This window comes from Strix aluco, chromosome 9 (genome assembly GCF_031877795.1).
Source record: "Strix aluco isolate bStrAlu1 chromosome 9, bStrAlu1.hap1, whole genome shotgun sequence".
Classification (NCBI taxonomy): domain Eukaryota; kingdom Metazoa; phylum Chordata; class Aves; order Strigiformes; family Strigidae; genus Strix; species Strix aluco.
Window position 1 is genome coordinate 16,978,595 of NC_133939.1, and position 130,395 is coordinate 17,108,989.

At 45.2% G+C, this 130,395-nt stretch overlaps 2 protein-coding genes across 9 annotated transcripts; both read left to right on the forward strand.

Moving 5' to 3' along the window:
* Nucleotides 1-2,046: 2,046 nt before the first annotated feature.
* ACAP2 (ArfGAP with coiled-coil, ankyrin repeat and PH domains 2) lies at nucleotides 2,047-69,613 on the forward strand. 4 transcript variants are annotated; one of them, XM_074833906.1, is made up of 25 exons: nucleotides 2,047-2,280; nucleotides 21,353-21,410; nucleotides 24,073-24,192; nucleotides 25,510-25,563; nucleotides 29,204-29,262; nucleotides 29,763-29,946; nucleotides 32,222-32,266; nucleotides 33,362-33,457; nucleotides 37,922-37,996; nucleotides 44,536-44,648; nucleotides 47,375-47,395; nucleotides 50,575-50,626; nucleotides 52,049-52,149; nucleotides 53,326-53,431; nucleotides 53,841-54,049; nucleotides 54,266-54,335; nucleotides 55,694-55,788; nucleotides 57,123-57,307; nucleotides 57,646-57,750; nucleotides 58,134-58,226; nucleotides 59,521-59,708; nucleotides 60,051-60,160; nucleotides 61,181-61,291; nucleotides 61,536-61,597; nucleotides 66,409-69,613. In XM_074833906.1, exons 1-25 carry the CDS (start codon nucleotides 2,228-2,230, stop codon nucleotides 66,510-66,512), a joined length of 2,469 nt encoding a protein of 822 aa, XP_074690007.1. In that variant the 5' UTR covers nucleotides 2,047-2,227; the 3' UTR covers nucleotides 66,513-69,613. The 4 variants fall into 4 exon arrangements, with proteins under 4 accessions (XP_074690007.1, XP_074690009.1, XP_074690008.1 ...); XM_074833908.1 differs by lacking the exon at nucleotides 57,646-57,750; XM_074833907.1 differs by lacking the exon at nucleotides 47,375-47,395.
* A 1,506-nt stretch (nucleotides 69,614-71,119) lies between these two features.
* On the forward strand, nucleotides 71,120-108,322 carry XXYLT1 (xyloside xylosyltransferase 1). Of its 5 annotated transcripts, none has more exons than XM_074833910.1 (4): nucleotides 71,120-71,558; nucleotides 77,625-77,772; nucleotides 92,955-93,087; nucleotides 107,172-108,322. In XM_074833910.1, exons 1-4 carry the CDS (start codon nucleotides 71,133-71,135, stop codon nucleotides 107,566-107,568), a joined length of 1,104 nt encoding a protein of 367 aa, XP_074690011.1. In that variant the 5' UTR covers nucleotides 71,120-71,132; the 3' UTR covers nucleotides 107,569-108,322. The 5 variants fall into 5 exon arrangements, with proteins under 5 accessions (XP_074690011.1, XP_074690012.1, XP_074690017.1 ...); XM_074833911.1 differs by lacking the exons at nucleotides 92,955-93,087; nucleotides 107,172-108,322 and adding exons at nucleotides 89,480-89,592; nucleotides 91,245-91,871; XM_074833916.1 differs by lacking the exon at nucleotides 71,120-71,558 and adding an exon at nucleotides 72,098-72,183.
* Nucleotides 108,323-130,395: the final 22,073 nt, after the last annotated feature.

Consider the following 130,395-nt stretch of genomic DNA (forward strand, 5'->3'; position numbering starts at 1 on the left):
CACTAGCATTGAGCAATGGAAAATGACTAACACCAGCTCCTCCTTAGGAAGTAAAACTATATTCCAAATAAAAAGAGTTGGGCTCTCTTTCCAATTACACACTTTAGTTTAAAAGTAGATTTCACACCATAAACGCAGCTTAAGTGATACAAACATTTCTTAACTTGCTGTTTTTTCTCTGTGGGTTGATAGATGCACTTGACTCATTAACCAAACTAATGGTAGTTTGGTTAGTTTTGGTGAGGGACAGCTCACAACAATATACTATCGTTGCATCTGCATGACTTGTAGTTTGGGTCTTAAAAAAACTCCTACAACCTAAACCACAAGTGACTGAACCAAAAAAACCTTCCCTTTGCTTCTGTGAAAGGACACCTTAACCGAGGGAGGGACAGTAAGGCTACAGCAGGTATTCATCTTCTTGGAAGGAAAAGAGGTTTTATATTCCCCTCTATCCTTTCATGTTGACTGTTTCTCTTTGTGAGACCAAAAGGAAGTCAGGGGAGAGATAACAGCCAGGATAAGGGAAAGGGATAAAAAAAAAGAGAGGTGATGCTTGGTGCAGGTGCTGGGGCATGGAGAGGGCGTTAGGACTGCAGGGGGGGAGCAGGCTCCCTGGGAACAGGTATGGCAGCTCCTCAAACTGCTGGAGGAGCCAAGAGTGAGCGTCATGCACTCATGTCAGCTTCCCAGCACAGCATCCCTGTAACTGCATGGCAGCCTGTGCCTTGGTGTGACATTGCTTCATCTTTCCTAAGTTTAACTTGAAGAGAATAGTAGCTTGCACTCCTCTGTCACTACCTCAGGATGACAGGGGATGGCGGATGCTTCTTTGCCTCTGTCATTTTTACATCTGGGAACACTAAGTGCCAAACTTATCAGGAGAAAACAGAGAAAGATCTGTAAGGGGGCAGAAACAAAGTGGGACAGGACTAACACAATCCTTTTCACTCTGTGAGACAGCCCTCTTACTGTCTGAAAAGCCTTACAGAAGTATGCTCAGGCAAATGTGCCGTACAAAACCCAAACATGTACACTTGATATTCTTCATACTGAAAAAAACCTGCTGTTCGCGTTTCTCCTTCAAAGAGAACTGACCGTCCCCATCTAACACAAATCTAGTTATTTCCAAAATCTAGAACTGAAACACGCTGCAGACCAGCCGGAGCTCGAACTTCACGGTGGCTCAAAGTTGCTGCCGCCCCCTCAGCAGGCGACATCGGCTCCCCGCGGGCGGCGGCTGGTGTGACCTCGCACCGCAGCGACCGCCGCGTTTCCTGCGACACGGCAGGAGGCGGCCCCCGCCCAGCGCGGCCCCCGCCCGCCTCTGCCGTGTCGGCTCCTGCAGACGGGCGGCTGAGGGGCCGCGGGCCACTCGCGACCGGGCCTCACCTGCTTCGGTAGGCGCCGGGCCAGGCCTTCCCGCTCGTGTCTTATCCCTGAGGGAACCGTTCCCCTGCTTAATTAATGACTTTAATTAAAAAAAAAACAACAACAGTTAAAAACGATTAGCTGGGCAGTGCCTGCCGACCTCCTCCCGAGCCCGCCCGACAGCCCCCGCCCCCGGGCAACGTCCTCCGCCGCGAGCGACGGATGGTCCAGCCTATCGCAGCGCTGGACCGGCCCCCTCAGTGTGTATGAACGCTGGGATTGGTCTTCCACACAGCCGTGGCAATGGAGCCTGCCAGTTGAGGGGGGGGGGCAAAGGCGGTTTCCCGTTGGTTTACTAGGCTGTCACTTTTCAGGACGCCCGATGAGGAAGTAATTCCTGCGGCGCCCGGCCGTTGGCTGCCTCCTCTGAGTGGCCCACTTATTGGGCGGGCTTCCTGTTATGCCCTCCTCTCTCGCCTTGTGATTGGCCAGAGCGCTCCCCTGCTCCCTGCGACTGGATGGGCTGGTTGCCCTTCCCCCGCCCTACTCTGATTTGGGGGAAGCCCCGCCTATGCCGCGGTCTTATTGGCTGTTTCTGCTGCTGACTGCTGCCTATTGGTTAATCAGGCCATCAGTCGCGGCTGGGCGCGGGAGGCGGGCAGAGGGGTTGCTCGGTGCGGCGTTCCCGCAGCAGCTACCCTGCCGCCGGGCCCCGCCGCCCCGCCATGAGCGCCGCCCCTGCCTAGCCCCGCCCGGTGGCCGGCCTCCGGCCTCGGCTCGCCTCGCCTCGGGCTCGCCCCACCACCACCATCGGCAGCAGCAGTGGAGGCAGCGGCGCGCCCCGCGACAGGGGAAGATGAAGGTGACCGTGGACTTCGAGGAGTGCCTGAAGGACTCGCCGCGCTTCAGGTGCCGCCGGGAAGGGGCCGGGCCGGGGTCGTGCGGGGGGACGGGCCGCGGTGGAGCGGCAGGGTGTTGTGGGCCGCGCAGGGCGGGCGGGAAGCAGGGCTGGGTGTCTGCAGGGGGTGACAGGCCCCGCGGTAGGGTGGGGACGGGGCTGCTGGGGCCGGCCGGGCTGTGGGACGGGAGTTGTGGAGGCCCTGGAGGATGACAGGTGGCGGCGAGTTGTGGGCAGCCGGCTCTGAGGAGAGTATCGGGCTGGGGCTGTTGTGGGGAGGTGGGTCTGTGGGGCAGCGGAGGGCCAAGGTTTGGGGAATGCAGGGTGGCAGAGCAGGGGCAGTGCGTGTGGAGGGTATTGGCTGTCAGGGGCCGTGGAAGGAGGTCAGGGGGCCGTGTGTGAGGAAGGGGCTGTTGTGGGGCTCTATAGGACAAAGGGCCTGCTGGGGTGTGGGGGGACTCTGAGGAAGAGGGGCAGGTGGGAATTTCGAGGAAAGGGGGCGGCATGTGTGGTATGTGGGACTGGGTGGTCAATGTGCGGGGACTCATGTGGAGGCAGCCTGGTCTGCAATGAACACTGTTGGGGTCACCTGCCTTTGACCAGATAGAGGGGTGAAAGGTGGCAGGCAGCTGGCGCAGGAAATGCTCAGCAGCCGAAGCCCTGCCTGCTCAGGCTCAAGAGCATGAACTCTCTGGTGGTCCATCTCTGGTTCTTCAGAGTCGTGCTTACACTTCAGTTCCCAGTGTCTGCTGCATGCGTCCAGACTCAGGCTGCCCACTATTGGGGTGCCAGTACCTAACAAGCTCAGTATAGTCTTACTTCCCGTTGTCAGACCAAGGCATGTACTCTTCCGTTTTCCCCACTCGAGTGAGCACTTGTCTGTCATTGCAATAGGCTTACTTCTGCTTATGCTGGACAACTTTCCCCTTCATCTTTCCCTATGCTTTTATCCATTCTCTCTATATTTTGCACCATTGTATCTGTTCAAGATAATTCTGCCTCTCTGTTGGATGCGTGGCTGGTCTGTGTACACAAGCCCACTTCCTGTGTCTGGTATCACCCTGCTAGCTGATGGGGAGGCAGACAGCTCCACGACTTGATGCAATGTGTCACTGCTGTGCCCCTCCTGTCCCATGCTGAGCCCGTGTTTGGAGTGCCTGTGGTTCTGTGATTAGCACAGGCTGGGTGAGCTCTGGCTGTTGAGGGAAATAGTCTTGCTCTTCCTCTGGTCTCTGGCTGTGTGTTCACACCTCTTTGTGTCAGCTTTAGCAATTGCGTGGTTCTGGGATGTGGAGGAAGTTGGAGGAGAAGGTTTGAATGGCTTACCACTGGCAGAAGTTGGAGTTCCTGTTCCTTCCTCCTTTGCTCCTGTCCCTGCTGGCAGCTTGTCTCTGGCTGCTTCTGCCATGGGTTTTTCTGGTGACCGTGACTTGTATTCTTGGATCCTTCAATGAGCTAGCTGTCCTGGCAGAAGAGACTGGATGGTTTTCTGCCAGGTTAGTGAGTTGAGTCAGTGTGAAGCCTACTAAAGCTTATGGGGAGGACAAAGAGGAAACTTCACTGCCAGAAGCAAGGCTAGAGAAAGGCAGTGAGGAGTGAGACCTCCCCTGAGGCAGCAGTGAGCTTTTACATTGGTTTAGCCGTTCCACAAGACTTTGCCCTGAGTTGGACGTGCTTGCTACTGTATGTACTTTCTGGCACAACTATATTTAATGTGGGTCCATCCTATTTGGTGACAATGCAGTCTTAGATTGGCTTAATTTAACCATAGAACTATACCATTAAATATAATTTTGTTGGTGGGGTTTTTTTGATTACTGATACCTGCTGAAGTATAGAATACACTTGAGAAAGCAAGAAATTGTGACTAAAACTTGTGAGCAGAAGCATGCTGCCATCTCTTCAAGTTAAGACATACCAGTTCATCTGAACTCACTTTGTATCATCCTCGTTTTGCCCCTCTTGATTCCTTTCCTTCAAGGAGAGAAACAGTGGAAACCCTTTATCAGGGTCTTCTAGTACATTATGGTCTTTCTGACAGTTTCTGATACTACTACCTGTGAAGAAATTGCAGAAAACCTTATGGTGTAATCACTTGATGCCACCAAAACATCTTTCCAACCTTTAACTGATAGGAAGCGGTTAAAATCATGAAGCAAAAATCCTGTAGTATTTCTGAAAAAAGTTCATATCTTTCATTATTGGTCACTAGTATTTGCTGTTATAACTTTGGTCTTTCTTAGTGTTCACATGAATTACCTAAACCAAATAATGGAAACCTTCTAATTGCAGTTTACTGCAGTGTTTTTATTAAGGGATGGTAGAGACATTAATATAGAGCAAGGTCATTACAAGGTCCTAGCGTTCTTGCAGGGAGTAGTGTGGACATGAAGCACCTTCTTATGCTGTGTGCCTTATCTTATAGCAAAGCAGAGCTGCAGCTTTCTCCTGACCTTGCTGAGCAGGTGGGTGTAGTCTCCATCCTTCCCATCAGTATACCTGTTGGAGCAGTTAAATAAACCTGTTGGGAGGCATATAGTGTATAGAAATGTCATAGTCTTTCTTATAGTTGTGGAGAGAACTAGGAGGACGTGGGTGAATCAGAGTTCCTGAGTCACCAAATCCCTGTTTTCACAAGGAGCTATTTAAATCTTTTAAAGCATGTTACTACATACAGCTTCAGACACATGGCTTTCTTGCTTATCTGTTTCTTATGAAGTTCATGTTGATTTCTTTTGGCTTTGAGATGTAACTGGGAATACAGTTACCTGAATCTAAGAAATCAAGGTTTGTTTGCTTGCTTAAAATGCACATAAAGGGAGCATGCGTTGTTGATGTTGAGTTGCTAATATGTGATTAGATAACAATGGCTATAAAGATTCACGTCAGAAGTATGGTAGGTTATTTCACATAAGGTATGCCTTTTTCCACCCCCCAGTAGATAAAGAAACCTTTGAATTATAAAACCTGAAGCAGCGATGGCCTATTGCCTCACTAGGTTTGTAAACTTATGACATACCAGATCAGTTTGGGGTTGGAAACTTGAGGTTTAGAAATTGATTTTGAAAAGGGTAATGGAAAAGGCTATGAATTCAGTCATGCTTTTTTGAAAATTTGCAATCAAGTTTTTTTTAAACCTGCTTTGAAAATAATCTTGCTGAAATCACATGCTTTTCCTTCATGACTCCCTCTCTTAAAGTATGGACAGACCAAAGATCTAGCAAGGAAACGCATTTGCAGTTCTCCTACAGTGTGTTGATGACTTGCCATCAAATGAAGGAGTTGCCTGGGGAGGGGCCTTGGAGCAGTCCTTGAGTAGTAAAAACTGAGCTGTGCTGGCAAGTTCTATGTATATAATCAGGAATTCCTGGAGTGGTGTTTTGATATGCAAATAGTATTGTGAAATAATAATTAACAATGAGAATTTCAGTTTCAGACCTTAATAGAACAGGCTTTTACTTTTTTTTCTTTCTGTAATAAAGAACATTTTCTCTTAATGAGTGAGGTATGCACTGTAGCAGCAACATGAGTCACTCTGAACATAAATTTTTGGAAAGGAAAAGCAAGTTTAAGTGATGGGGAAATATATCTGCTGTAAGTAACAGTTAACAACCTTGATAAACAACAAATAATAGAAAAAGCAAAATTCTGTTGCTTGGGATGTGTGCAGCTGTAAGAACTCTCTAGAAAAACCTTCAGTCTGTTCCAATCTTTAAAAATGCATCAGTAAAAAGCTGTGTATTTTTGAGATCATTTCTTTGCCCGTACCTGTCACTGTTGCTGAAGTTTAAATTTTTTTTGTATGTGATTTTGTATTCACTTCCTGAGACCCCAGCTTCAGAACAGATGATGAGCGAGGTAGATGAAAGAATATAAATGAAACTGTTGCCAAGTACCATTCTTAGTAAAAGTATATCATGGGTAGCTTCTGGGTTGAACTGGTGGTTATAGTGTATTCCCTTCAAAGGGACTTGTCTGGGAGTCTTCATTTAGACTGAGCTAAAGCTTTGCTTTGTGTAGGTAGGACTGGCTTGTCACTGAAGTTCCCTGGTATGTGTGTTGGTTTTCTTTAATTCTTGTCTCTCTAAATGGGGCCAGCTGAGATGCACCTCATGCTTGTGGGGGGTGCAGGCTGAATAGGTTACTCATGCCACTTTATGGCTTTCTAGATTTATGAATTTTTTTCTCTCTCCTTTAGTACTGTGCAACCAAAGTGTAGTCGCTGAGCATCTGTTTCCCAGGTAACAGGAAGTGTTTTGTCACTTTAAAATATGAGTAATGTAAGAAAGTGACTTATTTAACCTATTTGGAGTAAGTCTTGTTCAGTAGTCAGAGAAATTATTATACATGCCTATCCCACGTACTTTGCCTGCTTATTACTTTCTGAAGAAAACGTAGAAATCAGAATATCAGTAAACTTGTCCCTTGGGTGTTGAGTCCCAGTGGGTAGGGTGCTGCAGCACAGCCTGCTTCCTAACCTGCTGTGTTACAGGACTGAGCAGCAAGGAAACCTCTCTTCTTCAGCGTGGGTTTGTAGTGAGGGTAATCTGTGTGTGGTCATGGTACTGCTGAAAGTGCTGCGGCTGCTCAGGTGGGTAAACTCAGCCATATTTAAGGTGTTAAGAGGTATGTGACCAAGAATGCTATCTGCATACAAAATCTGTTTGTTTTGCTTAGACTTGCCTAGCTGTTTTAGGAGGAATTTCCAAAGAAATGTTTGGTCTGAACTTTCTGCCTGTGGTGTTTGGGACCGAAAAGCAAGTTTGTAACTTACTTGGCAAGGTGGGGTGGAAAGTATTGCAGAAGAACAGAAAAAGAAAGATACAGTAAGTCTAAAGAGAAAGCTGCCAAACATTTGCTTGTAAGTTTGCATTTACCATTTTTCATACTTATGTGGCTGCTGTGTTTATAATTTCCGGTATTGTAGCACAGCACTTCTCATAGCTGAAGTGTAGTGACGTGGAGGACAGTGTTAGCAGGATGCTGGTGAGTTACACGTGTACATCTCTGTCCATACTGCTAGGAGTCTGATAGAGTTAGTTAAACAGAGTGCTTCTAGATTTCTAATTCTTTGCTTTTGGGGAGATTACAGTGAATGTGTTGTTCTACTCAGACTCTAGTCAATGATTTATTTATCTTTAAATCTGTGACTGCATCTTTCAAATGTACATTAAGAAAATAATTGACCTAAAGAAAGGGATGTATGGGGAGATAGGACCCAGTGTTAGAGCATTTTCTTCTAGTGTAATCATACTAAAGAAGTTTCATCAAAGATTTCTCTCAAATACATTTCATCAAAATCTCTCACACTGAAATCTATTAAAGCCTTTTCAAATTTAATGGTAAGTTGTTGCAATCAGTCCTAATGGAGATTAGAGAAATGTGTTCTGAAATCAGGTTATCTTGATTCGGTTAGTGCACCTAAATTGTTTTAATTAAAAAAAAAAAGTTGGCTGTCATAATTATGCATTACAAAAGTCAGGGGTTTTTAATAGTGACCCTGATTTTGCTTCTTTGTTGTTTGATTATGATTTATGTTAACTAACAGCAAACTGAAAAATCTTAACTATATCTCAAATTGCTAATAGGAACTTAAAATGTTCATTTTCTTGGTTTTGGTCTTTTTAAGTTTTTATCTGGTAATGTTTAAAAAACCCCACACACTGAGAAGGGAACTTACAGTGGAAGTAGTAACAAAATCTGCTAGCTATCATAATGTTGCTATAGCATAGCAGCAGCATCAATTGCTGAAGAATTGATATTAATTAAACCTGTGCAACTGATCTTTAATGAGTACTTGTGGAATTAGAAGGTCAGCTTAATTCTGTGTGTGTGCAATGTAACTCTAATTATGCAAGTTCTTACAGTCATTCAAGTTTTAAATATAGATTTGAAGTGGTTTGATTCTTTAGCCTTGAGTGTCTCATTTATGTTGGCTAAGCACATCTCATGTAATTAAGAACTAAAGTTATGGAGATTATAGTTTTATATTGGGGGAGGGAGGAATATCAATGTTAAAATCTCTGGAAAGCACGGTTAGTAAACAGAATATTCATTAGGAAGGTGGTAACTATAAAATAGGAGTCTGTCTATCTTGGCCTAGGTGGGTATCTTGGGTGCTTTGGAGGGTAGCTACTTGGGTTGCTTTGTTGTTTCCTGTACGCATCTGTGAAATCATTGGCCACTGGATAGCAAATGTGCTGATTTAGCTATGTTAGCAGTGTCCTGTGATCTTTTTCAGGCTTAGCTTCTTGACAACCTTGTTGTCAAGAACTGTATTATTTAGAATCAGCATTTTTCCTGTTCTTACTTTGTGCAGTGAATAATATGACTTAAGGTTTTGGTACATTTTTACTATAGTAAATCGTTCTAAAAGGTCCCCAAAGCAAAATCCATCCTGATAACCTGTTTTGGGAGAAAAAGGAAAGGAAAATATCTAATTTGCATTGACTAGAGAAACAATCCTACTGAAATTACAGTTTACAGAGCCAAGAACCCTTTGCCTGGGTCTTGACACAGGTCTTTCTGGCTGAAGGAATTAGTTTAGTATCTCAAGGACATGCAAATGCAGAAGCGTCATGAGGGAGTGCAAAAAAAAAAAAAACAAACCCAAAACCAAACCCACCAGAAAACCTCATGTGGTTACTTAATGTTTACGTCTTACAGAGCCTCACGTTTACATGGGTAGGAAATAGAAAAATAATTTCTGACTAGTTACTTTTTTTTTTTGCCCCTCACTTGTACATACAGAATCCAGTTTAAAAACATGTATAGAAGTTTAAACTGTGTAATGCATTTGTGACCTTTTTGAGCAGATACTGTGCTTTTTGTTTGAGATTTAGATATTCCTGTGAGTTTAGGTAATAATTTAGGTGGTTTGCTTTTTGATAGTGACAGATTTGTAACAAAAATAACAGCTGAAGTAGCTGTCTGCAGTGGAAGACATGGGGAAATGCAGATTAGCACATGGATTGTAACATCACTTTAATATATGCAGGAGCTTCCCATACCTCTCTGTGTGACAATATACATACTGGTTTTGTTGCCACTGTTTCATACAACTAAAGATTAGATCAAGAACATGAGAAACAGTAGATACTATCATTATGATCATAAACAAACAATTTTAAGCAATACAATAGACTAAAACATTGTTTTGTCTTTCTGATAATCTCTTCAAGAGGACTCCTTGCATATGTGGCAGAATAATTATGGTTTACATTTATTTTGTGAGTATTAAAAGTAGCCATGCCTCAGACCTAGAGTAAATCAATTGTTTTGATGCACTGTAAATAACTTATGCCTGTGTAGAGGAGAAATCTAATTTATGGGATGATGTCCTGTATACATTTTCAAACTGACAAGACAGAAGGGTAGACACAGAAAATAATCTCCTGCAAAACAGTCCCTTCAAGTGTTTTATGAATGAGAGGAAGTTTCGAACAGAGAAAATGTCTGTCAGGTGGTTGGCAAACTTGGTCATGTGGCATGAATCTTTTTGTGAATCAGGCTTTCTGTTTGATATTCGAAGTTTTCTGTTTGAAACTCTGAGACTCTACAATATGCAGGGATGTTGCTCTTGAATAATTTTTAGAGTTCATATGTCAATATTAATGGGGATTTAAATAGTTGTGGTTTTTCATGAGAGATAGTCTCAACAGTAGTCAGTGCACATGTACAAACTACCTTTTTTCTCTTAATGAATTTATGGTATGCCTTCAGTAACAGTCATTAAAGGAAGACCTCTGCTGACAACTTTGTATGAATAAGTGTAAAGCAGAGCTAGGGGTTGGTTTGTACAATGTGATTTTGAAGTTTCTAAACTTCCAAAATATATTTTTGTGATTTAAGCTAGATATAGCTTCTTCAATTTCTCTTTGTATTATATGTAGTGAGATGTATTCCATCTGACAAAATTAAAAAAAAAAAAAAAAGTTCTGTGGAAGAGAATTCCAGATTTCCATCTTTCTGGGTGCCAGATGTTAATTTAAGTAGGAACACATGGATATCAAACACATGCGACATTTCTGGGCATTTTAAATATCTTAGTGTTCAATTATTAGTGATCTTGTAATTATTTTTAAAAAGATGTATAACTTCTGTAATGCTGTAGATCATGTAACAGATTTTTGTGTACTGATGCTTAGAATGACATTTTGTGGATTGAAATTTGAATCAAACTCACTTCTTTGGTACAAAGGAAAAGGCATCTTGTATTCTGAGCCTGACTTCTTGCTGTGAATGTTATCACTTCTGCCTGACAAAACAGAGGTGTGGAATTTGAGCTGGGAGATGGGGTTTGGTTTTCTGCTGCATCTCTACCCACGGAGGCACCGACCCTCTTCTGTCCCCTTCCTCACTGCCGCAGTGATCTGAGCTGGATTCAGGGCTCCCTCAGCTGCTCTGCACAGTGCAGGTGGCCAGTGTGAGTTGGTGCTGGAGATTCTCTGATGCCTTCCTAGACTCCAGCTCTCCAGTGACTCCCTTGCTGCTATAGCTGCTCATCAGTGGGCAGTAATGGGAGACTGAATGTTGGTTATTGTTAAGATAGAAAAGTGCAGCTTGTGTATGAGTTTTTTCTTTGTTTAGAGTACTTTGTGAAAGTAGTCAGACTCTGCATTTGACTGGATTCTTCTGGTGAACTTTAATGTAAAGAACATTTGGTGTTATTATAATATCATTGGTTTTATGTAACATGCTGTTAATATGCTTTAGGTTTAAGATGACCTAAGTAAGAGCTGGGTGGGTGAAGACAAAAAGAAGTAGGTGGAGCAGTGTTGGGCCTTGTGATCTTAACTGGGACTAGCAAAAGGTGTTAAAAAGACTCGCTGCTCAGCTGGCAATGTGGGTTATATCTTGCCTTTCCTAGACTTGTAGCATTCATGTAAGTTGGTTGGAGTTCTTGTCTCTATAAAGAATTGAGTAATTAATGAAATAGGCCTCTTCTTTCTTAACTTCCTTAAAAGGAAAAGTAGAGTTCATCTCATCTACTGTGTAGCCATCTCTCTTCTTAAAGGCAGATCATAGACTTAGGCTCCTTCAAATCTTAATGAAGTTTAATAGTTGTATCCCAAGTGTCTCTTGATTAGTTTTACCCATCTGGATAAGGTGAACTGCACCCTGGAAATAGTATGTTTCTACTCTATCATTTCCAAAGGTGATTTAGATGACTAACTTGGGTATCTGTGCATAGATATCAGTATTGAATCAGATAAGGCACACTGCAAGAGTAGAACAAATGTATTGGCTTTGCCAGTCAGGGTTGTTATTGAGGATAAAAACTGTTTAAGACTCTGGGGTCTCTGATGTTTCATTGAGGATACAAATTCTGGTTTAATTTGTGTGTTGCTAAATTGGAGTCTGTTTAAAAACTATATGCACATCTCTACAGGATTATTCTCCAGGACAATCTCCAGTTTGTGGAGAAGGATTTTTAAAAGTACTCATTTAACTTCTGGAGTGCTTTCTTTTGTCAGGTGTGTGATTTTGAAGAATGTATCTGCCTGTTTATTCTATCCTACTTGATTTATCCCAAAATGAATGGTGAAAAATGACAAAGTGTTAGATGTGCCTACTATTGCAAAATACCTACTATATTGTAAGTATTGATCTTGCAAGATTTTTTTTGAAAATATTTGCAGTTGATTTGAGATGAAAAATGTTTAGTATGTAATAAAAAAAGGATATGTGAGCTTCTGTTTGATTGAGGAGTAGCTTACCTGCAATTAGTGTCGATAAAATGGAATCCAAGGGTCTTTAAAATCTCCTGATGACTAAAAGCAGTGGGAGAAAAGATACTAAATGTACCCAAAGAATATTTAAACCTTTTCCAGGGTTGTGGGTGTACCATATGCATTTTGTAGTTTTTATGTTACAATATTCCAAATGCTTATTTTTTTTTTTTAATAGATCACCCATTATCATTTGAGAGGAATGAAGAGGAAAGGAGACTGGCTTTTTGAAATGTGAAAACAGTAAATTTGAGGAAAACACCAATACGTTGTGTTTCTGTATTCTACTCCTAATGCTAATGCACTCTGTTATCTTGAGATTAGATTCATTTGACTGGATGCTTCAGTGAAAGGCATAAAGGCAAACAAAGACTGTTTCTTTGCAGTATGAGGGGGCGATAAAACTACACAATAACACTATTAATTTATGTGTAAAATACACTTAAGGTATCTGAGTGTGAGATACATGTATGTACCAAAAAATTCAAGTTCAGAATTTGTCTGTTGCAACAAAGCTGCAACCTCCCCTCTGAGCATTCTGATTTTGTGAAAGTGTATTACCAAAATATTCAGCTTCTGAAATGGACAAAAAGGGTAAATAATTGCTGAGGACTCAGTCTTCCTAGCAAACCTGAAACTTTCCTCTGGTTTCGGTAAAGAAGATCCACCTGATATAACTGGAATTGTAGAGAGTTAATGGTCCTTAGCTCTTCTGAGGCATGGGTGAGCTCTTGTTACAAACGCTTTGCCATCTTATGGTGGTTTGGACACAACAGTACAGATACTGCCTTATTTTTCTGAAATCAAAGCAAACACAAGACTCATGATACCTGTAAAAAATGCCCTTTGATTAGAGTACTCTGTTCTCCAGTTGCCTCTAATTTATAGGAGGTTTTCTGTGCAGGTGGTTAAGTCTTAGTGTATCAGTTCTGAACATAACGATACTGCGAATCCTATACTGGGGGAATCTAGTGATATTTACTTTTTCTGTTTTTCAGCCACTGGTGCCCTGTCTGATCTATTGGCTGCGTTTGAGGTGCATAAGGGGTATCTCTTCAAATCAGGGATTAATTTCTCCATTCTTCCTCTGATTGTTATTACTTACAGCTTTTAAAAGAAAAGCTGTCATGACTCCTTAGCATCTGACTAGGAACTCTAGATCTTGAAGCTAATAGTTAGGGCGTAATGTTTAGATGGAGGGATGTCCTATCCTTTCCAGTTGGTTGCTTGATGGTTATATTTATGGTTCCACTTCCTGACCTTACTACATATTTGAGTTTTCAAATGTTGAAATCCTTCGTTCCTTCTGCTAGTTCTGTGTTCAAACTCCTGGGTAGTTGCTGAGATTTAAAAGATTAAAGCAGCCCTGTGATGTTTGCAAGTTTTCAGCAACAAGAAGTTTCTGCACAGCACCATCAGTTTCTTGAGCTTGTTTCTGTTGCCCTTTTTTGTTGCAACATCTTGATACTATAGTCCTACTTCTTTATCTGTTAGTAAGTCCTCCTCAAAAGCTTTTGACTCATTCTTGAGATGTTGGAGTTACAAGTCAAAGTTGTGCAGGACAGGTATTGTGATGTTGTTGCATTCTTATCTGAGTTTAGCAATGTAATCAACTTCTTGTCTGTGAAGCTGTCATGGTCACCATTGTGTCCCCATCTTGTTAACAGCTGTCCCATAATGAACAAAAAACTTAAATTGAAAGATGAAGAAAATCCTGCTTATCAGAATCTTAGTGGAAGAAAAGGGTTGCTAATTTCCTGCTTAGGCTTACTAACTATCAGGCTCTCCTGGGGTAAAAAGGCTTAGGGAAAAAATATTAGGCAAAACTGTTGAGAAAAGAACGCTGTTGGGCATTTCTGGCAATTTACTGCAAAAGAGTTATGAGAGAAAAAACTTGAGAATTTAGGGCCAGCAGGTAGCACAGATGTCCTTACAGACTCTGTATGATACATTAAATGCTGCTTCAAGTTTAGTGATAATCAGTTTGACTTTCAGCCATGTTTATTAAGTGCAATAGAACTTCTTCCTTTTTGAAGACAGAGTTGTTTATAATGTTCATTATCTTTTGAGCCATGTGTAGTCCCGCAGTAAAGAACAAATCAAGTGCAGCATGTGTCTTAAAGGGATCTGTCCGGTTTCTTTGTTTGTTATATCAAAGACCATATGAATTACTGAGGATGAACTAAACTTTGTAGGTGAAGTTGCTTGTAGGTACCAGTTTTTAAAGTCAGACTTCTGCTTTAATGAATAAGTGAATTCAGTAAATACCCTTTTCTTATTTAATTCGATTATTTTATAAGAAGAGAAGTCTGACTTGAGAAGAATAGAAGGATGGCTCTTCTAATATGGAGAACTTGTTTATTTTCTCTGGGGAAATTAGAAATGTGGATAGTGCTTGCTATGGACCTGAGAAAACTTGGCTTATTCATCAACATGATAATCTTCAGTTCAGGAAATGCATTTCCATATTTCAATCCACCAAGCTCATAGAAAATTTCTAGGATTTTGGAGTGGGGGTGAAGGGAATGTCACATTTTTGATTCAACGTTCTGCTGTTCACGTTGTGAAGCTTTTCTAAGCTATTGATATAATGTTTTGTGGCAATGACTGAAGAATTAATAACGTAAGGAGTACTAGCATGACTGAGGAAGTTTATCTCAGCATGTCAGAGAGCATTCTTCATCTGTTCCTCGGCATGGAGGAGCTCTGTGCCAGCAGGGAAAAATTTCTGTGGTGCCAAACCAGGACTTCAATGGGCTCTGTGACAGGCTGCAAGAGCCTTCTTTCTTCAGACCATATTAATGGCTATGACACATCTCAAAGTTATAAAACTCTTTTTGTATGTATTTGTGCTGTTATCCAAGGTTATTAGGCCTTACTGTTCAGTACATGACTTCTTTATCCACTGATATGTCATGTTTCTTTTTTAATCTGTGGTTGTCTGATGCCATTATGTATGTACCAAATGTATTACTTGTTAGCATGTTGGTTAAGATGCCTTTAGATACCTTTTCATATCTAACTATAGATGAAGGAAATCAAATGAAATACACAGTCATTGGAAGGAACAGTTGATATGCTGGGGAGGGTAGGTCTGCCATTCAGAAGGACCTCAGCAAGGTAGAAGAAAGCACTGGTAGAAAGCTCTTGAAGTTTAACAAAGACAAATGTGAAGACTTCCTCTGAAAAGGAACAGCCCCGTGCAGCTGTGCTGGCAGACAGGGACCTTTGCGTCCTGGTGAACAGCAAATGGACCATGGGCCAGCAGTGTGCCTGTGCAGCAGTGGGAACTGGCAGTGTATCAGGCTGCATTAGCAAGGGCATAGCTGGCAAGTTGAGGGAAGAGATGATTACCCTGTATTTAGCTGTCATGAGGCTCAGTCTGGAGTGTTATGGCCAATTTGGGGCCCTGATGGTAAAAGAAAAATAATACCAGAATGAAGGACGTGCTGCTAAAGGAAACTGGAATGGAGTACATGGAGTTCAAGGAGGGGATGAGGGCTGTGGCCTTCTTTAGGCTAAGAAGGCTCATGGAGGATCTAATTGGTGTCTTCAGTTACCCAGTAGATTATAGAGTTCAAGTAATAAGTATAGGTGTGGGGTTTTGTTTTTAGGTGCACAGTAGAAAGAGATGATGATTGAAAGATGCAGCAATACAAATGACATGCACTGAGGGTTAAGCATGGGAACAGGTTGCCAAGAGGGGTTGTGTTACTTCCATTCTCATTCCAAGTGGAGAGGATCAGGAGTATTGGTTATAAAGTAGTTATAACTTGCTTTGAGTGGAACAGCATCATCAAACTATTCCCTTTTCAGTGTTTTTGCCATAGCTGTGTTATGTTACAGCCTCTTGTAGGTGAAATGTGTGTTGATCCTTGGGTTTTTTTAGCAGAGAGGGCAGACGAGGTGTGGAGGCGTGATGTGTGTCTCCCGTAGAATTGACTGTTTACTTGTTTGGTACAGTATTGCTATTTTGTCTGTGAAGTTCACAACAGATTTCTATTGGAGGACTTTGCTGTCAAAATTATATTTCTCTGTACAGTGGCATTAGTCATGGTGTTGTGTGTGTTCCCCTCAGCAGTTAGTCTGTGACTGTTTCTAAACTAATTTGTAAGTGGTTGCTTAGCATCTGAAGCGTGATACCAAGGTGCAACTGCTGTATGTGTGGAGAGAGAGAGCGAGTGATCCAACCAATTCACTGAGCAAGTATGGTATCTTATGTGGTATACCTGCGTTTTAATGTGCCTTTACGTCATGTTTACAGCTTGTAGTCCATCCTCTGATTAATGTCTACTGGCCTTTTTGCTGTCTGTCACCTGAGAGGCTCTGGCATAGAGGAGGAGACATTCCCGTAAATCATCAGGTGCATATTCTTATCTTGCACTTCTGTATCTCATCCTATTTCCAATTTTTCACATTCAGTAGTACTTTTTTCCAAGTTGTCTTTCAGGTGTTTTGAAGTTACCTTGCTTTGAAATCTCTCATATAATAAGGAACTTAGTGACTGATACACTGCTACTTCCCTCAGTCACTGAGGATGCTGAATGCAATCACTGGCAGGAGTGGTCCATAAGCAACTCCACTGCTCATTTTGTTTGTCTGATAATTGGGATCAGAAGGATTAAAAGCCACTATCTTGCTGGCCTTTTCATCTGAATCAGGGCAGCACAGGTTGAAACAACTCTCGTTTCACATAAAGCATGAGTGCTTGGTAATTTTGATATGGTTTGATTTTTACATACATCTAGAACCGTGATAGCACTGTGGGATGCAGAGATAGCTTGCAGCTAATCTCTGCTAGTGTCTGTATTGGGGTTGTATTTAACACGAGAGTTAAAATGATCAATTGCTTTTACTTTAGCCAATTATGAACCAGCTTTATCCAGCTCTGGTCCTTGCAATTAGTGAGCTGTACATATCTTTGTAAATGCTTTTCAGTTTTCCTAATGTCCTTAAAGTTTAAAATGAAATGCAATTGAAGAGGACAAAGGGGAGTTAATGACAGTAGCATTTGCTTGTTGGTTCGTGTTCAATGTTTATGCTGGCGGTGGAGCGTGGTAATGCTTCTTTATTTACTCTTCTGATACACAGCTGGTCTCATGAAATTATACTACAGTAAGTGAAAGAAAATGTGAATGTAGTCATACTTGAGTACATGTACTTAAATACTTTTGATTTAGCTATTGATAATTTGTGGCTAGTCTTGCATGTCAACTTTATACTGTTGAACTGTAGTGGATGTTAGTTGAAAGGACATGTCATCTACAGTGAAGTCAAAGCTGTGCATTAAGGGGCTGTTCTGCATAGAATACATGCAAGTAGGAGAGCTGTGTCTTTCCAAGATTTGAAGACAAGACATTAACAGTAGTGCTGTTGAAATTGTGATGGTGAGAATCTTTTATTCCCATTTTATGAGTCCAAATACATGAATGTCTTCAGAAGTCCCAGTCTGAATAGCAGTTGGTTTTTGTGTACTTGTTCCTATTCTGAAAGTATATTCAAGAGGTGAATCTAAGATTTAGGTTTTAAACTTCCCTCAATTAAAAGTTTAAAACAAAACCCCCCCCCCCCCCCCCCCCCCCCCCCCCAAAAAAAAAAAAACCCAACCAACCAAAAAACAAACTAAGGGAAAATACTTTATTAATGGGCTTTTATTTTTTAGAATGTAGTGGGATGTGTTAAGTCTAGAATTAACAATAATTAATTGTTAATTATCCGTAGCATCTTTGACTTCTCCCAATTTGTTATTTGTTAGCATCTAATTTATAACGACTAGTGATTCCAGCCTCCTCACTTTCAGGAACACAGTCTAAAAATGCAGGCTAGAACACGATGAATGAGTGAAAGACTAAAGGCAGGATGTGGCTTCGATGACAGTTAGATACCATTTGAAGAACAGCTGCCTTTAAAAGCATTGACCATTGCCACCTTTTACACTGTAAGAGTAAACACACCAAGCAGATGCTTGTCTGTGGCCATAGGGTGCTTGGCAGTGTGTAGTGGTTTAGTCCAGAGTAAGTTATTTCCTTAGCACGTGTCTGCAGCTCGTGGCCTGAGTGACCAATTCTCTTTCTAGAGGAGAGTTTAGCTGTCATCTTTCTTTTGGTCCCTGGGACTCAACCTTAACCTGGAAGCAAGCCTTTCACTGGTCACTTAAGGGAAGTGCTGTGATGGGCACCAGAGAGTTCAGCTTTCCTTTGTCGTATGCTGGGCGAGGTAACTGGTGACATTATCCTAATTTAAAAGGGCTGCTATGTCGGGTCTTGAGTTTTCTTCCATCATCTTCTATATTCCTCCTGCACTGCAGCTGCGGCTGTGCAGGAAGACCTATCTAACAAACTGAACAGTGTTTTAGAAGGGGAGGTGGAGGAGAGGAGGAACAGCAGAGAAGAGAAACACATTCCTGAGAGTCCTTGTTACAGAGCATGAAGAGTACGGGAGACTGCTCATTTATAAAAGTTGTCCTCCACCCTTAAGCAGCTGTTCTGGTTTTGTGCGTTGCTATGCAATGTTTGAACATCTCGAGAAGCCACAGATGTTTGACTGATTCATATACTGAGGCAGATTTGATCCTTGTTCCTAATGCCAGAGCCTTCTGGCTAAGATTACCCTGACGCAAACCCTGCTCCCAGCTCCCACCTCGCTAAGGAGCAACATTTTTGGTACATGTCAGGTCTGGCATTTGGTCCTCAGCTCTTTCATGACCGTTTCCTGTGTTTATAGCTGGAGATTGGGTCTTGGCTGTGGACATGAAATTTACTTGGAATTATGATAGTTTTCTGTGAACTTGAAGTAATTCCTGACACAGATGTTTTAGAGAGAGAAATGCACCTTTGTATTCTGTGACTTCAAAAAGTATTGAATTAAAAAAACCAAGGATAGCATTAGCATAGCACAGCTCAGATCAGCTGTTCTTGGTGTATGCCCTAACCCAGTATGAAGACATATTTTGTGGCTAAATGGTGTTAATGCATTATTAGATGTACGTATCTGTATTCTGATAGTCTGAGGGCATCCTCTCTGTTGTTCTTATGTTGTAATCCAGTGTTAGTCTAATACTGTGAATATGTTTGCATGAGAATAACTTTTATACTAGTTTTTATATGATGGAAACAGTGAAAGTAGCCAGTTCTGTGCAAAGAAACAAGGAGTCAAAATGGGTTTTTACTGGAACCTAACAGCTGTTTGATCCATATTCAGCTGTAGGGCCCAGATGTGCCTTCCCTCCATCATGTGGTGAGAAATAGCCCAGAGAACAGGCCTGGTGCTTCAGGGGCCTGTGGTCATTCAAAGATGATTGACAGTGAATCAGGTGGTGGAGGGGCTGTATGTCTCCTTTCTTCCATGAAGATCTTTCTGCTTTGCTTTATACTTCTTTCTTGATCTGCCCCTCATCTTTTCAGTCTTTTGATATTCTGTTGTTACTTCTCTTTCAGTTGAGCTTATTCTGTCTTAAAATTTTCCCCTTGGAATACAGCTTTAATTACTGAGCAGATGTTGTCTTCATTCTGCCTGCTCTAACTGCCTTTGTCTCTCTTAATCTTGAATCTTAAACTTTTTAGCTCATTAAGTCCTGTGGAGCTAGAACTCTTTGCTAGTTAACGGTACTAAAAAAAAAATAATATTCTTATCAGATCTCGCTGCAGTTCTGTAAACAAGCTACTTAATCATGCTTTTATGTTAATGCCAAAGAAACAAATAAAAATTGGTTGCACTGTGATTATAAACAAACAAACACAGAATTGCAGTCTAAATATTGAGATACTTTTCCTTCCTTTGTTTTTTTTCTCTGTAATGCTCTCTGAAACAAGATTTAACTCTGGAAACTTAAATGAAAGTTAATCATTTATGGAAGAAAATAAAAGTAAAATTGATGTTGCTTGAAATGCTTCATGATCTGAAGGTATATAGAAGAGGCAGAAGCCAAATTGTAACTGTGCAAGAATGTGCTTAGATATAAAACCTAGGGTATAACTGTGGGAATGCCTTTAGATACAAAAACTGGAATGCAACTATGTGTTAGTGAAATCTGCAAAAAGCTGGGAATGTCATGCTCAATGTTTGAGAACTGCAGGCAATTGGCAGTGTTTTTCAGAACTATTCTTGTAAAAACTGCTTTTCCTGAGTTTGGGGCCTGATCCAGTCTTTTTATTTTTTTGTTCTTGGCTTGAACTCATGTGAACTAGAACAGAATTAGCAAGAGACAGTAAAGCTGTGGTTCTGTGTACTCTCTCCTCAGTGGTAAAGCTGGCTTAAGAAATTCCTGCTCCAAATTGTACTTCCCTGCCTGTCTCACTTTTTCCAGGAAGCGTTTTTTGTAGGAGTGAAATCTGAAATGTATCTGATCCAATTTTCCAAAAAGCATTACAGAGAACTTCCTATTACTTTTTTTTTTCCCCAAGGCGGACCGCTACTGGTGAGCAGTGTGGCTCTGTGAACAGTTATGCTGCAATGACTGAAAGAATGAGGCATCCTGTGATGGGAACAAGGGATGGGAATAAAGCTGTTCCTACCAACCTCTGTGTAATATGAAGTCCCAGCCCCACTGAAGAGATTTCTGCAGTGTAGCATTCGTTGCCAGAAATTAGTACAGTGAAGCTCTCAAGGCAATAACCTGATGCAACAGCAATGGTCGTGAACTCTCTGACCAAAGTGCTGTTCTTTCTCAGTCTTCTCTTGATTTTTTTTGGATAGTGATAAGCAGGGAAGGGAGGTGTCAAAGGAAACATCAGCTCTCAAGCAAAAAGTTATGCTTTAGAAATGCTTTGTGAAAGCAACTTTTACTGGCAAGTAAAATTTGGCTGACTTGAGAGTTGCAACCAGTCTAGATGAGAGGCAAATGATATAAACAACTGTGCCATCTGAACTTACTGCTAAGTCAGTTGACGCATGGCAAATGCTCTATTTTTTGTAATCTCATTGCAAAGTCATTCATTAAATAGCTGTAGGTTTGCAGGTCTGAGCCAGGAGAGTCACCAAAAGAATTACTTAAGAAATTTCACTCAGACTTTTAGTTTCTTTCCTTTGTTATTACCTTCAAACATATAGACTAGTGGCTATACAAGAATAGAGGAAACCTATTTCAATGTGACAAACATTAGGATTAATAAAATTTCATCTCAGATCTTTATTACTAAGCTATATGTTTTATCACTGATGTAGTTTTTCTTTTTACTGTCAAATTTTCTGCAATTCTTATGGTTCTCAAATTTCAACTATAAAATGGCATAGATTTTAAAGTGAAACAGTGATGGAAATAAATGGGTTAAATGAACGTGTTCCTGCCCCTTCCTCCCAGTCCCAGAGTGTTTTTGTGTAAAGTTTTACAGGAAAACATTTTTTAACCATGCAGGGCAGCTTTAGAAGAAGTAGAAGGAGATGTGACAGAACTGGAACTGAAACTTGACAAGGTAAGCTTTTTAATTCAACAACGTCTGTACTGAAAAATATAAAAAGATGTGTTTAGGTTTTGTTTTAAAGTTCACAGCTGGGAAGTGGCAGTGGCTGACCAAGCGTTCTGCTCTTGCAGAGGGAATGGGTCTGGCTGGAGCGTGCAGCTGGGCCTCAGAGACCCAAGCTTGAGTAACAGCAGCAGCCAGCGCGAGCTCTCGTTCTCCCCAGCTGAGGGTTTGGATTGTGCAATTCCCTCCTGACTCTGTGGCCTCCTCACACTCATGTGACGGCCCCACAGTGGGGCCCGCATGCTAAGTAATTCAGCTTTCATGTGAGTTAAAAGCCAAGGGTTGGCCATCCCTGCACTGAGAGCTTATGTTTTATGACAACTGCGTACTGTGAGGACATCTGGATGCTCTTTGTGTTAGAGATTTGTCTTTAAATCAGTGCTTTCTGTCTTTGGTAGTCTGCAGCATGGTCACAGCAGGATAGGTGTATATATATATCCTTTATTTTCATCTGGAGGACCATCTACTGTAAAATTCATCCTGCTTTCTGTCATGCTTTATGCATGTATATAAAAGGTTGTATGTAGCATCTTTTCAGTGCCTCACAATCCATTTATTGGTCTCCTAAACAGTAGTATTTGGAGGCTTTTATTCTTTCTTTGCTAGTATTTTGAGGGTGGCTTATTTTTGTTTTACATCAGTAGAAAGTCTCATTTCCTTAGCATTTTATGCTAAATGTTTAAAATTATTTTTTGCCTGTGATTTAATATGGTAGGCAGATGTCATTTATTCACCTCCTTAGCTACTTCTTGAATATGAACTTTTGTTCCTGGAGCTGTGAGTTGGCTGATGAAAGATAGAGATAAATAAAGTCGGTGTCAAATGTAGTGTTAAGTCTGAACACTTTTTGTTACTTCTTGTAATAATGTTTCTAGTTTTGTAGTTAATGATGTGTAACCATTTGCTTTTTCAAAATAAATTTAAGATACTTAATTTTGATTTGGTGTCAATTTTGGTTAAACTGGTGGGTATAAGACACGTTTTTACTGCAGGGGTGATGAATCTGTTGATAGATTAAACCATGTAAGTATTTAAAGGATCTGAAAAATCTGTCTTGGAAATTTGTGTTTTCCACCAGTCTAAAAAGGTAATTTTTGGGGAACAGAATTCTCAAATTCCTTAAGGGGCATTATTCAGGGCCTTGTCCCCACCCTCTTGCAGGAGGCCAGTGCCAAATATACCATTCTATCATGTAAAAGCTATAATTGTAGTATTACTCTCTGTCCTGAGACAGTATCCTAGTACTAATTAAAACAAAAATACCCCAAACCATTTTCTCCCCTGACAAGAAAGCAAGTACACAAGGTATTTAATTAGTTTAATTGTCATGTAAAGTGGTCTAGTATAATGCTTAAGATGAAAGTCAAGCTTCTTGTGTGAGCTGAAGTAACTATGGCCTGAGGGTAGTGATTTGTTTAGACTTGGTTGGTAACTTCTGCTCAGTTATTCATATTAAATTTAGTTAATTGTCCCACAGTTGTGACTTCAGGCTAAATTATCTGCATTTTTTTCCCCTCTGGAAGAAAGGATGCTGGGTTAAGAATTGTGAACAAAGCAAAAGTGAACGAAAAAAGCGTAATGTTGATAGTGATTTTTCTGTCCATTGTTCAATCAACTTGGCCATTCATTGGTATGTGGGAGATGATGCTTAGATTTCTTCTTTGCCTAGGAGGATCTGAGTCAACATAAAAATTACTGGATAAATCAGTCAGGAAGGTCACTTGGGTGGGTTCCTTGCCCCAGCATAGGATCAAGTACTTCAGTGTTGTTCTTCATGAAAATCTGTCTAATGTCCTTGAAAAATCGTTCAGAGACGAAGGTTTAATCTTCTGATTTTATTCTCTGTTTGGTTTAGAGTGGGGGAGCTCAGGTTTAATATGCCTTCTCTCACGAGAGCATCTTAGTGATCACACTAATCATTCTTTCTTTCATTAATAGCTCAGTGCATAAATGGTTCAAAAAGAAGGATGATACTGATAGCCTTCATATCAGACTCTGCAGTACCATGATAGCTGAGGTGCTGATCTAAGCACTGAGTGGTAGGGATAGAAACCCATCAGAGGAAGAGTAGTCTGTTGTATGAGTGAAAACATGATTGATTTCACCTTCTGAGATGTAACCATCTCTCTTCAATTGTGCTTTGTGCAGATGGCCTTGTGCTTTCCTTGGCTGTGTTCTGAGTGTTTCAAGATGAAACTGGTGTGGATTTGTTTTGGGGGTTTTTTTGGCTTAGAAACCACAAAACACTTAATTTGCTTGGATTCTAATGAGTTATGTTTTAGTTGCTGCACTTTTGGCCCTCGTACAGCCCCCTCTCTTGAAATATGTGCAAAATCTCAGTTAACAATAAAGCAAACAAAAAATAATTTAAAAGAATTTTATAGAGTAGTAACATTCTCAAGGGCATATCAGTTGACCTAGAGTAGTATTTTTATAGCTATCACTGTACAATAGAAAGCTTTTCATAGAATGCAGGGCTCTGTAAATTTAGAATTCAACTTCTGAAATCTTTGTTTCCTAGACTTAACTAAACTTAGTGTGTTTCATGTTTATACGGTGGTGTAAAAAACAAAACAAAAAACTTCCACTTGTCATTTTCTTCCTCTTTTAGCTGGTGAAGCTTTGTATTGCAATGATTGATACTGGAAAAGCATTCTGTACAGCCAACAAGCAGTTCATGAATGGAGTTCGAGACCTTGCACAATATTCCTGTAAAGATGCATTGGTTGAGGTAAGCTCTTTTAAGAGGTGCAAATGAAAGGAGAAGAGCATAGTTTAGAAAGGGTAAAATATAACAGTTGGCAGGAGAAGTAGTTGAAGTTTATATTATTATTTGCATTTTTGCTCCTTTGAGATGTCTTAAGAGTGAGCTTTTTTTGACTGTGGTGCACTGCAAGTGTCTGTGCTGCTTAGTTTCAGGTTTAACCTGCAATGGCAAGGGTTTTCCAGATTCCAGAAAATATGTAATTAGGTTAGGAATAGTCATCTTTGAAGGATTGAAGAAAGTCAGGTTGAGGCAGTGAACAGCTGCCCTGGTGACTTCGCTAAGTAAAGGGATTCTAGTCATGAGATCCTAAGTGTCAGTTCTCTGCAACTAAATTCCCTGAGTTGATCTCTTGGGTCCTGCAACTGGCTTTTTCTAATACATAGAAATTTAAATTTTTAAATGTACAGAGCCCATTTTGGTGGTGTAACCTCAGACTGATGTCTTGTTAGACTAATTCGGAACACCTAGTATTTCCTGTCTCTGTTATTTTGAAATGAGGTATGAAACTGTCTAATACGCAGGTGTAGTTGTGTGCACATCTCTGTATATCAGCTATATTTAATGTGTATTATGTAATAGAACATCAGTTGCATGTATGCATCTTCACAGGCATTATCTATTTCAGCTAGTGTGAACTTTAGTATAGTCTGTGCAACTGAAACTGTTATCTGGACATCTGCTTGCTAGAAATGCAGTGCGATAGCAAGCTAGTAAAACTTACATTATTTGATTCTAAGTAGGTTTTTTGTTACACTTGTGTAAGCAATAGGCAGTCACCCAAATATATTGGGGATAGTTGTTTTCTAACTGTGTTTGAGACATCGATTCTACAGATTGATGTTGCTAAGCATATCAGCTGTAAGGCAGTAGTTCCTACAGTAAATCTGTGTGTACTGATGACTACAACATGTTAACCAGGTTTTTGGAGTTAAGAGTATCAAACATTAATAAATATGAAATAGTGTGATATTAAATACTGTAAATTCATGTGTTAAATTAAGTGAACTTCCCAGAGTTAAGTCAACTTAATTTGAATTTTTCCTGCTTTGCTTCAGTTTGGTCCTTTATATATAGGCAGTAACATTTTTGTTGCTTGTAATTTTAATAGATTTACTTGATATTACCCCCATGTCCTCCTTCTAGTATAATGGTTTTAGTTTAATAATCATGTTAAGGAAAATGAATTCCTAAGTTCTTCACTGAAAGCTGTAAATCTCTGAAACATTATTTTCATGCTGTGTATTTAGTAGGCCTTAAACCACTTTGTTTTTCTCTTTACAGACCAGCTTGACAAAGTTCTCTGACACCTTACAGGAAATGATCAATTATCACAATGTAAGTATTTCTAGCTGAAACGTGATACTGATAGCTTACCTCCAGTTATATCTGATAACAGAATAATGCTAAAGCTTTTCTTGTTGATGGCATTTACAAAGTCATGGTTTAAGTGGTATTAAATACCTCTGATTTTATACTTGTAAATATTTATATCTTGTTTATGAAGTATTTATAATTATCCCTTTTCTGCAGATTTTTATCTCACTTTATTTTTTTGTTTGGAATTTGTAAGCTTTGCCAAAACCCAGTGCTGTAAAACAGAGTCAATGCTGGATTGTTTTATCATTTTTAATCAAACTGATGGGCAGCAGTGACAAACTGTGAACATCTTTCTTTGCTGGACTGAAACAATGATTACCTTTTCCATAACTTCTACATTTTTTCCTATCCTTTATAATGCACAAGATGAAGCACCTCTGATCTGTGTGTAGTTTTCTTTTTGGAAGTACGACAGATTTAGACAAATGTAGAGGATTTAAGACTAATGGTGATTTTTAGCATGTCAGACTTCATCAGAAAGCTCAGTTTTGCCTGGATTGAACACTGATTTATTTTCTCCTCTGAAGAGTTTAGTCTTGTATCCTAAAAGCCACAGGGATGTGTTCATTCTTCTATTTTTTTCCCCCCTTCCCTTGTCCTCTACTGCTTTTCTTTCATTTTCCAGCAAATTGCTGGAAAGCAACTGAAGTGTCTCCAAAGTGCTGCAAATATACAGGGCACTTAAATTTTTTTTTTATACCACTGAGAGTTTAAAATGTGGTGAGATACAGAGAATGCAGTTCAAACAGCTTTAGCTGAAATTAAGATTTTAGCATTAACTTAGCTTCCTAAAACTGTTTTATCAGGCATTTTTTTGAAAATGCATGCTTTTAGAAGGGAAGGGAAACAAAGGGAAGCAGGTTAATAGTGTTGAGTTGGATTTCCTCTCCATTATATGAGGTGTATATATCTACACCTCATATAATGAAAACTGTAAAGAGGACAGTAAATGTACAGTGATACTTTGATGGTAGAGAGAAGCTAGTGCAATGGTTCGAAGCAGCAGTAGTGGGAGAAAGTGTTACTTTCATGTCAGTGATTTCTGCAGATTAGATTGAGCAGATGAATCCAGTTGGCTGTCACTGTTTTACACTCTCGATGGCACTTCTTGCTGCTGGTTACCCTCTTAACTGCGTCTTGGCTATGTGGTATATGCTCTTTTTGACACATCTGACCTAAGTCCTATATTCTTGCTGCTGTTGTTCTACGTGATTGTGGCTTGCAGTGCTTTGGTAAAATTTGGCACAGCACAACTCTCCCTTTAGGGCAGTTTGAAGGCAGAAAGCAAAGAGCAAGCCGTATTAAAAGAAATTTTATGTGCAGATCTAAGTAGGACCACTCTGAGTTCTGTCCTGCTTTTTCTCCCTTTACTTCCTTGCTGTGCTCAAGCATAGTGTGTATAACAGTGGCTTTTACGAACAGTCACAAACGTAAGAAGTGTGAGGGATGTTACGGGGTTCTTATGTAGAGCTTTGCCAGACATGTTGTCATCCTGCATTGCTTTTTGTGAATCTGCTTAGTTCAGTAGGACTTACTAGCTCAGAGTGTCAGCTCTGTTGTTGACTGAGTTGGCAGGAGAGGCATCATGAGTGAGAAGAAGCTAGAGGAAGAAAGAAAGGGGTAGGAGATGGTCCCTCTGTGATCTGGATGACTGTCACTTTTCTGCTATGAGGCTTTGCTACAAATAAGGCTAGGAACCAGACTAATGCAGCATCTTCACTGATTCAGCAGTGGGGGAGTAGCTTTGATAGTTTACAGCAAATAGCAGCTTTTGTAGACTTGGTTTGGAGTGTTGGAAAGGCTCTAAATCTAGTCAGATCATGGTCTGGGCACTTTTTTCTGTTCTTTTAGGGCAAAAATGTGTATGTGTTTTTCTGCCTAGCACTTTTTTCCTCTTCATTACTGTAAGTAGAATTGCAAGGCTCATATTTCTGGGAGTCCACAAATCAGTTGAGTTCCCATCTGGTTATACTTTTTCTGTATTGATCTTGATTGGTGCACTCCTCAGGCACTGGCAAGCTTAAATGTCAGCAGTGGGAGTAGTCCCAGCATGACTTCCAGCTTGTCAAGAAGTTCTTCATCTATTCTAGTTGTCTGTTTTTCTGGTTTTCCAAAGTGGGAATACAAACAGGATTTTCCATGTGTTACTGTTAGTTATAAGATAATTCAGGTTGGAAGGGGCCTCAGGAGATGTCTTGTTCAACAGTCTGCTGAAATCAGGGTCAACTCTGAGGCTAGAGTAGGTTGCCCAGGGTTTTATCCCATTGGGACTTGAAAACCTCCAAAAATGTGGAGACTGGATGGAGGATATAGTACCACTGTTAATGGGTGACTTAGTTGTGTTTTCCTTCCTTCAGTGTTTCTAGAAAAGAGAAACAAGCTGGTAAGTGTTTTGCTGTCAGTACTTGGCATTGTGTGGCTTTTCATTCACAAATTTTGTGAACAGGGGAACTACAACTGAGAAAATTTAAAGAAAATGTTTTTTGACCTGAAACCTTGAGTTCTTATTTGTTCTTTCAATAAAGTTATTTAATACTTAAAGATCTTTACCTTTTGGAAGAGATTCTAGTCAGTTGGGCCAACTACTACTTGCTTATATTCTTTCACCTCTTTATTTTTTGTGCTTGTGCCCTGTATATTTCCATAATGCAGAATGGGAGGTGTAGAGGAGTTGGAAATTAAGGCATCATTTGTGATCTGCACAATGATAAGTGGCAAAAGGATTTGTCCCATAGCCATTGACCTGTTCCCTTCTGTCCTAAAACTCAGAGGGCAGATGTGAAGCTGAAGGAATGTGCGTTTTCATTCCTCAGAATATCTGGAGACATAAGAAAAAATACAAGTTGTCTAACATTCAGGTATGCTTTGGCCTTGGAAACTTAAAAATTTCTCAAGCTTTACGATTTGAATGGGTAGATTATATTCTGCCCCCTGCCTCCTCAAAAGATAAATTTGAGAAGCATGGTTTAGAACACCTAATCTTAGAAAAAGAAGCAGCCATTCTTCTTAACAGTTCAACAGTGGGTGTTTTTTTACAAATGTGTTATATAAAGGAGATGGTACTAATTACTCATGTATGTTACATTTTCAGCATTAATTTGGCTGTTGGGTTTTTGCCAGAAGTTAAGGACATGTTCTTTCTATAGTGTCATTTGTCTTTTAGTTGTTGGTTAATTGTGAAAGTCTAAGAATCAAAAAAGTTGTAACTCAACATTCAAACTTGTTTTTTCGAGGCTGTTTGTACAGTAATATTCTTGACTGTTTAATAATCACAATAAACATGTTCTGTGAAAGTGGGCATGTCTTACAGTGTCAGGATGAGAGAATAAAATGCCAGGAACTCTTTTCTTTCCTTATAGCCACAGTCTTTAAGAAATGACCAGCAGAAGGTGTTGGGTTTGTGTTATTTTCCTTATTTTATTCCTTATTTATTTTTTATTTATTTCAAACTACTTTGAAGGGTTTTATATTTGATATTAGAGACACATTGGTTTAATAATAATTCTCATCTAATTCTGCATAACCATGTGTATGTCTAAAATGAAAAGTTATGAATACCCCTAAGTTAATGACCTACTTAATAATGCTTTTCTTTCAGATCCTGTTTGACCAAACCCAAAGATCTATTAAAGCACAGCTGCAGACTTTCGTTAAAGAGTAAGTTAACTTGTACTTGTAATGGGAAAATTATAGGTAAAATAGAATTTAAAAACATTTGATTTGAGTGGGTTGGTGAAATATCTTCCCTGAAAATGGGCAGCTATAACTTGAGAAGTGCATATTAAAGCTTGTCAGAAATTACTCCAAATCAGTGAGGCTTGAGATCCAGCTGCAGAAACATTGAAATAGTATGAATTACTGATCTTAATTACATGTTGTCATTGTCTAAGCTTAGGGAAGAAAGTGCTTACCAAAGCTTTTCCCCAGTAAGTACAAGATGCATTTATTTAAATTTCAGTATTGTCCTTTCCTCAGAAGAGAAAGACAGAAAAGCTTCTATCATACTTGGTACAATTTCCATTCGATCCAAGCATTTATTGAAGAATATGAAAGCAAAAAACCTAGCTATAACAGTCATGAGCGCTGTCAGTCTGGTGTGTCTTTAAACACTTTCTTCATGCTTGGGAATTTGTTATCCATATTTCCTTTTTCTTTAGAGATATTAGGAAATTTAAAGATGCAAAGAAACAGTTTGAAAAAGTTAGTGAAGAAAAAGAGAATGCTCTAGTAAAAAATGCCCAAGTTCAAAGAAATAAGCAACACGAAGTAGAGGAAGCAACCAATATTTTGACTGCAACACGGAAATGTTTTCGACACATAGCTCTGGATTATGTTCTTCAGGTAAGTTGAGCAATAAAAGTTATTTTTCAAAACCATCTGTTACGTATAGTTAGAGATCTGTCCTTTAGAACTTATTGTAAACTTCTCAGAAGCTGTGGAGATTCAGTTAAAAAGGAATAACTTTGCAAGTAATTTCTTTTTTAATGAAATCTGAGCAAAATTAAATTATTTGATGCATTCTTATTGCTTAATGCTTTGGTATTCAGTGCCGTTGCTGTAGTGGCACAGTTTAATTTTCAACTTGAATGTTAATTTTGAAAAATAGTATTTGCCTGATACTTACCTAAATGTATTTTGTGAGTTGGCTATGCGGTACTTCCTTATATATTTGAAATAAAAACTGTAACCTAGCCTAGGAAATACAAATTACCTGAATAATTCTGATATAGGATGTTGGATCCTACTATTTCAGCTGTTTGGTTTGTGTTCTATTTAACAAATCCTACTTGTCTAGAAGCCTCAGAATTTGGCATTGTGCCACAGGGGAAATCAAGAACATAGCTACTCTATTGCTTTTTAGTGCCAATTTCCTATAGAGTGTTGAGAGGTGTTCTTTGTCCTATACTTTGAATTCTGTGAAATAATAATAATTGTTCTGTCAATACTTACAATTCATCTGTTTCGTAGTTACCCACAACTACAGCAAAACAGGATTATTGCAAATTGGATGGTACGAGGGGTTGAGGGCTCCTAAAATGGGTCTGGGGTTCTCCTATGATCAAACACAGAGCAACCCTTTAGAATTATATTGGTTTTCTACTAGGTGTTATCTTGATTTGTGACAGTCCAGTCAGTTATTTAAAGCTTAGTTAACTGTTCTTTTAATTGCCTGTATTACTTGTAAAATGAAGTGGTATCAATCTGATCACCCCATGCACATGCACAGATATGGTGGCCAGTGGTCAACACTGAACTCCTGCCTTTTGAATACTAAGGACAAAGTTCATTTTGATGTTTAAAAAGACATGTTAATCAAGTACTGCTTGATTATTTGTACTAATATCAAATAGTAGCGGGGGGGCAGCTGGCAGTCATTAGTATAGGCCAGTTCCTTGTGTGTGCATTGAGCTGCAGATTGTTTGCCTCCTGGAATTCGTATGTTCAAAGTATGAGCAGTTCCTGTGATAAAGGATTTAAAGTAGTGGGGAAAAGTTTGAGTATCTCTTCATTAATGGAGGCAAAAATGAATTAAGTTTTACGAATTCTTTCTACTTGGGTGACTCTCTTCTTCTGGAAAAGTGGCTTTACAACTATGGTCTCTTTGTAGCTATATTGGCTTTAAACTGTATTTCAAAACCTTTGCTTTCCTTTCTTTTTTTTTTGCTTTGCAAGTTGAGGGTTTGTTCTATACAAACAAATGTTAATTTTTTTTTGCTGCAGAAGGTTTTCCAAAATACTGACTATTTAAGTACAATCTGGAGTTGATTATAACTTCAGTAAGTTTATTTCTTTTGGTGGAATTTTAAACTGACATAGAGGTGTTAAATTACAAAATCATGCATATTTCTGCTAAATGGGGCTTTTAAAGTCAAATCTGTAGTTCTGGATGACAACCTCAAAGATTAGGGGACAAAGAGGATAGAGGAACTAGGTGAATGTGAAAAATCAGTTATTTTTTCTATATAATGTGAAATTATTCAAGTTCTAGGGCAACACCCTTGGTCAGTGACTTCAGCTAGCTTAAAGGTGCAAGTATATATGAAAAATTACTTACTGAAGCTATTATGATCTTGCTTGATTCAGAGGCTGGGGCTATATCCCAGTTTTGGGACACTTGAGACAACGTCAGCCCAAGGGGAAAAATAAACATGCCCCTGTCCTTCCCGCTCCCCTGATAGAAGATGGCAACGGTGCGAGTGCAGCTTCTTTAAGAAGTTGGTGAGCTGGATTAGCTCATAGTGTCATAAAGAGCATTTGCAATGTGTTGAATTGATCTCTTGAAAAGAGGTACCAATTTCCCTTGCTTGAAAGGTGTATTATATTACTTCTAGCTAGCATGTGATGTCTTGTATTTTCCCTTCCAATATAAGAAAGTTGTGACCATCACTGTGGAGTTCTAGCTTTGCATGCTTTTTCTGATTGCATCACTTTAATATCATGACAAAACTATCATGCATCATCTTTTAAAAGAAGTGCTTTATGAAGTCTGATAATGAGTTATGTTCTTCAAATGTTTTAAGATTTGATATGATTATTTGGAAGTGATTTGAAGCTTCCTTCTGTGGGGAAAATTTGCAATTAGAATAAAGTAATTTGCTTGGCTTTTTTTTCCTAGATCAACGTTCTTCAGTCTAAAAGGAGAGCAGAAATCTTAAAATCAGTAAGTTGTACATTATTTTCTGTATAGAAAAAATATAAATACATCTGAAATTAAAAATGTGACTGTAAAGCAGTATATTAAAAATGTAGTCCTTTTACCCATCAAAACATCAGTACATTTGGCACTTTGATGGCAGTCAGTTTGGCCTTTACTATAACTGGGCACAGATACATAACTAGTTTTGGCAATCCTTTTGGTTCAGATTTGAACACTTCAGGCTTTCACTGCTGTTGACTCTTTGGTATGTGTTTCGTGGTTAAAATAAAACTTTGTCTTCTAAGAATTCTGCTGTTTAGGTCTGCTATATTGATTTATAAACAGTAAGTTCTTATCTATTCTAAGATGGATTCAGCTCTTTCTACAAAAATGGTATTTTTTTATATAAATAGCATATTGTAATAACAACTACACAATATGTTTTAGTATGGTATCTGCTAAAATAATATACAGCTATATCTGCATGCTGGCTTTCTTCTGATTGCATTCCCTTTTATGCTTCACAGTATCTCTGCAAAAAGTTTACTGAGGTAGAGACTGCCAAATTAAATGGTGCTTTTCTTTCAAATGTCTGAAGTTGCACTCCCATAATTTCCTTAATTCCTTTAAATAGCAAAAACTTTAGCTGGATCACAGCTTTATAGCTGCTTGCCATTCTGCTCTGCGTCTTCCCAATTTGTTTCTTTCTTTAAGACTGGACAGTCTTCTCAGTCATGTTCATAAAGGTCATGGTTCTGGATCATTAGTAAATAAATTCTGTAGCCCCTCTAATTTACATGTCCTAGCTAAACAGGAGATAAGAGAAGTTTCAGGTGACATGCATTAGAAGTAATTTTCTGCCCTTAAGTAGATTTGTTTTGTTAATTAGGTTAATCCTATTAACTAATATCTGAGATTTTTTGCTTGGTTCAGTGTTCCAAAGTTACAACATTGGAAGGTCTATGAGTCACTGATGTAAAATTGCCTGGGCACAAAAGAGCAGAAATTAAGCCTGGAATTGTATTTAATGTATGTTCATGTGGATTAGTTAAGTAATATGTTTATGTGATACCTGATAAATACTTATCCTTTTAAAAAATATGCTTTTCTTCCTTTTAGATGTTATCATTTATGTATGCCCATCTGGCTTTTTTCCATCAAGGCTATGATCTCTTTAGTGAACTTGAGCCCTACATGAAGGATCTTGGTGCACAGGTAACAAATTACTGTGAAACTTCATAACTATATGCTGGAACAGATGAAAACTTGATATATGTGTACATATCAGGTACATCATAGATCTATTCAACAGAAAGGGAATTGTAGTGTGGTAAAGGCAAAGCATAAAAAAACACCGTAAGTAGTTTGAATGAAAATAGTTAGAAACTGAAAGCTGTCTGTTTACCTTTTAGGACTTACATACTTAAACATAGTCATGTAGTGCTGTTTGAAGTAGTCTGGTATTCAGGACACTGGATTATTTTGTTTTAAAAATTTTTGTATATGACCCACATTATAAATATATTTAACAATAAAAAGTAGATTAGGGTTTTTTCCTTCTACGTCTGTACATTATTTACTGTATAAATTATGCAGTGTGCCAAAAAATAACATTGTTAGCAGCTTAGACCATAAACCAGACTCTGATTTTAATAAGTAGTGCAAAACTCAGTTCATACACTGAATCTTCCTTGCTCAGTTTTGTTGTTTAAGAACACACAATTGCAACTTCTGGGTTTTCAGTGAGGGACTCATGACAAGGTTAGATGGACCACAGCCAACTGCATGCAGGAGACATTGAAAATGGTTATGCAGAATAGATTAAGAACATACAATATTCAACTGAAAATCTGTCTGTGGTGCAGGAATAAGACTCAGCAGTGTCTTGACTTGTTCTCAGTGCAAGTTAAATGGGCCTGGAATTACTTTTACAACTCTTCCCCACCCCCCACCCCCCATCAGAGGACTTTGAACAACTGTACTGATGCAAAACTGTCTTTTGCCACTTTCCAACATGATCTACAAAACACAGCCAACCTAAAGTCTAAGTGTCTATCCAGATACAAAAGCAAATAAATGAAAGCAAACATTTATTTGCATTCACCTGAAGTAGATACGTCATTGAATGTCTAAAATGACACTGTTCTGAGCTGGTTATTGCTGCCACAGTGCTGTTGCCATCTGTGCCCCTCAACCTGCTTCTGTGTCTGTGCAGTGAAGCAGATTGGGAATTGTAGACATTTGATTGTTGGAGTTATTTTCTAAATACTTTTTTTTCTGCTAGACTAGTCCCCAGTCAGGTTGCTGTGGTTCTTAATTACTTGTACAAACACACGTTGGGGAGGTGTGTGCTTGTGTCTGTGCATGTGTGTGGCGAGCAAGTGATGGAGCTGAGAAGGGAGACAGGCTGCTTGATCTGGCACTGCCATCAAGAAGGGAAGTGACTGTACAGCTACAGCCCTCTGTGTTTGGTGTGATAGTGGCATTTGAAAGGTGCACGAGACTCTGTCCTTAGTTGTGCTTCTTATTCTTTCACATCCTTCCATTTTGGGTTGTAATTGTTGAACTGTAGTGTTTTGACAGTATAGAACGTGTGTCCTGTACCTCTGCAGAAGAGGGGGTGGGGAAAGGAGACAAAAGCTGTGGAGTTGGTAGTGGTTTATGCTGCTAGCTAGGCTTTAATGTTTCCATTTCATTTAGATTATTTGAGCAAGAAACACAAGGTTATTTTTGAATGGCTGGTCATCCTTTTGCTTGATCTGCTGAGGAGCATTGTCTAACATTCTTTTTGGTGCTGGTATCATAGCAACTGAAGGAGTTAAATTTAGAAAATACAAAGCTGAGAATGTTTAAAATATATTGCAGTTGGAGCAAAGATAGACTGAAGACCCTAAAGTTGTACAACTTGCTGACTTACTCTTTTGTGGCAGACCTTGGCATTTAACTAATGGGTATTTTTCATGACAGTAGCAGCCTTGTAAATAGCTTATGAAAGTTTCACAGTTAATGGCTTTGCAGTTTGTATTGGTTGAACCTCTGCCTGTTAAAACAGGTCAGAGAAGGTATGTTGTGACATAAAACAGGGATTTGTTAGATTTTTCTGAAAATACTGTAATTCTTTCTGTTGGTAAATGACTTTTCATTTCCAGGTAAATTTTGTGTATAATCTTAATTACGAGGTTTAACAGCACCTGAAGTATTAAAATTAAAGTGACCCTGAAGAGTGTAGTTATAACTCTTAATTCTTTCGCTTTGCATTTTCAAAATAACCCGTTTACATGATGGAGTAGGATTGAGCAATTTTGCTTTCTGGAGGTTTTAGGTCAGGGTCGGATTACTTGTGAATCAGCTCATTGTAGGGGAATCTTTAACGGCACACAAGTGTAATATGAGCTTTTGCATGGCAGTTATGGTATTTGGGATTTTTATATGAAATATGGTATTAGTTTAAAAAGAAAACTACTTGAATTTTCATTGAGGTGACTATTCAAAAAGCTAAACACTTTAGTCTTAGTTCTCTACAGAATACCACTTATAGTGCTGTATGCTTATACGAATACTTTTACCAGTAAATGCAGTATTTTGAAAAACCTAATTTTTTGAAGACTACCCAGCAGTGATATAATGACTGGGATTTGCATAGTTCAGTTGTGTGATTGGCCACAGCTCTTGGTAGTTGTATGCTATTGGTCTTTTTTAAGACAGCTGATATGCTGCTCACCTGAGTGAAAACAAGAAATTCTGGTCTGAGCTTGGAAACTGGAATGGTGCAATGCTGTCTTGATAGTAAAAAAAAGTAAATGATTACATGAGCTGCTACTAAGAACTTTGTTTTGACACTTATGCTGTATTAACTGTATCCTCAAACACTTGTAGTTAAGACAAATTAGAGGTAATTGCCCTAATCTGAACATGGCTACCTTGTTTCATCTAGCAGGGTAGGAGGAAGAATTTCTTGGTGCTCATGTGCAAATTCCTAAATTTGAGGTTTTAGCAAGAAACTTTATTCCTACAAAGTGTTGAGCAGCCCTTGAACCAGTTCTCATCTTTATCACAAAACAAGGGGTTTCCCAGGGTTCTTGGTGCAAAACAGTCTCTGAGCACAATGGCAGCCAGTTTCTGTTTCAGTTGCTCTTCTATCATTAAGTCATATAGCTACATAATATATGACATCTGGACACTTCAGTCTTTAATGTGTTCGTGTTCATAAATACCTGGAAGGTATCAAAGTGCTGGTATAGCCATTTGAGCCAGAGAAGAAACTAGGGAGAGAAGAGTTAAGAGAAGTAACAGAGTGTGGAATTGGATCCAGATGTCCCGACTATCTGATGGCTCTATAATTGTTAGAGAGTGTCTAGCACAAGGGTGTAAGAGCCAGTTATTGTCCCTTTTTTCTGTCATTTATATCGTTTCAAGCAGGGGACATACAACACTGGGGAAAATGACCAGAATCAACAGGGGTTCTCCCTTGTGAGAGTGGGTGGAGGCCATCCTATTTGTGTGTGAATTAGAGGTTCAGTTAGTCAAGCTGTGCCCTCTGCCATGTGACTGACCTCAGCTGGAAACTGGTGTTGCACACTGTTCCTAGTCTCCTCATTCTAGGCCTGGAGTAGAATGAGGTCTGTCCCACAGATGTAAAGCTGCGGGCTGTACTGCTGTGTTCGGTATTCCATCTGCATCGTTATTCAGTAAGATGCTGTGACTGGGGTTAATGGCAGACTTGTGTTACAGGCTGGAAAAAGGAGGAGTTCATCAGATTCCATAGTGTGTCACATATGTACCAAGCTAACTGGTCTTTCAGGCAGCATCTGCTGCTCCGCTTCACCATATTTCTTATTTAAACATCAAAGTCTGAAAAAAAACAAAGCCCAAAAGCCAACCAAACAACAAAAAAAAAGAAACCACCAAAACCCTAAAACACCGTCCTCTTTTACAGGATGTCTTAAATTTCCTGCTTTTTTTCTCTTTTTGTCCTAAAAAAAAAAGTTTATAGGGTAATGCTATAGTCATGCTTAAAGCAAATTTTTGGTAATGTCTTTTTATTATCGCAGACTTTGTAAGGATGTTAACTTAAATCCTATGTGACAGTCTCTCTTCTGTGCCAAATCATATCATTGTTATTTCTGAAACTAGAAACAGTTTGAATGGTTCTACCTCAGATTTCAAGGAATCTTGCTCAAATACTGCTGGTGACCTGATCAAAACTATCAATACAAAAGCCTGATTGAGGCAGTTCCCCTGCTTTGTGGAGGGAAGAAATCACTAGCATTTGCTCCTTCTAGTTTTTGCTGCTAATGCCAGTGCTGCTGCATAGGCCAGTCAGCCAGCAAGAGCAGCTAAAGCATGAGTCATTCTCTTCGGAGACTGAGCACCAATGCGGTACAGAGTCGCATATGCTTGGCACCATGCTGTTCTTTGAAACATTTCTTCTAAGGCTTACAAGAAATGTACACCTTTCGTAGAGGTTAAATCAGGATGGTAGTGCAGTGCTTTAAACGAGGCTTCAGTGGTTATTCAAGGTAAACACTTTGTGACCATAGAAGTAATTATACTATGCAAATAAAACTAAAGTCATGCTATGTCTAGACATAATATGTTCTTTTTTGTCAGCATTATGAAATCTACTGAGCCAAATTTCTCTTGATATCTAAAGATCCAATTTTCTGTTTCTCTTTACAGCTGGATCAGTTGGCTGTAGATGCTGCAAAGGAGAAGAGAGATATGGAGCAAAAGCACTCCACTATTCAACAAAAGGTACTTGAGAGAATGTAAAAGGCAGACTGCACACACATCTTTGTATCTAGCATCTCTCCCCAGCAGTGCATCTCTGCATCGGAACCGTGAGGGATGGTATCTTTAGTGCAGAGAAATAGACTTAACACATCATTAAGCGTAGGGCTGGATTGCAAATATTCATCTTGTATTACAGAACAGAATACTATGTTTAGTTTTGGCTGAAACATAAATAGAACAGTAGAATTTATTTGAATGCTGGGACGCTAACATTTCATTAGAACTCTTAATTCCTATTACATCTTGGATTCAGTATGTTGTAAAAGTTGCTATTTCTCCCTCCTGTGCATCTGTAGAAGAGGTGTGTACGTTGCACATTCTTACAGTCATATGTATAACTTTCTGGACTGTGCCAAATAAGAGTGCAGCGCTTTGAGGTAGTGTGGCAGTTGCTATTGCATATAAAGGGCAAAAGTAAACTTCTGTAAAGGCTGTCTAAGTATGAAAGTGATAACATTAAATTGTTGTTTTGGGAAAACTTGTATGTGCAATAATTCTTAATTTTGCTTGTTGAGAAAAATGCAGATAATTCATGTTGTGGGGGGTATGACTTCTGTTGTTTGGATGTTTCAGAAGCTCTAGATCAGTATTGGTTTTGCAGGTATAATGCTAGAAGTTAAAAATATTTCCACTGAACTCTCCGGTAGTGAGCTAATACTGCAGGTACTTTTGAAAGGGATTAGATACCAGTTTAAAGGTAATGCAACACTTCTTACTCTCATTCAAATACATTCTGTATCTGTTCAGGTGGCATAAATTTAAGAAAAAAAAGTCTAATGTAAATGAAATCTGATGAGTAAATAAATTTAGGCATGAAAACATGCTAAGATTATAACTGAGGTAGCCTTAGTAGGAGTCAGTACTAATGGGAAAAGGTAACATTTTTGGTTGCTGAAAATGTTTTTGTCGCTTCATCCCCTCATTCCTGCAGGAGTTGGTGGGAAACATTAGGATTGCTGTAACTGAAATTGGACAGGCATAATGATGGGTTTTAGAGCACTGCTTATGTGCTGTGTTTGGAGGCAGACAGGAGATGGCTAGAGGCAAGGAAGGGGAAGAAAGAGGGGAAATGGGAAAGAGATGGAACTTGAGAATAAGTGTTGATGTTCAAATTATAATTTTGGGGGGTTCAGTAGGCCTAGTTTCAGGCATTGAGGGTTTTACTGCTAGAGAACAGTGGTGCTTGGTGGAGGATGTAAGTTATGGGCAATTACCTTTTAATTGGCCATAGAGATAATAACTTGTTACTGTGACTTATGGTCATTGCTGTTGCCAATGGTGTTTACAGTCTTTGTTTTCTCTTCAAATGCTGCTTAAGGCTGCTTTACAGGTAAATGTATTAGAAATAGTATCAATGGTTATTGAAACTTTTAAGCTTCATGAAACTTGGTAAGCTATATCTGTGTGTAATATAAATATTCTTGGTTTCCAGTACAAATTGTAATTATAATGAGGTTATTTATATATTGCTACTTTTCTTGGTTTCTTACTCAAATCATGTTGTCTGTTTTTTGTCTCCTCCTACTTGCTTTTGCCAGCCTTCCCACCAAGTTTGCTTCCAGCTCATCATGATTTCAGAATCTTGAACTGCCTTAAACCTTGGATCTTGTTCTTTATATCATTATTTGTCATCTGGTCAACCTGACCAGGATGGCAACCTTGTTCTCTGTTCTCTTCTCATGGCTTGTCATGTTGCTTTCCACTGGGCTGCCTCTTAGGAATATGTTCCCAAATCTTCAGTGCCAAATCCTTCCATATTTTATAACTACTGAAACTTCTGCTTCTTGTGTTGAATATTCCATGAGGTATATATGCATTTAATATACTGAAGTTTTAATCTAATGCTTCAGAATGATGCCTTTTCTTCATTGTGTGGATAAAGAACAGTTCCTTTTCCGAAATGTATCGGTAAGCACACATGTGCACACACCTACCCACCCACTACCTGTGTTTGCATATATGTGCATATGCATGCAGAATAACTGCACTAATTAAATAACTCATCTCACTTCTTTATAATCATCATCCTGTTTAATTAGGCTGCTATCTGAGAGGCTAATACAAAAGTCATGGAAGGACTTGGTCACCACTATAGTTTGATTTCTCTTTTACGAGAACTGATGTCTGATTTTTTTTTTTTTTTTTTTTGTTTTAGCTTTTGTGTTCAATCTACTCAGCAAATATGCAGGAAACAATTTCTTACACTAAAAAAGATTATTTTTTCCGTATTAATCTGGAGCATCACATACTACAAATTAGTCTAGAAATGTCACAATCATTCTGGGAACTTTTTGCAATATATTTTTATGGGGAAAGATTCTTATCAAAAGAGTGGTGTCACACTGTTAGTATCACTTAAGACTTATAACTTGTTTTCTGAGCAGTTTGCAGCACACTGCTGTAGTAACACATTGAATTAAGAAATAATTTAAAAATCAGTTGGACCTGTAAACAGCATTATGGCTTTTTGGTTTTTGTGACAGAGCTAATATTTTGTTCTAAAATAAGGGAAATGATACAGGAAAAATGTTTGCGTTGAACTTCAAATAGTTTTTGTTGCATTCAAATCCCTTTTTCATTTAAAAAAAAAAAAAACCTGCATCCAAAGAACTGCTCAGGAAACAGCTGGAGTGAGAATGATTTGAATGATTTTTAATATCTTGCATAACAAGGTGATAGGAAACCAGATGCTACCACAGTCATAAAGCAGGCATAAACCAGAGCTGCTGTTGAGAAATAATGCAATCTAGTTTCTGTCTCAAAAAACAAAGATGTGTCAGTATTTCAAGTGACTTGTATGCTCAATGACTAGATCTCACCTTCTTTCACTTTGTCTTGGACTGTAGACATTGCTACTTGCTGTTGTTGCTTTAAGTCCTTCTTCAAAGGACCTTCAATTTAAGCATGACAAACATCATTTTGCTGATGAGACGGGAAGGGAATGGAGGCAATGTTCTAAATCGAGGGGTTGCACAATTAGTGTCTTCTGTTTAGTACATGCTGGAGTAACTTTTCAGATTAGTGTTTTCTTTTGTACTTATGCTCTCTGATTCACTGCCTTTTTAAAAACTTTAAAAATTTGGCTTGTATAAAGTAAAAAACATATTGAATACATGTTCAGTGTTAAAATACTGATACTCACACTCCCTAAGATTTACTGGTAAAATGGCTTGAATAGCTTTCATGACCTGCTAGCAATCTTCATATTGAGAGTAAATCGAAAATTCTGCGGCTGGAAGGTATGGGGGCTTGTGTTTTGGTAACAAGAAAATTATACGTAGAGAAACGGAAAACATGCAAGCTATGAAATGAATCCAGTATGTGTGATAAATTGATAAGATCATGTGAAAATGCATTGACTGAAACACTGCCAAGAATAGTAATTATTCTGTGACCCACCAGATTAGTATGAATTATGGAAATGAAAGTTGTTCTTCTATTGCCAGCTCATGTGCTATCTTTCATGGACATTTAAAGAAAAGGAGGGGGGAAAAAGCATGAAAGCACACCATATGCTTCACTTATATAACCCACTTCTACATGTTTCTCTTCCAGTAACTGGTCAGCCTTGAAAAGTTAGTATCAGAATAGAAGCCATTGATGTTCCTTCCTTCAAATCTGAATGAAATGTGCAATAGAACACTTCAGTGTAACTTTAATAATACTGGTTTAATTTTCTTAGTTCTGATTAAGTGAAATGTATTTTAATCCTAACTGACACCTAATTAGTAAATAAATTATATTTAAAATTCAGGTTTGATCAGCTGCGTGTTTGCTTAAGGAATAAAAAAATTCTGAATCACATAAAGTGACTGGGCTTATTAACATGTGATTCTCTTATGCAAGACACTGGAAAGATATGGATGTATTTCTCTCCTGATTATTTTTCATGATTCACTAAACTTTTCCATGCACCAAGATAAAAATAAATTGACTTCTTTTCTCCTTTAATTATAAAATAGCAGAGACTATAAGATCAGACATGGCTTATCTAGTTCCTTTTTCTACTTTTATCCTTTTATTGAAATGAAGTGGGGGTTGGGGTTTTTTTTTGTTTGTTCTTTTTCCTAACAACTTTATCAATGAATGGATAAAGCATATGGAAGCTTTACTCCTTCCTTCCCCACTCCCCCCCGCCCCAATTTAGTAGTCTGCTACGTATAGTTAGGAAAATATTGAACTGTATAGTGTCTGTATACTCTTTATCTGCTCTGTAAAGGTGGAAATCAATCAGGGAAGCCATTAAAAATGACACTAAGTGCACTTCATGAGGAAGGCTCAGTATTTTAGGCGTTTTGGACTGAGAGTGTAGCATGATAAATGATCCAAAGGAGTTTTCCTGTCATGCTTGTATATGTCTTCAGAGCCTAAATCTAGATTCATTGGAAAAGACAGTTGCATTTTCTGCAGCAGTTCTCCAAACCTTGAGGAAAATGTGATTACATAGTAGCTGGGACAGAAAAGACTGAGGGAATGTATGTTGTCTTTCACCAGACAAGGAGTTGCAGGCATCACTGAGGCAGGAAGATGCAAATCTTTAGCAGGTTTCATTATGTCTGGGAGCTGGTAAGTTAGAGTACTTTAGTAGTTTTTTGGGGAGGGAGGGAGTGTGACATCAGCATGCCTACGTCTTATAGGGGTTTGGGTTTTCTTTTTTTGAGAGGATAAGAAAAAAAACACAAAGGACTTTTTAACACTTTGTGTATGTCCTAAGTTTTGAAATACTAAGTTAAAATTGTACTGTGGTATTTTTGGCTGTTTGTGCTTACATGAATCCTTTAATGTTTAGCATGTGCTGATCTAGAAAATGGGCAGAAAATCAAAGTTATTAAGTGCTGAATAATAAATGCACAAATTTGTGATTTTTTTTTTTTGAGAAGCTTTTGTTAGCAACATTATATGTTCAGATCAGTATACGATAGTGATACGCTAGTTCCATTTCATTTTGGAACTCTTACTTTTGCACTGATCTTCTGCCAGTGAATTAATAAAAACCTAGATTTAACATTTCAGATTTCACTAATCTATTCAGATTGGTAATAGCTGAAAACACTATGAGTAACTTTATGGAATTTGGTGCTGTGCTGGCCTGGGGGCATAAAGGGCCCATTTTGATATTTGTAACCACTTCACTGTCTTGTCCAATCCAAGGTTAATTAAACAAAACCATCTGCATGTATAAGAGTAAACATCGTGTGAAGCAGAAAAGCTGTGTGCAGGCTGGACTATTCCATAGGGCTAATGGTATTGGTGTTGAAGCTGACTCTTTTTTGGTATAGCCTCTTTTCCGCTATGTATAGACAAATTCCTGAGAAGCAAAGTACAAAATGGATTTGCAGACACTCTTTTGACACAAAGCTGTTCACAATTTACAAAAAGTACTTGCTGAAAGTATGGGAGAGTGACATTACGAAATGTCTTGCGTCTTCAGTATTTAACCTGTGTTTTTTGTTCTGAAACTTAATTTTTGGTGATGTGTCTCATCTGCCCTAGTTAAGGGGAGGAAGCCATATCTTGGTAGTCTACTTTAAGGTTATATTGTACTAATAGTCAAATTAAATAATAGCGTGTATATTATTTTGATCTCTGGATGTAGCTTTTGATAAATTATGTTATTCCATGTGTGCTTTTTCATGCACCCCTAGTAGTTGTTAGCCTCCCATTCACTGAATACCTGAGCTCTGTGGCTCCCTGGGAGAAGAGTCCATGCTGTTTCAGATGAGATATGAAAGCAAATAATCACCACATATATTACTACTTAGTCTACTCTACCATTGCTGGAAATGTGAAGCAGTTAACCTTTCTAAAACTTGTAAAGCTGTTATTAACTCTTATTAGCTGTTATTATTTGTTACTTGATTGATTGAAATGTATATTCCTTTTGTCTTACTTCTAGCTTCATATTCTTGTCAAAGATCATAAAGAAAAAATTACTGCTAAGTTCTTGTCATCATTGCCAGCACCCTGACTACTTTAATTTAGAGATAAGTGATAGCATCATCTTTATTTGGTTACTTGTCTTCTAAGTTCTGATCAGGCTCACTTGTAAAGATAACAGAACTGAAGAAGATGCTAAAGCATGACTGCCTCTATACAGTTGTCTGCAACAGGCTGCAGTTTTGACCCTTAACTCCCATTGCCCCTTTTCCTCTACCTTACTCTCCCCTTTCTTTGGAATATGTGTGAGACCATTTGAGCAAACAGTTGAAGCATCAGATGCTCTGTCAGTAATGTTTGCCTGCTACTTGAACATAGAGGTGATGAATACCTGAGCAAGAAATTCCCCTTGTGTGCAGGTAAAGTAAAAATCTTCAGCATTCTCATCTCCTAAAAATGCTTTTTAAAAAAAAAATTGTCAGGGGCTGAGAGTCATGGCTTGACTAATAAGTGTTGCAAGCAAAACATTATTCCTACATGTTTACTCTTTTTGACATTATTACTGCCCATATTTGAAGTTTGAAACTGCAATGTCTTTTTCTTGTTTTGTTCCTTTGTCCTAGGATTATTCCAGTGATGATACTAAACTAGAATACAATGTAGATGCAGCCAATGGTATTGTTATGGAAGGTTATCTATTTAAGCGAGCCAGCAATGCCTTCAAGACTTGGAACAGGTAATTATTCAGAACCTCTATTTACTGGCTTATTAAGATACTGCTTGTTAAGCTAAATTCTGGTCTGACTTAACCTATGCAACTCACTGATTCCACAGTTTTGACAGAACACTTGGATGACTCTGTTAATTAATGTAGAGGTGACACTTCAAAGCCATTTTTCCTTATCTTCTGTCCTAGTTGTTGGCAAGACTTTTTCTAAGAGTCTATCTTAGTTTAGAGAAGTCCTATGTACAGAAAGCTTGCTTTGCTGTGTGCAGTCCAGCTCTATAATTGTATTTTGGCCTTACTTTGAGGTTGAAACAGAGCAATCCTTATGATTGTGTATGTATATGCTGGGACAATAGGTGTTAAGAAGACAAAGTAAAATGGAAGTTGTATAGCCATTGGAAGTAGGGAAACACAGTCAAAGACTCAAGTTATTTTTCCTGAAAGATAAGCATGTAATTGTTATTCTTGACAATTCCTGTCCTGTGTAGTGACTTCTGCTTAGTAGTTTTGCTGGTCTGGTTGGGAATTCAAAATATGTTTTAAGTCATGTCTCTTTAACAACATGTATTTTATATTATTTAAATATTTCTTCTCTCCCAGAACAGGTTAAGTTACATGTTTGAACATATAAAAAACATTCCAAACAATAAGTTTTTTTTAAGAGAGCCAAGGTAAACACCTCAGTAATGAGTCAGAGCTACCTACTTTATTTAATTTATATTTGATTTAGTTTTTTCTTCTGTTTGTCATAGGATTATTCAATAAAGCTAAACCTTTAACCTTTTTTAATCTTAGATTCTTGATAATTTATCTCACTGTGATAGACTAGTTGGATGCTTTAGAATTAGGTAGAGAATAACATTGGATATGCTATCCATTAAACACAGTTTAGAAATTGAATCAATCAGTTGAATTTTGTACTTCACATTCACAAACCATTACAACTTGTTATGAAACTACTACTATTATCATACATAAAATATGTTTAAGACCTTAATGAAGACAACTATTAGTTTCTGAATTTAGCCCCATTTTTCATGTTTTAATAAAAATAGAGATGTATTTTCCTTATTTTTATTTCTGAATACGTTTGTAATTGCTTGCTACACTGTGGGCACTGAAGTCATTGCCACTTTCCACTGCCTGATTCCACTGATAGAATGCTTTACTTATGTAGTATTGCAGTTTCAGGTGCAGGGAGATAATACTGACTAAAGTTTACCATATATTAGAGGCGGGAGTGTTTTGCCAGGCATTTAGGTAGAGTGCAAGAAAGGACCATGTCACTGCATTAAACTGTTCTGTGCATAAAAATGTATAATGATATACCAGAGGAGGAAACATTTGGAAAATTTTGTATTCTATATGAGGGAATTCAGAGCTGAAGTCAGAGACTCCAAGACGGGCAAGATATTTTCAGTGTTCTTATTGGATAGGTAGCTTGCTGCTGCTTTGGGGGAGGTGGGTGGAAAATCAACCAGCTGAAACAAAACCAGAATTTGCCTAGAAAGAAATACTGGAATTTCCTGATGTTCTGAACCAAGGGCGATGGCACTGGTCTTCCTTGCTGGCTGCTGATTGCACTGTCAGTAGTAGTACACATTTAAAATGGTAGCTTCTCTTTTCCCTCCATTGGTATCAGTTGGTATTTTGATGGTTCTAAGCCTTTTTAAGTACTCCTTTAAGACTGAATTAAAGGCACCAAATATCATTGCAATTACTGCTATTAGTGTATACTTGCCAGAATTAAAAACATAACAGAAAAGGAATTGGTACAGTGGATTTTGTCTGGGCTTGACATGCATCAGTATGATTCTAGGTACCAAATTAGATAATTGTGATGTTCCTGTGTGCATGTCTTGGTCAGTGAATCCATGAACACCATAATGGATTATCCTGGAGGGAGAAGAAAATCAAAACTGTATAATGCAGCCCTTCGAAGGGGGGCAAGTCTGTTCTAATGAATGATAACTTGTTTTGTTTCCCAATCCATGCTAATTTCTTGCTAGGATGATGTAGCTTTCTTCCTGGAGCTGCTGGCAGCTCGGGTTTGTCTGAAGACTTTAGTTATTTGGGCTTTTGCATCCAGTTTCCTGTTCTTGGGATAGTTCTGCATGACACGGACTTGAGAAACAAGTAGTGTTTGAGCAGGTTACAACGGAAACCACAAAAGTATTTGCAATTCAGTGTCGCTGTGCTTTGAAAGAGCTGGAGATTTTGCAATCTCTTTTTATTGTGACTGAGTGAATAGTGTATAATGAGCATGAGTATTTCAGATATTATACTTTAGTGGAATCAAAATAATATCTTTATAATGGAAAGTCTTACAGTAACAGGTGTGGAGACCTATTTTTTGCATGTATGTCTGGTTTTAAATGATATATCTTATTGCACACAATTTTCCTTAAGGCATCAGGAACTGAAATCAGGTGTATTTATTATTGTGGAGCAATAGGTGGAAAGCTGTTTTGGTTCCTAGAAATACAAATGAAAAATAAGTCCATATCATGAAGAAAGATATATGTGAATAAAAGTGTGTAGGGAGAAAAGCATTTATCAAACACTTGTATGTTCTGAATAGTCTTTAGGTTGGATGCATTAAATGTTTTCCTTTTTAATTCTGCTGTATTTTCAGATCATGCTAATTCTTTGCTTATTTTGCTCATTTTGCATTTTTCATTCCTTTTCCTCCTTTCCCTTATGTTTTAATCCTACCCCATTTTTTCACATGACAGGAAAAAGCCAGATCACATCAGGTACCAACCAGCTTCTTTTATACCTTCCCAATGTTTCTTTGGCACGCAAAAAGCTCTTAATTAACCCTGCATTTAATTTTGATTACTTGCAATGGATGTATAAGTGGCTCAGTCTAAGAAAATAACAGAAGGATTCTGCCTGGGATGCCAGTATACCTGCTGCTCAACACCTTTAAAAGAATTTAAAAGATTGAGCTAGTTTTAGCTAAAAAGGAATTAAAGCAAAGTTTCTGCACTCAAACTTCTGAGCGTACAAGATCAGTGTTTTGACTTTTTCCAGTTGAAGTTGGTGAGATTTTTCTTATCAACTGCATTGGAAATAGAGATGTAGCTTTTAAATGTTGTGCATTCTTAATCACACCGTCTTATTTGCATGATGATAGCAACTAGTGAAGGAAACTGTTTCCTTTTGAGAATCAATAAGCATGATTCATTTTTTTTTAATGTAAAACTCCATTTAAATTTTCTATTTCTTTTGGTATTACTCTCAGTTCTCAGAAATTGGAAGTGTTTTTCAATGAATTTTGTATTGTTTCCAATTTAACAAATAGTGTCTTGAATTGTGTAGGTATAAATGATGGAAAACATTCAGTTTCTAAAACCAAACAGCTATGTTTTAAGCACTACTGAGTGAGGCACTGCAAATTACTTTAAGATTCCCCAAGTGTGTTTTCTCCTTCATGTTTCTCTCCTATTTTTGACAGAATGACACGTTTAAAGAAACTTTGATAATAGTCAGTACTTACTGCACACATGTTGCCTAAAGGTTTATGAACATTAATTCTTAGAAGAGGATAATGTGGTATACACTGTAACAGCACCTTCAGTACATCTGTTGTACCTCAGAAGTTCCTGGCTGTTACTGCTGTAGACACCCAGCAGTCTTGTTTCCTCCAGAAATGAACAGAGTTCATTGATGATACTTAGTTAATATGAAAACTCAGTTTTTGGTCTGAATAAAACTGCTGTGGTGCTGACATGTTGGAGGGGAGTCTGCCACTTCATTTTTTCAAGCATACAACAAAATATTGACTTTATTTTCCATTGACACCTATTCAAAAGTGTGATCTACAAGTCATACTAAATTGTAAATTGTTGATCTTGTTCAATAACAGTTTCTTTAAAAAAAAAATATCAAAACCCCCACACTTTGTGGCTGGACTGAAAAGTTCTCTTAAACATATTAATTTCTCTACTGGGAAAACGAGGGGCTGTAATACTTTGAAAATTTCTAGACTAGGCTTTAAAGATGGCACAAATTTGTTTTACAATTTGTGTGCTCACTTATATCCAGCTGATCAGATTGAAACTTATTTACTTTAGTAGCACACTAAATATTTAGCCGTAGAACAAACGAAGCATTGCATTAATGAAGTTAATGACACTACCTAAGGCCATTATTAGGGATTTACTCCACTGCATGTTATCTTGGGGCAAGGCTGCATTTTTTTTTCCCTTTATCACTTAGGCACTGCTTTTCATGTTTTTCTATTTGGTGTTATGTTCAGAAAAAGCACATAAAGCCTGAGTTTATTTTCCTCTTCTAGTCTGCTTTTTTATCTGTTTAAATGCTAGCAATAACCTGCCTTATGCTCATATTTGAGACTTAGTTGCTGCAGTTGTGTTTTTTTTTTAATAGATGGTGAAGTTGATACCTTTTAAATAGCAGTGACCAAAACTACTGCTGTTAATAAACTGAAAACATAGTTAACTTTTTGCATTATTCTTTTCAATTATCTTAACCCAAAAAGATGACTTACTATGTTGGAAATCCAGTATTAAAGGAAGATCCTGTTGTTTCTTTTAAGTATATCTGCACAACATTTGAAAAGATTAATTGTTAAAAGGTAGAATCTCATCTGTCTACTAAGTACTAATTTTTCTAACAAATACTTGATTTTCTGATTTGAATCTAACTTTTTTTTGTCTACCTTAATTTTTCTCAACAATCTTTGTGTGCTGCTTTTCATGAATGGCTTGTGGTGGTTGAATAAGTTTATGGAGCCCTCGTGTTACTAATTGTGGTAAAATGTAGCTTGAAGTTCAACAGCCTGTGGAGAATAACATGATACGTTGCAATACAATATCTTGTGTACTGTCACCATTCAAACTAATTGGCAGTGCAGAAAAAAGTGATGTCTGGTATAAGTGGGGTATTTGAGATACTTGAATTATGCTTGATAAACACAGGTTCACATTATAAGCTTGAACAAATCAAAAAGTGTAAATTTCACTGCAGGACTGAATTATTTTTTACTTCCCCTTCTTTTTTGTTAGTTCAAAACCAGTAAATGACTGGTTAGCTTTGCTTTTGTGCATCCCTAGAAGACCTAGAAAGTGATGGTTATATTTGCTGCTTTTTTTTATATCCAGTGGTCTGATAAAGTGCAGCTGTTAAAGATCTGAGGTGCTTGTAACTTTTTTCCAAAATGTGAATGATCTTTCCGTTCTCTATGAATTGTACCCAATCTGAACAGTGAGTTTGGCAGAAAAGGATACAGTTCAGAGGAGTTTTTAAATTTTACGTTATCTTTTGGATAATATAGGATGCCTTCATTAAATTTTTATTTGATATTTTCCTATAAAGCTGAGGCTTAAGGTAGGATCCTACTGAAAAGGTTTTTGTTGGTTTTGCTTTGGTTTTGTATGCAATCTTTTTATTTCAGCATCTAAAATTTTAAGAAATGCCGAATATAGATAGACATTAAACCTGCATGGGATAGCAACACTGTAGTATTTTTAGTGCCTTAGTAAGTTATTGCTTAGTTCTACTCTCAAAATATTTCAGGAGTGAGTAGTTTACATAGTTTTAAGTATTTTTGTTACTCAAACTATCTGAATTTGTTATGAGTTACTTAAAATCGTAGCTTGCTGCTAAAATACAGAGGTAAATGTTCTTTGAAATGAAAATGTTTTGTGTAATAGCTCAACTAATGTTGTCATAACATGAATGTGTTTGTTTAGGACTTAAATTATTTGAACCTTGCTTTCATTCCTGTTTTGTCTCTGCTTTCCCTTTTTTCATTATTCTCACGAAATACTTGCCAAAACTGACTGTGACGTTACTTTTGTGAATTCTTTTATGCAGTTTCTCTGTAGACTTTATGTAAGCACATTATGGTCAAATAAGCACTGTAAAATCATTTATGTATTCTCTGGATATCTCTTCATTTGAATAGGCGCTGGTTCTCAATACAAAATAACCAACTTGTGTACCAGAAGAAATTTAAGGTAGGTATCAAAAACTGGCTTGGGATAGTTTGAGGTGTGGGTGATGGTTTTCCTGATTGATGAAGGGAAGGAGAAACAGTGCTGACATTGGCATCTTGTGTGGTCTTCAACAACCTACTGCATCTTCTAAATTAGTTTCTCCCTTTGTAAAATGAGACTAAGGGCTACACTTACAGATTGAGATTCCTGCACAGTAGCTTCTAAGCACATACTTTATTTGCTGTGGATTTTGTTACCTTGTTGCAGAGAAGGTTTATGAAGAGCCTTAAAAGTTGTTGGTCCCAAAAGGCTTGTACACACTTGCTGGCAGCAAATTATTTCATGCTGTTCTTTGGGCAGTTGTGTTTAACTCTGTCAGGACTTGCTCCCTCCAGTTACTTCCTGGGTTCACATACCCGGTGTAGCAGTTTGGGGGGAGGATGGGATGGGAAAAGGCATGAAAGCATTTGTTATGAACAGTCAGGGATGCTGTGTGCATGTATTTAATACTGAAAATGTAAGGTGGTTCGGCAGTCAGTATCTGTCTTTTTTCTGGTGGGAAAGTACAGTTGTTGTACATTACAGCAACAAGTGCAACTCTGCCCCAAGCTGTAGGAGCCAGCCTTTTCAATCAACATTTCTTCGGCTGTGCTCCTTTTGTTTACTGTTCTAGAATCTGCTTGTGCACCACATAGCTGTAACGGTTGTTCATGTTGGAAAAAAAATAGAGAACTGTATGGATGGGGAAGAAAAAAGAGCAGAAAGAGCTTATGACAACTCATTTCTCTTCAGTGTTAACAGACCAGGTTCAGAGGTCATTCGTTGTTATCTGATGCTGTCAAATCAAGGGTCTTCATTTTTGTGGTCGGAAAGGAAACAAACAGTTGAGTTTGTGTGAGCACATTTGAGTTGGGCATTTTGTGTTTGTGAATTCCAGTTCATTTTTGGGGGGTTCTTTTGGTTTGGTTTTTTAAATGCACCTTTAAAATGCCCTTAGCTTAGAATAGAATTCTTATGAATTGAATCAAATTTTCAAAACCACTGCATCCAGCTTCTGGTTTTTGTACTTGGCACTTACAATACAGCTGATTTAGGTATAATCTTTCTGATTTATTTGTGAGTTAATTGCATCTCTTGGAAAGTATCTTTTGAACTCCTTTGGATACTGTTGTTTAAGGTGTTTGATTACTTAGTAGATTGGATTGTAGGTAGAAAGGAATTTTCCAAAGTTTGTAAGAAATTTTCATTAAATATAACTAAACATTAAAATTTATTTAAATATTTCCTGCTAAGTATCTTTGATTCCATCTATTAAAATTTTATTTTTGGAGGAAAAACTTTTGTAAACAAGCAAATAGAATGAAATGATAAATAATTTGGGATTATTAGCAACTTCATTATCTTTCTTCTATGTAACTTTTTTTGTTAATTTTTGTCTCTTAGGATAATCCCACAGTAGTAGTTGAAGACTTGCGGCTTTGCACGGTTAAACACTGTGAAGACATAGAAAGACGTTTCTGTTTTGAGGTGGTTTCTCCAACAAAGTAAGGAGAAGCGATGGAGCATATTTATTTAAAAATAAAAAAATCATTACATTCAGTTGTCTTGAAATGCAAGATTAACATTTCTCTTGGGATAGATCAAAACAGGAAAAGTATCTGAACAATTCTGTCCTCTGAAATTTTGGCTACGAGTAAGTGATGCTGTGAGAAGTGTTTCTGGTATTTAGTTTACTTTTGACATTAAGATAAACATGCATTCTTGTGCTTTATGCATAAATGGCTTGTGGTTAAGGAGCTGTTGTGGCTTAGTAGTAGCTGATACTATCAAGCTGCTTAGTAACGTAGAAAGTAGATCTCAGTTTCTCCAAATTTGACTGGTATAATGAGAGAGAAATGTATTAATAAAGTTTTTGCCTCAGTAGTGTTAAGTTACACTTCAGAATGCACTAAATGAAACTACCAAATAAAAATATTTTTCAGTTCTAGCAGTGCAGTGTATCAGTTGTATTTGGAGAAGTATGACAGTCCTGCTGCTGCAAGGGCAGGACATAAATTTCTTATGAATAATTTTGAGATGTGACCATATTTAAGTTTTTGATATAAGGTCAACCTGCTTTTAGGTTTGGATGTTATCTACACTCCCCTCGCCCACTTACATTTCTCCTCTTAATATATTGCTGTCCTAATGTTTGCAGCCTATACTTTTTCAACCCGTAAGTGTTGGAATAGTTTTATATTTCATGACCAGTTTCCTTGGACTGTTGGTGTGAAGAAAAGTAGTTCATTTTTTGTCAGAAAGCTTTAAAACAATTTTCTCTTGATCTCAGTGAATGAAACTGTGTTTTCAAGGATGGATACCTGTATCTTGTGCAATAAGTCATGGAGGTAGATTGCACGTGAGGATTTAAAAATGGAAAATTCAGAATAAGAGAAGAAAGGGAATAGGAAGCTAAGCTGTTCTCTGGGTTATTTGGAGCATTGTGTATATATATGTTTTAGCATAACCTGCAAATAGTTTTGAAACCAGGAGTTTGCAGTTTATAAAGGGTCAGCTACTTTGCTATGTCAAAATAAAGGGGTTTATTAGATGATGCTTAATAAACAATATGCTTGCAGTGATAGCAAGAATCTGAAGAGTTTGTATTTTATTGAACAATGTTTGATGTTGGCTGCTTGGTCAGTCTCTCTGAATCGAAGTACATGTGTGATTTGTCACAGAAGCTGCATGCTTCAGGCAGACTCAGAAAAGCTGCGGCAGGCGTGGATTAAGGCTGTTCAGACCAGTATTGCTACAGCATATAGAGAGAAAGGGGATGAATCTGAGGTGAGTTTAAAAAACAACTGAACCACCACCCCGTTTTTAGATCCTGAAAATTAAAAACAGAGAAACCCTCTTTTTATGAGAGGGAAGGAAAAGAATCCATTGTTTGTCTTCCAGTGGAAATGCAAAGAAATTATGAAGGCTGTGATTTATATCTTTCACTCCATCTTACTAATGTCACTTTGGCCTATATGTTCTGATGAGGTTTTTGTGTAGTGTCATTAAAGTTCATAGGATTACTCCTATGTTCAGTTCTATATTTCTTCTAAGAAGTTAAACATTTTTTTAGTTCTATGGCTTTCCTTGGCCTTAAATGCAGAAGTTACCTTTCTAGGATTCTAGTGCACAGTTAGAACTTTTATTGCTTTAATTTAGTACATGTCTCATTTTTTGTTTGGGGTTTTTTTTTCAGAAACAGGAAAAGAAATCATCCCCTTCTACTGGAAGCCTAGAATCTGGAAGTGAGACAAAAGAGAAGTTGTTAAAGGGAGAAAGTGCTCTACAGCGAGTTCAGTGTATTCCTGGTAATGCTGCCTGCTGTGACTGTGGCTTGGCAGATCCTCGCTGGGCCAGTATCAACCTGGGAATCACGCTGTGCATTGAGTGCTCTGGGATACACAGGTTGGGGAACTCTTCAGAACTGTATTTGATTAGTGCATTGACTTAATTAGGAAGGGTGGTGTTTGCCTCTTCAAATGTGTATTGAAGCAAGATTAGAGAGCCCTGTTTATAAACAGAATTAAGGTAACTGCTTTATTTGCATAAATTAATGATAAAGCTGTCTGAGGTAAGACATAGTACGTAGTTACAGGTTAATATTTTTGTTATGCTCTTTAGGAGCTTGGGAGTCCACTTTTCAAAAGTAAGATCTTTAACGCTGGATTCATGGGAACCTGAACTTCTAAAGGTATGATAGTATTTTTTTAAACAAGTTTCTATTTGATACTTACATTGTTGTTCTAAAGCCTCTGCATCAGAAAGTTCAATGCAGGAAACACTTGCATTTGTACCCAGTGCATGTCTTGTGCTTTTGAGTAGAAAATGTTTATAGTTGTGTGTTGGTTTTTTTAATTCACACTTTCTTAGAATACACACAGTAGCAGCAGGCATTCTTGTTACAAACTTGTGAGTCAGAAGAACTTATGACACCTTCAGGTTTGAAAATGCACTTTAAGTAGTTAACTTTCATCTGATACTTTCAACATATAAAAAGGGAAATCTGTTTACAGACCAATAGTATAATGGGCTGATAAAACTTTGGAAGTGCTATATCAACCTAAAGCATGATCATACTTGAAAATTCAAATGCCAACTCTTACAGTGAGATGTTGATTTCATATCCCTCCCAGCTTATAGGAGAACATTCATGTAACTGCTCTTGTGTGCTATTTGTGTGCCAAAATTCTAACATAAAACATGGTTATGAAGATCATGTGACATTGAAATACCAAAAGAGGAACTTACGCGTGGATGTTTGTGTGCAACTCGATAACCAATGCAAAGCATTTGTTTCTAGCTGTGATGTTCTGGTACTTAGGTATTGCTTCTCTATCCTGAACAATCAGAGGACAGTGTGAGTAGGGGTGTTTCTCTTGTGGCTTGACCTTAAATAATTTTAATATCAATGTGTTCATGCTGAGGAAACAAATAAACAAAAAAAATCTCTCAAAACTACACCCCTTGTCTTGTTCATGTAAATACCAGAGTACCTGAATATTCTACCTGGTATTAGAAGCAGGAAATCTGTTCATTGCATCAGTAAGTTAGACTTCATGGCACGAATTCTCCTTAAAGTAGTATCTGCAGACTGTTTTTTGCCTTTGATCTTTTTCTATAGACATAACATTATAGTTTAGCAAAAATGTCTGTTGGACAAGATGGAATAGAATTGATTGAATTGTTTCTTGCTGATGGAATAAGAATAGCTACTGGCAAAGCTGGTAGAAAAAAGTACCTTTGTTCGAGGCCTGCAGATGTCATTCCGATGCACAAAAAAGATTCTTGAATGACAAATGGTCTTTTTTGCAGTCCTTTTTCAGAAGAGAATGACAATTTAAGAGAGTGACTGTATTTTTTGCTATCTTACTCAGAACTTGGTGTCTCGACCTTGTTTCTTTACAATATATAAACCCATGATTATTTCTGTAAGTGTACTTTTACCAGTGAAAATACTAAGTTGTAAAAATAGGCTGAGTGAGGTTAAAAACAACTAAATAGGTAGATATAGCCTTTTACAACTGTATTTTAATTTATTTTGCTTCATAGCTTATGTGTGAATTGGGAAATGATGTTATAAATAGAATATATGAAGCGAAGTTGGAAAAAGTGGGAGTAAAGAAGCCGCAACTTGGAAGCCAAAGGTAGTAATTTACTAGCAGTGCCTCTTCCTTTTCTTGTTGCTTCCTTCAGCCTCAGCTTTAAAAGATGCTGGCAGTTAACTGTGTGACGCTCCTTTGATTTACTCTTTGTTGCCCCATATCACCAGTATGTTTTGCTCTTCCCCTTTTCTCACTCTCTATCTTTATTGGGTATTCCTTCTGTTGGTCCCTTTTGGCTTCTCCTGTTCGTTTGTTCTTTTTCTGATGTCACTCCCTCCTTGTGATGACAACTCTATAGCATCCTGTTCTGTCTCATCAATGTGGGCATGCTGGTTTTGTTTCCTATCTCTTTTGTACCATCTCAACCAGCTGTATGTCATCTGTGAGTGTTCCTGGAAGGAGCCTGTGGCTGTGCCTTTTGTTTGCAGTGACTTAAGTTTGACTTTGGTTCCCTGATCCCGAGAATGTGCTCTTCTTTCTGCCTACATTGTACATGACCTCTGCTGCTTTACAGCAACCTTCTAGTGATTGTGCTGCTGTCTTCCATTTCTCTGATGCTAATTTGTGTTTGAAAATAGTTTCCTAATGATTTGTTCTGCTGTATAAGATGTCTTTAAAACCTTGGGTTTTACCAGCCTTCCAGTTCTGTGCTGCTTGCTGTCAGGCAGTTGTATGGTATAGAAACAGTGTTTTATAAAGTGTTGGCAATTTGGAGACAACAGTGGTAATATAAATAATGTAGAGGATTTGCTAGATATTCTTTCTAGTGATAACTCCTTTTCAGCAGTTTCAACAGTAATATTTTTATAGCCCCTTCCATCAGTTTGTCACAGCTGGTGTGTGTGTTTTAAGATGATAACCTCAGGTTACAAGAATAAATTTTTCAGTATGCATAATGGAACTGGTGGCTGTGCCTACCTGAGGCTTATTATTGTTACTGTTCTCTTCTGCAATCTTGATGTTCCTTTAACAAGTATTGCAATTTATATTTACCTAAGAAACTAAATATATGCTGTTAATTGGTTAACAACAATGTAAAACATGTATAAAAGATTAATACCAAGAAGTAACATACAGTAACTAATGCTTATTTCTTCCACATACCACTTTCTAAAGTCTCTGCCTGAAAGAAAATAATCATATGTGAACTTAACAAAATTACTTTCTTTTAAGCCTTAGGCAAAATATAATAAAGAATCCAGAAGGAGTTAGACAGTGTGCTTTTCATATTTCTGAAAATGTGCTGTAGGCATGTCTTATGTGCAATGCCAAACTACAGCTTTGGTTACTGGCTTTACTATGAAGTAGATGTTCTTTTAATACATGAAGATACTAAAATATTAACTTACTAACACCAGGGATTTTGTATATGACAGGCAGGAGAAGGAGGCATACATCAGAGCAAAATATGTGGAAAGAAAGTTTGTAGAGAAGCAGCACGCATCAGTATCTCTGCTTGAATCTGGAACAAAATTTTTGCCTCAAAGTCAGGAAGAGAAAAGGCACAGTGGCCCTGAAAAATCCCTTTTGGCAGGGGAACAAGATGTGGCATCCCAAAAAGGTATTTACACACTTCTTTCCTTATCTATATTACACCTGTTCCTTTTAAAGTAACATATTTTTGTATTAATTGATTTCCTGCCTCATGCAGAGAAATTGGAACCTCTCTTTTAACGGGTCATAGCCTAGTTCAGAAGCATAGAGGAGAAAAGACTTGCTAAGGGATGTGCTTTTTTAGGTGGGGAAGGATTTGGAGTGGGGATGCTTATCATTCAGAAACTTATTAACCACCCTCTTTCCTCCGTATTTTCATCCTTCTTAATTTCTCCAATAACGTTCTTTCCTGCCCTATCCCTTCCTTACTGCCTGCTTTGTGCTTTGCTAACTTGCATGTCCCAGCGGTTGCTGTAAGTAGCGACGAGGCGAGGCGGGAGTCTCTGTTCTGTCCTGATGAACTAGATTCACTCTTCTCCTACTTTGATACCTCTTCAAAACTACGTAGTAGTAAGTACTACAGCTATGGCGTGTTCAGTATTTGCACTAGTGATCCATTGTGTGTTGTGGCCATCTCCCTGCCTTTAATCTATTGTCTCCAGGCTACTGCATTGCTTAGTGTTTTCATGAAATAATTTAAGCTTTTTTACTTATCCTGATCTTTTCCTTTCTAATAATTTTTGACATTTATTATTATTATAAATGTTATGGTTGTGATATGTGACTACATATTTTTTTTATGGATGCATTAAGAATATTGAATAATTACTCGTAATTTTAAAAAAAATTACTTATTCAGGACCAAGTATAAGAGCTTGCTTTATTATCATGGTATCTGTGAAGAGTGGGTAACTTACAGTCTGCATAGTAATTAGTGTTTCTCTTCAAAACAGTGCGAAGCAGTGACAGTGGGATCCAGCAGAGTGCTGGTGACAGCAGAGAACACCTTGCCTCTACTATATCAGCTAACAGTTTGTATGAACCGGGTGCGTTAGGCTTTGCACTTTAAGATGAAAAATTAACCATTTCTTGGTAGCATGTTCTTGTAAAAGAGATTGGTGTTTGGTGATACAATTCATGTCTCTTCTATCCTTGTGGGCTGAAACATTTTTAACAAGGGTAATAATTGCTTGAGTGACCTTTCTCTTCTCCAAGTTTGGTAGCAAGAATGACACTGAACCCTTCTAAATGGGTTCCGAAAACTATGTTTTTTCCAGTCACATGATACTGAGCCAGAACTTAGTTGTTTTGCAGCTAGAGCAATGCTGCATTTTGATACAGACAAATCTCCACAGAAATATATAATCCTTTTTTAAATAGTTAAATCCTTGGGGATAGAATTCCTGTGAAGTCATAGATAATAGGCTTTTATGTGTTATTTGAGCATTCTTACCTAATTTTTCTGTTTTCTACTTATGTGGAATTGACCATGTCTTTAAACATGACCCCCTCTTTACTCAAAGTTATAAAGTGATTTATGAAATTATTTGCTATCTGATATTAACATCCTGGTCTGACAAATGTATTGAGTACAGCTTGTCAAAACATCAAAACCACTTATTTATAAAGAAAACTTATTCTTCTACATCAAAGCAATCTTCTGAGTTATGTTTTAAATCCAGGAGTCCACAGCTGTGATTTGTAGGCAAGCAGCATGTGGCTTGGATCCTTTCTTTGTCTGCATTGTAGAAACACTTATGGTGCTGTAACTTATGAAAGTTTATATACAACAATGTCTTTATTTCCCAAACTTCACTCTGTATAACTCTTATTGAGATGAAAAGAAAGATTATGATTTAGTTCAAAATATTATAGCCACAGCAAGTAAGTGGTAAATGACAATGGTATCTTTTAACAAGAATTAGGTCAGAACAGTATTAGCCTCATATTCAGGTGTATCAAGCTGTTGCAGATAAAGATATATTTGTGTAACTACATCTCTGCAGGAAACCGGTTTTATTAATATTTTGCAGTATAGGATAAAATACACTGCTAACCTAAAATAATTTCTTACAAATGGCGTGGAATATGTAGGTTAAAGGATATTCACAGGTGCCAGTAATGGGGAGAGAATGTTTTCTGGGCAGTAATAATTCCATGAAGTGGCCGTACCTGAATGCTGGAACAAGATAAAGGCATCTGTGATTTCTCCTGGCAGAATGGGGCAACAATGCACAGCATTCTGCAAGACCTGCTCTACAAAATGACATTTTTAATCAGAATTCTGGGAGCTACCTTATAAAAACAGGCATTAGATAAGGATTTTTTTTTTCTTTTCAGAAGGAGACAAGCAAGAGTCTTCCGTGTTCTGTGACTCCAAACAGCCTAGTCCAGGATTGCAGCTGTATCGAGCTGCCTTTGAGAAGAATCTTCCTGATATGGCAGAAGCATTGGCCCATGGAGCTGAAGTAAACTGGGTCAACGTAGAAGAAAACAGAGCAACACCGCTCATTCAGGCAGTGCGAGGGGTATGTGATATACAGCACCGACTGATGTGGGAGGAGGGGAAGGAGAATAATAGGGATATTTCTGTGTCACTGTTCCTTTTGAACTGCTTGCTTCACTAATGAATGATAATGTGCTGCTGAAGTTGTCTTTACAGTATTCTCTCAAAGTTGTTTCTGAACGATTTTTTTTTTCCTGTCAGTGCTTTGTTTGGAATTATATAACCTCATAGAGTTTAAATTTGATATGGAAGCAAATCCCTTTTGTTTCCTTTGCTACATGACTCAGTGGTGAGAAGGCAGAACAGGTTTGGCTCTTATTCTAGAGATCTGGTGCTGAATTGTTTCTTTGCTTTTATTCCGTAGGGTTCGTTGGTTACTTGTGAATTTTTGCTGCAGAATGGGGCCAATGTGAACATCAGGGACATGAAGGGAAGAGGACCCCTGCACCACGCCACAGTTCTAGGGCACACTGGGTAACTCACCGCTCCAGAATTTGTAAATGGCCATCCTCTACTGTAGTTGTTAATGTGAAGCTTCTTTATCTCCCTAAATATTCTGGCACTTTAATATATTTCAGGTGATCTAGGTTTTTCTTAAACTTTTGTGGTGAGAGAGGAAATAACATTTTGAATTAGTAGTCTTGTCCGCTAGCAAAACACACACCTATAAACGCACTTTGGTCCATTTTGTAAAAACATGTATTTAATAATGCTTTCAAATAGCATGAACTTTTGGTGAAGACTCATGAGCTTTTTCTTGTTTTCTTAACAAATATGATACAAATAGGAGAAGTAGTGGTGTGTGAGGGCCAAGGCTTTTTCTGACTCATCCCACCTGTGTGTTGCACTGAGAGTGTATCTCATCTCAAAATGTACTGCATTACATTGAGTTTTGGAATCATGGCTATTAACTGAAACCCTGTACCAGCTCAAGTCAAAGGAGGACGTAAGAATCTGATTGGTGGTGCCCAAACTCTTTGCATGCATGAATTCTAAATAGAGTGCAACAGCTTAGGAGAGTTTAAGACATAAACGTAGTCAGTATGGCCTGTTTATAAAGATGAAGAATTATAATAGCAGAGAGAAATGAGATCTGTTTCTATTGGGTAAATCAGGCACCTGTGAACTATATTCTTTCCTGTATTGATTTATCGGGCTCAGTGATTCTTGTCTGTCATGGTAAAAGGGATGAGGGTTTTTGGTTCTACAACCTAAGATGATAGAGGAAGGTAGAGTCTTGCTTCTAAAGGGTTCAGCTCCTTGCTGCACTAGTGTGATTTGAGTTAGGCTATCTTTCTAATGTGGATTAAATAATGAAAGATTTAGTTCACTGCTGTGGTAAGGTCCTAGCTGTTCTAGATGAACAGCACTGTTTTGATACATTCAAGAGACTTTTGGCAATTTAAGCCAAATACATTGCATCCAGCTTGAATTTATTTGCTTTTTTTCCTTTATTGTTGTGAAAATTATTCTTAAATGCTTTTTTCTAAACAGACAAGTGTGTTTATTCCTAAAACGAGGAGCAAACCAGCATGCCACTGATGAAGATGGGAAAGATCCATTGAGTATAGCAGTAGAAGCTGCAAATGCAGATATTGTAACATTGTAAGTTGTACGTTCTGTTTTTTGACTAGGTAACTAGGTTTTCCTATTCTGTTTCAAGTTAAAAATATAAGAAATGTCAAAATTCCTTTACATAAAAACAGGGAGAGGCAAAGAAAAATCGGAGTCCCCTATCCATAGATGACCTCACTGGTGTGAGGTTCAGGAGTGCATTGTATGTCTTGAATTGCAGTCTTTTTTTAGTGCTTTAAAGATGACATTGTTCTTCTTGTTTCCTAAATCATAGGTTGCGTTTAGCAAGGATGAATGAAGAAATGCGCGAATCGGAAGGCCTCTATGGACAGCCAGGTCAATACTCTACTAATAACCATACTGAAATGCAGTATAAGAAGTGTATTCAGGAATTTATCAGTTTACAGTTAGATTCTTAGGATCTGAGGGAAACTTAACATAGCTTCATACAATAATGTTTTTTATAAACAATCGACACATGTTAAAGCTTCATTGAAATTCACTGGTGTGACTTTGTTAGAGTATTTAGGGGACCTAAAAGGAGAGTGTTTAAAGTACATTATTATAGTAGTGTATGTTACTACAGCCATTACCAACCTGTTTTGCTGGTAGTTGTCCACAGTTTTCTCCTATTGATGTTCCACTGAAATTCATGTAATGTTAGGATGTACCTGGCATTAATAGCAGCCTTCTAAGCCAGGTTGCTCAGAGACAGTTGAGGAGTTCATCTTATTACAGTATACCATTCTCCTTCCTGTGGAATGGTCCTCTTTTTTTTCTTTTTTAAGAAAAAATGCTTGCACACCAATGTAAAAATGTACATCAAATATTTCAAAATAACTCCAGACAGAAATAGGAAAGTATTATTTCCTTAAATTTTATTTTTAAAATTTATTTAAGATACATATAAGAAATGAAACAGTCATTTTTAAGTATGTATTTTTGTATGCTTAGTATCTTACCATTTGATTTAAAAAAAACAAAAAAAGAATTGGCAGACATTTGAGCCTACTGGTACAAGAAAGTAACAAATTATATTTAATGAATGTGTGCAACTTTATTCTCAGGCACTCAGTCCCAATTTACACTATGTTCTGATGTGATATTTATGCAAGCCATTTCTTCTATTATGGTATGCTTCCATAGGAACCTAATTTAATCTCATGCAAATATCAATAATGAAGGCACACTTGATTGTCAAGTTAGACAGCTAAAAACATGCTGCTATACCTGGCAGTAGTGAAAGGCAAACCTTATTTTTAAGGTTGAGTGCTGAGTACTCTTGGTTTACTCCTATATAAACCACTTACCTATTTTCCACTGATTCATAAGGATCATGTGCTTATGTCTTTTACCAGACTGGGGCTGGAATATACTCAAGGGGCAACATTAGGTCTTACGTCAATATCCTAGATGAACTCTATTAAATAAATCCAACTTATTTATTTTCTCCTTAAGAATAGATGTTTTTCAAATTTATTTTTAAATAAATCTTCTAGGAAATGCAAATTAAAGGCACTCAGACATTCAAATGCTTTCTTTGGCAGAGCAACTGATAATCTAGAAGTATATACTTAATTATGAGCTTAAATGAGGAAGAATTCCCCACTCAGAAAATGCAGCAGGCCATGTATATGAAGTCTATTGCCAGTTGGCCATATTGAATGTAAAGCTGTTTTCTGATATAATGCATACTACTTTGCTGACAGGCTGAAGGTAACAGGTAAAAAGTATTTTTGAGGCTCCTCATTTTTTTATTTTAAGAGGTAAAAAAAATAACTATCAGTTTCAAGTAGTAAAATGCCTTTGTTTTAAGGGAGGTAGGTATTTTGATTCAAAAGCTCTGTGCTAAATCATAAATTAATATTTTTAGATCACTTAGACCTGTCACAAACCCAAAATTATTATAAACCAGAAAATATGTTTCTATAGTTTGTACAAAAAGCCTCAGTTGGTTACTAAACATCACAAATGTTTAGTGAAATGTTTCATTCATAACAAATATAGGCCCTGCTGACACGAAAATATCAATGTGTTTAAACTGAAGATGGGAGAGACTGTTTTCCCTGACATTTTGTTTAAAATATATTTTTTTAGACATATTCTTCAATTGGGTAGGTGAAATAAAAAGCTGTCCAAGTCTTTCATTGAAAATATCTTGGCCTTTTTATCAGTTTGTATTACAGTAGAATCTAGAGACTGAACTTGATACAATCTGATCCAGATATTTTACAGATATTTCTGATCCTTGTAAACAGGCGAGATTGACAATGGAAAGTAGAGCTGCCACAGTAGATAGAACTTGCCCAAAATCAAGGGGAGGGTATCCTTAGAATAATTTTTGAAATTCAGGCTGCGAGCTGTAGCAGAGTGTCCCAGCCAGCAGACCTTCTTGTACCTTTGGATAGCATAGCTCTGCTCTCCTTGATTCTTTACTTGCTGAAGTCTCTCTTAAAAGTTGAAGTAAATATTTGGAGTGTTTTAAATGTTAGTGTCTGCTAGAAGGGTTATGTAAATGTGTAAGTGTAAGCACAAAACCTGTCTCTCTTGCAAGGTATGATACCTTTACATGGTCATAGAGGAAGCGGGTCTCTTTCACTGCATATACATGTTAAATTATCTGCGCTGCCCTTATTTTAGAACTCCTCTGTTCCAAAATTATGACTCTGGAAGAAAATAAGGGTTTTCAAGACAACTGTGTTTACTTTGGGAGCTATGTGAGGGTAAATATCGATGTATGAGTTTGCTGTCATCAGAGTGAAGCCAACTGCCTATTTCTCTGCTCTAGTAACGCAGTTGATAAACAATTACTAATGTAGCTAATGGCATCAGTGTTTGTAATTAAATATACCCAGATGGTTTTAGCTACTGAGAGAATGTATATGTTGCTTTGTAAGGTACAGTTGGTCTTCCAAAATATTCTTAGATTGGGAACTAGCTGAAACTCGCTTGTTCCACAAAAAGTTCATTTCTGGTGGTAGAAGCCATATGCACCATTGTACTGTTTCTTGTATAAACTCGAGTGCTCGTCTTCTGGTGCTACAGTATGTCTGCTAACTACTTGATATTAGTATTGCTACTTTTTCTTCCTATCTTTTCTTGAATGTATGATGTGTGCCTTTTGAGTTACTCTGGTGTTAAATGGTAAAGCAGTGTTATAGTATTTTTGTACATAAAATCTGCACTTTAGGGAAAACATTGCTTGGAAAGGAAATTTCCAGAATTCAATTTTAAAGTAGGATTTTAAAATAATTAAGGTTTACAGTATTAGGTATTTTAATGCAGCATATAAACTAAAGGGGCACTTTATTTTAGTCTATTTTTGTATGTAATATTTTTGTTATGTATTAGAGCCACAAACAGAGCCACAATGTATCTTGCAAAAATAGCTTTTTGTTTTTTCTTTCAAGCTAATTTGAAAGAACCAAATATGGCAACTTGAACTACAGTATTAGTTCACCAGTGGAACCCAGTTCTGTATTAAAAACACAATGGCTTTTATTATACAAGCTTGATTTCGATTTGTGCTCTTCATAGCTGTTCTTTTGGTGAATATTACAATTCCCTTCATGCTGTGCTTATCTCCCAGTGCAAGCAGTTATCAGGAACTGTTACAATAAAATGCGTTCTGTGCCTACTGCATCTCTAGAACATGCTTGAAACTAAACCTGAAAACCAAAAGGGAATTTCACTAGAACTGACTTTTCCTAGGAGAGCAGTATTGAATGTATTTATCTTTTAAAGTCTGGGAAGAATTGTGTCACTACATTTTTTATATAAACCCACATGCCATGCATGTTAAACATTTCTGGAAGGTCAGTTATCACTTCTGAAAGTGTTTTCAAATGAATGGCATCTCCAAAAGAATAATAGTTCTGATATTGGAAATGTGCATTAAAAGATGGGAAAACAAAACAGTGTAACTCTTCACTGTAGTGCAAACTTTTAAACACAAAATATCCTTTTAAAAACAGCTCTTTGGGAAAAAAAAGTGGTGGAATAATACTTTTCTTCCATAACCATATTGGGGAAAAAAAAAAAGTCTTCACAGTCAACATACATGACAGAGATTTTGGGTTGATTTCTTTGTCATGCTATTAATCAGGGTGTCAGCAAGGAACAGTAGTGCTGGGACCCTGTGTCCTGGGAGGTCATCTGTGTTGGAAAGACAGTGAAATTTGGATGGCTGCATAGCTCCTGACCAGACCAAACGTTTTATCCACTTAGTTCCTTTTGAAGGCAATAGCGTATGGTTAATGTTTTAAAATGAAACCTGAACTTAAGGCCCAAAATGCTGCAGCAGATGAAAGAACATGAAAACGTCCATTTTAGTGGCAAAAGAATGACTTGGCAATGGGTCAAGAAGTAATCATTCCTGAATGTGTTTTCCTGTGTAGACAGGGAGGGGGAGGGAAATGGGCCTGGTGGAAATTGCTGCCATCTCTCATTTTGGAATATGTTCTAGTAGTCGGGTTGTATTGAAGCACAAAGAGTGAAGATTAAGAAACCAAATAAAATATGTTTAAGGAAAGTATCATCACTCTTATAGGTAAAACTAAAAGATGTAATGGATGTTTAGTAATGCATGGAGAAATTTTTATATTTGCTGAAGTAATAGACCAAAAGGATTTATGAACAATAATTCTCTAGTTAGGATTGCTTTTTTTTATACTATTGCTTGTTGATTGTTTCTTTCATGGAGAGTTCTGTCTGGCTATAAGACTTCTGACCTCTGTTTCCAAGTGAATCTTTACTTATGCCATAATTCTGCTTTTCTGAAGAGAATCCTGGTTAGCACTTCCTTGCAAAAACAAGGATTTTATTCTTTAATAGCTAATAAACATTTTTCTTTTTATGTTGCTTTAAAATGCTTTCATTTTTCCTTTCTAACTCTGAACTTTCCTCTGTGTGGCTGCCTGTGAGGTACTATTTCAGGTATAGTTTGGCTTTGTTTAATTTGCTTCTACAGAACGTGCATGCAAGTAAACAGTCCCAGAGAGTTCACATCAGCATCATTCCATCTATAAGCAATCTTTATATATAAGTGTTATACAGTAATTGGTAGCACAGTAGGATGTTTGTGCAATGGTGGGTGATGTTAACTATCACAGATGTTTAAAACTGTTTCCCTTTTCTTTTCTACCTAGGAGATGAACTTTATCAGGACATTTTTCGTGACTTTTCTCAAATGGCATCAAATAATCCAGAGAAGCTAAACCGTTTCCAGCAGTCAGATTCCCAGAAGTCTTAAGTGTCAAGAAGGAAAAGAACCTGATCCTTATAGTGCAAGTCTTTTTTACTTTAACAGAATGAATTATACGCATTTTGTTAGATAGTTTGGATAAAATGACCACTCTAATGTAGCTTTAGATTGTGGCAGCTGGGGAAATGTATGAGTTGTTTTATGTTCCACAGTACATATACCTCAGCAGCTGAAGAAAATGTTTAAAAAAAGGAATACCTGCTAGCTCAGTATAAAAATAGTACCTGTTAGCAAGTACAAAGTTTGTCTGTGGTTTGTACATAAAGTTAGCAGAGCGTAGCTGTATGCGTTGCAGACTCCTGATGGCAGGATGATCAGACCAGCTTTGCTATTTAGTATCACCTACTGCCATCTGTCTCCCTGTTGCCATAAAGAATGTGCCTCTGACAAAAAGGTCTGGGTTGCATTTTCTGGGACTGTTCGGAAGGGAAATCAGGTAATGACTTAGTGAGTTGCCCTTCTATTTGTGGGCCTGTAACTTAACAGATTCTCTTGCTCCTATGCTGACTCTGGTTAGAGGTAGGCTCTTAATAACAAAACATGGTAACTCCTGCTTTTTTGCAAGCTCTTTCACAGTGGAAGCTTTAACACCAGGCTGGCCTTTATGCTAGTGACTGCGGGTCAGTCACAATAGGTATATATCCTGGAGGACCAAACTTCTAAGAGCAGTCTATTTTCCTTTTTGTTCTCTTAAATTAAACATTCTGTGCAGCAAGTATACTTTTAAATGAGCTCGTGGAACCTTTCATGAAAAATAAACTTAATCCTTCTGGACATGATGTGGGATTTGTTTGTAGTATTTTGACATCAAAACTTGAAATTTGAGACAGGAAAGTAAATATTGAGCCAATGGCGTTTGTGTAGAACAGTCATACAAAGGCTGTTTGTTACCTTTTCTTTTTGCTTTTCTCATGACTAGCCCTAAACTGAATATATAAAATCTCATATGTAATGCAGCCACCCTAAATTGAGGGCAGTCAGTCCTTTATATCAGGAAGCAGTATCCCTTATATAATCTGCAAAGATGAGGATGTATACGTGTTGTCTAAACTAAGGTGTGCACAAGAAAACCTAGGAATTTCACTGCACATTTTTGATAAGTAATGAATGAGTGTAGTCTCCAGCTGTATTCTGAGGGCAGCAACACAATTTGCTTTATTCTATAGTGCTCTCCACTCTGGTGATGTGCATGCATAAATGGTGTCTGTAGATACATGCTTCTGTGTCAAGTTATCAAATACCTAGATAGTGATCACCTAAAACCCCAAACCAGCAGATGCAATTTATGCTTTATTTGTCTGCCCTATGGACAACTTAAGGAGAATTTTTAGGTAACATAGTATCAATGTGAGGTTTTTAATAATCCTAATAGCCATGGCATTATGTTAACCTGCTGTTTAAATGTATTTAGGAAATAATTGGCTTTTCCCCAAGCTGGCTAAGATGAGCAAAATTGGATAAAAAAATTCTGTGAACCATGGTAAAATTAAACTTTCTGGCACGTTAAATTTTAACAAAGTATTTCAAATATTTATAATTTGGCATCAAATGTATAATGATGCATAAAATCTGGATGATTATTGCTGCAAAGTTAATAGCATTTTGGAATCATCCAATAGATTCTTTTTCCAAGCAGAAGAATCTCACAAAACAGTTCTTGCTTCGTGTGTGGTCTAATTATGCTAGGAAAAGCAGATTCTCCCCATTTAAGGAGTGCATTTAGTCTGGATAATAAGAAATTTAGGAATATCACCTGTAAGCAGTATTTTTCTATTAAGTTGTTTTCTAAATAGCTCTCTATGAAATGATAATATACTTCCTAATCTGCAGTATTTAACAGCAGTGGATGTTTCAGTAGATCTTAGAGTAAGTAAAATTCCCAGTGTACAGGTGGGACAATGTAAGATATGACTATAGTATACACTTTAGACATAGGTTTTTATAAAGATTTGTCTTTTGCATCCCACATGACAGGCAGTATATAGTGTGATTGTCTGTAACATAAAGCTACATAAAGCTTAATGGCATAATCACTATCTCAGTCCATGCTGCTGGAAAAATGTCCCAGACACTTATTTCAAATCTCCACTGGTATTTTTCTTCTTAGCCACAAAAATCTCTGTGACAAATTTTGCAGGAGGACTTCCCATAGACAAAAAAAGTTTCTTACCTGTAGTTCTGCAGATCCATGTGCATGTGCTGCATTCCTGACTCTTCTCTGCCTGGGAAGCACTAACAGTCTGTTTATGCTAAAGGACTAATAACATACCTGATCCACGGGCTGTATTACTCCTGTCAGGAGCTCTGAAGTTTTAATGGTTCAGGGAGTCGGTATGTCACTTGTGATCCTGCAGCCCCGTTCCCCAGTCCTTTTAGGTACTGTAGGATGTCCAGTATAAACTGCATTCAGTTAAACCTTTTTTTCAGGTCAGGTGCAATACCTATGTTTGTATGTTGCTCATTGGCCAAAATGAATATGCCATTAAGTTACATGAAATGTATTGAGGGCTTAGTCCTACCAGACACTGGCAGGCACTCAGTGCTTCAGGGCCTCTGTAAGTGGCAAGATTCAGCCCGTGGTAATACAGTTATCGCCAGGGCTCTGAGGATCTGGATTCCATATCAAGTTCTGACTCAAGTGCTAATCTTCTGCTCAGTAATATTAGGGAGCTTCCATTTTTATTACGATATGAATTTGAGTATAACTAGAATAGTAGATAGTAAGGCTCCATTGTGGGTTAACATCTTCTACTCTGTACCAGATAATGGAAAGCTTCAATTTCAGTTCATGTTTCCTCTGTAGGTATGAAACATAGTAGATATTAACCAGAGAGGTACAAAGCAGTAGATTCCTAACACAGTTTAAAATCAGCTTTCACATGGTTTTTTAGTAATTTACTAGATAGCCCTTTGAAAATTATAGCCTAGGAAAATTATCATTTTCCTAGCCAGAGTTAGATCATGTGTTCCAAAAGTCTCTTGGAAAGACAGATGTCGAGAAGCTCAACATATGTTCTAATGCATCTTGATTTCAGAGGTGTAATTTAATTATGTTGCATGTTGATTAAAATGATGTCAGTGGTGTCTCCTTAGTGGTCTGTATTGTTTTGATTGTTCATAAGGTTTCATATTTTATGTTAATGTCAGTACAGTGCATGTCAACTTAAATTTCTGAATTATCATACTGAATTATGCTACTGAATTATATTAGACATGCTGGAATTTATTCCCATAAATTTGGGTGAAGGTGTTAGATGGTACAAGTCTGTCTTTGCTTTCCGAAATGGCACATACCGCAGTCTGAAGGCATGTTTCAGTTGTTCATTAGTACATTGTGCACTCCAGCCTCCTTACCAGTTAGGACCTAATCCAAGAAGTCACTGAAATCGGTGGCAATCTTTCCACTGATTTCAGAAGCTTTGGATTTTACCTTTTGTGGCTTCTAATGTTAGTGTGTTAAAGGATCCTGTGTTAATACTGCATTTTTCACTCTGTGGGGTTTTGTATTTCACCTGTTTATATATTGAGCTGAAATAGTTTTAGAAAATGCAACCAGACCTTCCAACTGCTGTCAGCAAATCCCCATACAAGAGGATGTTTCTCCTGTTTTGCAGTATGACATCAGTACACACATGTTGTCCAAGTTATTAGAGTTCTCCTCAATAGAGCAAAAACTTTGGAGCACTAAAGAAAAAAAGGTGAGAACTAGAATAAGCATAGGGTTGGCTGTGACATTTCCAGGACTTTGGTACTTCTCCGCAGCCATTGTTTTAAAGTGTGGATGGTAACTCTGCTTTTTGACCATGAGAATCTCAAATGACACGGTGACTATGAAAAGACTATTTGATAGAATTACGAATAAAGTGTAAGTACTAAGGACACAATGCTTTTACATTGTCAAAAGGACTGAGCTGGTTCTTCTGATTTAATACACTGAAAGTATTTTGAGTCATTTTTGCCCATTGGATGGACACTTTTTCCTAAGTTAGTTTACAGGGCCTGTTTGTGTAGCCTGACAGCCAAAATGTCTTGCTGCACTGTCTGTACAAAAGCACATTTTTGAAACAGGGACAACTCCAGAAAGGCAATGAATGTACCACTTTGGTGTGTCGCCTTTCAGATGCCTGCTTTATCTTTCTGCATACAGTATTTTCTTGTTTCTCTTCCTATGGAAGCAGAGGAGAGGGGAGGAAAAAAATCCCACTCACATTTCTGTTAGGACCCCAGATTTTCCATGTTTTGATCGTTTCCTCAAGCAGAGAGGTTACTCCGTCTGAAACGATGAACTTTTATTTCTTTATCCACCTCTCCCTCTGTACTTGGTGGGTTTTAAGCATTCCAGCAGCCAAATGCTCGTGTTCTCCTGTGACCTCTTCCCCCCCTAAAGCTGTACAGAATGTATAGCCGGCCCTCCTTCGCCTTTGATGAGCCTGTGCCCCTTGTATCCGAAACTTGCACGTGTGTTTCTGCGGCCTGTCGTTGTAACGGAGCGAGCCCCCTTCCCCTGCCCTCCCCGCCGCCATTAAACCGTTCCACACTGGGCGCGGCCTCGCTCTCTGGGGGGCGGGCCGGGGGCGGGCCGGGGTCAGGCGGCGGCCCCGCCCCGTCATGGCGGCGATGGGCCGCGCGGCGCGGGGCTGGGCGCGCTCGCAGCCCTGCGCCCTGGCGCTGGCCGCCGCCGTGGCCGTCTGCGCCTTCTACTACCTGGGCGGCGGCGGAGAGACCTTCTCCAGCGCCACCCGCCGCCTCCGCGCCACGCCGCCCGCCCCGGCACACCGCCACCCCCTGCGCGGCGCCGGGGAGCCGGCGGCGGCGGGGGGCCGCGACCTGCACCTCCTGCTGATGTTCACCAAGGCGGAGCGGAGCCCGGCGCTGCGCGCCAAGGGGCAGGCGTCCCTCCGCTCCCTGCTGCGGCACGGCCGGCTGCCCGCCGGCGACGCGCTGCACCTCCACCTCGTCACCGAGGGCGCCAGCAGGGACATCGGCCTCGGGCTGCTGCGAGACCTGCTGCGCGGCGCCGCCTTCCGGCACCAGGTGCGGACGCGGGGCTTGCGCGGGCGCGGAGCGGGGCAGCGGGGCGCCGGGCGCTGTCCCGGCGGGGTGTCCTGGGCGCGGGGGTGCGCTGCGCCTCGAGCGTCTCCCCGGGCTCCTCCCTTCCCGCCAGGCGTTGCCGCCCGGGGGCGGTGAATCTTCCCGCAAGGCGCGGGGAGCCCCGGTCTCCTGAAATGAAACTTTCTCAGCGGAGGGCCCTTGCTGCAGCTCCCGCAGAGGGTCCTTGCTTCCCCGCTGTGCGGGAGAAGGCTGCGCCTCTCCCCAGCCTCACGAACCTGGCCAAGGGCTCGTTCTGTGTGAGCTGAGGCCCTGCGCTCCCTGCTGCTGCCAGCTCCAGGTGTCCTCGGATTTTCTCACCCAGGGCTGGTGGCTGCGTGGCCTGGGAGCACCTCTGGGAAACCCCTCTGCTGGAGGAGAGCAGTGGCTCAGAGCGAAGCTGCTCCTCTTCCAGAGGCCCTGTCGTTGGTCCCGGTTCAGCGCCTCGGCACAAGGACCACGTGCGCTCGTGTGGAGATGGTTTCCCAAGAGGTCCTGCAGGACTGTGATCAGAAAAGGCTGTTGCTCTGCTGCTCGTGGCTCTTGAAAAAGGAGTGGAGAGCTGGCAAAGGTGGGAACGCTTCCATGTGTGAATGTTCATCCTACTACCTGCCAGAGGAATGGTTCTGCCTCCCAAAACTGTAGTCAGTGCAGTCCATGCAAAGTCAGGCTTTCCTTCGCATTCAACAGGTGTCTGAAAACTGGAGGAGTATTAAGTTGAGACTCCAGGTAACGTGACTCTCCTGTCCTGAGGTGCTGCCGCAGAGTATTGCTTATAATCGTCCTCTACTTCTGTAACTTTTAATTTCTCATCTGTGAGATACTTAACGTTGTCTGAACTCTGCTGAGATGTAACTAGGGGTGTAACATTAGTGTTGTTCATACAGATCACTTGTTGATAAATAATCCCCCCTCTCCTTTTCCTCAAACAGCCCTTTACTAGCACTCAGTCAGGTCAGTATCTGCGGTGGGTAACCTGCTCAGTGCTGGCCGTGCTGGGCTCTCGGGTGGGGCGGGTGTGCACAGCCACCTCAGGAGCATCCCTCCCTGCTGCAGCGGGGTGGGCTGGCAGTGCCCCGTGACGGTGCAGTGCCACAGCCTAGCTGCGGTTTGTGCTGTCCTGTCCCCTGGAGTGGGAGGACCCCCGAGCCACCACAGCCTGCAGATCCCTGGCAGCCACCCCTCTGTGCCTGTGGCTGTCCGACTGCTGTCTGCTCTTCTCAGAAACCAGACTCCTCTGCGGGCAGCTTGGCCAGCAGTTCTCCAGGGGGACGCGGGCTTGCAAGTTCAGTGTTGCATGAGGTGGGGGTGTGCAGTGAGGTGTCTGTTGCAGGGTGGGCCTCTGTAGGCGCTGTGGACTCGCAGTAACACCTGGCTCACGGCTCGGTGAGTAGGTCTTGCACCAGAACTGATCTCTTGGGTGTAAGCGAGCCGCATGGTCTGGAGGGCTCAGGTGGGATCTCACTGGGATCTGCGCAGCCAGGCAGCTGCTTCCCTCTCTGCCGGCACAACCTGACATGTCCTGGCTCCGTTAGCTGGCCTGTGGTTGGCACTACCCTTCTGATCTATCCACTTACCTGTTTTTAAGTAGAGTTCCTAGTACAGAGCAGAGGCTGTTGCCTGTTTCTCAAGCATACAGCCTCACCACTAATACTGTGGTAGCGTGTGATACACCAACAAGTGACAGCGCCTCTTTATTCCTGCTGTAGCCTACCCCATTCCGCCTCTATCAGCAGGGAACATTGCCCTAACCTGGACCCTTGGTGCTGCTAAAACATCGAAGGCGGTTGATCCTGATGCTCAGGTAGCTCCAGCAGTAACCGATCTCCATCCTGAGACTTCTCCTTTCCTGCTCCTTGGGGCATCCCCAGAACACCCTCCAGAGGTCCTCTTGCAGTTTTCCTAGAGCAGTTTTCCCAGAGACGAGGCCGAGGCAGGATTGATAAACACCCTCAACTTTACTTCATGAGGATGTGATTTGGGCTCTGCTTTTGGAGCTTTCCTTGCCCTCCCCTCCCAGCAGAGCTGAAATCATTTGGGTCCTCTGTTAGACTAAAGCCCAGGAATCAGACCTGGATCCCAGCCCTTGGGGAAGGTCATGGGCCAGCTCTCGTCTCTCCCTAAGCAAATCCAGGAACTTTCAAAATCTGGAGAGTGAAGGAGCGGGCGGCAGCCTGCCCAGGCAGCGTGCGGAGGGGAGAGCAGAGGTTGGGACGCACCGTGGTGGGGTGTGTGGGAGCAGCTTAGGCACGGGACCCTCCCTGCTGGCAGGGCAGGGCAGGCCGGGGCTGTCCCAGTCACGGGACAGTCGTTGCATGGCGTCAGCGGGCCCACAGTGCCTGTACAGATGTGTCCCAGATGTGGAGCTGGGAGCGCAGCGTGCCGACTGAGCGGCAGATGGAGCTGGTGCTCCGCCATGTGGTGCCTGCGTGGCTTTTTGGCGTGGGGTGGAGAGCGGCGGGGACAGAGGGAGTTGGCCGGGAAGCACGCGTGGGCAGCCGTGCCAGGGCTGAGCACCACCCCGCACACCAGCACCCAGCCAGGGCCTGGCCCTCCCGGCCATGCCTTGACCTCTGCGCCCCAGCTTGCGGGGTTTATGGGCTTTTATGGGCTTTTTTTTCCTGGGCTTTTACCAGGGCTTTTATGCTTGCAGTTGCAGAGAGCGCGTCCTGTCCTGTGGGTTCCAGGGTGATCTTTGCAGCCTCTCCTGCTTCCCAGCGAGCGGGAAGTGCGCGGGAGCAAGCCCAGGCATGTCTGAGCGGCCGATACTGTGCTTACAAAGAGCCCCGACTCACCCCGTTTCCTGCAACTCTGGGCTGCGTGCTGACTCCTTGTGCTGATTCATATCACTTATTTATTCCGTTCCCCTCTGAGAATAAAATTAACTGCATGCTCTGCTTGTTGCTCTTCCTGGTTGCTTGTTTAGATCAGCGCCACGGAGGATGCTGCCAAACGCTGACTCCTCTGTGGGGCCGGTGCTGCGCAAAGACGTGCCGGGGTGAATGTAACTGAGGTGCCGTGACCCCGCGCTTACAGGAGAGCTGCAAAGATACCCCGCACGAGAAGGAGGGAAAGTTAAAGAGAAACAAAATGTGGGTTGTTTTTTCGTAGTGAATCAGTTGAAAGGGTCTTTTTTTGGTGTGGGACATGTGTTTACAAAATTGTGCTTGCACGGGAAACCCCTGGAACTTACTTTTCTTAATGTCCTCAACAAACATCAGATTTAGCTATGGGGATTTACTGAAAGCTGCTACACAAATAAATAACAAAGTACAAAATTAGCAGCAGATCAACAAGCTGTGCTAAAGTCAGCAGCGTGGAGAGGAGAAGCCCTTGCAGTCCTGGAGAGGCTGGCCAGCCTGTGGCTGCGGAAGGAAGATTCAGCTGCTCAGGAGTTTGCTTTGCAGAAGTGCCTAACCAAAGAGTGGGCAAAAGACACACATTTTCCTGTTTTCCTTGGCAGGGGAGGGAGGGCGGATGATGCTGTGTCTGGAGTTTTCAGGAGTATTTTTCCCATGATTTTTGTCCACTGGTGGCCCCTTTTGGCACTCTGCTCATTTCAGAGGTGACTGGAATCGGTTTGACTTTTTTTCCCTCTGCTCAGCTGTTTCCTATGTGCTGTGCAGACCTCAGGCTGCCTTTGCTGGGTGCAGAAGGGTGGTTACAGGTGCTGTATTTCTCCTCCATGCTTCTCCAGTCCAGCCAGACCCCGAAGCTGCCCCCATCAAGCTGGGCTGGGAGGAGAGCATTGCGCATCCCAGTGGTGCTGGTGCTGCTCAGCTCCATGCGCAGGCGGTCAGTGTCTTTGCACCTGGAGAGTAGCGATGGTTTGCTGTGTTCAGTCACCTGGGATTGCTGCTGGCAGCAGCATGTGGTGCTGCCGCTGATCTGCTCCCTGTAGCCGTGCTGCTCTCCCACCCGCTCCTGCGGTGCTGCCGGTGCTAACCGCGATGGCAAAGCCTGCCAGGGCTGGGGCGAGATGCTGCCGTAATGTTACTGGTAGCAGAGTTTCCTCGCCTGCGGTGTCTTGGGGAATATGCTGTGCTATCTAAAGCCAGGTGTGGCTGCTGATGAGCTCTCCCAATGCACTTTCCTGGTACATGTTGTTCTGTGTTTTTCCTGCTGTCCTGCAGGCGCTTGGCCCCGAGCCCAGCAGCCGGGACGCCAGCAGCGTGGCCACCCCGCCGAGGGACGTGCTGGCCACAGAGCCTGCGTGAGGGCTCTTGTACAGTGCCCAGCTGACAGCAAGGACCAATGGGCAAGGATGGGTGTTTGGGGTGCCCTTCCCAGGAGGGTGGCAGTGGGGACTCCACTGTGGCTGCCCTCCAGTGGTAGCCCACTATGGGCTCGGCCATCGTGCCCGGGGTCAGGATGGGCCCATCGCCTTGCCTTGGGTGTACTGTGGGTCCCACAAGCGGCTCCCCGCCTCTGGTGAGCTCGGCTCTGATATGAGGGCGCTTTGCTCTGGGTAATGTTTTCTGCAAGAAGGTGTGGGAGGAAGAAGCTCCACACTGCTCACTGCCTCCACCTCTGTGCCAGCCTTGCTGGGTGTCAAAGCAGCCCCTTGGGCATCCCATAGAGAGGATGGTCATTGCACCAGCTTGGGCTCCAGAGACACCTTTTCCTCTGAAGTTCTTGACTTGGTTTAGGGTGGTTGTTTGGGTTTTTTTTAAATAAAAAGCAAATGGTCCATCCTGCACTTCTAAGTATATAGTGCAGGTCTCCTTGTTCTTAAGCAGATGAAGTTTCAATAGGGAAAAGGATAAAACCATAGCACCATTGAACAGCTTAGTTTGGAAGGGACTGTGGAGATCATGGGGCTGAGTTGCCTGCTGAAGGCAAGACCGGCTCGGGAAAGTGTCTCGGTATCCCTCAAACAAGGGCTATAGGCTCCCCTTTCCAAAATTCAAGTACTGCTGCAAAATTGTGTCCTCGCTGGCCTTCAGTTCCTGCAGGGCTCTTCCTGCTTTCCCTGGCCTGAAGAAGGCGGCGCGACCTCGAGTCTCCACACTGGAATTCCTGCACTCCCCTTTATCCGCACTGGGGTCGCGTCCCTTGTCTCTCTTAATTACCCTGAAAATCCCTCTGGTTATCTTGTGTGATTCAGTGACCTGTGTCCTTCTGTGTGTATAATGAGCATCAGGCTGCCTGAAAGTTCCTGTTCCTCGGACTTTGACCAAAATTAATTATAAGCTTGTAAAATTTCAGTAGCTGACAAGGTACATTTGCCATTGCTCCTGTTTCTGGCCTGTAGCCACAACCTGCGCAGGCGGGCCAGGACCGATGCTGGTGCATGGGCTCCAGGAGGGCTGAGGAGTGCAGAGCGCCAGCAAAGCTCCAGCACAAGCAGGCTGAGGTCCATCTAGAGAAGTTGCTCAGCTCTGCTGCAGCTCCTGATGTTTGGATTTTCATTGGCATGCTGTGGCCTGTCCTCCCCTTCCCCCTCCAGCCCCAGCGGGACGTGCTGCAGAGCTTGCCTCCACACTGGGCTGAGGCTCAGGAAATCCGGGCTGCGTCCCTGGCCCTGTCACAGCCCGCCTCTGTAGCAGGGAGCGAGTCTTGGTCCTCAGGGTAAGTGACGTGATCTGGATTGCCTCAAAACGGCAGGGTGCCAGATCCTGGAGCAAACCGTCATCTCTTCTGATGGGCTCCATATGGGAGACCAGATACATGGTTGCACTAGGCAGTGGGAACAGACCAGAAAAAAAACACAGAATATTGAAAACACTTGATTGTGTGAGTGGATTCAAGTCTGCCCATCTCACAGTTATGAAATGGCTGTAAAAATCCTTCCCTCCTTTCCCTGCCATACTTAGCGGGCTCTCATGGCAGGGGAGCGTGCAGGCGCCGGGGCAGTTGGGCCCCTTTGTGCAGTGGCAGTGCCACCAGCAGTATTTGTGCTTTAACAACCTCCCCCCCTCACCCGTGCAGGTGCAGGCTGAGCAAAGGCTGCCGGCGCTGGGCCAGTCCCCAGAGGCGGTGGCTCAGTGGTGTTTCTGGTGTCTCTCCCAGGTAATAGTCCATGATGTGAATGAGCTGACAGAAAAGCTGTTTCCAATCGTCGAAGCCATGCAGAAACACTTCAGCGCTGGATCGGGAACCTACTACAGCGACTCAATCTTCTTCTTGTCGGTTGCAATGCATCGCATCATGCCCAAAGGTAAGCCACCGCCGAGCTGCCGCAGCAGCCACCTCCAGCAGCACAGGCTCTCTTGTTCTTCTGCATGGAGATGTTATCTGGTGCTATTTGAAATGCAAAAAAAGTTAATATACTTTTGGGGTGGGATCCTGGTCTTCTGCTCCTTCCTGCAGAATGACAGACCCTGCAGTCCAAGAGTGCACCCATCCAGGTCTCCTGGTGTGAGTGGTGGGAGGTTATCCATGCCGCACAGCAGCTGGCCTGCCCTCATGCCCTGAAATGGTTGGAGAGGTGAGACAGGAGCAAGCGTGCTTGCCCTGTGTGTGTTTACAGCCCCCCTTTGCCTTGGGGTGTCAGCAGAAAGAGGTACCACATGCTTATGGTGCAGCTGTGTGCTAACCAGCATCAGCAGAGAGCGGCTGTCGAGCCTTTCCTCTTGGCTTCAGGGAGCTCTTGGAAAGCTCTGCTGATTAGCAGCCACTGATCACTTAAGTTTCCTTATTGTGCCTTTGCTCTGCTGTTATTGAGTGCAGGGACAACAATAAATCTGCAGGAAAACAAGGCAGCTGGCAGAAAGGGCTTGGCTCAATTGATGCCATTCTTTCCTTCCCGGCGCACGGCTGCTTCTCCTAGGACCAGCATGCTCTCTAGCCTTGGACCGGTCGCACGAGGAGGGTGTTGCATCCCTGGGCTCCAAACCCCTTCCCTGGAGCTCCCCCAGCCTGTCCCATCCCTTCTTAGCACTGGTCCCTGGGCTCTCCCAGCCAGCTGCCTCGCTGGCCTGATGCACCGATGATGGCCGCGTCCCTTCCGGGGCTGGCCACGTGCCCTCCCTGAGCCACAGCAGGGTGCAGGTGGCGTGGTGGCAGGGAGCCCTGTGGTCCTGCCTGGCCATACACCTGCCCCAGGAGGAGATGTCCAGCTTCTTGAAGCTGTTTGTGGATGGCATGCGGTGGTGGTCTTTTCCCACGTGTGTGTTGCTGAAATAGCTGTTCCCGTGGCTAGCACCGCCAGCACTAGCAGCTCCCTCGGCATCTGGAGCCTCTGCCCAGCCATAATATTGCCTCCAGTCTGCTTACTATGGATCCCAGGCTCAGTCATGCTCTTGCTGGGATGTGAATGTGTGCCACTCCCCTGTGCCCCTGCTGAGCCCTGTCCCAGTTTGACTTTGACCAGTAGCTCCTGCCTCAGCATTGGTTCGTGAGGCTTCCTCTGGACTTGCCCCATCCTCCTGGCACAGCCATCCCATGCTCCTTAAACAGCCGGGCAGTGGTGTTTAATTTGTGCAGGCAGGCAGGGAGGTGGCTTGCTTCATCCCCCAGGGGGCTGTGGGGCGAGGTGGCCCCGAGGGTCCCATCCAACCCCTGCCAATCATTGCTCCCTGGGCTCCAGTGAATGTGCTGTACTTCGCTCTCCATTAGACTTGGGTAATTTTTTTGTGTGTCTGGTGATGTCTGCATGGCGAGTGCTTTGAAGTATGCTGCATACAAATGACAGTATTAATGCTGGCTAATTCACTCCTCCCGATTCCCTACCCTGTCTTTACCGTGTGCTAAAGATATATCCATGTCGTGCCGCCTGCCAGCAAGAAGCTGCGCAGCCTGAAATGCCTTTTCTCAGTTTGTCAACCCACGAGTTGTCTTGTCTCTTGGTAAGCTTGTTTGCTGTCCCTCAGCCTGACGGGGCTTTCAGTGGTCTGGGGCACAGGATGTTTAAAGAGGCATTTTTACAGTTTCATGAGCTTAGTTTTTGTTTCAGAAGCTGCTAGTAAAGCTGATTTATATTTCCCTTGCAGGGGAGGTCAGATTTACTGCGGTGGGTGCCTGGTGATTTATGGGGCTGGCAGGGCTCCCCAGCCCCTTCCCTGAACAGCCGGCACTGGACGGGAGGCAGCAGGGAAGGCAGCAGCTCTGCTGCCTGCTCACAGGCTTGCAGGTGGCATGGCCATGGCACGGGGCTCCTGCCATTCTCCTGGCTCTGACAAACCAGCCTCTACTGGCATGAAGAAGCCATTTGGCTAAGTTGGAGGAGAAAGGACTAATCCTTTTCAGGCAATATTGGCGTTTTTCCTGGTGCATTTCTGTGCCGTTTCACCTGCCCTGAATGCTGTGTCTTTTTGCGCACTTCTGCAGGCACATCTGGCTCCACAGTGTTAGCACCACTTTTTTGTGGAAGCCAGATTTGATTGGAAGTTTAAGCATCCTCCAGCAGAAATGAAGGCTCTGATCTGAATATTAAACTCATGGATGTTTGTTTGCATTTGTATTAATCAGTCTATAGGTTTTTTTCAACAGCTAGCAGCCTTTGCATTAAAGTTGCCTGGCTTTAGTTTCCCAAATTTATCATTTTCTGAAGGGAGGCATTTCCATGGCATCATGACTCAGTGATTTGTTTGGAGCCTTGGGGTTGTGATGGGGCACTGACTTTGCAGACTGATGGCACTGAAAACTGAACGCCAGGGTTATTTTTTTTAAAAAAAAAAGACTTTTGTGGAACACGTGCTGACTGCGTGTGTATTGCACTGAGAATAAATGGGTTTTGCCACTCAGATGCTCTGTCTTTCACTGTTGCTTGGGACCCTTGCCCAAAAAACTTCAGATCTAAAACCTGCAACTGCCAAACTGTAATATAACAGCTTCTTAGCTAGTGTAAATCATGGTACTCTCTTGCTTTAAATGTCTTACATCAGTGGAGTTAATCTGATTTAAACCAGCTGGGGACTTGGTATGCAGTGTGCAGAAGTGCAGACTGCATAACTCTTGTCTGTGCTTGAGGCTCATAAATCTTGTTTTAATGTGGTGTGGCCAGGCCTGAGGAGCTGGAGGAGGGCTTGATGCATCGCAATGGTTCCACAAGGGAGAAGTGATGGGAAAGTTACACAGAGAGAGGACGAGCAGGGTTCAGGCTTAGGAGGAGCTGCCAGGATGAGGACGATGCCAGCATAAAATGGTCTTGGGACATGCAGAGCAGTGCTGGGAGGAGGAAGGGGGACAAGGACTCAGACCTTTTTACTTTCCTTTTCAGTATGCCCATCCAGAGGTGGCCTCTCACTTCCTGACTGGCTTTGATCCCTCTAATCATTTGTCATTTTAGTCGTGTAACTTAAAAGGACCCAGCAAGCTTTTTATCGCCCTCCTTACGGACACGTGAAGGAGTAATGTCTGGGCAGGTTTGCTGGGCAGGTCTGCTTGGCAGGCAAGATCACGGGACAGGCTCCTGGTGCCGCCACTGGCGAGGGGAGGAGGAGCTGGGGTGGCAGAGGCGGGCAGCCTGGGGAAGCTATGGGCTCCCCAGGGAATTCTTGCCCCACGTCCTTGTAGTTTTCAGGGAGAATTAGTTTAGCAACTGGATGTCTGCAGCAGCTGGTGGGTCGAGGGAGAGACATTAGCGTCCAGCAGCTTGGGCAGAGCTTTGAAAACTGCCGTTGGTGTTTGACTCCATTGGTTTTGCTGACTGTGCTGCAGCAGGATGACCCCATGGGAGAAGAGAAGGAGCAGAGAGAAAACGGGACAGGACAGAGAAGCAGCTTTGTGGCTTACCTCTGCCAACTTGGACAGAGGAGTGGAGTCTGTTAGCTCAGGGGAGTCTCTGAAGCTTGTCTGGAGGTACCATACCTCACGTGGAGTGAGGGTGTTTAGCAGAACTTGACTGAAGATGGTATTTGACAAGCTGGAGGCAGCAGGGTTTCCTGGCTAGTAGGAACAGCTGGCAGTCTTCCTGGGGGTAGCATTGTCTCTGAACACGGTCTTCTTCCCCGCCTGGCAGCATGTGGGGGAGCACTCAGGGTTTCCCTCACTGACCGGCCCAGCCTGAAGGCAGAAGCCCTGACAAAGGAGGGGGGAGATGAGCATGGGGTGCTCATGCCGTGCATGAGGTTAGCCCTTGTACAGCATGCTGCATCTTCCAGGCGCTGCCAAAGCACTAACTCGTTAATCCTGGTACATCTCTGGGTCTCCAGGGAGAGGAACGCAGCTCTGCTCCCCCGAAGCTGGTGGGGTGCAGCTGAGCAGAGCTATGGCTGGGATGTCTGCCCAGAGAGGGACTGCCAGCGAAGACAGACCCCCTGCTTGTGCTGACGTGGCTCTGTGTCTTCACACGGGCAGTGGAGGGAAGAGTGCAGAGCAGGATGGAGCGTGACTGCAATGTTTAATTCCACTAATGGGATCTCTTACAAGCATATGTATAGAATTAGGCTTGGAGATCTCCAGGAAAGCAGCTTAACAGGATGGTTCCTCCTTGTGCCCAGCCTCTCTTCTGCTTTGGTGTCTTCTCCATCCCAGAGGTGACTCGTGTGCTTGCAGAAGGCTCTGAGAGCAGACAGCAAGAGCCATCAGAAGGTGTCTAGCTAACAGCCAGGGAGAGACGCAAATTCTGTTTGGCCCACCCTCAGCCTGTTCTAAATACTTTGGAAGTACGGGACCGAGAAGGGGAAGAGAGCCAGTTCCCTGTCTGGTTTATTCTGGTGTTAGGAAACTGGGTGTGAAAGTGAACGTGTTGGAAAATATTTGGGAGAAGATATTTGGTGAGGAAATACTTGACCTAATTATCACTATTGGAATTGGTGAGGTGAGATATGACTAAATTATTAAGGTCACTGGTTGCAGTGCTTACAAGAGGCAGTGGAGAAGAGAAGTAGGAGCTGGGTGGTACTCTACTGTGAAGACACACCTGGGGACATGCTGACTGAAAACTCAGGAGCTTGTTCTGCAGGTGCTTTTGATAAGGTTATTCATCAGGGGCTCCTAAGGGAACTAAGCAGCAGTGGGAGAAGTGGGTAAGTTTCTGTGTGACTAAACACAGGTGAGGAGCTACAGGGAAGGAGAACAGAGCGGGACTATATTGCTGAAATTTATGGCATATCAACATGGTCCTTTGGAAAAAACCTGACAGATGTTCAGAGAAGAGCAGTGGCTTCTGTAGAGGACAAACCTGGCTGACTGGGACCCTCTGGTCTGGGAGAGGGCTGGCTGAGGGGATTACAGTATGGTCTGGGAAGCCATGAGCTGTGCGAGGTGGATGTTTGTACAAGAACTGGGGGGCATCAAAGTTGGTGAGAGGTGGGTTTAAAAGAGCGAGTGCAGTGATCTGTGGAGCTTCTTGCTGCAGGACGGTGTAGATGCTGGGCTGCCTCATGGAAGAGGAAATCATTGCAAGCGGCTGTCTTGATAGACACCAAGCCTTGGGATCTTCCCAGGCTGTGAGCTGTGCAGGAGCATGTTGGGGGGAATGTGGTTGTGTGTGGTGGGGGGAAACACAGCAGCTGTTGCAGGTGAATAAGCAGGACTGTGTCCAGGGAAGCAGCCGCTGGCGGGGAGCTGTGCCATCGGCTTCAGAGCGGGTGTCTGGGCTCAACATCTGAGACACACCAGGATCAAATGGGAGGTCCAGTGGTCCCCCTGGCCTCAAACTCTGAGCAGGACAATTTCTCTAGCTCATTATCAACGGCTGTACTTATTATTAAGCATAGACCAGATTATAATGATGTTTGTCCAAGCTGCCTGTTAATGACCAAGCCCCAGGCCTCTTGGGGTTTGGTGCTCTTTGCAGCAGGCTCCAGCTGCTGGCTCCGGCTTGGTCTCCCACGAAACTGATATCAGCCTTTGCCTGCTCCGGGAGTCACAACAGCCTCTGTGAGCATCAGCTTACGCCTTTCCCACCGAGTGGAGCTGGAGGGAGGGCAAAGGCCAGGGAGGAAACGTGTTAGAGTGAGCACTGAGCTGTGCTCTGCCTTCTCAGTGCACCTTGCCTGCGCCGAGGCCGGGCACCTGCAGCACTCCTGCTGCTGGCTGTGGAGGTGGAGAGCCTGGGAGCCCGGGGGAATGGGTTAAGCAGAGAGGTGTCAAGAAAATAGTCTGTTTGCTGGAACAACGCCTTCACAAGTAACTGTCTTCTGCTAGTGTACTTCTGTAAAAGCAGGCAGGCAGCATCCTGAAAACATTGTTTATTGCATTTGTAGATGTGCGTGCGTGAGGGTTCGCCACTGCAGCTGCAACATTCGAATCCATAATGCAGGATTGCCCGGGTCAGGCTTTGTTTGCCCGCGGTACCAGGTGACTGCACCCAATGTTTCCCCTCAACAGCACCTGTGAACAGTGAGTTGCCATGCACTAATCCTGCATCACAGGATGAACAAAGAAAATGCACATCAGAGATCTGTAAGGTGGAGCCCAGCAGAGAGAGATGGGGAAGCATCATCTCCTCTTCTTCCTCCTGTCAGCTGCAGAGCAATTCCTGGTGTACAGTGCAGCTACCCCCAGAACTCAGCAACTTACATGGTAATAAATGAGCATTCTGAGAGTGCGTCACTCCCGATCCTTTCCTGTTAGCTGAGTGTTGCCATCATTGCTGAGCCGCACCACATTGGGGATATGCAGAGATGCAGCGGGTTGGGAGAGTGCTAGGAGGAGAGTGCCTGTGTCCCAGATGCTCCAGGCCTGATGGTGTGTTATCAAAGCAGAGATGTTGTGAAGAGGCACAGAAAATTGGAGTCTATGGTGGAGTCGTGGGAGATGGCCCCAGAGGCACGTGCTCCCAAGCCGCAGTTCCCACAGGATGCTGCAGTAGCTGAAGGGTTTATTTTCTGGCAAAAATGTTTCCATCTTTAAAGGAATGGAGGGAGTGTTAATAGTTTCTGGTGTGCTCTCATAACCTCCCTCCCTGCTTCATGCTGCAGCCACGTGAAAAACAGCCAGATTCCTTCCCCAGCCTGTCTCTGGGCTGCACGCACTCATGTCAGATCCTGTGATGAGTAGAGAAGAGGCTGGAGTGATGGATTTGTAAGCAATAGGGAGAGCGGTGCCAGCCATTGTTCCTTGCTGGGGCGAGCCTCTTGTGCCGTGGGAGTTGTTTTCATGGTGCTTTTTGGGAGCAGGCAACAGCAGACCTCTAAATAAGCCAACTCCAGTTAAATGCCAGAGGCTGTGGCCTTGTAGGGGCATCCTCACCTGCCAAACGGAGATGCTAACCCCGTCCGACTGCCTGCAGGATGTGCCTCTCCTGGCAGGAGAGTCCCTTGACCCCAGCCCTGCTGCAGAGGAGCCGGCGGGAAGGGCTGCTGTGATGAGGGACATGTGGGTGCTGCTCAGCAGGTACCCAGCAGCCCCTCAGGTGCTTTGGCATGGCAGAGGCCCTTCCCTGCAGCACCACTGCCGTTGGGGGCCAGCATGACCTGCAGTCCCCAGGGCTGGTGTCACTTCTCATCATTTCCACTGGCCGCACCTCGCTGCGGCGCCACCATCGATTATTTTTGGATGTCCTAGATCTGTCAGGCCGGGACAGGCGTGTGCAGCTGTTTCCCCGTTCCCCACAGAGCAGCAGGGTCTCTGCGCCCCATGCTGCGGGTGGCTGCTGCCCTCCTCCCTCCCCAGCCAGCCCCGCTCCCCTGTCCCCACAGGGTGGAAGCTGCTGGGTGTCACCTGGAGTTGATGCTGGAGCTGCTCTCCCCCCGGCCTTGCTCCCCACTCTGGTCTAGCTCATTAGAGCTTAGCAGAAAGAAAAAAGGACAAAATCTGCCTGCAGCCCCTTCCCCCACCGTGTGCAGCTAATCAGGACATGAGCTCATCTACCTAAATGCATCTATTTTCCTGTATCTCTTCTTGGTTTCCCTTTCCATCTCACCCGCTTGTTACTTCACAGCTTTCTGTCCACACTGCTTAGTAATTTATGGCAACCTGGAATTTATTTTGTCTGATTAAAAGGTTTCCTGCTGCTCTTCCTCCAACCCCAAAAAGTGTCTTCACACTCCTGCCCCAGTGGCACTATATATTAAGTACACAATAAGCAGCACTTCCAGCTCCATCTTGAAAGCTGTCATGTGCTCAGTGATGTCTCTGCCTTGGAGTCTGGTTAAGAGCCAAGGTGTTGAGCACCATTAAATATTAGTCCCTCAGACCTTGATGGATTACGAGGAGACACTTGGATGCACAGGAAAAATTAATTTCCTGGAACAAAATGCATCCATCTTCTTCTGACTCTTCCCTGTCCCTCTGGAGATGGCTGTAGGGTGTGGAGCAAGGCGAGCAGAGCGATGCTGCCATCAGTACCTGGGGCCATTGCTGCTGCACTAGACCCTTGAGCTCACCCAGGTGCCTGCCCTGTGTGGGTGGTAGGGATGATTTGTCATCTGTCTCTGGCAGGGAGCCTAATTTTTTAATTAACCAATAGGCTCAAATTGCTGTGCAACAGCCGCTGCTCTGCTCTGCTGAGTGTCTAATCGGTGCTGCAGAAACCTGGTTAGTGGCCAAGGTGCTTGGGTATGTCCCCCCTGGCCTCCTGCCCTCCCTTGGCACCCTGTTTGCAGGGAGGGGAGGCTGTTTGATGGGGAGAGGTGCTGCTATGCTGCCCCAAGGAACAGAGGCGAGGACCTGTGTTTATGTGGGCAGCTGAAAGGTAAGCTGTCTGCACCTTGGCAAGCCCTGCTGGTGCAGGGGTTTGTAGGATTGTCTTATTCTGGGAGGGTGGGCTCAGGAGCAGCACCAAGTCCTGGGAAGGGGAAGGGGGACTGCAGCCCCTCCGGTCACCAGCACTCACAATAAGCTCTGTGGAGTGTGTTGTGCTTGCACACATGTGTGCCTGCCCCTGCCTCAGCTGCCTTCCTCTGGGCAAGGCTCTCCGGTGCCGTTGGGGTCAGCTGCGCAGGCAGCGGTGATTAATCCTGGAAGCAGAGGGGGAAACTTTGTGGAGAAAATAAGGCCTGGCAGGGGAAGTGCACAGCCGGAGAGGAAGCTGCTCACAGCCCTGCTGACAGCAGGAGGGAGAGAGGCCGGGGGCAGCCGGCAGTGCAGGGGGCTGAGCCAAGCACAGGGAACCTCTAATGAAAGGCAGGATGGAGAACCCAGCGTGTTTGTGTTAATAAACCATCCATATCCATGCTGGGGTTGTTGAGGCACTGGCATCACCGCCTGGCACTGCAGCTGCGCTCGTGCTCTGCTCCCCACTGCAGCCGAGGCTTTTGGGGGCAGCTGGCGGCTGCTGCTGGGTAGCACCCTCCGGGTTGCACAAGGACCTTCCGGAGCCTGTTGCCTGCCCTGTGCCCATGCCTGGCCTGGGTGCTGGCTGTGGGAGTGGTGTTTTTCTTGGCCACACGTCCCTCTGAGCCGGCGAGGGCGGAGGATCCTGGTTTCACAGCCAGCACAGGCAGCTTTGCAGAGCCGTGTGTTGCTGCTGGCAGGCACGCTGCCCGCTGGAGCAAAGGCTTGCTGCCGCCCTGCTCCGGGAGGTTTATTGCCCAGGGCAATGATCCGAAAGCTGCTGCCAGTCCTTCACAGCTCCCGCTTTCCTTGGGATCTCACCCTGTTGTGGTGGGGACAGCTAAAAAAACCTGGCTAAAAAAAAATCATGGGTAGTCAGAGCCAAACTCAAAGCGATGGAGAGAGGTGGAGGGGAAGCTATCCAGGTGTGCCCAGCATTTGCAGACCAGCAGTCCTGAGCCCTCCAGCCCTGCTGACCCCAACTCAGAGAGCCTGGGCCGCCCAGCCCTCTTCCTTCTGACGGTTCAAATCAAGTGGCAAAATGCACAGCTACCCCCTGGCCCTCCCCAGACCCCGGCAGCAGCCCTGCAGCACCCAGAGCTGCAGCCAGCAGGGGACACTCCCGTCCCTTCGCTGCGCAGTGTCCCCCATGCTGACTGCAGCTACTGCTGTCCCTGCAGAAGGGTCTCTGAGCTGCTCTGCATCTGACAGCTGTCTGTCCCTGCCCATCACCCTGCCCTCGCGAGGCTGTTGCCCCCCACGCTGTCCCCAGAAGGATAGAGGGGGCTCCTGCCTCCTTGTGTTGCAGGGCTCGCTGCTGCTGGCTCCGTGGGGAAAGGTGAAGCGCTGTGCCCAGGTTGTGCAGCACACACACGGTCATCAATCCCGCAGTGTCCTCCTTGATCTCGCCTCTTCTGCTCTGCATGGGTACAAAGTGCCAGCGTCTGGCCCCAAAAGTTGCTGCTCTGATGCAGAGGAGGTGCAGGGAGGTTGGCGTGCTCCCATCCCATACATGTCACAGTCCTCCTCCTCATTGGCATGGTGGACCAGGGTTCTTAGGTCCTTAAAAACAGGTCTGTTGAGACAGGTGGAGAGCCCAGTGCAGAGGGTGAGGGAAGCAGAGCCAAATTGCCACCAGCATTGGTGATGGGCATCTGCCTCAGGAGCGCGTGTGAGATGTGGGCACAGTGCAGCCTGGCTGGGCGGTGGCCTGTCCCCTTCTGCCATCCCACTGCTCCCTGCAGTCTCCACTGCCAGACCAGCTGCAGGCAGGATTTTGTACTCTGAAGAGGGAGTTGAGCTTGTGCCAACACGAGCCTGTCAGTGGGCTGGAGAGCTACACCACCTCCAGGAGGTTTCAATTCTTTCTTCTTCTGCTCTAAAGCTGTTAAACCACTGCTCATTTAACAGCAATTAAGACCATGCCATTTGCAGGACAGCTTTTGCCCTTTGCGTTGTGATGGCAGCTCTCCATTTTGCTATTTGTTCCTGGACACGAGTTATTATTTTCACTCTTTTCCCCTCTCCACAGAGCGACAGTGGCTGCTGGTGGTGGCATGCCTCTGCCCCAGTCTGGCATGGTTTGTATGAAAGAAGAGGGTTTGGAGCCAAGGCCAGCGCTGACGCCCCAGCCCTGTGCCTGCCATCCGGGCTTGGCTTTGCCAGGGTAGCAACCCTCATACAGAGAAAGTTGTTGGTATGAGTGTGAATGAGTTTGCTTGCAGAATAGCCTGCAGAGGCCGGGCTGCGGGGCTTGGGCTCCCCACACCTACACCCAGGGGTGCCTGGTGTCCAGGAGGTTTGTAGCTCATGTAGGTGCCTCTCAAATTGCATGTTGTACTCCAGAGACTAGTTTTGGCCATCACTGGGCGACCTGTGGATGCCCCGACTGCTCATGGAGGGCGGCAGTATTGTCCGTGCCATGGGGGGTGCACACTGCTGCTGCTGCCTGCCTCTGCCCTGGCTGCCTGCGGCACTGGGGAGGCAGCGACTTGCTGGTGACAAAGGTGCTGGAGCAGAACAAGGCAAATAGCTGAGAAGGGCATCTCCTTTGCTCCCATCAGGTTTCTAGCTGGCAGCTGACGTTCCCAGAGCAGCCAAGGGAGTTGTGCCCACAGGCTTACGTGCTTGACAGTTTCCCCCAGGCTCTGTTCAGGCTCCTGCCTTTGCATTTCCTCTTCTCCTGACCCTCCATCCATCATCCATTCACTTTCCTGTAGTTTTAAATCCACTACTTAAATCTCTTGCAGGCCATTCCCTTGACTCAGCCTAGGGGAAAGTAGTCCCAGCCTACAGTCAGGCTGAAAGCTGCGTGTCAAGAAAGGCTGGAGGGGTAATATCTGCTGCAGGGCTGCTTGCTGCACAGCGTCCCCAGAGCTTGGGCTGGCACAGCCAAAGCAGCGCTCCTCCTCCCTGTGCCCCCCTGCTGCAACCTGCCTGACTCTTCTGAGAAGAGTGGTTTGTTCCGAAGGGTCACACCACGCGTTGGTGGGGTGGTCTGGCTCCCTGCACGCCCGCCTGCTCCCATCCCGCTCTGTCCCCGCTGTGCCATGGGGCAGGCCATGGGGTTGGTGCCTCCTGGAAAGGGCCATCAGACTGGCTGCAGAAGCTGCCGCCACCTGAGGGACACCTGGGTGCTGCTCAGAGCATCCAGACAATCCACCGGGCCTGCTGACACACACCCAGGGTACCTGCCAGCAGCTGAGCCCTGGTGCAAGGCAGCTTGGACACTGGTGGTAGCTTTCTTTCCTTGTTTCCAGCACCACAGATCCTGCTGCAGGATCCACATCCCCGAAGCTGGTCTTCCTCTGGACGTGGCTGGAGAGAGGGCTTGAGCCAAGCACGCAGAGCAGCCCTGCTGTGGCTGCTGCTGGTATGAGACTGCACTAAAACATTACGAGCTTTAAACAGGGCCAGCCTGTGCTATAAAGCTGTCACTGCTAATGGAGATCACCTCCGCTTTGACTGGCATAACTCCCCTTTACACGCCGTTGGCTGGAAGAGCCGGAGTTGAAGGGAGCAGAGGGTAATATACAGTATGGCAAAGTTAGAAAACTCGCTTGCTTAGCAAAACACTCTCAGCCTTTTCCCACATTTCCAGCTGGACCCCTCCAAGCAGTTTGTGCCTAAGAGAGCATGCAATTCCTCCACCCCTACATGGCAGCCAGGACAAAGCGCTTGGTAAAAGGGTGAAGAGCACGATACATCATAAATATTAGTGCCTGGCCCCTTGCCAGTCCCAGGCAGAGAAACTGCCTTGGCCATTAATCTATCTGTGCAAGCTGCATCTGGCAGAGTGAAACTTAACGTCACCCGTGCTCATTTTTGTCTGTGTTGCAGTTCATGTTTACTTAAAAAGAAAAGTACTTTGTGCTCTCTGAGTCTAATTTGTTAATGAGTTTTTTGTGGGGGGCTCTGCCAGCACAGCATGGGACTAGTGCACAGGGGGGCGAGCCAAACACAGGGAGCCTTTAACAAAGGGCAGGATGGAGAACCCAGCATGTTTGTGTAAATAAACCGTGTGTATCCACGCTGGGCTTGTTGTGGCACTGGCATCGCTGCCTGGCACTGCAGCTGCGCTCATGCTCTGCTCCCTGCTGCAGCCGAGGCTTTTGGGGGCAGCTGGCTGCTGCTGCTGCTGGGCAGCACCCTCCGGGTTGCACAAGGACCCTCCAGAGTCTGTTGCCCGCAGGGGTGCTGGGGCAGGCAGGTCTGGGATTGGAGCTTCCCCCAAGCTCAGCTTTCATTCTCTGCTGTGATTAATTGCAGTTAAGGCTCATCTGTAATTTTAGAGAACAATCGGATGACGTGCCTCACAGTTGATTTAATTGAAAACTGATGAGGCGTCAGAAGGCTGCTGTGCACCAGGGTGAGGCGTGCTGGGATCCCCTGGGGAGCCCATCCCCTCTCCCCGTCCTCAGCAGCGCCTTGGAGGGCTCAGGCTTCCCCCTGTTTCTCTTGGGCTGAGCTTGTGCTGTTAGGTCAGGGGTCTCCTCAACGTGGAGTTTTGTGACCAGTCTGGATATTCTCAAGTGCAACAGCGTTAAGGATTTGAGGGTTTTGCACTGCTGTGGTATGGACACTGGGGAGGTTCAGGGTATTTGGGATACATATCTCATTCCCTGTTGCAGAAATCCTCCAGTCTGCCTATTCATCTGCTTGAGCTGCGCTAGCGATTTCTAAGGCAGTTAGAGGCTGAGGGAAATTGCTTTCAGGTCAAGACCTGCTTTAGCCTGTAGTGAATTACTACGCCTGGGTTTTAAATCTTTGCAAACAGAGGATTATGGTGGTGGTAAATACTAGGTAGGCCAGGGGATTGCCATACTGCCAGCTGAAGGGAGTGTGGCCTTTCCCTTTAGCAGATAGAGAGTGATGGATGTTAAAAAAATAAATTGAGATACAGCCTGGGTTGTAGCTTAGATACTATTTCTCCTTGATTTATATTTCTGCTTGGATGCTTTGCAGAGTAAGCGGTATATTTCTTGCTTAACCTCATGGGGCTTTTTCCTTCTTAAATGAGGACAGCGTGGACCCATTGCCAAGAGCCCTGGATTAGTGCAGGATCTGCAAAAAATTCAGAGCTGCTCTACAGCCCAGCGTCTGCTTGAAACACAAACACCAAGTGACGAACGCATTTCAAATGGCAAAGCCACGTTCCTGTGCCTGAGCGTAGCTGCCCATGCCTGGTTGCTCTTGTCCCGACGGTGGCTTTGGGGCCTGAAAACAGAGCAATTGCCTCCTGCCCTCAGCAGACCAGGGGTAGCCAACAGCCTGTCCCAAGCACAGCAGGGTGATGGGGTGAGGAACTACGGTGGTGTGAAGGCTGGAGCATGGACATGGCCCCAGAAACACCAGCCTGCTGCGAAGCCCTGCCCATAGCCACGGAGGATGCAGGCAGCAGAGGGTGAGGGCAGGCTGGACTCAGCCTTCCTCCTGTCTGCAAGTACTGGGCAGAAGGAAGGATGAGGGCCTGGTTCGCTAGCTGCCGTGAAAGCAGTGGTGACATGCACATCTAGCCTGCAGGAAGCTGTAATGGCACCTGTGCATGATGAGTGGGGCCGAAACAGGTTGACACAGTCTTTATAATCCAATTAATGCCAAGTGCTAAGCAACCCAACGAATTTGCTCTTGGCTTTTATAACACATATAAATAGCAGTGACATTACATAATGCTACTGGGGATGGCTCCACTCCACTCGCAGCCCCCGAGTAGGGCTGAGCTTGGCTGGACAGAAGATGACCGTGGCTTTGCCCAGGGCTGGGGAAACACATCCAAAGGTTCTGATCTCCCATAGTGTTTGCATTTGCTGCATTCCACTTGGCCTGTACCATATCACCAGCCCAGGACAAGCAGTCTTGATGAGGCACATCTCCTGCACCCTCTCCCAAGCGATATCTCCATCAGTTGGTCTCCTGTGCTGCAGAGGAGACAATGACAAGCGCAGGCAGGGGCCTGACCTGGTTAACGAGCTCAGGCATGGCCTCGATAACGATGTGCTTCAGCCTCTTCTTGCTCTCAGCTTTCCCGCTGAAAGTGGAAGATGCTTCTATGTCTGCATGACCCTCCTTGTCTCTGACAGAGTACCACCAGCAATAATAAAGTTTTCCAGGCTGCTGCAGCCTGCCAGCCTGTAATCTCTGCCCTTGGGGAAGCCCGTGTCAGGCTGCTGGCAGCTAACGAGCTTGTGCAGGTATTACTGAGGGTGTCATGTGGCTGACTGAATTATTGATTGTCCGTGATGGGAATTGCTCTGATACTTCAAGCCAGGGATGGATGCTCTGTGGGCTGGAGCTGGGAAGTGCTCGTGGAGTTGGTAGCTTTTCCTAGAAGTAGGTAGCAGAACGTGAGCATGGGGTTTTGTGTGGCTGCTCCTGCAGAAGCTCTTCCATGAAAGGGAGAGGCTGGGTTAAAGCTACCTCTTGCTTTTGTCAGTCGTAGGGAAAACCAGCCTTCTGGAAGGAGGGAGGGAATGGAAGGAAGCAGGACATCACCAGAAATAGTTTCTGAAGTAAATAATGCCTAAAATACATTGGTAAATGCTGTCATGATGGTTGAAGGTTGGTAGCTTTATGTAGAGGTTGCAGCTGGATTGTGTTTGCCCTGAATTGGCCGAGTCTTGCCCATGGGGCTGATTGCACCAAATCCTCATTGGGTGTAATTTGTCAAGTAGCCTTTGGTAATCACCGGTTACAGTTTTGTCTTATATAGCTGACTTTTCCTCTTTGTGCTTTCAGAAATAACACAGATCATCCAGGTAGACTTGGACCTGAAGTATAAGACCAACATCCGAGACTTGTTTGATGAGTTCGACAACTTCCCGGAGGGAGCAGTCATTGGGATTGCCAGGGAGATGCAGCCAGTGTACAGGTACAGTCCACTTCCCTGTGGGGAACAGGGGGTGGGCAGCAGGTGACTGGCGTGTCTTCTCTTCAACTCAGGTTGGTCTTTGAAACAAAATCTAGGGGGAAGCAGTCTCCGTGCTTTAATCCCTGCGTGGGTACTTAAACTGAAATTTGTAGGTCGGTATAAACAAAGTGTACAGTGTTGCTGTTGGTTTCCTTGTTCTCACACACCATCACAAGGCTTCCAGAGCCAGGTTCGTGGTCATTGGTGCCAAAATCCATACCTAGATTAATACCCATCTGCTAGAGGTCTGTTTGCCCAGCCATGCCTGCTGACATGCTGTGATTGCATTCTGGAGCATCAGTTTGTATGTTGGGGCTCAGTGGTGAATATTGCAGAGAGCAGGGGTTGAGTTTGGGCAACAGTGAGATTCTGGGTCCCTGGAGTGTCGGTACACCTTCTGCTGAAGAAATACTCCCTCAGGGAAGATTGAGTGGGCAACTCTGTTGGTGACCTGAGCTTGCAAGCATGAGGATAGCCCCATGGTCACTTGCTCTTCAGATCCTTGGTTCACCAGCCAGTGCTGACTGTGGTGGCAGCTACTGGTGGGAGCCGTGCACTGAGGGGTGGCTCAGCTCTTCTCGCTCATGGCACAGCAGTGGGCTTCAGGGGCACAGATATTTACAGGCTGGTGCTTAAAGACATAGGTTTAGTTTAGCCTGCATTGTTGCAAGGATGAACCTCAGGTTTTGTTTTAATCCAGGGTGGATCAGATCATCAGCTCAGGATGCCTTAATGGCTTCTTGGCTGAGCAGAGTTTGAGCATCTGAGATGGCTTGGCTAGATTTGCTAATCCTAATGGAAGTGTTCTTGGAGAAAGATAAAAAAGCTCAAGAGCTCTCTATGTCTTTTCCTTCCCTATTGGAAGTCTTAGCAGTGAGATCAATAACTGAACCTCCTAAGACATGTCCAGCAGTGTTCTTGGACAAAGACTGAGTTGCAAAGGTCTGGAGCAGCCGTTCCTGCTGCATGTGCATCTGGATGAGACAAGGGTGGAGACAGAGGGAAGTTCACCAGCAGGGGATTGATGGTCATTAATCACCACCAATTATTTCCTAGAAGCCCAAGCTGGCTGAGAGCATGCTCAGTGAGAACATTTCTGGTTGCTCAAACTGCAGAAGTTGCCAGTGTTTCCGGACTGGAAAAAAGACATCTCTGTGCCCATGGCAGAAGTGTCTCCTTGCCTCCCAGCTTGTGCTTTTGGCAGGGAGAGCTGGGACCAGAGGAACACGGATGCTGAGGTCTCAGCTGCATAGTGCAGCACCATGCTCGGAGCATGGAGGGCTCCCGTATCCATTTTGGGTGTTCTGGCAGGATTTTGATGCCCAGAATAATAAATCCAGGGCAGTTAATCTTATCCAATTGTTAGAGCTTAAAGCAGGATGGAGGGAGCAGCGACAGTTGAGTGCGGCTGCGGGGCTCTGTCGGACTGTCAGCCTCAGTCAGCGCTGCCCAGTGGGGCAGATCCCATTTGTTAGCGGTGCAGCCTGTAATGGAATAAATTAAGCGTTTGTTTGCCTGCAGTTAGTCCATGGTGGAATCACTCCATGTTTCTGTCTCTGCGGGGATCCGTTTTGCATTATCTCCAGGCATAGCTAGGGAGTGGGGATGGTGTTATGCTGCCTGGATGTGGTTTGTGGGACTGGGCATGCCTGGACAGGACCAGGTTAAGCCTTGGGGTGCTCCACTGGAGGGAGAGATCTCTGGCATGGCAGGGGACAAGGCACGGGACCGCAGGGCTGAGCACAGAATATATGACCCAAGCCAAAGCCACGCTCTCCCTCCTCCTGCCACCCGCAGTGGGGACAAACAAGCCAAGCAAGAACAGCCCTCACAGGCTGCATTTTTGGGCTGAACTTTCTGTTGTTGCAGTTTTGACATTCTGGGTCACTTTGGGCTATGTTGTGCTTTTCTTCTTGTGCTGTTTTGATCTTCATGTGAAAACAAGTTCCTGATCCTTCTCGTCGCCAGATCACCCGGCGCGGGGCAAGCTGTGCAAACGCCAGCCTGCCCTCCCACCGAGCCCCCCGCCCTGCGGGGCTCACACCTTGCTGCTCAGAGGGTTTCCAGACGAAAACACGAGCTGACAAAGCATGAGTGTCTTTGTAAAAAAAAAATCATCTTTGCTATTTTTATACTTTTAGCATGATAAAAATGTGTTGTAGGTGTGAAATAAGAGGTGCCAGCTCCAGCCGTGTGATTTGCCACGTGCGCGGGCTTGAGGCGTCAGTTGGGAAGGCAGTTGTGGGGGTGGAGGAGGGTTACGGGGCGATGGCAGGGTCTCTCCATTGCCACTCGTTTTTTCCTCCCCACTTCATGCAACTCTCTGCAGCACTAACTTTGCCCCAGTGTGGGGCAAAACGTCAGAGAGCTTGGGGTGAGTCAGCAGAGCTTTCCTGAGCTTGCTCATGGGGCTGTGGACTGGCACCCCCAGGGCAGGGTGAGCCGGTGGCTGGGAAAGCTCTGGGTGCCATCTTCCCCTCTCTGTAACAGTGGGGAAGATCGATGGAGATCGATCTACTCGGCTGTGTTGGATCCTTGTTGCCTACTTGGCCCATCAGAGGAGGTAGCTGGGTGCAGACCAGTGTATTTTGTAGATGATGCACCATTTTCTGGGAGGCAGTGCTGTTCCCACCAGCTGCCTGTTGGCTGTCCAGCTGTAGGCTGCGCTTTCCAGGCACAAGCTGGGACTGCACAAGGCTCAGGCTGCTGTGCTGCTGCACTGAGCAGTGCTGGGCACAGACACTTGCGGGAAATGGAGGAGTAAGAGAACAGCAAATAGGAAATGTCCCAGAGCCTGCTTGCATATCCTGAAGGTAGGGGGAAACCTCCAGACAGCAAAACAGGATGGCACAGGAGCATTTCCATTCGTTTGACTCATGCTGAAACAATGCCCGGCCGCTGTTTGTCTTGGACAAACGCATTTCTCTGAGCAACAGGATCTCCTGGCCCTCCTGCAAGGCAAATGGTGGGGTTTAACTGTTACGCAGCCTGGGGCCGGCCTGTCCTTTGGGGTCACTCAGGATGGGTTGGAGTGGCCTGAGAGCGGTAGCTCCTGCTGAAGCTGTATGTGGATCTGCAGGGGGATCTGGGTGCCCCGCCGGTGTTCTGGGTGCAGAGGGGGAAGTGGCAGGAGTTGGTCTGAGGTCCGAGGCCATCGGTATCAGGTTTGCTTCTCTCCAGCGGCAGTGGGGGAAGCGGCACTCCGTCCGTGGGTCAGGAGTGTTGTGCCTCCTGTGGCTTTTGGATCCAATCTGTGACACAGGGTATGGTCAACACCTCTGTGGACAGGGTCACAGGCAGACCTTCGTCCCACAAGAGGCTGCCCCCCCTGCCAGGGTTGTTGGGGACACTGGTACTATGCACTAGGCTTGTGGACGCTGGTGGGCTTTCCATGGCAGCACTGGATGCCTCCTGCCAGGCTGATGCTTTCATGCTGGTCTGCAGGCAGAGCCTCTTCCCAGCACAGAGGTAGGCCTGCTCATGTGTCTGCCTGCACAGGATCCATGCCACGGCCAAGACTGGGAGCTCCTGCTTCAGTGAGAATGATTTTGATGAAAAGATTAAAATCTGCATCTGAACTTTGCCTGGTCCAAAAGGCTTTCCATGCAAGGAGAGTTTCTGCAGAGTCATAACCTTAATTAAAAATCCTGTTGTCCCCTGCAGCATTTCAGCTACTCAGGCATGCTGGCAGTGTCCTGTTCACCAGGCTACAGAGGGCAGGTGATGATGTGCTGTATAAATATTTATGTTGCACTGGGCCTTCCATGTGAGATTCTGGCCAAACTGAGAAGTCTGGGCCCTCCTGTGCTCTTAGCCCTACTAAGAAACATGCAGGCAAGCGTTGCAAATGCAGCCAGTAGGCTGACAGGCAAAGTCCCTGTTCTCCCCAGGACATGCACGAGGTGTGTGCCTGGCCCAGGGAGCGGCATAGCCGCAGTCCCGGCTGCGATGGGTCTGAGTGATGGGGAGGAAGAGCACAGCTTGCTGCAGGTCAGCCTCCTGAGCAGGCATGAGCAGTCCAGGCTGCGTGGGGCCACAGCAGAGGTCTCCATCGGGGCACAGTGAGGGCATCTGCATGTGGATGCTGCTGCAGCCTAGACCTCCCCTCGGCCTCTGTGCCAGCCTGGCTTGGCTCAGCACTGCTGGGTACCGAAGGCAGAAGCCTCCCAGTTTCAAAGCAGCCTTGTGGCTGAGGTGAATGAAGTGGGAAAACACTACGACACTCCCAAAAATGTCCTGAAAACTCTGATTACAGAAGGCAGAGCTTAAACCCTATTCTTACCGAGTTTCCTGGTTATAGATCCCTCCGGTCACGCTGGTGGTGTGCGAGAGGAAGCAGGACAGCGGTATTGATTGCACAGCTGCTCTCAGGAGCCTCGAGCTGACCCCAGAGCAGCAATGCCACACCATGCTCCCCGCTCCCACCCCATGGCCATCCCTGCCTGTTTGTTTCCTGCGTGGTGCTGGTGCTGTTCCTAGCACTGCCACATTGTGGTGGGTTCTGGGTGCCAGCACTGCCTAGGGCCCTGAGTGCTGCCCACTTGGAGGTTTTGTTGGGGAGGACCTAACTCACAGGTGCTCAGGCAGCTGCTTTTACCCCCTTGCTACAGATGGGAGCAAGGCACCTGCTAGCTGCCTGTGGTGGTGGACCTTGGGAGAGGTCCCAGACCTTCTCAGTCCAAGGGTGCATATAGCTGGGGCTGGAAGGGCAGCTGCTGCCTCTGTTCCTGCTGTTGGGCGAGATCTTCACTGCTGTCCCCCGTGACAAGGAGCTAATAAAAGCTGGAGGTGTCTTGGGAGTCCATAGTGCTGGAAATTATAAAAGTTTGTCCTGCAGGAAAGGGTATCTACATCAAAGGGACAGCTACAGACTACAGACGACCAACTCTTGAGTCCTCGTATGGCTGCAAGGCCGTTCGCCTTTGCTTCTGCCTAAAACCTAGGAAGAGCTCGAACAGGACATTATTTTGTGGAAGAGAAAAGCTTTGTTTCTGCGTGTGATCATGTGGAAGCTGCTGTAGGTGTGCTGTGTGCTCTGTCACCTGGGTTTTGTTTGTTTGAGAGCTGGTAAAATAACCCTGAGAATCCCATTAACAAGTGGAAGCAAGCCTGTGCAGCCTCCAGACCCAGAGGCACAGCACTTGCAGTGCTCCATGTTTGCTGGGAGCTCAGCAGCAGCAGTGCTAAGTCTGTTTGTCAGATGTTTGGAAGAAGAATGAAATTATCCTGGGCTGTGAGCAGGCTAATGCTGAATCCACAGCCAGGCCAAACTGTCAGCGCATCTGGACTGAGACAGTACATCCTGTACCTTCTCCTGGGATGTTAAAAAAACCCAAAGTACTGCTAACAGCTGTGAGCAAGGAGGAGCAGCTGGATTCCCTGGGTATCAGCTGAGGCAGTGGTGGTGGTTGTAAGATATAGCAGTGCAGGTGGGGTGTTGCCTGGGATGGGGCTTTCTGGAGTTGGAGATAACCATCTCCAGCAGGCAGGTCCTCCTGCCTGAGTTCACCTGGTTTTGTGGGCTCCTCATGCAGGCAGGTTGCCCTGATTTGGAGACTTTGCTCTTTTCCAAGTGCTTTTGCCCTGGGGCAGCAGGGAGCTGCCTGCCACGACAGGCTCTGTATTTCCCAAGCCCCTCAGTCAGCAAAGGCAGAATTTGCCTTGCCTGTGCCCTGCCAGCCATGGTGATGCCAATGCTGCCTGACCGCAGTCCTGCAGTCCTGCACTTTCAATTTTAAACCAGTTTGAGGCTTTGGCTTGATTTGTGGTGACTGCTGCTTCTTGATGTGTAGGGGGAGCAGTTCTGGGAATTCTTTGGCAATGGCTGCCAAGAAGCAGCCAAAATTACAGAACGAGCAGAACCTGCAAGGAACTGGCAGCAGAATTGATTTCAGGAATTCAGCATTACTTTCTGATAAAAAATTATTTGAGAAGGTAAAGGGTTTTGTTATTTACATCTGTGCACGTCCTTAATACATAGGACCTATTGCACTTATTCCCATTAGCAGCCAAACCTGAAACATCATTTAAACACAATGAATAAATTTGACAAGATCTGACAACCACAGCTGTGCATCAGTTCGCATGTATACTATTAGTAATATTAATGCTATTAACTGTCCCTTTTGAGATACTGGGCATTACAAACATGATTTTTTCCAACAACCAAGACACTTGTGTGTGTTTGAGTAAGGCAGTTGGGACTCCAGTCATGGGATCAAGCTTTTCCTCAAAGGACTTTGCCCTCCTGCAGAGAGCATGAGCGAGGGCTGCCTGAGAAATTTGCTATAGAATTTTTTGCTGGCCATAGCACATGAGTCCAGGGTGTGTCAGGTGAGCATGTATCGGTTACCATACCTGCACTTGTCTTCAACTCATGAACTTCTCAATTTCAGCTCCTGAACGTCTCAGTTTCAGTGTCTAGAGGTAGGTGTCACACTGGTGGCATTTTGGGGTTGCTGGAGTACCTGGCTGCCCTGGTAGATCATCAGACCCTGCACGTTAAACATTGTGAGCAGGTATTTGCACAACTGTTGTTACCTTCTGTGGTTACTTTTTTTGTCATGGGAGAGCATGAACTGAAGAAGGAGCAGGGCCATGGTGGACAATGATGCTTTTTGGGAGGTCACAGCTTGGTTTGGGGTTGCTAAGAAAAATACTGTTCATGGGCAGTGGCAAGGCTCAAGCTGACCTGTGTGGCGCAGGTATTCGTGACTCCTTGCACCCCAGTGAAGGCTTTGCAGCATGGTAGGAAGGGGAGTCTGGGCTGTAGATGCAGAGGTGTCAAACCAGCCCAGCTTGTCTCTTGAATCTGCTCTGGAAAGTGGTTGCTGGGATTGAGCATCTGGAGGTGGGCCAGGAGGAGCGGATGGGGCTGCTCTGGCAGCCAGAGGGCAGCTGGTTCCGCTCGGCCAAGGGGCTTCCTCACCAGCACTTGGTGGAGAACGAGCTTACAAGAGCTGAAGCCCTTTGATGGAGGAACAAACAAACAAACAGCAGGAAATGGAGAGGTTTTGCTGCATAGCTGGGATGCTTTCTGGAGTGATGTGGTGCAGGGGCTGCACGACGAAGCTCCCAACAGTCCTCTGGAGGAGATCCCGCAATGCCCTCCTGCTCCCTGAAGCTCAGTGATGGTTCCCTCATGCCAGGACTCCCCTGTGGCAGCACAGTGTCCCACAGCCGGGACTCCCGAACAGGGTGGAGGGATGGAGGCCTTTTATATCTCCTCCCCACAGCAGCAGGTGAGCATCTGTCAAGGGAGAGCATCTCCCTTGTTCCTGAGAGTCCTGTTGGCGAGCAAGGGTCACCCAGGGCAGGCTGCCCACATCTCTGAAGCAAGCAGGAGAGCACTGCTGAAGCAGAGTCCATTCACAGTTGTTAACAGAAATCTGCCATTTTGGCAATAATTAGGCCTGTGGTGGTTTTAGTGCCCCCATGAATGGGCTGCCCCCCATCCTTCCCCAGTGCTGAATCAGCAGATGGCCTGACACACAGCCGATGGCTCTGCACCGCTGCTAGTGCCACAGCATTTGGCCTGTAGAGGGAAGGAAACCAGTGTGACTCAGACAGGGATTTGTGGTCCCCCCTCTGTTCAGAGGGTCATTTTAGCATCAGCGTGAGGGGCAAAAATTTCAGATGGTGAGGGGGGCCAGCCTTGAAAATCTGTGTCCCAAGGAAAGATTTTGCTTGCAAGCTGCATTCGCAAGTTGCTACTAATCACCTATTTTCGTGTGCCCATTTTTGGACTGCTAAGTTCATGTAGAAATGTAATCATTGAGAATCAATTTGCTGCTCTAAATACAGACCTTTTAAAAGCTTGGCATGCAGACTGTGCTGTAGTAGAGACCAGCGCTGTACAGACATAATTTGTGCAGTACGTGAGAAGTTTATTAAGGAATTACTGATGTCTTCATTGAAGAGCTCAGTCTGTTGGTTAGTCAGCATTTTCCATGCGAGGGCTGAAGGTCCTGCCTGAGCTGGACCCTCTCCCTGAACCCACTGGAGGAGGGTAAGGTGGTCCCGGTGTGCACACCAACACATCCTGCCTTTTGTCCGGGGCTGGGAATCAGGGTTGCTTTGCCCCAGGGTGATGTGTTTCCCTGCGGAGTTGAGGAGTACTGCTGCCTTGGTGATGCCGTTGCACATTGCTGGGTGCACAGTGCTCCCAAGAAGCGCAGAGCCGGGATTTCCTGGGTTACACAAGCTGCTCAGCCTCAGCTAAGGCACTCCAGGCCAGGCTGGTACTGAACCTGCCACCCCAGCTCCTTAAGGAGTTTAGCGTTTGCACATGGGAAACAAGCAATTAGCAACAAGGGCCACTTTGTTGCAAAGCCTCTGTCTGCAACAGGGCTGAGCTCGCCCTGCCTAGGTCCAGCAGCGCTGGGTCAGGAAAGAGGAGCGTGGGTCGAATCCTGCTCTGGGTACAGCCCTGGGGGCAGCTCCCTCCCTCTGGCTGCGGCAGAAACTCAGAAGGGCCCGTCTTTACTGCAGCGATGCCTTTTGGTGGAGGGGGAGCTGAAGGAAGGGGACACAGCCTTTCCCGGAGGGTTAATCTCAGTCAGAGTAGAGTGGTGGTAGGGGGATGGTGGCTGCCTGCCACAGTGAGGTTTAGCCAAGAAGAGGGGAAGGGTGCAGGGAGGTTTCTTGGCTGTGCTCGCTCTTCTTGCTGAGGATTAGGGGGGAAAGCCACCGTCATCCCCAGAACGGATGACACAGTCATCCCTATGCCATCGCTTCCCTCCCCACTGCCCACACTCTCTCCTCTGGGTGATACAGAAGCCACTGGTAGGGGATCCTCCAGGCTGCTGTGGGAGCCAGGTTGCTTTTAAGCCTGCATCTGCTGTCCCCAGAAGCCTTTATTTACACACACTCTCTGTTTGCTCTCTCCCCCTTCATTTCAAACGCATCCACCCATCCCCATCAGGATGCTGCATACTTCCCACTGGGCCTCCCAGCCCGTCCACCACCTCAGCCGGCTCGCCGGGGCCCTGCAGGTACTGGGCACCAGCCAGTGGGCAGCGCGGCTGGGGGTTGCTCGGGGGGATGGACCGCAGCCTCGCACCGCGCCCTCCCGCCCGCCCCGGGGAGCGCTGGCAGCGGCACAGAGCAGCACGGCACGGCATGCTCATGCCTCATTGCTTATTGCACAGGAACAGCGGTGTTTGCCAGCAGCTGCAGCTGGGGATGATGCCGCTGGCCATCAGTTTTCTGGCTCAGGAACCAAAAAGCATGTTTAGAGGTAGCAAGAGCATGCACTTGTTGTTTTAGTTGGTGTTTGGGCTGGCAGGGCTGCTGTTAGAGTGGTGCAGAGAGAGACGGCCGGCAGCCCGTGCTTCCCTTCTGCACCAGGAGCCCCGTGCCCAGCTGGATGGGGCTTGGGGTCCCCCAGCCCCTGACCCCTGTGAGAGAGGCTTGGTGACAAAGGTGCTGGCTCGCTGCTGCTGCTCGTCCTGCCCTCCCAGGCAGCTGGCCCAAACTCTGCCAGTGCTGGCAAACAGGAGCAAACCAGTGAGCTCCAGCAAGGAGTTTACTGGTCCAGGGATGTTTGTTGCATCCAGAATCTTGCAGATCCCTTATCCTTTATCCTATGGCTGTTGGCTTTACTTCCCTCTTTGGTGAGGGAGAGGTTCTGCAGCCTTCCTCTCTGGGGCTCAGGCACATGCAGTGCACATGCACGCTGCACAGATGCGTTTGGAGTCCCCACAGCCTTCTAGGAGCATCCTCTGACCGCAGCCGCCCTGGGGCTGGCCCGGCATCTGGTTTCACTTCATGTCTTTTTTTGACCTGGCTCCTCAGTTCTCCAGCTGCACGGGGGGGATCCCAGAGGCTGTCGACATTTTGGAGATGCGGCTGCACGGGGAGGATCCGCAGCCTCTTGAACATCTCGGGTGGATACAGGCATGCAAGCCCAGTCTGCTGCCTGTGGGGCCAGTGCTTTGGGCTTACTGTTGCTCACCCAGCTGGCAGTAACTCCTCCACACTGCCTTTCCTGACAGCAAGGGCACCCTGCTGCTTCACCAGTGGTTTTCAGGTCATCCCATGAGGTTGTCCCATAACCCAGAGCTGAAGTAAATGAGTGGAAGTTCATGGGTTTGGACAAAGTCTTCTCCCCACCCAGCATTTGCCCCTTGCTGCACCTGAAAGCAAGAGAAGGACCTGCAAAATACAGCTGATGGGTGGAGCCGTACCTTCTTCCCCTGGCAGCTATCCCCAGTGAGGCATTTTAAAGGGTGCGATGGCAGCTCTGCAAGCTGGAGCTCGTGACCGCCGGCCTGCAAGGCCGGGGAGGTGCGGCCGGAGCGCCCTGCGCTGGGCCAGCAAGGGAAGTCCTGGTGGAAGCAGGGATTTTTATCTGGGCTGCCTGGGCCCGGCGTTTGAATGCTTGGAAATGCTCTTCTCCAGATGTTTCCTAGCACACGCCGGCTCTGTTTATAAACGGCTCCTCAAAGCAAAGCCCGTTGGGGCTGCAGGCAGGCGCTCACGGCAGCGGCCCTGCACAGCTCCCCCGCACCTCACTACAGGGTCGGGGGCCCGGGGTCACCTCTTTCCCCTCCTGTCTAGAGGGCCCAGGGTGGTTAACAAAAGCCCGAAATGCCTCCTCTTCCTTTCTCCTCCCCTCCTCCCGGCCAGCAGCTTCCTGCCCCGATGCATCCCAGTGGTGGCCGGCATCTTTGAGCTGCCTTCCTGCCCTGGCTTTCGCTGCCGGGGGCACGGGGAGGGGGGCACCCCGCAGCCGAGGCAGGTGACACTCTGAACTGCCTGTCCCAAGGGAGATCCCGGCTGCTCCAGCGGCTTGGACAGGGAGACGTTTCCATTGCATCCAAGCAGGGTTCAGTTCCTTAATGATTGTCTCGAGGTGAGGAGGGTCTGCACCCCCAGTACCTCCTTCCTGCATCCTGGCAGCATGCTCATCAAGCTGCTGCAATGTTCCCTTCATGTTCTGCCAAAATTTGAGGTGGGTGCCAAGGGGTGGTGCCGGGCAGGACAGAGCAGCACAGGTCACAGGCTGGGTTAGCTGTGTGGCTGGTTGCTGTGCTCTCCAGCTCCATCTCCTCCAAAGAAAATTATGCTCTTGTACCTGCCACTCCTTCCACTTCCAGCAGGGTGGAGGTGCCTTTCAACCACACTCTTCTCTCTCCTGGCCCCTGCAGAAGGACAGCGCCAAAACCCTCTGTTAGAAGGACAAAAGCCAAGCGAAATCCCGGCTAAACAGATGCTGCCAGCGGCCCTGCCAGAATACTTTTCCCTCGGTTGGCCAGAGCCCAGCACTGGAAGGGCTGCAGTGCGGTGCTGCGAGCAGGTTCCTGAGCCATCGGCACTGCAGGGCCACCCACAGCTCGTCCCATCCTGGGTCTTGGCCCAGCATCGCTCCCTGGGGACAGCCCTGTCCTCCCCCCCACCCCCACTCCCCCATGGTCCCCACGTGCAGCCTGGGGAGGATGGCCCTGACACGCCAGCACCAGGAGGAAGGGCTGAACAATTGCTGCTTGTCAGTCTGTCTCCTCTCCTTGCAGAAAAGGGGCATGTTGCTCCCTTCTTGTTATCAGCCGTCGCCGAGTAATCCACTGGGGAACGGCATTGCTGAAAAATTGAGTCATTTGATACAGATCTGCTTTCTCCCTGCCGTGGCCTGGCAATGCCGAGGGCTTGGGCACTTGCATTTTTCCTATTCTAGCTGCTTTCAGGGGCTGTAGTCTCATCCCTTAGCTTGGGCAGTGTGCTTTTGGAGGTAAGAACATGAAAGGAGTCGGCTCTGCTGCTGTGGAGCTGGAAAGGTGCCTCCCTCCGCAGCACTGCTCCCCCTCTCCCGCGTGCCAGCTTCCAGCATCATTTTCTGGGCACGGGGGTGGCTTTCCTGGCACTGCTAGGGAGAGGCAGAGAGCAGAGTATGCAGAGGTGAGCTTGAGCCAGTCTCTGCTCAGACCCCTGGACCTGAGCACCTCGGGAAGATGATCGGTGCAAGGCTGGGTCTTGTCCTTGCAGGTTGAGCTTCCCTCCGATGCTGTATGGAGAGCGCTTTGCCCTCCTGTTCTCATGAGCATCCACAAGCGGTCTTTGCGGTGACCTGGTGCCTGTCCCTAGGACATAATTGCTCTTTGCAGAGGCAGAGCCCTTTTTATCCTTTCCCTGCCCTTTAGATCAAATGAGCACTGCTGCCTGCAGGCTCCGATGAGGCAGTCAGTCCTCCGCTCCCCTTCGCCGGGAGGCATGGAGATGGGTGCTCAAAAACTGAGCCCTCCTTCCATGGAAAACCGGCACTTGGAAAAACCCTTTCCATCCTGAATCAGGCGAAATGGAGTGGTATAAACACCCTTAATAAAATTAGAAATACCAGAGGTTTGAATCTAAGGCATCTAAATGGAAAGTTGTAAGGAAGTGGTGCTGTGTGATGGTTGTGGTTCTCCAGGTCAGGAAATAAAAATGGTGCTCACAGTTGACATCATTAATAGATCCACATTTTCTGAGGGGATAATTCTGCTGGTGGCTGTTGAATCCTGGCTCTTGCCTTGGCCAGTCTCACAGTGCTGTGCTGGGGATCCAGAAGACAGGCCAGAAGGATGGATTTAATAGTCTGATCTCTGTACAAGCTGTAGGATTCCCTGAGCAACTGTTGGAGCTGAACACAGCTTCTTACAAGAAAAATTTCAATTTAAATGTTTGAAGTGGGGGAGTACCCACTGTGACTCTGGAGCTGTCCCAGGGCTAATGTCCCTGCATCTTCTTACATCTGAATTAGCCCAGCTTCACCTTCCAAGCATGCGGCCATTTTAAACCTTTGGGTGCTAAATCCATGCCATCTACCAACAAATTCTTGTTTCCTGGAGGTGTGTTGTGACTTTGGTCAGTGTCTGACAGACTGAGAGGTACCAGCAGCAGGCTTGGCTTATTCTTTCTAACAGTGGCTCTCCCCAACATCTTCACAGTGAGGTGCAAAAAAAAAAAAAAAAACGAACCTGATGTAGCTTTACCTTAAGTGTTAGGGCTGGAAGGAAAGTGCAGTGCTGGCATCCTGAGCTGTCAGATGGTGGGGGGGGGGGCCACAGGTCTCTCCTGCCCTCCTCCAAACCACAGGCTTGGCAGCAGAGGATGCTGCTTGGGGGCAGAAAACTTTCAATCTGAATGGGAACTATTTTGGGGGCCAGATTCAACCCCAGCTGCTTGGGTAATACCATGGGATTAATTCAATTCCTGCAAGTGGGAGCAGCTGATGTGTGCATTGTGGGATGTGCTCACTGCCCCAGGGCTGAGGAAGGAGCCAGAGAGGCTGCTTCCTTAGGTAGTCTAACCTTTTCCTATTTGAATCACCTTCTGGAGTTAGGTTTGTGTATTGCTAGACTTGCACTGCTCTCTTCTCCTTGGCAGCTGGAAATCAGGTGATGAAGATCGCATCTGCCAGAGCTGCTACAGCTGAGCCTTCCTAGGGGTGCATATGCTGAAGGCAGTGCTTGTTTAGTAATGAGATGTTGCCATTGGCTTTCTTTTTTTATTTTTATTTTGAAGAAATATTTCTGCCACTCAGATTTATTTCGAGCCTCAAACTGAGGCCCATCTTTGATCCAGAGCTTCCCCATAATCAAGTATTAATAATAATGATGCTGCGAGCTCTGCTGCCAACGTCCTATTAACTGCAGGACATTTTCCTGGCGTGTACCAGCCATGGGGGCACTTCTGGTCATTCGCCCTAGGCACTGGGGATGCCGTCTCGTCTCCCCACACAGCCGTGTGAGCAGTCATGCGATCCTCTGTCCTGTTGGCTCACCAGAGCGATCCTGATAAAAATAAAAGGGGCTTTAGGAGAGAGCAAGAAGAGTGGTTTGAAGTCTGGGCAATATCCTATGCAGGGGGCTGGAGAGAGATGCAGCCCATGAAGCACCAGGCTGCTCTGGGGGGCTGGGTGCCTCCAGCCCACAGAAGACAAGCACTGTGAGATCCCTTCGATGGGTGGTAGGTCCTGTGCTGTGATCCAGACCTGCTCAGACTTGAGGTGGCCGCTTTTCGGGCTGTACTCCCTGACTCCCCTGTTCCTGTTTTTCCTCTCTCTGCAGGCACACGTTCTGGCAGTATCGCCGCGAGAACCCCCAAACCAAAGTGGGGGATCCCCCTCCTGATGGGCTGCCCGGCTTCAACAGTGGTGTCTTGCTCCTGAACCTGGAAGCCATGAGGCAGTCCAAGCTCTACAACCAGCTGCTGGAGCCCACCATGGTGCAGAAGCTGACGGAGAAGTACCACTTCAAGGGCCACCTTGGGGACCAGGATTTCTTCACCATGGTGGGGATGGAGCACCCAGAGCTCTTCCATGTGCTTGACTGCACATGGAACCGGCAGCTCTGCACGTGGTGGAGGGACCATGGATACAGCGACGTGTTCGACCAGTACTTCCAGTGTGAGGGTGAGGTCAAAATTTACCATGGGAACTGCAACACCCCAATCCCTGAAGACTAGAGCACCCACCACTGCCAGGAGCAGCTCTGACTGCAGCAAGCCCTGCAAAGCCATAGCGGCTGTACCAGCAATCCCTCGGGAAGGCTGGCCAGCCCGGATCCGTTGCATCCCAAGGGGATTCCTAGGGATCCCAAGAGCGTTCAGTATCCCACTGCCTGTAGCCTCACCCCTCCAGGAGAAAGTGCAGTCCGGTAGTTGGAGCAGGACATCCGCAGTCACCGTGCCCAGGGCTCAGCTCCTGGCTCTGCTTGGGCAAGTCCACAGTGCCCGTCTGTGCCACAGCCACTGGGGCATGGGGGCTGCCGAGGGGCCATCAGGTCACTGCTTTTGCTCGTGGCAGGGTGCTGCTCCCTGGTGCTGTGCAGCGTTGCTTTGTCTAACAATCAGCAGGAGTCCATAGCCAGGCAGCTGGGTTTCGCTTTGGCATCCCTCGGTGGCCCATTTCTGCACCTCATGCAGACCATCCGTCTGGTCCCTCTGGAGAGCAGACACCATCCTCAGGTCATCTTCCTTCTGAAGCATTCCAGAAAGGCGAGAGGGCTTTAAAGACTGAAAAGCTGCTTTAAATTGGGTTACCTAGAAAAATTAATTGCTAGATGAGCTTTAAAGCCTTCCATTGGTTCTTCTTAGCAGTAAAAGCTTTACTGCCCTATCTTGTCTTAAAAGTGTTCAGTGAGCGTGTACCAATAGGTTCATTTTTTTAGCTTTGCCTTTAACCTTTTGTACGAGAATAAAGCTGCAGATGTAAAACACACTCAGCTGTTTTTCTGTGGCACAACTGAAATTCTGTGCAATAGGAGGTTTCATATGCTTCTTATCATGATTAAAAAGTGGTTGATGTATATATCTGTTGGGCAGTTGAAAGTGGTGCCCCATGTAGATTATCGCTGTGCTTAATACCACGCCTGTCCCAAGCGAATGAAGCAAATGGGCTGGCACCGGACTTCAAAAAAAGATCATCCTCACCATAGCCAGGGGTGGTTTGGAAGGAGCCGGGAGCTGCCTGTGCTGTGAATGAGTGGGCTTCAGGCCTGAGCACTCTCAAATAAATCCTCTCAGCTGGCCCGGCCGGCACGTGCAGGCTCCTGCACAGGTCTCTGTCAGCAGAGGTGCACACATGCTCTAACCCACCTTCATCCCTGCTTTTTTTAAACCGAGTCAGCGTGTGCCTGTGTGTGCGTCTGCCCGTGCATCTGTGTGACGTGCACGTGCAAGAGAGAGGGATGGGGACGTAATTGTGGCTTAACCTAGTAACAGCATGTGCAGTGTGTGGCAGGAGTTTCCTGGGCTCCTTCCCCTCTGTCCGTGAATGAACCTTTATCTGTACCGAGGGAGAGGCTCTCCTCCCTCTGACTGATGTAGGGGGAATGGCAGGCTGCAGTGTGGGCTACAGCCCGAACCCTACCCTCTTTGATTTGCTGAACCAATCCCTTTCCAGATTGAAGTGTTTTCACATCCCCAGGGAAGGAACGGTGAAGAGGTGATTAAAGGTGAGTGAAAGCAGCAGTAGCCTGCTGTGTTAGACTCACATTTTCACCAAACCCCAAGGTGATCAGGCCTCACTGTGCAAGGCAAGGCAAGCAGCCGGGGTGCTGGAGGCTGCAGCGGGGCAGGATTTGTGGCAGGCGATGCCCTGTGATGATGCACCCTGAAGGACGAGGAGGGTTTGCAGTGGCTCGGCCAGCTGGAGCTGCTGCCGTGCCCAGAGACCACGTGCCCTCCCGGGGACCCCGGAGGGAGGCTTTGCTCAGTAGTGCCTGCTCTCGTTTATGTGTGAGCTGGGTGGGGACATCCCCACGTTGTGTGGCCAAGCAGCCTGGGAGCCACCCACCTCACCCCTGCCCTGGCAGTGCCATGCTGCTTTCCTGGGCTTGCTGGGTGAAACAGAGAGAGGGCAGGGCTTCCTGGTGCAGTGTCACAGTCCCATGGTTGGCATCGGTGCTTTATCACCACCCTGGTGTGTCCCGAGGCCCCTGTGATTTCCCCGAGTGGCTCCCGGGGCTGCCCCATGTGCGCCGGCCGTGCCTGGGATGTTTCTGCGAGGACTCAGCCCTGCACTCACCAGTCAGGGCACGCCGCTGGCACCAGTGACACACGGGACCTCGCGTGCTGGGGCAGGACCTTGCCATCAGTTTGGAAATGGCCATGCTGGAAATACAAGCCAGGTGGCTCGTGTCACCGGCCCTGGGGAGCGGTGGGGTGATGAGCAAATGCAGCTTTTTCCCAGGGCTGGGCAGTTTTGGGGTGGCTCTGGGTGTTGGGTCTGGCCCAAAAGCACCATGATGGGTTTGGGATGGTATTGCCACAGGGTGACACTGAGGCTGCTGGCTTTCCCTCTCCATGGGGTTCCCGGGTCTGCGAGGGGGATACTCTATGGCCCCAGGCTGAAAACTTTTGCTTAGATATTTTAAAAAAAAAAATCCAATTTTTTTGTGTTCAAAATAGCAGTCCACTGGGAAACTCATTGCCTTTTTTCAGCTGGGAAAAACAGTAAGTGAAACATTTAATTCAGCTCAAGATGGTTTCCCCAGGCACGCAGACAGCCCAGCGGCGCAGCTCCCCACTCAGCAGTGCTGCCCCATCCCAACCCGCGCTGTCCCTGGGGCCATGACTAAGCACCACAGGCAGCATGGACCCGCACGCACAGCGCTATATATAGACTGCACGCAGCCGAGGCCGTGCTGCCGGTGTAATTACCTCCCCTACGTGCCCTGCTGATTGCAGGCACTAATGAGCTCAGCTGCAGAAGCTGCTGCGGCAACCTGGGGCTGGCTGGCTTGGGGCTGCCAGCTCAGCCTTTTCGAAGGGTGCTGCCGCAGGGTCCGCTTTGGGGCAGAAGCAGGGCTTGCTGTGCTTGGCCGGGGTGGCAGCATCCCTGCGGGCACCGCCTGCACGGGGAGGCCTCACTCCCCGCAGACAGTTCCTGTGCTCCGTGCCCAGCTGGCTGGTGACTGCTGGGCCATCCCATGCCCTTGCTTTGGTGGTAATTCATGGAAGAATGGGGACTTTCTGTCCCCATGCCTCCTCGCCCTCTGACACTCTGCTGCTGTGCAGCCCAGCCTCAGGCAGATGCTGCTCCAGGCACATGAGGTCAGACCTGAGCATCCCCTCCTGGTCTCCGTGACGCTGGCCGTTGCAACCAGCACTAGCAGCTGATAGCCCAAGCACAGTAAAAGGTGCTCAGAAAGCATTAACCAGCACCAGTTTGCCACCAGGCACTGGGGGTTTGCTGCAGGTTTTTGGCAGCAGTTCTGAGGCTGATGGGCAGCTCCTGGTCCATGGAGGCTGGCACTATGTCCTCAGGCCAGTGCTGGTCCCCTGCCTAGCAGAGGGGATCTGCAGACTCTAGAGCCCAGTTTTGGGTTGGTTTGGGCCCCCCTGAAGATACAGCAGGCGAAAGGCAGCCCTGGGCGAGTAGCAGGTGGGAACATGTTGCTGTGACACAGTGATGGGGGGGACACTGCTGCAGGGAGCAGGGGACCGGCCCCGCCAGCACAAGCTGGCTGCAGGGGATGGAGCCTTGCCCCATGGGCCGTGGGCATTGCACCCATGGGAGAGCTGTAGTGGCCCTGGCCAGGGTCCATGAAAGGGGATGGCAGGTTTCACATCAAAGTTACTCAGCCCAGAACTCCTCCGACACGCCTGTGGGCTTCCTGCTCCTTGTCTTCTCGCCCTCTTGCTCACAGCAAAGTGCTGCTCGTGCCGAGAGCCCCGTGTTTTTCCAGGATGGAGAAGGAGATGGGAGAGCAGACAGGTCTCCTTGAACTCTTTGTAGAAGATCAAGCTGTGGAAAGTAGTTCTGTAGCTTAAGAAGAAAATTCAATTTCTTTTCTTGTATTGTTCAGCATTCATGAGAAATTGCACGTAGAGCAAACAGTATCCCCTATTTTCTGGCCAGCTTTGCTTTCAGCCCTGCGCTTGAGCTCCATGGGATTTTTGCTCTCCTCTCCTGTGTTTCGTAACGCTGTCAGTGTTTATTCTCTTACTCATTTGTACTTCTTTCCCATTTGAAACGATCAATTGTTGGTATAAACTCACCTAGGGAGCAATTACTGTAAGCCTAACCCAAACAGGCGCTGGGGGTGCTCCATTAAGCAATATAACCACCCTCCTCTCTCTGCTGCTCCCAGAGGATACAATATTTACTTTTCAGCTCTCTGCTATTCATACCGAGCGCACTCCTGTCAGCGTGCCAAGAATAACACAAACCATAACAACGGGCTTAAGCACTAAGATGGAGTTCCTGACTTTGCAAAACAAAGAGAAAAAAAAAAAAAGAAGCCAACCTATTATTTTGCCTTTGCTAAGAAATGCCTAGCTGCAGCAGAGCAAGCAGGGACCCGAACCACCCCTCTGCCTTCAGCAAAGCCATGAAATCTACCTCGAGGGAAAGCAGAAAGAGGCAAAAAAGAGCAGTAAGCCTGGGATGTGGGTAGGCAACCACAGGTTTTTCCTTTTAATGCAGATTTTTATTAGGTTGCTGCATTGGTTTGTGAGCTTTTCCTCAAACACTTTGCAGGGCCATGGAGGGACACGCTCCCTAGCACCTCGCTTGTGAATATTTCAGCCAGGTTTTTAGTAGCTCCATCTCTGACCATTGAGCCTCCATGTCTTAATTACTATTTGCTAAGAAATTGCAGTCCAGTTTTGTTAGTCTTTTCAGTGCTGCCAAGGTTCAGTTTGTGCATTTCTCCTCCAGAAATTACTTTTTCGCTAACCAGCTGCTAATGGGGGGAGCACTTGGAGCAAATTACCTTACTGAGATACTTCACAGGAATTAGCTATATTGTACCTAATGTCTCAATGTTAATTTAGTCAATTTACCTGTTGGAAGAAAAAGCTGAACCAAAGCAGTCTGGAGCTGCCAGAATTAGCCCCAGGTTTGTCCCTGGCAGGAGGCTTTGGCATTGCCCACCTGGGGAAGGAGATGCTCAGATTTGAGGGGTGTTCCTGAGAGCCAGATGTGTTTTTCCTGGGGCAGATGTTGCTTGCACCACTGTTGTGGCAGGTAGGAAACCATGCCCTGGGGCTCCAGGTCCCCTCCAAACATATGGGCACCCTAGAGTTCTTTCTCCCAGCTCACTCCAGATGGATTTGTCACCCTGCAGCCCTGGCAGGGCGCTTGTGCCTGCTGCCAGCGTTCACCAGTGCAGCCCCAGTGACAGCTTCTCCCACTCCCACTCAGCCATTGTTTAGCAGCAATTTGTGACCCTGTTGGTGACAATCCTGAAGCCATGCAAGCCATGGGCTGCACAGAGCTCTGTTCACACAAGGCACCACATGTAGTATCTCCATTTATCGCCTACAAACCACTCGCTCTAAGTGCATTTTGCAGATCTTGAAAGGTTCAGGGCTGTTGTCATAATACATCTCCTCCTTGGAGCTGGTCAGGATAAAAATACCCTTTTAAGAACTGAGAACAATCTCAATTTAGGAAACAAAATGCTTGCAGATGCCCTGTGGCACACAGGGCTCTAGGCAGTGTGTCAGAAAGAAAATATGGGTTTTTTTTCTGCGTGCTTTTTACTTTCAAACTCATCTTTTTCTATGCTGGAGGACTTCTCTGGCTACCTGGGGAACACAGCAAAGACATACCCTTCCAACAAGATCTGCCATGCTCAAGAAAGAGGGAAGTGTTATAAGAAACGCTTAAAAACACCAGCAGCAGTAGGGAAAAAAATGAACAGGCGTGTGAAATTGAGCCCATCGGCTGTGGAATGGGGCACGGAGAGCTGGCCAGTTAAAGGATGCTCAGGTGAACTGACAGACCCTATAGTCTTGCAGCAAAGCCAATCCAAAAACATTATCTGGAAAATGGGGGTGAATGGTGACATGGAAGAACCTGCCACTGATGCTGAGCTGTTCAGGAGAGGGAAATGTAGAGCTGATGTGAAGAGCTGCAGAAAATGTGGGTGATATGGAGCAGGTAGGTAATGAAATGGGAACCATGGTAGTGCAGACACAGAAGGGCATAACCTGAGGGTACAGGGAAGAGCCGGGGAGGGCAGGAAGGTGATCTGGGAGGCGGCATAGGCAGCTCCCTGTTGGCATGTCCCCTGGTTCCTCATCTTGCTGAAGCGAAGCACCCCAGTGCAGGGAGGACTGGGGTGGGATTTCCCTCTGCTTGCTGCCCGCACCACGCTGTGTCCTGGCGGGTTCACGGGGGGACCTGCTCCAGCAACTGCTCCGTGGGCACAGGGCAGGAGAGCCACCGCCTGCTCTGCACCGGGGATGGGCTGCGAGGCTGAAGCTGCTGGTCTGTGCTCTGCCTGGCTGTGTGTATCCCTGCAGGCTGTGTTTACAGAGCCCCAGTTCCAGCCTTGAAAACGCCCTCGGTCTCCACTCCGTTAGCATGCCAGAGCTGGCACAGAGGCTGTTTCCTGTGCAGAGTGATGTGCATAAGCTGTGGGTACCTCCTCCTGTCACACCGACTGCAGTCCCTGTGGCAGCAGTTATCAACAGATTCTACCAGTGAGAAAATCTTCTTTTGTAGGGGAAATTCTTGGTCTTTCAGCACCATCTCAGGGAAAAAATGACCAGGATTGCTCATGATACATCTGCGAGTTCCCTGGCAGAGATTCCACTGGGCACTGCAGAGCTGGGATCGGGTTGGAGAGTGGCAGCGCACCTCTCCGGGGCTTAAAACAGCATTCAGGTTATGGACAAGGATGGTGCGACTGAGAAGAATCAGGAACGCGTTTGCACCCTCTCCTGTGAACAAACACAATTTTGCAATTATGTATGATCTCTGCTCAGTGGCTTGGGAAAATATTAGTGGTATAGAAAAGGCAGAGGTGTCCAGCAGCAATTTTTGTCCGGTAATGGGAAAAGGTGTCCTGGCACTGTAAACCACTGCACACAGCAGAAGGGAAAAAGCAGTGCCTGGAGTCCAGCAGGGTTGGAGCATATTCCAGTTAAATAGCTGAAATAAACTATGCAAAAGGCAAGGAGAGTGCTAGTCCTGTGCCAGTGTTCAAAGGAGAAGGCTGGCAGCTCCGAGCTAGCAGCTTCACCCCCAGGTTGGGCAAAAGGATGGGAAAACTGGTGTAAGATTCACTGGATAATAAATTTTCCAGGTCAAAAATGTTCAACCTGGATCAAGAGGGCAGCAAGCAGGGCTTTGGACATCACATTTTAAGAAGATGTAGTAACTGATCTAGAAGAAAATACCATACAGTGAAAGAAAAACTGGAGGCCAGCATGCTGTGCCTGTGCTGACACACCAGTGTTTCGCATTTTCAAAGCAGCAGACATTGCAAAAATAGGAAATACAAGAAGTCAGCGCTACTAAACCAAATGTAATGAAATATCCTATCATGAGTCATTTACTTGTAAACCTCAAACATTTTTCAGCAGATGCCACTAAATTTCTTTTGCCAGTCATTGCTCTGGTGAAGATTTTCCAGCAAGAACAAGGAGGATATAAAATGCACAGAGTGTTTCGTCTTCGCCTTCCCTCAAGAGCTGTGTGTAATAGGATGCATTATCAAATAATAATAATAGAGTAAGCATTTAAATAATGCTGGGCTGTGTAGGGAGTGCCAAGGCAGTCATATACTTGTCATAAAAATAGAGTACATTAATGAATTAATGTGTCAGCTGAATTTGGGCAGGAGCACCAGGCAGGCTGAGTGGGTGCTCGTAGCATCACATACAGATCTGAAAAATGACTGTGGTCTCCACTACAAAGTTACTGGTGTTTGCAGTTCTGCAGCTCCTCCTGCCCTTGGGTTTCTGCATCCTGTGCTCAGCCAAGCCTCCCTGCAAAGGGACCATATTGTCCTGATTTTAGAGAGGAAAAAGAAGCAGAGGCTGAGAAACCACTGTCTGACACAGAGCCAGAAGGGAATTTCTAGGTTTTCTGATTGTCCTTTCAGCTGCCACTCCCAAATGTCCCAGACTAGAGGGGCCAGGAAGCTGACCTGGGAACCAGGTGTCCTGGGGTGATGTGACTCCTTTTCCCTGTTTCATTTTCATATCCCTCACAGAAGAGTGATGCTCGCCCTGCTCTGGTGGGATGGCCCAGCTCAGCAGGTACCCAGAGCATCACATGCACGTGGGGAAGGACTTGGGGCAGGGTGCTGGGAACACACCTGTAAAAGCACCAGAAAGGGTGCACATGGGCACCCATAGTGCTTTGGGGAGACGAAGTCCTCCTGGAGAAGCAGCAACACTAGAAAGCGAAGTCTGCCTGCCCCCAAAGTCACATCTGGGACAGGACGTGGAGTTTGAAGTGCCACCGTGCTCAGCAGAGCAGGAGTGCTGTGGGCAGACATGAATTATATATAATTGTCTCAGCTACATTTATCCTTCTCGAAATAACTTTGCTTTTTGTGGATCAGTTGTCTGAAAACCATAATTGATACTCTCTGAGCCCTTTATAGTTGCTTGTAGAATAGCGACCTTCTGGTAATGCAAGAACAGGCGTGGACCTGACCAAAGCTAAATCAGTGCTGAGGCCAGCAGCAGGGACTGGGCTGAAGGAGAGGACGTTTGTGGCTGCCCCACACCTGCTCAGGAAGGGCGTTTGTCCCACGGGGCCCACTCTGCAGGCACCCTCAGCGGCTGTAAGCTGCGGGGAGGGTGCTGGCACGTTAGCGATGTGCAGGGGGGCCCGGCACTGCTGCTGGGGCTGCCCGCCTGCATGCTGCCCGTCGTGTGGGCATGCACCGGGCTCTCAGGGTTCCTTCTACAGATCATCCAGGTTCAGACTGCTGTCAAATTTCAACACAGTAAAATGCATGCTAGTTCCTCCAAATTCCAGGTGTGGGGAGCACGGGTGAACACATTCGTTTTGTTTGCAGAAGCCAGAGGTTACAGGAGGTCCCCTGGCAGAGTGGTGTGCCCTGCTGCTGTCTAGTTTTAGTTAAGAGCCAAGTTCATTTGTTTCTTTCTAATTTCCCCCTCAGAGAACAGATGTCACAGTCTTTCACATACAGAAGATCAAACTGTGTTATTTTTAACCAGCCTTGTGTAAAAAAAAAAATCTACAGTGCATTGTGGAGGAAGTTAAAAGCCAATGGAGAGCTAAGAGGCTCAGGTTGGCAGGGGAGGGGGCAGGTGCCCACCCCAGGAGAGGGGAGGCTTCGCTCTGGGACACCTGCCTGGGATGGTACAAACCAAGCTGCAACATTAGGTGAGAGAGCATTTATGCTGAAATGATAAATTAACGCTGAAAAATATAAATTGGTGAATTCTGAAGTTTGTTGCATGGGAGTAATTCATTGCCAAGGTCGCATATGCAGTGCCTCAGCAGAGGCAGGACGGGCACAGGGGGTGATGTCACGAGGGGATGCTGCCCCTCGCTTGCGTGAGTCGCTCTGCACCAGCGCGCAGGGAGCTGTGCCAGGATCCTTTTCTTTAGAGTGGTGTTCAGCTCCAGCTGGTGAATGGGTGACCGGGCCTCAGGGCGATACCAAAGGCCGCTTTGCTTCCCGCTGCCCATCACAGGGGGCTGCGCCACAGTGCGGGCTGGGCAGCAGCACCGGGGGGGATTCAGGTATTGGCAGCTTCGCTGCCCGGTTCCCACCATCCCTACCCTGAACGGTGCAGCTCTGCAGCCCTCACTTCACACACCAGGAAATGTCTGAGCTGGGAAACATCTCAAGATGATCGCAGATGGCAAAGCATAAAGATAACTGCCTTGTCAGGGCACTCCTCTGCATTTCCATGTACTCAGAGTCCAAAAAATGAAATCTCCCCTGTAATCCTAAAATTCTTTTGATGATGAGAAAAGGCAGTTGAAAAGTTTTGTTGCACAAACTTCAAGTTCAAGTGATGATTTATTTAGAGTTTCCTTTGTGGCATTACATGGCATGCAGGTTCAGCAATTAGCTGGAAGCAAATATTCCTCCTCATTTTCCTTGAGTGTGTCATTAGGATAGTGTCTCACTAGTTGAATATTATTATTATCAGCTGAAACTATTGTTGAAATTCAAACCATTTGATTGTAGATTACTTTTTATATTTTCAAATATTGTTGATTCAGTTTCATTGCTGCCTTGGAAGTAATCAGATGATTTTTTTTTCTCCTTTCGAACTGCCATAACAAACAACTGTTGGAAATATTCTGATATTTCTACAGCTGGGAGTATCAATGGCAATCAGAGAAAATGCCCCTTTCAAGCAAATCTTTAATAGTTTATTTTCCAGATGAAAGAAAAACTAAGGTATTGTATCCAATGCACGTAACTTCTGTCTGCTGTTCACCTCCAGTGTCTCCTACAACCTTTGCAGCAGCTCAGAGCCACCAACAGCCATGCCCAACACTGCTGCAAAACCTGGCTTGTTATTGTCTTTCAGCCCTTTGATAATCCTCTGTAACACAAGGGGGGGATTTGGGGGGGCAGATATATCCTTTCTCCATAGTTATGAATAAATACAGACCTCTGCCGTGCCATTTCCCTGTCTAGATTGGCAGTGTGACGAGCAGAAGCCTGGGGTAACCTCACTGAGTAAGCACAATCCTGAACACAACATTTCATCATGGGCTCTCCCTGAGGAGAGCAGCTCAGGGTGCTTTTAGGACAATGCAGCAGGAAAACTGCCGCCAGGGTTTGCGCTGGGCTTGTGTGCAAGGGTTTGGGTTTTCCAGCCTGACTCCCACGCCGAGCACAAGGTCCCCCCCGGTGCTGTCCAGAATTGCTCTCATGTGGTTCCTCTGCTTGCGCCAGTTTTCTCCTTGTTCAAATAAAGCAAATTATAGAAGAGGGGTATTTTTAGCAAAGTTCCTCCCCACCTTTTCAGCCCGTTGCCTGTGGTTGGCATGGCATGGGGAAGGGTGTGGGGCTGCTTTCCTTCCCCCTGCAGCGTCCTGCCGCAGGGCAGAGACATGGGTCACAGCCATCCCTTACCCCTTGTGAACAGACAGCGGATCTTTTACTGTTTTAGGAGAAAATCTGTTCTCAGCACTTTCAGCTTCTTCCCAGCCCTGCAGCACCAGTGCCAAGCCTGTGGGATCTCTTCTGAGCACCACTGTTAGAAAAGGGAGCAGGTAGGCTCCTGGTCCCCAGGAGCATGTTGTGGGAAGGTCCATGATGCTCCCTTGGTCCATGGGGTGGCTCTTGCTGGGGAGTGCTGCAAACCCAGGCTGAGAGCATGCCAGGGAGGTCCTCAAGGGAACGTTCTCCTGGAGCTGGGCTCCTCAGGGTTCTGTGGAGGAGGATGGAGGCATCACCCCTCACCACCCCCACATCCTCCCCTTGCTTCAGCCTCCCCTCTAGAAACAGCACATCGTGCCCCACAGAGTATACCGAACCAGCAAAACTCCCTGCCAGTTGATCTGGAAACTGTAATTTTCTAGCAACATGAAATTTGTATGCGTGGGGGAGTGTTGCATGATCTGTGTTTGATGGGGAAGAAATGCTTTCAGATAGGGCAAAGATCTTTGGTCACAGGCGTTTGATAGAAATAAAGATTGAGAAGAGATGTATAAACAGTGATAAATGTTTCTCACAGAAAGGCCAGTTAATCCCAGAGACCTCAGCTATTTTTCTCCTTCAGAACAATACTAGAGGAAAATACCTGCCAACAGTGTCGTCTTTAAAGCCTTGAGAGCTTGAGAGGAAGCTAAAAACCTGCTGCTGGCCATATTAAGTCCAGTAAACAATTTCAGACCTGAAGAAACACTTCCCATGTGTGTTGTATGGGAGGCTTTGCATCAAGACTCTTTGGCTATAAATCAAAAAGCAAAATAAATCAAGATGTGGTGTTTTATTCTGCCTGTTCAAGTGAAAGCCCCAAGCACTGGCTGTTCCTTGCTCCCAGGCCATGCTGTAGCCAGGGCTCTGGTTCTCCACTGAATATTCTGCATTAGGAGAACATCAGCTAGGCTTTTTGCATGGATTAACGTTCACACCTTGCGAACCTATGCCTCCAGAGGGAAAAATGATAGCATGAAAGACAATATCTGCTGGCAGCTTTTGCACCCGCCAGGAGGAGGCATGAATTATTTCCAGTCGTTATCGGTCACACTTATAATGCAAGAGGCTTCTTTCAAGATGTGGTGGGACACGGGCTTTTTGCACATTGAATGTTAAAAGGTAGTGTCAGCTTTCACAGTAATTTAAAGCTGGCATTTCTTCCTGCCTTATTCTTGCTTCCAAAGTGCACCAAAGGGCATCTGTCATCTTTTCAGGAGGCTTATCATTATTAGACTCTTACCATCTCTCATAGACCAGCTTCATTCAACACCTGGCCCAAAAAGCAGGGTGTCCCTTTTTTCTGCACTATGGGACATTTGGCCAACAAGTGTCTGAGGGAGAGTGAGCACACGTGGGTGTGTGTTTGTGCACGGGCATGTGAGGTTTTTCGTGTCATCCTCTCCAACCTCCAAAGCACAGGCAGTGTCCTGCAGGAGGGTGGGACGGTGCTTTTCCTGCACACGTGGCTGCATTGCAGAACAGGGGTGTTGGTGTTTGCATGTGTGGCAAGGCGTTTTGCTGGGGGAAGCTGAGGCAGGAGTCCCAGGGCAGAGCTGCAGGTGATTTGGGAAAAAAAAATATTTCAAAAAAAATTAAAACTGAGGAGAGAGGTGCCAGTCACTGTTAAGCACAGGGCAAGCAGCAGCTCAACACACGGTTGTGGCCCTGCTGTCTCAATGCACCTTGGAGGATCTTTTTGGATATTGTGGTCTTTGTTTTCCTCCAATGTGTGAGATGCAGATGTGAGGTGAGACGCATATGGAAATTTTGAAGGGTTGGCTGTGTTTTTTCAAAACCAGTGTGAATCTACTGAGTTTGAAAGTGAACCACCCTCCAGCAGTAGGGTTTTTCCAGCCCTGGCACTGGTGGGACCCCTTCTCCGCAAGCAGGGCCCAAGCACCCTCCCACTTAACTGACCTGGTCCTGCACAGAGGCTGCCCTGACCTTCCTCTTCTCGGAGAATGGCTGCCCTGACCTCTCCACGCCAGGCTCTTCCTGGCAATTAGCAACCAGCCAAGCTAATCAACACCTCCTGGCAGAGCACCACCACAGCCAGGAAAACAGACCATGTGCTCGACCCAGTGCTGGGAACCACCTTGAGCTCCAGCCAAGTTGGCACGTGGCAGAGCAGGCTCCCTGCCTGCCGGAGGGCAATGTCCCAAGTCCCCCGAGAACAGCGGCTGTGGGGAGGAAAGCCCTCGTGGTTTGCAGCACATGTGCTTTTCAGCAGGTTACACTCTGGGGCGCAGGAAGCAGGATTGCTACGTGGCCTCTGAGAACTGATAAGCAGCTGTGTACAGGTTTTGCATAATGTCACAGTCTGATTTCCAGCACTGCTGAGCTCCTCCACTGGGAAGAGGAGCCACCGAAACTGGGCCGTGGGCCAGTCTGCGCCCAGTTGCTCATGGAGCGCAAAGTCTTCCACCCTTCAAGTTTCAAAATAAACACAGCACCCTCCCATCACCCTGGGAACTCCCACATCTTCACACCTGTCAGTGCTGCTCTTGGTTTGTGTTGGAGCAGGGATGAGCAGAGCCAGGCCAGGTCCCTCTGCCCCTGCTTCACCGTCCCACCGGCTTCATGGTATGGGCAAAGCCATGGCAGCAGTCGCTGTGGGCAGGGCAGAAACATCCCCCATGCTGCTGGGGGTCAGAGCCGTGAGCTGCCCAGCGACCTCTGCAAAACACGCTCCTCAGCTAATGGTCCCAAGGTAGCAAATAAATGTCCTCGTGTTTGCTTGGCTGGCCCCTGGCTTCACCTGTGATGCTGTGCTGGGGCACGGGGGCTGCGGCCCTTTGCCCAGTCGCCCCGTGGCTCATGCCTGGAAGTGCCTCCAGCCCCAAGCTGGCACACTCAGTAGGATGCTGGGGAGATTTGTCGGCCAGGAGCACCCAGCCGCTGGCCAGGCAGGGAGGCAGGGGATGCCACAGGCTCACTGTGCCCACAGAGCTTGTCTGGGGACCCCAGGGCAGTAGTCCACGGACCAATATAATGAGCACACCATGGCAGGCTCATTAAAGTGAGTGGGCATCACCACACCACTGATGGATGCTTTGCCGCTGACTGGCAGCACACTGCCGTGGCACATGTCCGAGCTGCAGGCTGGTGGCAGAGGCCTGTTTAGGAGGGATGTGCCAAGGCTGGAGCAGAGGGAAACAACCAGGAAGGGCAGCTGCCTGCTGGAAGGGATTAGATGCAGCTCTGAATGCGGAGCAGGGATTACAGGCAGTCCAGCCTGCCAGGCAGTGCTGATGTGGAGGATTGAGGGAAAAAGAGGAGCATGAATTAAATGATTGCCGGGCAATTAATTTCTCGGCACTAACTCTGCTGCCAAGTGCGCTGGGCTGAGGGACTCTTGCTCCATTCCCACAGGCTGGGTGCAGGGGCCAGCACAGCCCTGCTCAGCTGTGGCCCTGGTGCATGACAGTGGCACAGAGCTGCCCTACCCACAGCCAGCTCCTTCAGCATCACACCCAGGTACTTCAGAGCGATTTACAAGGAGCTGCCACATCACCAGAGACAGAAACAACCTGTCATGATGCTCCACCACACTCCTTAGGGTGAGCACTGAGTAATTACTCCAATTACATGCCGAATTACAGAGAAGCCGGTGGTCTCCAGACGAGGAGAGATTGCAGGATCCATCTTTAATCGTGGCTCAGGTGTTGTGCTCTGTTGCCTCCAATTTGAAGTACATGTTCATTTTCCCTTGTGGGTCTCTAATCATGCTGCTTCTCATCACCTTTTTATCCACTCCTCTATTTCTAGCATGCATGTCAAAGAAGACAGTATATTAATCAGCCAAGTTTTCTTTATTGCTTCTCATCAGCAGCAAACTCTCTTCTAAAAAGGAGCATCTCAGTGTCTTCACCTGTGTTTGCCTAGAAGAGGCATCTGTCAAAACCCAGCAAGTGACAAGCCCACGGGGACCATCATTTATTGCTCCAGATAAATGATGAAGGACAGGTCTCAGCCAGGCAGGGAGAGGTCAGCTGTAAATCTAGATCCCTCCCTGAGGCTGTCTTTATGCCAATATTTATGAAAGCCCATCAATAGCTTCTTGATCTGCCTGCAGTCCTGGTGTGCCCCACCAAGCAGGGCTGGCACGGGGACAAGCCCCACGGCAGGGGACTGGTCCGTAAGCATGGATTTTGTCCATAGTGGAGCCACAGGGCTGTGTCGTGCTCCTTTGCCCCACCTGAAACCTGTTCATCCCATCAGCTCAGACTGATGAGGGAAGTCATGCTGGGAGCCACCGTGGTGCAGGGATGGGGGACCCATGTCTCCTGGGAGCTCATCACTGTGTGCATTTGGTTGCTGCAGTGTGACCTTCCCAGGGTGCCTGGGTGCTCGTGGCTGCACCCACTTCAGCCATGGTCCTGCCCTCCGGCCGCATGCCCTCCATCACCTGGCACGTGGAGGCCATGTGTCCCCATCCGTAAGGAAACAGCTGCATCCCTGGTGGGACAACAACAGGCTGGAGTTTCCGTCCAAGCTGCGCTGCAGTGCCTGGGTGTGGCAAAGTGGGACATCCCCTGAGGGCTGGGGCTGCTCAGGCACCACAGGCTTCGTCGAGGTGGAAACGGACCCGGTCCTCATTTCTCCGTAACACATTTCTGATGAAGACCTGTCTCACGCACCGGGACCTCGCACATCTTTGGAGACAAACCAGCAGGACAGCCACGTCAGGGGCACGCAGGCTGAGCCTACCCAGACCTCAGTTACAGCATTGCCAGGGATGGGGAACTCACCGCAGGATTTGACAGAGCATTTCAGGGACCATCTACCCTCACGCATTGAAATCCATGCCTTATTTCCAACTGCAGCCTTCTTTCATCCTTGTCTGCCAAACTGAGGCACTGCCAAAGATTTAGTCACATCAGAATGAACTTTAATGAGCTGGGATCAAGTTAGCCCTTTAACCTCTTTTTCTGACCCGTGCCAATGGTGTCCCGGGAATTTGTCTCCATGAAAAGTCTGTCTTTCCCTCCCTTCATCACTCCTTGGCTTCCTCTTTGGGCTTTATCCAGCTTCCCTGCCTCCTCCTGAAATGTTGACCCCTCACTAGGCATAGCTCTGCAGGAGGGGTGCAAACCCCTCCTGAGCAGCTACATTCAGTCGCTTCCCTAGTGGGGCATCTTTTTTGTGGGGGAGAGTCCCCAGCCTTCCTGGATGCAGTCCCCCCTCAGCAGGGTGTTGGGTGCTGTGCTAGCAGTACAGCCTGCTCCTGGGGCTGTATCTGTGCCAGGATTGCCCACCAGAGCCTGGGCATCTTCTGCCTTCACTGAGAAACAAGAAGGTGTTAAATAATGTAGGGACAAGAATTAATCCCCGCCAGAGGCCCCTGGAAACACCCAGCTGAGCTGAGGTGCTGTGTTCACAGCAAGGCTCTGGGACTTCTGGAGTGTCTGGATTTCCAATGCACTAACTCTGCGCGCTTGCTCCAAGCAGCTGGAAGTGCCAAACACCTTACGCAAGCTTCTTACATCAGCGCCGTCACAAGTTGGACTGATAGGGGCAATCTCAAGAACATAGATGTGCCAAGATATCTTTTCCATAAAATGGTTCTAATTGACACTAATGATAATTCCTGGCTTCAAACCTTTATCGACCGAACCCGGTCACGGCTGTTTCACCCCTCAGCACAGGACTGATGTCAGCTGAACCAGCCTGGGACATCCTGTTTACTCCATGGAGGTACGGGCAGCGCGCCAGCACTGGGACCCCGGGGGAAGTCCCAGGGACCCGCAGGCGCTAATTAGACAGCTCCTTACCCGGCTGCTTTATACTCGCCGATGTGTCAGACCTGACTGATTTAAAAATCTAACCTCAGTAGCTATTGTTTAGCATCTTCCTGAAGCCCTCATAGGATGGAAAGGGTTTTATAACGATTATATTTTATTTTATAACATGCTGTATTGTTTGGCTTTTGCCTCCCAAATACTGAACAGAAATATTTATCAAATACCTCTCCTTTTCTGGGTTGCTGCCCACATGATTTGTCACCCTCTGCCTTTTCAGTTCCATCAGAGATTTCTCCTTGTGCTCGCTGTTTATTTCATCAATCTTGTGGACTCCTGATGTACATGCAGTTAGTCATAAACTCATGCTCTTTATTCTGGTCTTTATTTTTGCAGCTGCCTTTACCTCTTGAGAAGTTTGTGATGTGCAGACCTGCACCTTCTCCCGGTCACAGCTCTGGGGAGTCGGCTCATGTGTGCTGGGGCAGCTCTCAGTCACTGCTCCAGGGTTTCTACTTGCATGCCCTGTTCCTGTCCATTCTTTTCCAGATTTCATGGTGTAGGGCTTTCCAACCCACTGACTGCTCTGCTGGGCTGCAGCACCTGCTCCCCATCCCCTCTGTATGGGCATCAACCTGCAGGTGCTTGGGCTCTCCAGCCATCGCACCAAGGCAGCACTGGGCAGAGCAGAAGTGGAGGTGGGTGGTTGGGCAGGTTCCTGCGGGGTGGGTGTGATGGCTGCTTTTCATCCCCAGGAGAGGCAGATAAGCCTTTCCTGCTCCCCCCACACACGCTTAAAAACACAGGAGCCAACACCCAAAACCCTCCCACATATGATCACGGGGAGGGGACTCCTCTGGGAGTGGGAACGTGGGTACCCTGCGAGGTGATACTCCATAGGAGCAGCCCCACGGTGGGGTGAGCAGCTCCTTGCTGCTCTGCTGTGTGGGGATGGGGTCCCTGCATGTACCCTCCTCTCTGGACAGCACATCTGCTGGGCTGATAGGACTTTGCACTGAAAACATGTTTTGGTTCCAGTAGCAAAAAGAACATACAAAGAAACCTGCTTTCAAAGGTGTGTTGTGACAGCCTGAAGAGCCAAGACCTCAGCACAGTCTCAAGCTGGGACCTGTTCCAGCTCCCTCCTACCCCAAAAGAGAGCATGGCTGGAGCAGGCTGGTGGTTGTTCCACAGGGGCTTTGGCAGAGGAGGGTGTTCTCCCACGTTCGGTGTCTAGGAAGGGTCCTACTCGCTCTGCAGGGAATGGGTGCTGTAACCTGAACAGCTCTAACTCTGGTGTGCCCGACGCACACGTGTGCATGGCCATGGCCAAGGCCGTAGGGCAAGCGGCATCTCTCATCTCTGTGCTGGGCTCCTGCCGTTCCCTCCCCTGGTAATTACCCCCCCGCCAGGAGCTCCTGAACTGGCGTGTGCACTGGTCATCACAGCAGGCAGACTGAGGCAAGATACAGGTAGCAATTAATTTCTTTTCTACAAATTATCAAATTGCAAACTTGCTTTTTAATTGTACATTCTTTGAAGAAGGCCACTGCATGGCTGGGACATATTTCTGCCTCTGGATCACCAAATTGCTGCGTGGGAGCTATTTTTAGTGGTTGCGGAATGGGGAACTCTCCAGCCAGGCTAAATGGCAGTACCCCTGGGCTGCCACCCTGCTCCAGCCCCACTCCTGCCTTGGCCACCTCCACCCCAGCAAATGCATGGGTTGCTCAGCATCCCAAATGCTTCTTTCCACCTCCTGGAGCAAATACTCATGCAGAAGCAGAGCCTGGTGCAACCCATGGGCTGCCCATCCACGGAGTTGGGACCAAATTGTGCGGCAGCCCCTGGGCTGTTCATCCAGCATCACTTGTTTCCCAGCTTGCTCCCCCACGCCCCAAAATGGCTTGTCACCCATCCCAGCCCCGAGGCACTTCCCGCAGGGCTGCAGGCCCCATGCTCTCATGCCTGGTTCGCTGTCATCACACTGGGCTTGTGCAGGGACTGAGTCAGTTACAAGAAGGGGAAAGGAAATAGGAAGATGCCCACAGGGAGGGCAGCGTCCCAGAGCACAGGGGGTGGGTCCCCAGCCACTGCCCCACACACCCGCACCCTAGGAAGCTGCGATGACAGATGCCCGTAGGTATGAGCAGGACAAAAAGACTAACAGAGGTATGATGGAAGGCTGATTTAGCTGGTACAGGGGCTTCTCACAGCTGCATGTCAGCAGCTACCTTGGAAGGGCTCTGACAGCTGAGGAAAACTGAGCTCTCCTGGTACCCAACCCAATCCCATAGCACAACACACCTGTGTGTTGCCCTCACTTGCTTTTGTTATTGGCCATCCACTGGTTTTGTGCACCCCAGCTGGTCCTGGTCAGGCTATTTAAGTGGTGTAGGCAGGCATAGGTGCCTGCTCTTGCTCGTGCTCAAGGACTGCAGTGGCAGCTGGTTCCTGAGCTCCCGGTAAGCTGGTCACTGTTTAATCTATCTCACTGTAGAAAACTGCTAGTGATTTTGAGGTGGCTTTTGTTATGTGTCACCTTTTAGCCCTGAGGTGCCATTTGGCCTCCCCTCCCCAGTGATGGAGGGCTCAGTTCTCCTTCCCACATGTCTGTGTCCACTAGCTGTGCCTGCAATGTCTTGCCCTTCACACCACTTGGTTTGAAGGCTTGTCTTGCTGGTCAGGCAGCTTTGTCCTATCTTTTTGTGCCAGGAAGCTGGTGTGGGGTTGGACCAGGTCACTAGAGAAGTGGCTGAGGGGATGTCTCTGGTTTTGGAGCTCTCCGAAATTCAGATGTCTTGATCCAGTGTTTGCAATAGTCCTGCTGAGAGAAGGAGGTTGGACCAGAGACCTCCAGAAGTCCTTTCTAACCTGTGTTTTACTTTGGGTGCTGTGTCCAGCACAGGACAGTGATTTATCAGTGGTCTCACCATTGCAGGGCAGCTTGGTTGCTTTCATCAACTGGTCCCTGGGTTGTGTCCTCAGCCATTGCTTCCCTGTACTGAGTCTCTCATCCTTCATAGCACCTGAACCCTCAGGTCCCAGCCTGACCTTGTGTTCATGGTTTCAAGGTGTATTTGGGGCTGTGGCTGTTCCCTGGGTGATTCAGATCCCTGGCACTAGCAGCATGTGCTCCTTGCTGTTTATGGCACCATCAGCCTGTGTCATCTGCTTGTCTTACCAGGAAAGATTTTTCTAGTCATTTAGTTAATTGGTTAAAGTATTAAATTATGCAACACCAGGAGCTGATCCCCTAGGAGCTGCTCGTAACAGCCAAATGGCATCTCTAATTCTCTCTTGCACTTCAAACTTGGTCAGAGCATCTGTTTGCATGCAATGTTTTTGCTTGGAATGTCAGGTGGCATTAAAAACCTCAAGGAAACGATTGCAAGGCAGCAGCCCAGCTTGTCAGGCAGAGCTGTAGTCTTCTCAAAAAAAAAAAAGGTGCCAACAGCTCTGTTTTGCAAATCTGTCTCAAGAGCCATGCTGGCAGAGAGTGTAAGTGCTTAACTGTGTTTACCAGCTTGCACCTTGGCTGTTTGACTATGGGGGGGAATTGGTGGCACTGGAATGTTCCTTGCCCTGTCCCTCTCGGAGCTGAGGCCCCAGGTTCTGCCCAGTGCTGGGTTTGCAGCAGTCCTTCCCACAGCTCCTGGGCACCATGCTGCTTCAGCTCCTCCATTGCACAGGCTTTGACACAGCAAAGATCAGTGGCAATGAATTAACAATATAAATGGGAGAAGCAAGTTCCCCGTGGGGACAGCAAGGACTGTTTGTTGTCTGCCATCAGTTCCTGGTGGTGCCTTGCTGAGCATCCCTGTCTTGTGAGGAAGTCTGGGGGTAGGCAGTGGTTGTGAGGCTGTGCCAGGGCTCACTGATGGTGTGTGCACACAGGGCCACTGCTGTGGCGTTGGGAGAAATGGCATGAGCAATGATTGTCGGCAGCACAGTGCCTCTGCCCTGCCCCAGGCACAGCTGGGTCTCCCCTCCCTGGTGGGTAGGTCCCACAGCTGGATGTGCTTCATTTGGGTGAAGGCTGGAGGCTCCAGGGCTGGGGCAGTGTTGTCATTCCTGGGGCCAATGGACTCATTTCCAGGTTAAACAAACAGCTGAGCAGGCTGATGCAGGAAGTCCTGCTGTGCCTGCGAAACTCATCACCCCAACAGGCTGGGGGAGAGGAGAGATGCCTGCTGCCTCGGCTCGGGGGAGGATGTGGGCTGGAGCCGGCCATCCTGCCACTGGCGGGGTGAGAGCGGCAGCTCATGGGGTGAGCGGAATTATTGGATCACAGTGAAACCCCACATGCCAAGGGCAGGGAGCTGCAGCTGGGAGTGCAGGGCAGGGCTCCAGGCTAGGGCTGAGCCAGGACTGGGCAGCGTGTGTCCTGGCCAGGCTGAGCCCCGTCCTCCCGGCGGGTGACGGAGGCGGAAGCGTGGCACACGTGCAGCTTGTCCCGTGAGAGGTGCGGAGGCACCGCAGGGGCGCTGGCACACGGAGCCCCTGCTTGCGTTAGCACCTTCTGGGAAATGAGCCCTTGCACCGTAATTCCTGCTGCTCCACACAGATGTTTTCTGGCTGGTTAGTCTGGCTGCGAGTGTGTAACACTCCCCTGGGAGGACGCCGGTCTGGCAAATGCCAGCTTGCTTGGCTCTGCAGCCTGTCCCTTGGCCGTGGGCGCCGCAGGTGGAGCAGGCAGCAGTGGGGACGGTTTTACCCATTCATGGCTGCCTCTTTCTTGTGTCCTTGGTCAGCATGTAAGGGAGCACTGGAAAAGCAGCAGGCTGTTTGGGGAAGTGTCTGCTGATGTACTGGGGTCCTGCGGTTAGAGCAGTGTGCCAGGGAGCTGTGCAAGGTCTGGCACGTGAATGGTGCAGGCAGGGGATGCCATCTCTGAACCTCTGTGCCAGACCACAGTCTGCTCCAAACTCAGACCTTGGTCTTTGTGTACCACATCTTGCTTGTGTGCTATGGGATAGTGTCTCTCTGACTATTCTGAACTCTGTAAGCTTCTTCTAAAGTAGTGGCTGTTTGTGGGGCTGCAGCACAGGGCCTCCCCAAATCAATCCTCCAATTGAGAAAATCCCCTGCAAGCGCTTCTTGTCTCTCCTCCCTGGCAGCTCGAACACCCAGAGAAATAAGCTGCACAAGGACGGCGGCCCCAATCTCAATGTAACATGGTAAATTATGTAACGCAATGTCACAATTATGCATTTCTGAAAGAGAAGTAGGGCAGGGAGCTGCCAGAGATGGCTCTGCTCTCCGGGTGAGCAACACCCACGGACCACTGCTGAATGAACTGTAATCCGGTTGGGTCACATCCCTCTGCATCCTTAACGCCACAGTTTACTGCAGAATTGGTGGGGGCCTTCAAGACCCATTTTTTTTCCTTCAGAGGCGGGGGGTGGGGTGGGGAAAAAAACCCCTAGCAAAGGGAATAAGCAGGTGATTTCTGCAGCCAGCTGTAGGCTGCCTTGCACGATGCTTGCACAGCCCTTTGGCAGCCCTCAGTAAACTGTTTAACCAGGGCTCTGTGCTGGGTCAGGTCAGAGCATTTCTGGATGCTCTGGCCATCACATTTACAGAGCCTCTCTTCACAGTTTGTGTAACAATACTTGGAGCACTCATGTTTCATCTTCCTCACTGCACTGGGAAAAGAGTAAATACATCCTGATCTTCGCAGAGCTTGTCAGATGTGGGCAAAGAAATATAGAGACTGAACTGAGTCGACTGGTTCAGGCAATTCAGAGCCTGCAGGAAGAGTCAGCAGCCTGTGTTTCATCTCCGCTTCCTCTGCCCCAAACACAGATGGGAAAAACAGGAGGGGGAGGGAGAAGAGGCAGAGAAAGCGAGAGACAGAAGGAGTGAGATCTGGTACAACAGTAACTGTTGTTGGAGCAAGCTAAATATTTTAAAGAGTGCTTTGGAATAATGCAGGATTAGGGAAACATTTTTCGATTTGCTGTTCTGTTTTGATCTGAGGTACTGGAGTCGATTGCAAAGTAAATAATACAAATATTTATTTTTCTTTCTCTAAGAGTAAGGAATGAGCTCTCTGGCTGGGGCTGGCTCTGATGGGGGCTGGCAAGAGAGGCTGTGTGCCTGTGCATGGGTGCCCAGGTGTGCTCAGCTGTAGAGGTGCCAGGCAGCTGTGTGAACGTGTC

Bases quoted from the DNA above. Each gene is read 5' to 3' on its own strand.
- XXYLT1 (XM_074833910.1), top strand. From the start codon at position 71,133: ATGGCGGCGATGGGCCGCGCGGCGCGGGGCTGGGCGCGCTCGCAGCCC. The intron at 71,559-77,624 runs GTGCGGACGCGG...TGTCTCTCCCAG, and splicing joins GCGCCGCCTTCCGGCACCAG to GTAATAGTCCATGATGTGAA. The intron at 93,088-107,171 runs GTACAGTCCACT...CTCTCTCTGCAG, and splicing joins GAGATGCAGCCAGTGTACAG to GCACACGTTCTGGCAGTATC.
- ACAP2 (XM_074833906.1), top strand. From the start codon at position 2,228: ATGAAGGTGACCGTGGACTTCGAGGAGTGCCTGAAGGACTCGCCGCGC. The intron at 53,432-53,840 runs GTGAGTTTAAAA...TTTTTTTTTCAG, and splicing joins AGAAAGGGGATGAATCTGAG to AAACAGGAAAAGAAATCATC. The intron at 55,789-57,122 runs GTAGTAATTTAC...TGTATATGACAG, and splicing joins CCGCAACTTGGAAGCCAAAG to GCAGGAGAAGGAGGCATACA.